A 144,179-nucleotide genomic window follows, 5' to 3' on the forward strand; every position below is an offset into this window, starting at 1 on the left:
TTGTATTTTTTCCCATGCTTCTCCACACTCTTACCACCTTGTAATGTACATTTGTTCTAGTTCATAGAAGGAAATTCTTGTATTTGTACTATTAACCACAACTGTCGTCCACCTCTGGGTTGACTATGTTATTCAGTCCCTAGATTATTCTCTCGTTTTCTTTCAATTGACATTTACATCCCTAGACTACCCTCTGCAGCCACGATCCCATTTGTAAACCAGCTGCATTAGTTCTGCTCACTAAAGTGTTAACATAAATTCAGCCCATTTCCGTACTTTTACAGTAAAATTAATTAAAACTCCTGTATACATTAAGCATCAGTACCCTTTGAAACCCTCCTCTGATCTCCTAATAACCTATATTCTAGGTTTTAACTTTAAGTGTTTATTCCAAAGATTTAGTTCATATTAGTGAGAGTGCAATATTTGTCCTTTTGCTTCTGGCTTATTTCACTTAACATAATGTCTTCAAGGTTCATCTAAGTTATCATATGTGTCCCAATTTCATTTCCTCTTACAGCAGCATAGTATTCCATCATATGTATATATCACATTTTGTTTATCCATTCATTGGTTTTCTCTGGGTTATTTCCATCATTTGGTGATTGTGAATAACACTGCTATGAACATTGGTGTGCAAATGTCTGTTTGCATCACAGTTTTCAGTTCTTCTGGATATATTCCTAGTAGAGGATTTGTTGGATCACATGGCAGTTCCATATTTAGCTTCCTGAGAAACCGCCAAACTGTATTCCACAGAGGCTGCACCATTTTACATTTCCACCAACAGTGGAGTGTTCCTATTTCTCCACATCCTCTCCAGCATTTATTTTCCATTTTGTGTTTTTTAATAATGGCCATTCTATGCGTTGTGAATGACATCTCATTGTCATTTTGATTTGCATTACCCTAATAGTTAGGGATAGTGAAATTTTGTTTCATGTGCTTTTTGGCCACTTGTATTTCCTCTTGGTAGACATGTCTCTTTAAGTCTTTTGCCCATTTTTAAATTGAATTACTTGCTCTTTTATTGTTGAGTTGTACAATTGCTTTATAGAGTGGAAATCAAACCCTTATCAGATATGTGGCTTCCACTGAGTGGGCTGCCTTTCATTTTCTTGACGAGGTCCTTTGAATTATAAAAGTATTTTAAGTTGAGGAGGTCCCATTTATCCGTGTTTTCTTTCGTTGCTTGTGCTTTCAGTGAAAGTTTAAGAATCCACCACCTAACACCAGATCTTGAAGATGTTTCCCTACATTTTCTTCTAGGAGCTTTATGGTTGTAGATCCATTTTGACTTAATTTTTGTGTGAGGTAGGGGTCCTCTTTCTCTCTTTTGGATATGGATATCCAGTTCTCCCAGCACCATTTGTTGAATAGACTGTTCTGACACAGTTGGGTGGGTTTGACAGCCTTGTGAAAAATCACTTGAACATAGATACGAGGGTCTGTTTCTGAACCATCAATTCAATTCCATTCATCTAATGTCTCTCTTTATGCCAGTCCCATGCTGTTTTTATGACTGTAGCTAGGTAATATGATTTAATATCTGGAAGTGAGAGTCCTCCAACTTTGCTCTTCCTTTTTAAGATGTTTCTGGCTATTTGGAGCCCTTATCCTTCCAAATAAATTTGATAATTGTGTTTTCCATTTCTTTAAAAAAGGCTGGTGGAATTTTTATCAGGATTGCATTGAATTTATATATCATTCAGATAGAATTGACATCTTAAGGATATTTAGTCTTCCAGTCCATGAGCATGGAATGTTCTTCCAATTATTTAGATCTTTTAAAATTTCTTTTAGCAATGCATTGTAGTTTTCTGAATACAAGTGCTTTTGTGTCCTTGTTTAAGTTTATTCCTAAACATTTGATTCTTTTAGTCACTATTGTAAATGGAATTTTTTTTTTCTGATTTCTTCCTCAGATTGCACATCAGTAGTGTATAGAAATACTATTGATTTTTGCATATTAATCTTGTATCCTACCACTTTGCTGAACTCATCTATCAGTACTACTAGCTTTCTTGTGGATTTTTCAGGAGATTCTAGGTATAAGATCATATCATCAGTGAACAGTGAAAGTTTTACTTCTTCCTTTCCAATCTGGATGCCTTTTATTTCCTTTTCTTGGCTGATTGCTCTAGCTAGAACCTCTAGCACTATATTGAACAACAGTGTTAACAGTAGGCATCCTTGTCTTTTTCCCAATTTCAGTGGGAAAGCTTTCATTCTTTCACTGTTGAGTACAATGCTAGCTGTGGGTTTTTCTATATGGCCTTTATCATGTTGAGAAAGTTTCCTTCAATTCCTATCTTATGTAGTATTTTTATCAAGAAAGGATGCCTTTTTGCATCAAGTGATAGGATCATGTGATTTTTCTTCTTTGATTTATTAATGTGGTATATCATGCTGATTTTTTTTGTGTTGAACCATCCTTGCATGCCTGGCATAAAACCCACTTGATCATGATGAATATTCCTTTAATGTGTTGTTGGATTTGGTTAGCTTGTTTTGTTGAGATTTTTGCATCCATATTTATTAGGAAAGTGAGTCTTTAATTTTCCTTTTTCATAATATCTTTATCTGGCTTTGGTATTAGGGTGATATTAGCTTCAAAGAATGAGTTTGGTAGTGTTTCTTCCTGTTAAACTTTTTGGAAGAGTGTGAGTTAAATTGGTATTAAATCCTCTTTGAATGCTTGGTAGAACTCACCTGTGAATCTGGTCCTGGGCTTTTCATTTTGGGGAGTTGTTTGGTGACTGTTTCAATCTCTTTTCTTGTGATTGGTTTGTTGAGTTCCTCTATTTTTTCTAAGTTTGGTATAGGTTGTTTGTACATTCCCAGGATTTTCTCCACTTCATCTGCATTGTCTAGTTTGTTTGCATGGAGTCATTCATAGTATCATCTTATGATTTTTTATTTATTTTTATTTTTATTTCTTTATTTCAGTAGTAATGTCCCCATTTTCATTTTTTATTTTATTTATTTGCATTTTCTCTCTTTTTTCTTTGTCAGTCTAATTAAAAGCTTGTCAATTTTCTTAATCTTCTTGAAGAGCCAACTTTTGGTTTTGTTAATTCTATTTTTTTCCCTCAATTTCATTTATTTCTCCTCTGAGCTTTTTTATTTCATTCTTTCTTCCTATTTTGGGATTACTTTACTGTTCTTTTTCTAGTTCCTCCAGCTGTGTAGTTAGGTCATTGATTTTTAGCCACCCCTCCCCCTTTTGGTAGAAATTAGAACTTGATTATAAATGCTTCCAGAGTATAAACTGATTTTGTATCAGGACTTTTTTTTTTTTTAAAGATTTATTTATTTAATTTCCCCCCCTCCCCTGGTTGTCTGTTCTTGGTGTCTATTTGCTGCGTCTTGTTTCTTTGTCCGCTTCCGTTGTTGTCAGCAGCACGGGAAGTGTGGGTGGCGCCATTCCTGGGCAGGCTGCTCTTTCTTTTCACGCTGGGCGACTTTTCCTCGCGGGGGACACCCTTGCGTGGCACGGCACTCCTTGTGCGCATCAGCACTGCGCATGGCCAGCTCCACATGGGTCAAGGAGGCCCGGGGTTTGAACCGCGGACCTCCCATGTGGTAGACGGACGCCCTAACCACTGGGCCAAAGTCCGTTCCCGTATCAGGACTTTTTGATAACTTAAAACTATATGTAATCTAAACTTATTATAATGTATCTCAAGTTCTACTTTCCAACCTACAATATGTAGTGTTAGACTTAACCAAGCGAAAAAAAAAATCCATCTAAATTGCATCATAGAGAAAGACAATAAGCCTAAAATACCTCATCCAAACTAAAACAAACCCAATCAAGAAATAGATTCTGCAGCACCTATTAACCATCCAACTTACAATAAAAGATCTTCCAAGGGAAAACAATTCCACTATCATAGCAATTTGATGAATAAAAGCAGAGTCACGCTCATTAAGGGAAATTACATTATATGTAAGAAAAATGTAATAACACTTTTAGAAAATGAGGAAAAGTAATTTCTGTGTTGGGGAGAAAGCATATTAAATACTTTCTGTTCGCTTGGCCTTTGTTAGAGGTTGAAAAATCTGTTCACATAAGAAAAGCTATGACCACAAACTTCATGAAATCAATTCCCTCAACTATTTTTTTCAATTCAAATTTGGGAGAACTAAATAAATAGCTTAAAAATCCAAGGACACACTGGTCCCAAAGCATTTCCTCCTCTGTCCTTTCTTGGCCTTGTTCCTTTTTTCTTTTCTTGCTTATATTCCTCTTTCTTAGAGGCTCTGTCTCGGCTTTTTTCTCCTTTCAATTCTTAAGCTTTTGTGTACTGACACTGTTTCCACCTCGTTTCCTTCTTTGGATGCTCTTGTGTTTGTTTAAATGCATTTCCTCACAACTATTTTTTCCTTTCATGCTTGGACTGCTCCTTCTTTAGTTTTTCTGTCTTCTTTCTGGTATCTTTTTCTCTTCTGATGTGCTTGTTTATGACTGGCTTGATAGGGACTGGTACTGTTTTCTAAGGAGAGGTGCATGTAAACTCCAGGTTCTACAGTATATGAACCACAATTATATTCTTGCTGACTATCATTCAGGAGTACTGGTTTTTCTGAGTAGTCTCTGGGGAATTGGCAATAGCTCAGAGAGTCTGGGCTCAATCTTCTGTCATGAGCTGGTAGCCACTGAGGTAAATGGCTTCCCACTGTTTGTGAAATATTGTGTGATCTTGGGTAAGTCTGGACAGAGTCAGGAATTTTTGCTCAAATGTCCTATATCTGGGTCTGGAGTCAACCTCTTTTTTGTACTCATAGGTTTCTAAATAGTTCTTTTATCTTTCTGAAACTCTGATACGATCTTCAAGTTTATAATGAAGAGTCATATATCTTCTTTGAATGCTTCACTTCATTAGGTTGACAACAAGGGATTCTTCTTATGAGGCTGAAACTTGGTAGAGAAATCATCATATTCACCCATTAAGTGCTTCAGTTTTTTAGCATGAACTTGCCCCACATCGTGAGACTGTGCCACAACTGGGGACCCAGAAATCATAATGCAGTGATTACAAGATCTATTTTTGACCAATACTCCACTCCTGTTCACCTCATAATGTGAAATCCTTTGTGATTCACCATAGCACCATTCCACATATTTTACTAAGGCATCTGTAAAAGGTTCAATCTTTATGCATTCCATGTGGTATCTTCTCTGAGGCAGGGATGGATGTCCCCCTCCTCACCAATGCTCCAGGCCAAGAAAGGAGCCCAGATGGAGGTGGCAGAGAATAAGAGATAACCACTGCCACCTGTGCTGCCTAGCACTCTTTCTTCCCTTATAATGTAAGAAGAAATTCATAGCCCCAAATAAGGGCTATAAATTTCCCTTTCAGCACCGCCTTATTGCATTCCACAGTCTGATGTTGTGTTCACATTTTCATTCATCTTAAGATATTTATTGATTGCTTTTGCAATTTCTTTTTTGACCCATTGATTAAGAGTGTGTTGTTTAATCTCCATGTATTTCTGAATTTTCCTTTTTTCTTGTTCATTTCCAGCTTTATTCCATTATGATCAGAGGAAGTGCTTTGTATAATTTTGATCTTATTGAATTTATTGAGATATGCTTTGTGATCCAATGTATGATCTATCCTGGAGAAAGATCCATGAACACTTAAGAAGAATATATAACTTGCTGTTTTGGGGTGCAATGTTTTGTATATGTCTTTTAGATTTAATGTATCATATTATTTCTTTATTTGATCCTCTGCCCAGATGTTCTATCCAATGCTGAGAGTGGTGTATTGAAGTATCTATTACTGTAGAGACATCTATTTCTTCCATCAGGTTTGCCAGTGTTTGCCTCATGTAATTTCCTGGTTAGGTGCATATACGTTTATTACTGTTATTTCTTCTTGGTGAATTGCTCCTTTTATTAATATATAATGTTCTTCCTTGTCTCTAGTAACAGTTTTGCTTTTAAAGTCTATTTCATCCAATGTAAGTATAGCTACACAAGTTTTTTTGTTTTTTTTTTGTTACTCCATGTGCAGACTATCTTTACCCAGTCTTTCACTTTCAATCTATGTATCTTTGGGTCTATGGTGAGTCCCTTATAGACAGCATATAGATAGCTCATCTTTTCTTATCCATTCCACCAGTCTGTCTTTTGATTGGGAAGTTTAACGCTTTAACAGTCAATGTTATTGCTGTAAAGGCAGTTCTTACTTCACCCATTTACCTTTGGGTTTTATCTGTCATGTTTTATCTTCACAACTTTGTTTCTTTTACTAATATAATCTTCATTTCTAGACTCTCTTCTAAGCCTCTCTCATCTTTTCTGTAGCTCTTCCTTTAGTATTTCCTGCAAAGCTGGTCTATTGTTACAAACTCTCAGTATCTGTTTATCTGTGAATATTCTAAACTTGTCTTCATTTTTGAAAGACAATCTTACTGTATAGATTCTTGGCTGGAAGTTTTTCTCTTGCAGTATCTTAAAGATATCATACCACTGCCTTCTTGCCTCCAAGGTTTCTAATGAGAAATCAGCACTTAATCTTATTGGCTGTCCCTTGTGACACATCACTTCTCTCTTGCTTCTCTCAGAATTCTCAGTCTTTGGCATATGACATTCTGATTAGTGTCTTGGAGTAGGTCTATTTGGATTTATTCAGATGGGAATACATTGTGCTTCTTGGACATGGGTATCTATGTCCTTCAATAGAGTTGGGAAATTTTCAGCTATTACTTCTTCAAATATTCCTTCTGCCCTTTTTCCCTTCTCTTCTCCTTCTGGGACACCCATGACATGTATTTTGCATGTCTCTTGCCATCATTTAGTTCCCCAAGAGTTTGGTTTTGGAGGCCATGTCTTGAAGCTCATTGATCCTTTTTTCTGCATTGTCAAATCTGCTGTTATATATGTGTGGTGTATATATATATATATATATATATATATATATATATTTTTTTTTTTTTTATTTACTTATTTTTATTTCCCCTCCCTCCTTGTGGCTTGCTTGCTGTCTGCTCTGTCCATTCACTACATGCTCTTCTGTGTTTTTGCTTGTCTCCCTTTTATGTTGCGTCACCTTGCTGAGTCAGCTCTCTGTGGCACTTGTGGGCTGGGTGGGGCTCTGTGGCGTCTGCAGGCTGGGTGGTGTTCTGTGAGTGCCAGGACCCAGGGCCTCCCATATGGTAGACGGGAGCTCAACTGGTAGAGCCACAGGCACTTCCCCATATTTTTTATTGTGCCTTTCATTCTCATAAGATCTGCTGTTTTTCTACATATGCTCTCAAATTCTTTGTGCTCATGCAGTATCTCCTTAATATCCTTAATCTCTATAGCCATCTCATTGAATTTATTAAGATTTCTTTGAACATCTATGATTAGTTATCTCAACTTCTTTATGCCATCTAGAGGCTTATCTTGTTTCTTTGACTGGGCTGTATCTTCCTGTTTCTTAGTATGGATTGTAATTTATTGTTAGTGTTTTGGCATCTGGCTTCCTAGATATATTTATTCTGGGCACAATTTCTCTCTTTAGTTTGGGGCTTTTTTGCCCTTTCTCCCTTGCTGGCTGTGTAGTAGGATGTAGTTGGTACAGTAAGCATTGGAGGCTGATGCTTCCTGCGTTGTCCTAGGAACCAAAAAAGCTTCTGCCACTTTTCTCCTCTATCAGGGTTAGGGATTGAGTTTCAGCTGTGTGTAGTAATCCAAGCCATGCTGGCCAAGACTGTAGTTGCCCAGAGAGATGATGAAGCTTCATGCCTCTTCCTCCCCTGTCTGGAGCAGGATGGAGCTGCAGGTGTGGGCACCAAACAGACATGCAGGCCAAAAATGACTGTTTCACCCTGGTAGATTGACATAGCACCAGCCCTCCTACTCCCCTGCCAGGCATGGGGGCGGACCCTCCAGCATGCCCAAAAATCTAATCCATGTGGGCTGAAAGCACCTGCAGTTGCCCTGAGAGGCTGAGGGAATACTGTCTCTTCTGCCCTTTAGGGAGTGAGGATGGAACCAGTCCTTGCTGGCCAAAAGCACCTGCAGTTGCCTGGAGAGGCTGAAGAAACACTAGCTCCCTTCTATCTTATCAGGGGTAGGGGAAAAGCTACAAGCACAAAACAGTCTAATCTGTACAGGCTGAAAGTGACTACCATTTCCTGGAGAGGCTGAGGAAACACAGCTCCCCTCCTATCTTTTGCAGGGCAGGAATGGAGCTGCAGGTGTCCAAGTATCTAGTCTGAGGGCCAAAAGCACTTGCAGTTACCCAGAGAAGCTGAAGAAACACCTGTCTCCTCCTATCACATGGGGGTAGGGTGGCGATGGAATCAAAGGTGCTCAACAAATCAGTCTATGCAGGCTGAAAGCACTTGCAGTTGTCCAAAGAGGTCAAGGAAACACGGCTCCACTCCTATCCTATGGGAGGCAGGGATGGAGTCACAGGTATCTGACTACTCAGTCTGAGCTGGCCAAAAGCACCTGCAGTTGCCTGGAGAAGCTGCTTAAGGTCCCGCTAGCTTCCTCCCTGCTGCAGGTGGGGCTGGAGCTTAGGCTAGAGCTGCAAACTGATCTGGGTGGAAAGAAGCTGGTCTCTACCACCACTGTGACTTTCAATCAGCCCTGCTTCCTCTCATGCTGGGGATGGTGTTAGAATGGCTGCTACTGGCCTCTTTCCGACTTGGACAGGTTCAAATTTTAGCTGTTCTTAGGATTATACTTTAGCCTGCTGAATTTACTAATCAGTAGCTGGAGCTGGTGTTCAACCATCTTTTCCTCCCGTTTTGGGAAATGGAGCTTCCAATTCCAGCCATGGACTAGCTCCCGAAGTGGCTCTGCGGCATGGAGTGCTCTATTCACAGTCTTCATTGTAGATGGGCAGTCTCTTCCTTCCATTCTTTCAAGGATGTTGCAGAATGCTCTTCTGGTCTCCTGGGTCCCCCAAACAGGTGCTTTAAATAGTTCTGGGTGATTACTAAGTGCCCTGTTGGACAACCTGACTCTTGGAGTGCTTTACTCTGCTGCCATCTTGCTACTCCCACCCCCATCCAGTATGTCTTGAATTCCCTCCTCCAGCAGAGAATGTTCTGGGTATCATTTTCTAATGTGCTCCTGAAACTGTGTATGTGTGTGTGTGTGGGGGGGGGGGGGGGGGGGTGGGAGGGGGGGAAGGAGAGAGAGAGAGAGAGAGAGGGAGAGAGGGAGAGATTGAGAAAACAAGTCTTCTACCCAAAAGGCCAAACTTTCATATGCATGTTTTATCCAAAAATTTTAGTGACAGATTCCATCCTCTTCACCCCCACAACCAGTGTATTCTAGGACCATTCCAGATCTATTTAGGTGCTTGCTATTTTTGCAACCATTTGAGCATACTCATAATTGTTATGAGACTCAAAGGTAAATCCTAAACAATATCTTTTGGTGAATAACATAAAGGTACAGCTGTATGAATAAGTGTGGGAGGAGGAAGGGATGCTCTTTTGAAACTGGACACTGGTAAGTGAACACAGTGTAAATTAGTAAATTTCTTCCAACATTTAATCTGTATTTATTTGCCATTTATTATAAAAACTGAATCCTTATTTTACATAAAAGGTACTTTAAAAACAGTAACGCTTACCAAAATCTACTGAATTTCAGGCAAAAAGATTTACCACTAAAGTGCATCTTTACATGGTAAACCTGAGGGCTCCAAATATGGAACTCATTGCAAAAATCTTACATTTTCTAATAGTTCATTACCAGAAGCGAAAATCAAGGGTATATAAGTTTTCCAAATATGTGGCAAACATAAAACAACAAATACAAGCCTTCATTGTAAAGCTAATTAAAGAAAATGTCTCTACTCAAAATTGGTCCATTATTTCACTGAGGATGAAATATTTGAAGAGTTTTAAAAATCCTCTCATAAACTTTAAATTTTAGGTTTATCCATAACACATATATATGCACAAACACATCCACTTTAACTCTACACCTTTGTATTTTTTTAATTGCACCATCTCTGTTAGAGATAATATACAACATGCAGAAGGCATTTAAAATTGTTTTTTCAGCAGTCATGTATTATATCAGTCAAATGCAAAACTAAAATATGTATTAAGTTTCGTTGTATGTCATATCAATTCAGTACTTTGGCTTATATATTCTATGTTAATGTTTTAGTGTTGACACAATTGCTCATATAAAAAGAAGATAAAGCGAATAGAGTCTATTACTAAAGGTACTTAGTTGAAGTTCCCAGTGGAGTAGAAATGATAAACAACCAATGGGAAGAAATCAATTAAATAGGACTGTTTTTGTTGTTTCCCTGCTTCAGCTTTTCACATAAAGCTGAGAAAAGAAGTAATTATAACCAGGGCATTTTGCAAGTTATTAGTTTATACCAGTTCATATATAAATAATGTCTTAAGACAAACTAGAATGCAAAACAATACTTCCTCTTCTCTCCCACAGCCTTCTTGTCTCAAGAAAGAAACAAAAACAGATTATGATGCAATGTACAGCTACTGAAAACAAAGTGGACCTAGTTACATTTTCATGCCTCTGGTAGGGATGAAGGACCATAGGATCAGCTCTAACTACTGTAAAGATAGGTAAAGAGAAACGACCCTACTCAATTTGGGATAACTATAGGCTATCTGGCTTCTGCCAAAATAAATGCATGCTCAAGTATCTCTGCAAGATCTTTGGCACAAATATATTCTATTACTATATGATCGCTGATCAAAGTAATTTAATGGGGTGGGTGAATGGAGAAGGAAAATAAAATACCTTAAAGATGAAAAGAAACATTTATAGAAAACACAAGGAAATAAAGCTATAAATCTGCAGAATAATTGTTTATTTTAATGGTTTCTGAAACCAGTCAAGATTATGCAATATTTTAAACATACAAAATTTTGAACCGTGAAACACGAAGAAAAAAACAACAAATATTTTCACTATTAAACAATGTTATGCAAGCATATCACTGCAGTTCACCACAGCACATATATCAGAGCTATGCCACAGTGCTGAGATCCTGATGATCTCTGTTTTTACCCTGTTTAACAGAAATGTTTGTTAAATGACAGTGAAGTATGGTGACATAAAAGGGGTGGAAATTAAGACTGAGGATGACAAACGGAGATACATGATCTACATGCCCTACAGACGTACCCTGATGTAGGTTAGGGAAACTCTACAACTTCACCAGGAATGCTCAGTAAGACTTAGCCTCTCAAACTAAGGTTGAACATTCAATTTCCTTTTAAAGGTTATCACTAAACAAGTGGAATACTCCATGATTACAAGTATTGAATGAAATAGAATTAATACCTAGCATTAATGTAAAACTTATTACAACTTTGGAAAAACTACTAAAATATAAAAAACTTAAGCATTCAGATTTTGCATACATAGAGGTGGTGTGTGTGTAAATCAAAGGAGCCAACTCCATTGCTACCAAGCCATAAACTTTTGTTCTGAATACATCTGCATTTATTTTGTGGAAAATGCACTAGGCATTCTTGGAAATCAAAAGCCAACTAAAGTTTCATAATTATAATTTAACAAACTTCATATTCTTCATTTAAAATTTTCTTGAATACAAGAGTACTTGTAAAATAAAGATATGATACAAAAGGGCAATAAAGGAGTATTAACAAAATTTTTGAAAGTCAAGTGGTAGTCTCAGAGTTCATTATGGTGCTATGTCCTTTCAAAAGTTATACCCGAACACTTTAATCTTCTTGATTAAAAAGAAGAAATTCAAAAACTAACTGTGCCATCACAACAGAATTTGCATCAGTCACTATATCCTAATGCATGGGAAGCAGTTTACAATATTCACGATTAATCTTGCTGGTAAATTGCTTCCTGAAACTTAGTGATAAAGACAGTAGAGGTGAGAATGCCTAGTCATGATATTCCAGTTTGTCAGGCAAATGACAGCAAATATGACTATATTATGGTTTGAAAATGCTTCTTTATAGGAGAGGGTGGAGTTTCTCTTACAAAGTATGGCTAATCATATGGACAAAAACATTTAAACCCCTCTCCATACATTACATTCATGTCCAAAATTTAAAACAATTCTATCCCACACTAGAATCAGGGCACATGACTATGCTGCTGCAAAACAAATGTGAACATTAAAATGACCATCAACTCACATTTAAAAATGAAAATAACAAAGAATCCTGGATACAGGCAGAATCTGTTTCTGAAGTCCTAAGAAAGTTCCATCAGTTATGCCTGGTTCCCTGAGAACTTGAGTGTTCTGACTAAAGGCAAATTTTGGTAAGAATGAAATGTTTACACTGTTTCTTACCATTCAATATAAACTGCTAGGCAGTTTTTGGTATTCCATAGTTTTTAAAATTAATTTTATTCAAATTTTATTTGACATTAACAATTTTTTTTTCTCTGAACTTCGGTCCTGGGGGATGAGGCAAGCTACATTTTGCCATCACTTAAAGACTCATTTTCATTTTTCTGGAACAGGCCAAGAAAATTCATGCCACACAATTTCATATTTACAGAACTCTTTCTCCTTAGTGTTTTCCAGTTTTGTCTAGGTGCTATTTTTGCAACTATTTTAGCATAGGTGCTGTTAACAGATTACCTCAGAGTTAGATCCAAACTGAGGTGGCATCAAATTGCATAGACCCATTAGAGAAAGACACATTAAAAATGTACCTTTCCCCAAACAGGGCTGCTCGATTTTATTCATTTTACATGATTAAAAAAATTCCAAATACAAAGCTCTTCATAAAAAGGAGCAAAATGTATTCTAGAAGATTCTAGAAGATTTAGACAAAGACATGAGATGAATTTCAGTGTTAAATGGATCTATTTCTTTGTGAGCTTTGAGAATTTCATCTTAAACACTGAATAGCTGAGTGTTTTATATTATAATCATATTTAGGGATCATGCAAAAGTATTTTTCTTCAACTCGTACTAAATTTCTACAAAGCATTAAAATCAATTTGAAAATCCAGACCTGTACCTCTCCCCTCCATCACAGTTTTTGTAAGCTACTAAGAATTGTACCCGTACGCTACACAAGCACTAGGGAAGAGAGAGGTAGGTGATGTGGCCATTTTCTCACAAGGAAACTCTCCAAATATTTTAGCACATGAAACACAAGGCTTTTGTTAGTCAGAATTACTTGCAGAATAGAAAAACATTTTGGAGCTGAATGCACATAAACATGAGAATCATAGACAGCCAAAACCAAGTACATTAAATGTGAATGCTGAAAGAAATGCATCAACTCTCTGTAACTTACAAAAATTATTCTCACAGACGTTGAATACAAGATTATACAATAGAAAAAAAAAGTTTTACATTTAATATAAAATTTTTAGCAAATAAAAAGGCTTTGATAATAGACGAGAGGAAATTACAGAGAATGCATGAGTTTTCAGGATGCTTTTGAGGGTGACATCTCCTAAGTAGCCTGGCTCCTGTTCTATGCAAAGGCCAAAAGCAGATGTTTTCTCAGGGTTCATCACTGATGTTAAAGAGAAAAGGGGATTAGTGAAGACTCAAGCAAGCTGGAAAAGGAAGTAAAAATTAAGACAGAAAGGTAGTCTGCTAAACACAATGAACCCTGCCTAAAAATTTAAGAACATTATCAAAGGCAGTGGTGACTATGTATCATAGAAATATATATTGATGAGTTTATGATCTTCATCATCAACATTAAGAGGAAGTCAATTACAAATAAGTGTGCAAGTAAGTAACGGGGGCGGGGGAAGGGAGAGAAAAAGAATACCTGTTCAGTCTTCAAGGAAAAATTGCAAGGTAGAAATAAAATAAGTCTTTGTTCCCCATTCCACCTTCGATGTGTACTTCTTACACTATCTCAATAAGTTAAAGACCAGTTATTCACAAAACTTCAGTTTAGTGTTAACACTTTTTACCCGTTTGATTTTGGGCTAGACACTGAGTTGCTTTAATAAGACATCTGGTTATGGTTAGTCAAAATCATCATCCATTTTTCATCTTTACAACTTAGGAAGTTTTACTTCTCATTTAAAGCCCTGGGGGCATATTTTAAAAAATTATTTTGAGACCTGGGGTCTCTCTAGATCAACATTTATCTAAGCATGTCTGCAAACGTTCTGTTACAGGGAGAGGAAGAGTATTGAGCAAATTCTCCTCAACAATCAAACAGCTCCGTTTCAGTGACTGACATCCTTCCAGTTCAGGAGGAAGTGTTTCCAGGCAATTACCGATGAGCTCCAGATGAGTAAGGTTCGGCAGCTCACCCACGTGGGGAGACAAACTCATCAGGCTATTTTTCCCCAAAAGTAAACACTGCAGCTTTTTGCACTGAAATAGCCCATCTGGTAGCATCTCAATCTGGAAAGACAAAAAAAGAAGCCAGTTGGTTTTTGATGCCCTAGGATAATAAATTTATTTATACCTCTATCTTGTTCCAAAAACATTTCTGGGAGTTAACTGGAATACATATACCAATGGTGTTAAATTTGAAGTAGATGAAAAGGTAGAGGAAAATATAAGGGCAGGAGTACCACATGGAGCCAGGACTGAGAAGAGCATGAAAGAAGGACCATGAACTTCCCAAACCCTTGCTATATATGGGTAGGCAATAAATTTGGCTCTAAACATTCTAAAAAGGAAAATCCAATCAGTTACATACTCATTGCCCCTAAGATGAAAAACCAAATCATAAACTCAGGAGAATCACAATAATTCCTGAATCCCAGATCAAAAATAAATGGCTCTCAGGGTTCTCATAAATAGTTCACTATGTAATGTAATGAGAAACAGCCTCAAAAACATCCTGAGAACAGTTGACCAGGCTATTTCTTATAGCGTTTCTTGGGATAGACTGAAAACTCTGTTAAAAATAAAACAAAACAAAAACATGTTTACAGACGTAGAGTCAAATATGATAATATATATGTGTACATTCTACTCTCCTATACACACACACATACACACATATCTGAGTATTTATCTTCTTCCTGTTTTCTGGCAGGGTTTTGATTAAATAATTCACATAGCACAGAGAAATAATTTTAAGTAAGATAAATAGCCTGTAATTAGGTCAAATCTTAGAGCTGCTCAACTGAACTACTCCCCTCTATGATGGGTTGGCTGTATGTGAATTTCCAAGGGAGCCACAGTGGAGATATGAAATAAGGTTTATTTGGGAAAGATTTCCAGAGAAGGAAGGAAGCATGAATAATCCCCTGACTCTCATACCCCGAATGAGAGGTGAGTTTGGGACAGGCATGACTGAACTGCACGCAACATGGCCAATGTTCTCTGAGAGAAGCACCCTGCCCTATAATAACCTACATATTTATAGAAATGGGGGTGGGGGTGCCAGGAGACATCTACGCAATTACAAGACAATGAGGCTGCCGGGTTCAGGAGTGGCCTGGTAGCAAGAGGAATGGAAGAGGGACTTGAGCTCAGCTTGTTCTCTAATGGGCTAGCTCAGCCCACTGAGCTGGCTCTCCACTGGAGATGACCTTCCAGATTGCTGCTTTTTCCTCAAAAGGATACAACATTCATTGTGTAAACTTAAAAAAAAAAAAAGGTCAAATTGCATTAAAATTGCTCATTCTATTGGAAACTCCCCTATCGTCCCCCTCCACACACACACACACTCAGTGCTGGATATCCTTGGAAATAAATCAAATGATCACTTTTGCTAATATAGATAATTATTGCATACCAAAATACAAAGCGGATGTGGCTCAACTGATAGAACATCTGCCTACCATATAGGAGGTCCAGGGTTTGGTACCCAGGGCCTCCTGGCCCATGCGGTGGACACAGTGCTGCCGCGTGCAAGGAGTGCCGTGCCATGCAGGGGTGCCCCCGGAGTAGGGGTGCCCCATGCACAAGGAGCACGCCCCTCAAGGAGAGCTATCCCATGCAAAAAATACAGCCTGCCCAGGAATGGTGCTGCACACACGGATAGTTGACGCAGCAAGATGACGTAACAAAAAGAGACAGATTCCCAGTGCTGCCTGACAAGAATGCAAGCAGACACAGAAGAACACAGTGAATGGACACAAAGAGCAGACAATGGGGGGGGGGGGGGAGAAATAAATACAATAAATCTTAAAAAAAAAAAAAGAATGCACATGTAAACCCTTACATATGTAGACAGACTTCAATAAATGAGGCAAAAAGATGAAGGAAAGAGAGAAGAAATGTAGCTCCTTCTAAAGCAACCTTTTCCAGGCAGGGACATCTGCAGCTCAGAAGTAGGGTCAGTGACATACAGTAGAGTTAAAAATCAGTCCTGTGCAATGGGCTCAGAGACGAGAGTGCCTGCTGGTGCCCAAGCAATGCTTCAGGCAAAGTGGCTGAAAGGACTCGGCTCATCTGTATTGAGTAAACCTGTGCAGAGCATCTCCTCATGTGCCAGGCTCCCAGCCAGGTGCTGGGGATAAAGTGCTGAGCAAGACACATGGGCCTGCAAGGGTTCCTCAGCCTTGTTGCTATGGCCACTTCGAGCTGGATAATTCTTGTGGGGAGCTGCCCTGTGCATTGCAGGGTGCTTCACAGCATCCCTGGCCTCTCCCCACTAGTACCAGCAGCACCCACCCCTCACATTTGTGACAACCAGAAATGTCTCCAGACATTGGCAAATGTTCTCTTGGAGGGGAAGAGAGGCAAAATCACTGCCAGTTAAGAACCACTAAGCAGAAGCATATGTTAACCTGAGCTGCGCGGAGGACTCATACCTCTTCCTTCTTTAGTCAACTTCCAGATTCACAGCAAGTATCTTGCTTAAGTGGATTCATTTCCTACTGAGTGACCACCCTGATGCCATTCCCATCACCATCCTTCATTTTGGCTTTTAGCAATACCATGTTCACACCACTCTCCTTTCACACACATGAATTTGTGATTTTAGTGACTTTCTCAGCCCCAGCACAGGAGAGGGATTTCACAAGGCACTGGAAGCAAGCTCTGGGGCCATCCACTCAGGCCAAAGGATATATAAAACCCTTCAATGCTGCTTCCATGAAATGAAAGTGAGTTAAGGGTAGAGGCTACCGGTAACACTCTCCATGGATTACAAGTGTGTCCATGGACTCAGGGGCTTTCCTTCAGTGTTAGCATGGAGCTCTTGACGTAGGATCTTAGCTCTCCTACTCCCTAACTCAATTTTCCTAAAGGAGGCCTGGGTGCTTTGCTGGGGACGCAAGACTTTCCATCAACTCAGTAAGTTTATCTTGAAAAATATACTTATAACTAAAAAAAATAATTTGGGGAGCAGATGTGGCTCAAGCAGTTGAGCGCCCACCTCCCAAATGGGAGGTTCCAGGTTCAGTTCCCCGTATGTCCTGAAAAAACAAACAAACAAAATGAACAAGCAAAACAAATGGAAACAAAAACCAACTGGGGGAAGCTGATGTGGCTCAGTGGTTGAGCACTGGCTTCCTACGTATAGGATCCTGGGTTCAATCTCCAGCCCCCAGTACCTCAAAAAATAAAAAATAAAATAAAATAAAGGTAGTTTGCCTCAAAGCTTATCATAATACCAAACATTTTGTTTAGGTCAGCAAATTTTACAAAAATGTCTAGATAGCATTTAACTATACCTAATTCATTTAACATGTACCCTTTCTTAGACTGTACAGTATATAAGACAGAGAGAAAAATAATTACTCTAAGGGACCATCAACATGATGAACCTTGAAGACATCATGTTGAGTGAAATGAGCCAAATACAAAAGGACAAATATTGTATGATTTTACTTATATGGAATACCTAGAAAAAACAAAATCATAGAGAAAGAAGTAGATGACAGGTTAACAGGGGTAGGGAGTTATTACTTACTGGGTGAGTAATTTCTGTTTGGGGTGATAAAAAGTTTGGTAATGGATGGTAATGAGACAATATTTGAACATAATTGATATTACTGAATTGTACATATGAAAGTGGTTAAATGAGAAATTTTCTATTGTGTATGTTACAACAAAAATTTAATAATAATAAAAAAAACCACCCAAAAACGAAAGGCTACATTAACACTTCATATCCTAGATTTCACTGGCAACCAGCAACATGGATTGGAGGCTCCAGAACCAGGATGATTCTCTTTCTCTATCAATGGTAGACATTAATAATTATTAATATATTAATGCTTCACTGTTTTGCAGAGGCTGGGACCTTTTTCAGAGTCATTCTCAATGTCAGATTTTTTTTTTTCTGACCAGCGACATATGCTATCTCAGGACTCATTAACCAAATCCATAAAATCCATTCATTTCAAGAAACAGAGCTGAATATTTCCATTTCTAAGAAGTGATGACAAACAACAAGTGCTGTCACATTAGTGATCTTTCAGAAGAAATTTCTTCACTTACTTTCTGGGTAGAAGTCTTGGAGTTAGAAGAAATGTATTAAATGTACCAATATGGACGTGAGAACACTAGGTATAAACTGCAGTGGTTTATAAGACCTGAGTGAAGCTAGTTAAATCCTCCCCCAGTTTGTGCTTCTTTATCACAATCAATAACACCACTACCCCATTTACCCTCTGGCACTGGGATAGCAATGGATGCTGCCTTCTGGCTCCCACCTCCCACCCATTCACGCACACCACTCCATCCCATGTAACATCACGTGGACTGATGCATCTGAGATCCAGTAGAAACTACACGAGAGGAGGGATTGGAGGACTTGGGTTCAATCCTAGCTCCACTACTAGGGAACTGCCAGTTCCCTCAGGCAAGTCATTCTAAGCCTCAGTTTCAACATAGCTAAAATGAGAATATTTTATTAGATGAGGAGTTAGCAAACTTTTTCGCTAAAAGGCAAGATAGTAGATATTTTAGGCTTTGTGGAGCAAAAGGCAAAATCAAAGCTATTATGTAGGTACTTCTATTAACAAGAGAGAAAAAAAATTTCTACACAGTTAAATGATGAAATTTAAAACTATAAATCAATTTCGTAATTTTTGTAATACAGGTATACTAATAAGAAGGGAATTTATTTAGGAATGCTGAAATTTGAATTTCATATGATTTTCATATGTCATGAAATAATCTTTTGATTTTTTCCCCAAACCACCTAAACATGTAAATACCATTCTTAGTTTAGGTGCTGCAAAAAAAACCAGGATATGGGTAGATTTAATCCATAGACTGCAGTTTGCTGACCCCTGGATTAGATGAGCCATAGAGCTCCTTTCAGATATGAGTCTTTTCATTTTATTAATATCTATATTCTTACTTCTAAATTGTAACTGAGTAAGCTTTTCATGGGGTTTTGCTTCTTGGTTGTCCTTTCCCAACACCACTATGTGCTACAGTGAGAGCATCCACTGATGACACCAGCTTAGGGGAAGTAGCAATTTCAAGGTCAAGTCTCTACCTACATATACTATCCAAGGGATCAAATTTGAATTGGACTGGTAGACCTCAAGGTCCTCCCCATTTAGGCCCTAACCTGCCTAAATGCTCTCCCATCTCTTGTATCTGGGTCTATCTATTTGCAATCCTCTGTGCATGACCTCTGTTTTTACATTTCCTAATCCAATGTTCTCTGGGTGTGTACCATGGAATATTCCCCCCCAAGAGTTACAATGGGAAAGGGTGTTTTGATCAAATACCTTTGTCAAATGCTATGTATCTTATTTCCCTCTTGGAGAAGCACAGTGCATATTATTATGTTAAAAGTTCCGAGGAGTCCTGCAGCAAAAATGTGCTAAAAAGAGAAGTGTGTTTAATGTTGTTCACAATTCTTTTTTTTTTAGAAGGTACCGGAGGTTGAACCCGGGACCTTATACATGGGAAGCAGGCGCTCAACCACTGAGCTACATTGGCTCCCCAAGGAGAGTTGTTTTTTTTTGTTATTTATTAGTGTTGTTTTTAGGAGGTACCATTGGCTCCCCAAGGAAAGTTGTTTTTTTTTTGACCTCATACTTGGGAGCAAGCGCTTAACCACTACATCTGCTCCCCTTATAACACTTTTAATGGCTTATGGAAGAAACCGGTGTCGTCTCAGTTTGTAATTTGGGGAGAATGCTCAACATCTTCTTATGTTTAGGAAATTCTTTACATATGATTCTTGGTGGGAGGTAGAGCCCATTACCCACCAGAGAAACTACATGGCTGGATTCTTGTGTTCCCAGCTGCCTTACAGCTGGAGGGGGGCATTCATAAGCAGTGTCAATCAGGTGCTCAGACTTGGACACCGAATTGGGGCTAGTGTCACAAAGAAGCAGAAATCATGGAGAATCTGTTTTGTGGGAGGACAAGGCTTCACTAGCAGCAACATCAAGTTTTCAGGGGCAGTTCCAATACCCTGTGCTGGTGCCAACTGCTTATATAGCTGGTGGTAGGGTATCCTCCCATTTTGCTTTTATGGTATAATCTTGGTCTGTGGTCCTCAATGATATCTGACTTACTTTGAGTCTGGCTGTATTCCAAGCTTGCCTCTGCAGCCTTTTCAGTGATGGTATGATATAGCCTTTAGATAAATGCCTTTTCTGCTTAACTTTAGAGTTAATATTTGTTGCCCACACAAACTTGATATACTGCACAAGTCTTTAGAACAAAAGCTTAAAACCTCTTCTTTCACTAATATTTACCATCATTCTAAAAGGGCTAATGACCTCTCAATTCTGAGTATATGCAGATCCAAATGTTTATGCTTCCAATTTGATTTTTTGTTTTCGAATTTTTATAAATGATTTGCTCAACCTCACAAAATCATGAGAATCTGGGAGTTACAAGGCACCTTGAGGGAACTGGATATGGCTCAAACGATTGAGTGCCTGCCTCCCACATGGGAGGTCCTGGGTTGGGTTCCTGGAGCCTCCTGAAAAAAAAAATGGCACCGTAAAGTGACCTAAATCTCTGCATGAAACATGGATACTTGACATTCTTTAACAAAATTCCCACCACATAGTTGGCAATCTATGTGTGGAAACTTATTATTTAAGACATCACTTCTCTCTCCTACTCAAATGCTCATGCATCTTCGGAAAGATAAGAAATCTTCTGCTTGTCCTACTCCTAACCCTGTGGCTACTTATAACAAGCATTCTTCACCATGGAAGTCTTCCAAATATTTGAAAAACAAACTTGCAGTCTGTTCTCTACCTCCAATACTTAAAATCTTTAGGCTAGACTATTCCATGAGAATGGAATTGTTTCAAGACTTGTCATCTCCCCCATCGCTGTCTTCTGGGTGAATTTCAGTTTCTGCAAATCCTCTTTAAGGCTTTCATAGTGCTTCTTTGACTCTAAGTTCTCAGCAGAGTGTTCCTCATCCCTTTGAAAGTTAAATTCATTGTTATGTCTCTGGGCATGCTCTCCAGTTGGTGGTTTATCAGACATCTGAGATGACCCAGTCAAAGATATCATTCCACTCGGACTATAAAGTACCTTCAGCGTAAGACTTTCCATGCACTACATGGTGTTCTTTCTTATTCAAGATCCCACTAATTCAACAAAGGATGTGCCTGAAATTCAATAGTTACTCTTTCAGACATGGTAACCCAGTCAATAAGCTTGGTGTCAAAAGTTCCTAAGACCTTGGTCGTAGGGTTTCATTACGACAACCTAGCCAAAACATTAACCTGCTCCCAGATTTAAAAATGCACGGCCAGATAACAATTTAACCATGTGTAGACTTTCAAAATATTCATTTCATGACTGAATAAACAATTTATTGGAACCCATGCCTTTCAAAATAATAGGAATTATTTATTACAGATTTAACAATGAAAAAATTTGACCGAAATGTTAATTGACTGGATAACTTTACAGCACCAATGATAATCCTCCAGGCCAGCAGCATCAGCTTCACCTGGCTAGGACTTGTTAAGAATGGAAACTCTGGGGCCTCATCAAGACCCTCTGACTGAGAAAGCGCAGGGGTGGGATCGAGCAGTTTGCATCCGAAGAAGCCTATCAGGTAATTCGGACTTGGCCCAGTGGTTAGGGTGTCTGTCTACCACATGGGAGGTCCACGTTCAAACCCCGGGCCTCCTTGACCCGTGTGGAGCTGGCCCATGCGCAGTGCTGATGTGCGCAGGGAGTGCCCTGCCACGCAGGGGTGTCCCCATGTAGGGGAGTCCCACGCGCAAGGAGTGCGCCCCGTAAGGAGAGCTGCCCAGTGCCGAAAGAGAGTGCAGCCTGCCCAGGAATGGCGCCGCACACACAGAGAGCTGACACAACAAGATGATGCAACAAAAAAAGAAACACAGATTCCCCTGCTGCTGACAACAAAAGAAGCAGACAAGAAGATGCAGCAAATAGACACAGAGAACAGACAACAGGGGCTGGGGGCAGTGGGGGTGAAGGGGAGAGAAATAAATAAATAAATCTTTAAAATAAAATAAAATAAAAATCATTGACATTCTAGATCGATCCTAACAGAGTTTTAAAACCTCATTCTTTTAAAACCTGAAAAATTCTCCTGTATCTTAGTATGGGTTCCATCCTTTCCCATGTGAGTAAAATCCCAGAGTTCTAAAAATGAGCGTGAGTTCTATGAGATACTCACCTCCCCCCATCCCCGCAATTTTCTGGTTTTTCTCCAACAACCCAAAGTTTCCCAAAATAATGTCTGGTGATTCTCATTAGCCAACATCATGCTCATAGCTATATCTGGCATGAAGTAGAAATTATAAAAAGACTAAGAGGGAATACATTTTGGGTGGGGTTGAAGAAAATAATAGTGCCCATTTTCAACTAGAGGAAGAACAGTTTCATCTCCTTCTTAGAAGACCTGATTTCTGACAGTTGTTTTTTCTTCTCCCTACATGGATACCACCCTCACTCTTTCTGCCCTTTAGATTAGCATAAAAATTTTTTTTCCCTCTCCCATCACATTTTAACCTAAGAAACTACTCATTTATTTTATTTTTTTTTTGTTTCTGTGAAGTTCAGCTTTTCTTAAATTGGCTTTACTGTTGAAAATTATGGTTCATTTTCAAGAATGAATGCTGGAAAAAGCTTCCAAGACCTTTCATTTTGAATTGTCCTTCTAGACATGCATGTAGATTTCAAGTTTTACTTACTGCATGATAAAAAAAGGTTGATGAATAATTCATGAGCTCGGCATTTTTAACAAAAAGTTATTCTCCTATGACAGATTCGGAAAGCTGAAAAGTTTTATCAAACTTTCTAAGTACTTAAGGCCTTTCCAAAATAAAAGGTAAGCTCTATCATAACTAATTTGTTTAAATTATGTCAATTGTGATTCTATATAGAAAATGGGAAAGAGCATAAAGAGAACCAACATTTGTTGAGCAACCACTATATGCCAAGAACTGTGCCAAATGTTTTACATATATACACACATACTTTTTCATAAAATATCCATGACCACTTGTAAGTTAGGTTAAAACTGATGCTTAGTGTTTTGATAATTTGTCCAAGATCATATCTAGTCAGTGGTCATCAGGCCAGGCTCAGAGGACATTTAATATGACAAAGTCCATTTTCTTTTCCTACATTACACACTGGAAATACAGCAGATGTTCAAAAGACGAGCTGAATCAAGGGAAAAGGGGATTTACTTACATTGTTGTTGGTCACAGCAAAATACTGCAAATTACTCAGATACTGGATTTCTTCTGGAATGAAGGTCAGGTGGTTATAGCTTAGATCCAAGTAATAAAGTTTGGTGCATAGGAAAAGCTGCAGGGGCAGATTCTCAATATTATTATGGTCCAGAGAGAGCTGCTCTAGGTTAGATAATGCCCCAATCTGGGCAGGAATATAAGCAATGTTATTATGCCACAACTTTAAGCAGGAAAGGTTCTGGAGATGCTGAAAGCTAATGATCTCTTCCACAGTTTTAAGGTTATTTTCTTTTAGGTCTAACTCATGCAAGTTGTTCAAGCTGAAAATGGAGTGCGGAATGCGTTCTAGGTCACAGCTGATCAGTTCTAGGCTCTTCAGATTGACCATCTTTTTCAAGTTGTTCAGCACAACCAGTTTGCTTCCCTCATTATCGAGGGACAACTTCTGCAGTGAAGGCAGGAGGTCTGTAACAACTTGAGGAATCCGGGAAAGGCTGCTCTTCAGGTAGAGGCTTCTCAGGTTTTTTAAGTCCTGAAAACCCTCCATCTGCATGGTGCTCAACTGCTCAGGCAGAACACAGCCTGACAGATAAAGTTCCTTCAGATTCCTCAGGTGAAATATCCAGCGTGGGATTTTTCCCATTTCAGTAAATTTCAGGCGTAGGATTTTTAAATTCTCCTCTAGGAAGGCCAGGGCAGGATGGTCTACCACCAGAGAGGAATGGTACACATGAAGCTCTTTGAGGTTGACCAGCTGGGAGACTGTGGAGGGCAACTTGACCTCAGGGATCAGCTCCAGGCTTAGCACTTCGATTTCTGTTAGCTCAAAGACATTGTCTGGAAGACCATTCAGCATGAAAAGATGTAGTTCTACCTTGTCCTGGGAATTTTTCACAAGCTTACTTTTCAGTTTCTCAACTGTCCATTCATTATTGAGGTTGATCTGTTTCAGTTTGTTCTCACTGACCTCGGACAGGAATATGGAGAAGCGTTTGGAATAAAGAGGATCATACTGGTCAGCTAAGTGGAGGATGAAGGCAAAGTCATTTTTGACATCAGGGATATCACTGTAGTTGCTCTTTTCTCTTAGTGCTTCAAAGGAATATTGCTTCAGGGAACTCTTCAGCATCCACCACAAGCTGTAGGAGGAGGTGAGACCATAAAGTATAACCAAGATGACATAAAATGAAGCCAGGACCTTAAATATTTCTGCCAAGGAGTAGACACACTGGTAGCGCTTATAGCCTGTAAAAGCCTGCACGTCAACGGAACAGTCGATTTCGAGCGTGATGTAGCTTAAAAAATACGGGACATAGGTTATGATAAGGACAAACAAAATGACTTTGACTATTATCTGCTTCAGGTAGACTCTATAAATGATGTCCTTTTGTTCCACATGCATGCGGAATCTTTTCACTTTTTCAAAGATGGCTTTAGCCTGTTCTCCCTCCTTCTTGTCCAGGACACTGGAAGTGGGGCTTTCTATGCCGGCCGACTCCAAGCCTGGCTGTGGGTAGGGCAATGACTGCTTGCTGGAATCAATGTCGGCCGAACATCCTGAGGACGAAAGCAAAACCTTGGACTTGGACTTGGAGAGCGTCAGGGTCCTCACTGATTGCTCTGCCACGGTTTCTGAGAGGGCGCGAGTGGTCCATGGAGAATCAAAGCACTTGTGAAGAATGGCCACGAAATGCTCCAGCCTGGAACTGGTACTGGGGTAGTGAAGCCAAAAGTTGCTGCAGGCTGCAAAGATGAGCGTGTGCAGGAGCACCAGGTAAGGGAAAAACTTAGCAAACCAATGGAGCTGCTTCTCGTAGCAGACAGCGTCAATGTAGGAGTACTGCTGCCGGTGGAGGTCGTTCTGGATTCTGAGGGGCAGGGCGAGTGGCGTCCCACGATCCAAGGACATGTTCACACTGGCTCTCAGGATGTCCCAAGGCACAGCACAGTGGTTGTCGAACTCCACCTTACACGGAAGACAGCACAAAACCCTGCTCTGCGTAAGCTGGAGGGCTCCGGCCAGCACGGCCACCAGCAGCATGATCAGGGTGATGTAATACCAGAAGACATCCCACCACGGCTTTAGGATGTGGTAAGATGACTGGGCATCTGCTAAACATTTCAGCTCTGTAAGTGTAATCATGATGTCCACTTGTAGGAGTACAGAAACTAGAGGAGGAAAATAAAAGAAAAAATACTGAAGCAAGTATCTAAAACAAAGAACTCTGATGCTTGTCCATATGCCTACTCAAATAGGATTTAGTTCAGAGGTTAAAACCTGGAAAAGAGGGCTGATCAAGGACACGTAAGTCTTCTGATTTCATTTGAAACCTTAGGCCATCCCAAATCTGCCCTGTGAATTCCTTTAGATGGACAACCATTAGGTGATAGTCAGCCTGGATCTTTAAGGGTGTGCAGGGCCAGGACTTGAGGAAACTGTCTAGATACCTCCTGGATCCACACTAAGCTGGGCTACTGAAAACTAGGAGCCAATTTTTCTCCAACTTATCTACTAATTTTTAAGAGCCACATTTTAAGCCCTCCAAAAGGTCTGAATAAGCTCTTTTCCATACCCACCATCATGTTTGGACCCTAAGAGAGCTTAAATTATCACAAGTAACCTCTTTTGAGCAAGCAGCAGTTTATAAAATTATTCTGTAGGCTCAGAGGGACCTAACCGATTCTACACTCAAAACAAAATGTTCTTTTTTCTCTGCTCTTTTTTTAACCTTTGGACATGGCCAATTTACAGTATTTAAAATCTGGGAAACAACAGGTAATGGCTTAAAAAGAGATGGAAGAGAAAACTCAGAATGCTCTACCATGGAGATTTTCATTTTCAATGTTTTGATGTATTATTAATTAATGCATTAATAAGATAACTGATTAAGGGCATATTCTATTACTAAATTAATTCTTTTTGCCTTTGGAATAACTAGACAGATTATGCACTTCCATGTTGGAAAACACTTAATTCTTCTGGGAATTTCTCTCCATGTTCAGTATTCTATAAATCAATCATTTAAAAAATTACTAATTAGTAAAATCCAGGCCACCTACGAGATGGCACAGAGTAGGAAACGTAAAGGAAAATATTTAAATTTTATAAAGTATCTGGACATTGGTAACTTCAGAGCTACCCCAAGTTATATAATGAGTTCCCATAAAGTAAAGGAAAGATATTTAAGTTTGTAAGATCAAATTCTAAGATTATACAAATCCCACTGGAGTACTTTGCAAAGGCCTCCCCATTTTTAAACTATAAGAGTCTTCAGGGTCTTTTTAATAAACCCTTAATATTCATGTTCCCACAATAGAAAATAATTTTAAAAAACAATAATTGTGGAACCAATTTAATATAAATATTTCTCATAGTAAAGAAAAGAAAATATTTATAAAATTAAAATCATATGGAACCACTGATTGTACACTTTGGTTAGATTGTGTGGTATGTGATTATACCTCAATAAAACTGCTTTAAAAAACCATATGGAAGGATATGTATCTCATTTGAGCTACTAGGAAATCTAATATGTAGGAAAAAGCAGGAGGGCTGAATGTTAAACAGGTTTTCACAGAAAAAGAAGTAAAATCATGGTACTCCTTGCAGTTGGTCCAGCTCTTACTTTATGCCCAAGGGCTTCCTCTGGACATTCTTGAGTCTGAGGTACTACTTCCCTGAGCCTGGATTTCTCTCTAGAAGCTCCAGTACTAGTAGCATTCTCATGGGAAGCCTTCTTTGTTCAAATCAGTTTCCTTCTAGGGACTGGTATCCTGGCTTGGACCCTGAAAACCCGTTGTGGAGCCACAGCTGCCTGTTAATCGGTATCTTCTGTTTTGCTGGTCAGCTTCAACAAATCCCTGGACCATCTGATCCTGGACCCACAAGTCCTGATTTTAAAGGCTGGACTGAAGCACAACTTTCTGCCTGGCTTTCTCTCTGTGAGTCATATCACATAAGGATTCAACTTCCTCCTGAAGTTGCAGCGTGATTATATAACTCTCCTAGGCTTCCCTCCCTTACCCTAGTTTAATGGGTCTATGCCTAAGTCTCAACCCCTTTCATTCCACGTCACCACCCCTACAGTCAACCAGAAGTGTGTGGGCTGTGTGCCAGGGCAAGACAAAGACCAACAACAAAAGAATTGTATGAGACAAATGGAAAGTCTTAGATTTAGCCATGGTGACAAGGAGGATGAGAGAAAACAGCTGAATGGAAGAAAATGTGAAAAATACCTAGGGATTTCAGATGACACGTATACTTTGGGGTAAACATGTGGTAGTTATTATGCTAACACAGTGATTGCAACCTATGGCTATAATATTAATAGAGGGACCTAGATAAAGGGGCAATGATTCCTCTGTGTCTACCTGGTGAGATACCACTTGGAACCCAGTTGGCCCAGTTACTGGTTAAAGACTAAATGTACAATAAAATAATCAGGGGTTACATGTCTACAAACCATTTCCTATAGAGGAACACAGGTATATGTTGGTGTTCAGCCAAGATAAAAGAGAAAACATAGTTTATCTTCACATGTTTGGACAACTATTGCATGGATTTAGTAGTGCATCCATTCTGGAGGCAGAATTAGGTGGTTGGAAGCTTTGGAAGATCATATTTTGGCTCACTCTATGGTGGAATGTCCATGGAACTGGCAACTTTGTGAAATGGTTACGCCCCATGTCCCTAGCAGGGTCTAGGTGAATAAGATGACCACAACCATGTGTCAGGGATGCTGCAAAGACATTTCTTGCAATGGAAGAGAGTGGACTGGATAATCTAAAAAGACTTTTCCAGCTCTAAGTTTACGGCTTTATTTGTCCTCTTAATGGTCCCAAAAGTTGAATTCATTTAAAACATGCAACTGAAATTGGGGAAGAAACACATAACCAGCTCTAACAATGATAAAAATATTTGACAGAGAAAATATTTATCAACAAAGAATACAAGTCAGCATTGACTGAAATAATGTCATTGAATGTATATACTTACTATAATGAAAAATAAATAATCAAAGAAGTTGACTATGCTTCAATCAGGAGGTCTACACCTTTTGAAATTTCTTAGACACACCATCTCTGTGTTCGTCTTCATTCTGTGAGGAAGGATAGATATCTTGAAATAGCTACTGTCATTAAAACAAACAAACAAAAAGATGGAGATTCTGTCTTCAGACACCCCGTCCATCTTAAGGCATGATTTGGCAAACAGATCTCGATAGTCAAGTTCACTTTTGACACTGGGGCACATTCTAATGTAGCTGTATCTAGAGGACACTGTCCACATATCAGACCACACACACTTTCTTTCAATTACAGAGAAGTTTCTAGATAAGTTTAGACATAACGTATTTAAAAACCCTGTATCAACACTTAAAACACTTAGGTTTTTTCAAGCAATCTAACACGTTTCTCTTGTTCAGTCCTTATTCACAGTTGGCCTTATTTGCATATATCAGATGGCCTGTCAAACCATGCTATTTCTGTATCCTTATTTAAAACTACACATCAATCGAAATGAGATGTCTCAGTGCTCCCAAAATTTAGTCTACCAATATATTAAAAAAGGTCACAATATACTTTTTCAGACACAGCTCAGAAATAAGGCTAAAATTCCCTAAATTATATCATTAAATATTGCCAGCCTTTATATTAGGTTTTTTTTTTCCTTTGTAGGCTAATAAAAGCTATTCTAAGCTCCTACTGCAATTATTTGTGAGAGTTAAATTGCATATATATTGATCAGTTTGAATGGTGAAAAACTTCTGAAACCAGACATTTATTCATTGGGAGGAGACTGGAGATGTACAGTCTCAAATCAGCTTCCCCATTAAGGGTTCTTCTCACAGCTTTTACAATGGCTGAAATACTAGATTTTTTAAATCAGGTGTGAAAACTGTATTTTTTAGTGTCTACGCAACCTCTGAAAATGTTGATGAGAAGGTTTTCATATTTGCCTTGAAGACAATCCTTTTTTGCTTTATTAGATACTCAAAATTCAGCCAAGAATCCTGATCCCAAATTGTATTTAAGATATTTTTAGCAATAAACTTGGGACTTTGTCATTTCAAAGATCAAAAAGTTGGGCATGACTTTTGGAAATACTTTTAAATTATCCAATAAACTATGTTTGGATTACATTCCTTTATCTTTTTATTTCATTTTTGAATTATATTCTTTTAAGAGTTAACTGAAACAATGCATGCAAAATGTTTTTTCCTTAACAAATTAAGAAAAGTTGTGATGTAAACCATTTACCTTCATATTAATCTAGTAGGATAACTGAATGGTAGGTATAATTTCATGGGAAATTAAGTGGATGAATTAAAACGGGCAAGTTTATACAACTATGAGTTCTAAGGCTAAAATCCAGTTTCCTAATATCTAATCTCCAGATCTTTCCTGGGCCTTAACATGAAAATCTGGAAGAAGAAAAAAAAAAAAACATTTCACATTTAATGCCTAAAATAGAGATTAATGGCTGATGATTCAAAACAATGTTTGGTGAAAAGGAATCAAGTAATTTCATCCCAGAGGTTTGACTCCCATGGATAACCAGAATAAAAATCATCATTATTCCCAGACTTTACCAGACAGAAGTAATTAATCTGGTTCTTCCAATTTATAATTGTATGATCTTGGACAAATCGTTTGCCTCCTTGTGCCTCATTTTTTCCATCTGATAAATGCAATCATAGGCTTGTTCTGAGGATTAGATTGAGATTATATATCTAAAGTGCTTAGAATAATTAAGTGCTTTATACATATTGCATATGATAATTATATATTCTCAGAACAAACCATCACATACAAACTCCAACATGCCTCTATGGAACTCAAGAAGGAGAAATTAGTTTTAGATTTATCTGAAAAACATTGCCCTACGTTGGAAAAGAATAATGTTCCAATTTCCTCTATTTCTTAAAAGTGACAGTTTTCTTCAAGGCCAAGGATAATGAACAGAACAGGAAGATATCAAAGATGATGATAGCTGCAATAATAACACTAATGAAGACTAGTATTTATTAAGTACTCTATGTCCTGAGTGATTTACATATCTTGTTTAACCATCAACATTATTATCACCCACATTTTACAAATGAAGAAAATGGAGGTGAAGAGGGGTTAAATAAACTGTCCATGGTCACCCAGCCTTTAAGAGATAGTCTGGATTCAAATCAAGGCTGTATTTAAAGACAGTGCCCACTCCTTGTTTCTCTCTCTAAAGAGAATAGTTGGTTAAATTGTATGGAGATTTGGATGGTTTGACCTAGCTTAGTTCCTTCCTTTAGAACCTAAAACTCAAAAAGGAAAAACTATATATATGAGGGAAAAAAAACAACAGTAGAACAATCTTATAGTAAAAGAGAATATGAACACATTTGAAAGACTAAAAGAATAATTAATGGATTTCATTTCATGCCTTATCAAAATAACCACATACACACACAACTGCACAGCAAAGAAATAGTCTTAAAACAGAGCTTCCAATTCCAGAGCATATAAATATCTGAACTTTACTTTGGACTCACCAATCCATGTGCAAAGGCTGCTTTATACTTAATCACTATCCAGAAGTGAATTGTTTTGCAGGCCAGAAGCAGTTAGTATGTATGACAACTTAGCTATGTACTAAATCATAATTACATGGCATTACTGGCATGTAAATTTCTTATTCACAATTCATTTTTCAAAGGTTTAGAACATACAATACACAACTGAATTTATGTGCAGCTTCATGTTAAAATTATTTGGAAGTGGAAAACATTTTACATATTCTTCTATCGCATTGCATCTGTAGCGTGCCAGAAAAAAATGTATTGCATAATTCCACAATGCTACTCAGCCATTATACTTATCTCAGTTTCCCTGATATATTACAAATACATTTTCTACTTTAAAAAAGTGTCTCTATGAAAGGAGACATGACCCTCAAACAATGGTAATATTTTAAAATAATTAAAATGAGAAAACTACTACGAACTAACCTGTCAGAGGACCACAACTGAAACAGATTATATTCATTCAACTCAAGTTTATTTGTAAAGAACTTTTTCTGTTCACCTTTTTAAAAACTATAAACTTTACCTGATTGCCTCTGATTTCCTTTGATGAGTGCCTTGTCAATAAGAAAGCAAATAAAACCCATTATAATAGATAATCTAATACCTGCTTACCAAATTCCAGAGCATGTTTTGCTAATTTGTTTCATACTTTCATTGTTTCATACTTTCATTTGTTTTTAACAATGCACTGAGATAAATTTGTTACTCTTCACATTTTATAAATGTGGAAACTAAGGTTCAGAGAAGTTACCTTGCTCAAGGTGAGGTAACCAGGTAGTGGATTTGGCTCAACTGATAGAGCATCCACCTACCATATAGGAAGTCCAGGGTTCAAACCCACGGCTTCCTGACCGATGTGGTGAGTTGGCCCACGTGCAGTGCTGATGCGTACAAGGAGTGCCATGCCACGCAGGGGTGTCCCCCACATAGAGGAGCCCCACACACAAGGAGTGCGCCCTGCAAGGAGAGCTGCCCTGCACAACAAAAATGAAATCTGCCAGGAGTGGCGCTGCACACACGGAGAGCTGAAGAAGGATGATGCAACAAACCAAGACAGATTTTGGGTGCCGCTGACAAGAATGCAAGCGGACACAGAAGAACACATAGCAAATGGACAGAGAGAGCAGACAATGGGGCGGGGGCGGCAGGGGAGAGTAGGCGAAGGGGAGAGAAATAAATAAAAAATAAATCTTAAAAAAAAAAAAGTGAGAAAACCAACAAGAAATGATGTTATGACTAGAACCGAGACTCAAATCTGAAGCCTTGTCCACACTAGACCATGTTGCCTCAATCTAACTAAGTATGCCACAGTCTTAGTTCTCTCAAAAACTAAAGAAAAACTGACTATGTAGCTCTCTTCACCAACTCACCTCTAACATGTTACATAACTGGGTTCTATTACAATTTCTTGGTAAACAAGAACATACAGTTTAATGCAATGCCTCCAGTTAAATACTATAAAATCTACCTTCTCAGCTAAACAATTTCTGCTAAACTAAAACTTACTATTTTAGTATATACCACCGGAATTTAATGATACATGAAAAGTATCAAGCATTTCTATATATTAAATGATGCTAATTTTTCTAATTGAAGTACTGAACTTCAATTAACTTTGTCATTCCTCTCTTTAATACTACTGTTTGTGTGCTTAGAAAAATTTTTCCCAGACAATATTTTAGCAAACAATGATGATTCAATCCAAATCAGATCTCTATTTTTAATGTTGGAATGCACTAAATCAGATCAAAGAAACAATGTTGAGAATAGAGGATATTATAGTCCTAATCCCTTTTCTTTAGCTTTTCAAAGCACATGAATTTATTTGGCATTCTCTTCCCAAAGTCTCTAAAGCTAGAAAAGCAACACGCAGGTCAGGCATCTTTACTTCCCAGTAGCCTTTATTTTACTTTTGAAGCACTTTCAAAACAACCAATGAAAAAATAAACAAATAATGATCAGCTGGTATTTAAAGTCATTACAGTCCAAGAACTAGAAGCCACTTCAAAGATCTCTGTCTCTGACTACAGGCAAGGCTATACCAAAACAATCCAAAAGGGAGTTTCTCTACCTTACCCCCAATGAAGGATTTAAAAATCACCTTATAGCCCTTTAAAGTGTTTAGTACTACTTCCCATCAATATGTTTCTTAGGTCTAACACCTATCTAAACTAAATTTATTTTTTTAAGATTTATTTATTTCCCCCCTTGAGGCTTGTTCCTTTTCTTTTGCTGTCCCTTCTCTGTGTCCATTCGCTGCGCATTTTTTCTGTATCTGCTTGTCTCCCTTTTGTTGCGTCATCTTGTTGTGTCATCTTGTTGCGCCAGCTCTCTGCAGTGCACCGGCCCGCAGCTCTCCACGGTGCATGGGCCAGCCTTGCCTTCACAAGGAGGCCCGGGACAAGAACCCACGGCCTCCCATATGGTATATGGAAGCCCAACTGATTTGAGCCACAGCTGCTATCTAAACTGAATTTAAAATCATTTTGAGTTCTTTCTGTGAGAAACAATGCATCAGGATCCCTAATTAATTTGGTTGTTTTTAAATACTAGATAACATTTAGCATTTTTTTTTCAAGTATTTAAATCATTAGCAAAACACTTGGCATATCAGTTTCCTTAGGTCTCTTACCAATCCTTTCATTTCAAATAACACCCTTTCCAAGCTTAGTAGTATTCTTCCTTTCTTGCAATTTTTTTTTTATCTCAGCAGTTGTAGGTTTACAGAAAAATCATGCAGAAAGCAGAGAGTTTCCATACATGCTCTCTCACAGTTTTTCTATTAACACTTTGCATTCCTGTGGTATCTTTGTTACAACAGATGAAACAATATTATTAACTATAGCCCATAGTTTACAATATGGCCAACTGTGTTATATGGATCTGTGGTTTTTAAAAATTTTATTCTGGTAACATATGTATAACCTAAAGTTTTCAATTTTTACCACTTTGAAATACACATTTCAGTGGTGTGAATTATATTTACAATGCTGTGCTTCATTCACCATCATCCATTGCCAAAACTTTTCCTTCACCCCAAAGAGAAATTCCATACCAATTAAGCAATAACTTCCCATTCCCTACCCTCACTCTGGCCCCTGGTAACTTGTATTCTAGTTTCTATGAATTTGCTTTTTAAAATTATTTCATTTCCCTAAGACCATATAATATTTGCCCTTTTGTGTCTGGTTTATTTCATTCAACATGATGTCTTCAAGATTCACCCATGTAATTGCAGGTACTGGAATGCCATTGCTTTTTCTGGTTGAGTAGTATTCCAGTGCATGTATATGCCACATTTTGTTTATCCACTCATCTGTTGATAGACACCTGGGTTGCTTCCATTCTTTGTCAGTTGTGAATAGTGTCACTATGAACATCTGTTCACATCCCTACTTTCAATTCTCTTGGGTATATACCTAAAAGTGGTGCTGCTGGGTCATATGGTAATTCTATTCCTAACTTTCTGAGGCATTTCCATGCTATTTCCCTCAGTTGTTGAAACATTTTGTATTCCCACCAACAATGAATGAGTTTCCTATTTCTCTATATCCTCTCCAACATTTGTTTCTGTCTTTTTAATAGTCATTCTAGTGGGTGTAAAGTGGTAGCTCATTAATGGTTTTGGTTTGCATTCCCCTGATGGTTAGTGATGTTGAACATTTTCCATGTGCTCACTGGCCATCTGCATACCTTCTCTGGAGAAATGCCTATTCAAGTCTTTTGCCCATTTTATAATTAGGTTGTTTGTTTTTGTTGTTCTTGGTTGTATTCTTGAGAGTTAGAAGGGGGCTAAGCAACTTATCTACTAGAAAGTTTCTTTAACATTCATGTTCATAAAAATCATCCAGAAAGCCTGCTGAAACAAAGTGATTCATCAGGTTACGGATAGGACCTGAGACTGTGTATTTCTAACATATTAATATTAATGCTGCTTGTCAAGGATCCCTGTTGGAGAACCACAAATCTTGATAGTGATGCATTACTCAGGGTTCTCTAGAGAAACAGGACAGGGGATATCTGTAAGTAGTAAGAGAGTTTATTCAATTGTTTCATATTACTGTGGGGACAAACAAGTCCAAATTCTGTAGGGCAGGCTGCAAACCAGGGGCTCCGATGGAGGTCCTTGATGAGTTCCCAGGAGACAATGGCTCTCTGAAGCAAAAATGGGAATTTTCTCCCTGAATGCTGAAATCACTTCCCCTTTTAGGGCCTTCAACTGACTGGATGAGACATTACTCATTGCTCAGGTGATTGTATTACAATTAGCCCAGGCACCATGACCTGGCTAATTGACGCATTAGCCTAACGCTCACAAGTGGTCTCCATTTTGGCTTCACATTAGAACCACCTGGGGCTGCTTCACTCACATAGAGTGATTCATCTGGTCTAAGTGAGGCCAGCTTTTTTGTTTTTTTGTTTTTAAATCTCTCCAGGAAAAGGAACCTTACTACGTAGATTGACAATGAAATACTGTTGCCAGATTTTCTCCAGGTTCTTGGCTGTGAGACATAAAATGAATTTTAAGTGCAAGCCAGTTCAGTTAAGCCAATAATTTATTAAGGAACTGAGAGAGGAGAAATGGGAGAAAATAACAGATTATGGATCCCAGGTAGAGAGAGGAAAAGGGGAAAAGATATTTACAGACTGCAATTCCGCATTACAGATTACAAATCCCCAGATTTACTTGCGTGCTGATCCAGGCAAGAAGAGAAAAGGCAAAAACAGTGCCCATTTGGCTTCTGTGCTTGCTTTTTAAACCATTATTCTGCCCCTCTGCTAATGTTGGGGAAGGAATCCCAGTTGCTTGGTAGTTTGATTGGTTACTACACCCATCAATCCCCTGGGAGGGACCAATGATAAGGTCCCCTGAGAGTATCCAGAGCTTTTTGCTGATCCTGGATGAAATTCCGTTCTGAATGGGGGACTCGCAAGGTTCTTCCAACAGCTATCTTGTGAGTCTTTCCCTCAGACAGAATTCCCATGGCCACATGTTTCACAGGCATGTTTTTCTGCCAGTTTCCAGATTTGTCTCTTTATTCCCTAATCTAGCTTGCCTCAATATCTTGGAAAAGTACATACCTTTTAAATCCTAGAAGTTATGCTAGATGTCTAGGATGCTCACCCCTTCACAGATTACAAAGTAACAATGATTATCTCTACATGAACTTTTCAGAGACTCAAATATGTAAGGAAGTAGAACAGCTAGGCGCTGAGCTAAAGAGATTTGAAAGACGGATTTAAGGAGCAGAGGTTAGAAACAAGGGGGCCAGCCAAAAGGTTATTTCAATCATGTGGGTGAGAAATAATGAGTGAATTCTGCAGTAAGCTTGAAAAGAAAGCAAAGAATCAAACAGTCACATGTAAATGAAAATTCAGCACAACTTAGTAACATAAGCTAAAAGGATACAGAGAGAAGCAGGAATTAAATGGATTCAGGTTTTTATACTATGTTCTTATAGTATCTTCTACATTTTCCAGCACTTGGTACGAAACTTCCATTTGTACAATAAATAATTGAATGTATAAAAATACAAAAGGCAGGAAAAATCTATTGAGACATTTAGGTAGGCTGTAGCCAAGGTGATAGAGTCTTTCTCAGGTGGAGACTAGAACACAGTAGGAGGTAGATGGGAAGTAATTTGGCTGTTAGGGCATATTCCAAAACTTAATGGCTTAAAATCAATAATAAGGTTATATTTTTTGTGATTCTGTGGGTGGTTCTTTCATTTCATATTGTGTTGGCTGGCACGAAGATGGCTGAAAGGTCCAAAGCGTCCTCCTTTTTCACTGGTAGTTGTTGCTAAGTGCTGGCAGGTAACTCCTTCATGTGCCTCCAAGTGGTTGAGCGTCCTCACCTGCCATGGTGCCTGGACTCTAAGAAGGGACACTCTAAGCACAAAAGGGAAAGCTGCAGATCTTTAAAGGCACAGCCTTGGTAGCCACAGGGCATATGTCCACCACATTTTATTGGTCAAAGGAGTCACACAGCCAGTCCAGATACAGGAGGAATGGAAACATTACACCTTAATGAAAGGAGTATCAAAGAATTTGCAGACATCTTTAATCTACCACAGTTCATTCTCTGGTCACAAACGATTCACATCCTCTTACCTGCACAACGCACGCACCCACTCCCAAGTTACCCAAAAGTTTGATCCCATTTTGGCATCAAGCTGAAGCTTGAAATATAGAATCTTGTCACTAAATCAGATCCAGTTGCAGATAAGGATCAAGTGTAGCCCCTTGGGTATTGCTCCTCGCTACAGAGACCTATGAACTGTTAAAACAATTTATCTTCTTACACTTAACATACAATGAAGAGGCAGGAGGGGATAACTGCATTAGACACTCATGTTCAAAAAATGGGGAAAGAGGAGGTTCATAGCAGTCACTGGTCCATAGCAATCTGAAATCCAGCTTGGTGCATGTTGCCAATTCTCACTCTGTAGTCAGGGAATTTTTGTTGATTAGGTGCAGTCTGTTCCTTGGAAATAATTCCTACTGGATCCCGAGTCCATCCTCTAAGTTCTTGGTGTAGCCGCCTGAGTCATTCTTCCTTTTTCATAAGAAATGGACATGTTTCCAGCTGAGTACCTTTCTCAGCCTGCCTACTGCACAATTAGAAGTCTCTTTTCATTTTGAACTATTTCAGTCTCTTTTAGTCTAAGAAGGTGCTGCTGCTAATATAATTCTCCTAAAAATGTTGTGGGTTTCCTAGGACGCTTACGAGATACATTCCATTAAAATGTATTCTGGTTAGAATGTAGAATTAGAATGTACAAGCTATACCCACATGTTTTTTTTTTTTCATTTTATAAAAAATTTACTACTCTTTAAATACAAATGCAAATATAAACGAACAAAAAACTAAAAAAAACATACAGATACAAACAAATTCAAACATCAACAAAATGTTTTTCCAGTGGAAAAGTACTAGTCATTAACCATTGAATTCTTTTTTTTTTACTTAATAAATAGAACTTTGGCACTCAAAATCCTAGCTGGGGAGACAAGATGTGGCTCAAGTGATTGGGCTCCTGCCTACCACATGAGAGGTCCTGGATTCAGTTCTCAGTGCCTCCTGAGGAAGATGAGCAAGGCAGCAAGGGGATGCAATGGGCTGGTGTAGTGAGCTGAGATGACACAGTAAGAGACACAAGGAGGAAAACATAATGAGGAACAACAAACCAGGTAACAGAGGTGGTTCAGGTGATTGGGCACCTCCCTCCCATGTGGGAGGCCCCGGTTTGAATCCTGGTACCTCCTAAAAGAAAAAAAAAGAAGAGAAGCACACAATGAACAGATACAGTAAGCACAAATGGTGAGGAGATGGGGAGACCTAAGTAAATAAAATTTTAAAAACTTTAGTTGTAAACCTTATTAAAAAAAAAAAATCCAACCCCTTTCCAAAAAAGAGACAAGAACAATAGGTCAGAAGGCATAAGCCAACCAGTGGCTTCATATTCTTATTTATAATAACTATATTTCAATGAACGCATGAACACTTTATTTACAGACAAGGTATTCTGGGTGGTTCAAAACTGAACCTAGTTTTCCAAAACCATCAGTCATGACTAACTATACTTAGCTGCACTTTTTTGTTTTCAAAGATTTATTTATTTCTCCTCACCTCCTCATTGTTAGCATCTGCTGTGTCTGTTCATCTTCCTTGTTTCTTTAGGAGGCACTGGAAACTGAACCCAGGACCCCAATGTGGGAGGGAGGCACTTAACTGCTTGAGCCATCTCTGTTCCCTGCTTTGTTGTTCTCTCATTATATTTTTCTTCTTGTGTCTCTTTTTGTGTCACCTTGTTTTGTCAGCTTGCTGTGCCTGCCCATCACCTCAGCTCACGGTCTTGCTTATCTTTTTTAGGAGGCACCGGGAACCTCCATGTCCTGCTTTGTTGTATCTCTCATAATGTTTTTGTGTCTCTTGTTGCATCAGCTTGTTGCACCTGCCTGTCATGCCAGCTTGCTGCCTTCTTTAGGAGGCACTGGGAACCGAACCAGGGACCTCCCATGTGGTAGGCAGGAACTCAATCGCCCGAGCCACATCCGTTTCCCTCAGTTGTGCTTTTTTTTCCTCTCCCCTCCCCTCCTCCAGTTGTCTGCTCTCTGTGTCCATTCACTGTGTGCTCTTCTGTGTCTGCTTGCATTCTTGTCAGTGGCACCAGGAATCTGTGTCTCTTTTTGTTGTGTCACCTTGTTGCATCATCTTGTTGTGTCAGCTCTCCATGAATGTGGCACCACTCCTGGGCAGGCTGGACTTCCTTTCACACCGGGGGGCTCTCCTTACAGTACACACTCCTTGAGCATAGGGCTCCCCTACGCAGGGGACACCCCTGCGTGGCACGCCACTCCTTGCGCTCATCAGCACTGCGCGTGGGTCTACTGCTTATCACATGGGTCAGGAGGCTCTGGATTTGAACCCTGGACCTCCCATGTGGTATGCTCTATCCATTGAGCCAAGTCCGCTTCCCTCAGTTGTGCTTTTAACGTAACCACCTAGCATCTTACTCCTTCTTGTCATCACACCAATGTGATGCTGAATTTTATGTTTATGTATTTAAATAAGTACTTATACATATACCACAAATTTTGTTGACAAAAACATACCCACAAAGTAATCTTCTTTACTCAGGATTCCAAGTTAGGTGATGAGGGACAACTCTCTTAAGATTCTTAGGTGTCCTTCTGTCTAGTTGAGATGATCTAGAAGGCACTGACATAAATCTTTTTGACATCCTAAAGACCAACCAAGTGGCTTGGTTGGGCATTGTGGGTCATACAGCGGTTGCCCTGCAGACTGAGCTCGACCGCGTGGGCAATCAATCAGTCATGCCTATGCAATGAAGCCCCACTAAAAACTCTACAGAACTAAAGCCCAGGCAAGCCTCGGCTGGCATTACTCCACTTGTATTGGTACTCATTGATACCAGGAGGCTAATGGGTCTGGAGGGGACAATGGAAGCTTAACATTTAGACACTTCCAGACTCTGCCTTAGGCATCTCTTCCTTTGGCTGATTTTAATTTGTAAACTCTCCCTGAATTAAAGCATAACTATGAGTACTTATTGAATCTAAGGTAATTTCCCCAAACTTACAGATGGTGTCAAAAGTGAGGACAGTCTTGTGGAGGACTGTGTACCCTCTAAACTTAATAAGTGGCTCAGACTTATATTTAGCTAAGCCTGAGACCAAGTTTTACTAGATTACCCTGGATATGATGTTGGATCTCAGGTCATTTCTTATTTTAAGTACCTCTTCCTGGATAGAGAAACTGGGAACAAGAAACAGTTTTATATTCCAATGTAGAAAGTTTTGGATCAGAAACATTTCCTCTAAAGTCAGCTTGAAATCAGAATAGTTCCTTCTTTAATCAATCTCTCTTGCAATACTTTGGTCAGAGGTGGCTAAAAAAAGACAGCTGGCAATTCCAATATTCTGCTGGAAAATCGGCTAAGCTAGATACACAGGTTCACTGGGTTCATTTTCTAGCTACTATGTTACTGTAGATGACACCGATGATTTTTTTTTTGGCATTATAACACAAAGGTAGTGTTTTGCATCCTCCAACAGTAATTTCCTCACTGCTCTTCCAGTCACTATTAGTCTTACCACCCTGCAGGCCTCCATCAACACCTGATCCCAAACCCAATGCCAGATGTTTTAGGTTTTTGTTATGGAAGCACCTCATTCCTGGGTACCAAGGTACCAATTTTGGTTTGGTTCTTAACTGCTGCGTAAGAAACCACCCCAAAACTTAGTGGCCAAACTCTGTGGAAGGATGAAGTAGTTCTTCTGTTGCCCATGGTGTTGGCTGGAGTGGCCGCAGGGCCACAGTGCTTTAGCCACATGGTGGGCAACTAGGGCTGGCGAGAACCAGCTGAGGCTACTGACTAGAGGCCTTGTCTCTTCTCTGTACTGCTGTTTAGGCTTCCTCACAGCAAGGTGGGGAAAGTAAGAGCATTTCAAGGATGGAAAGGTAGAAGCTTCAAATCTCTTAAGGTCCAGTCTCAAAAATTATTCCACACTCTTTCTGCCATATTCTATTGGCCAGAAAAGTAGCAGAGCCAGCCCAAATTCAAAAGAAGGAAAAACAGACTCCATCTCTTGACGGAAGGCGTGGCAAAGTATTTGCAGCCATCTTTAATCCACCATAGAAAGACAAGCGTTTAAGTAGTAGATAGTGCCATAGAAATGAATTATTTCTTTGAATGAAAGAATTTAATGAGTGAAGAACAGATTTTCTCTCCTGTAAATAACATATTTTGTGAGGAAGGATTATCAGACAAGGAAGAATAAAGGGGGTAGGTGAAGCAGGGTCACTGGGGTAAAGAAGTATAATATTTCTGGAACATGCAAATCAAAGATTTTCAAGAAAAGAGGCTGACATCATAGTCAAATAATAAAGAATAATTAAAAAAGAGAACTGAGACTTTTAACTACCATTCTGCAGCTGCTTACCCAAAGCTGTAGAGTAGTAATGCGTCTGTAAAAAAAATATCATAAATAGTGCTCGAAATATTAGGAGAGTTACTACAATCATCAGAGCCTTAGGAGGAAAAAAGTGACTGAGTACAATAATTAAAACCAAGGGGAGCAACTTTAGAAATCCTAATTGAGTCTGAGTTGTTTCAAGCTTTGCTTCTTATTTCCTTGTCTCTGGTAGTTTTGAAATATATATTTAACAGGGATGGTAATTTCCTGTCAAGGCTCAAAGGCCTCCCATTTCTTTGATGCTTTTAGCAAGCTACCATATTATCTTGACTACATTAAAAAGAGAAAAATAATGCAATAACATTAGTGTCCTATTGACACTGGAATAGAAGCATCAGTTGATGATACTTAAAGAGAAGGTGCTTTCAGAGTGTCACCTCAAACTCTTCACCACTACCTTTCATTGTTTATAAAAATATTTTCCTGACCCCCCACAGGAAGCAAATCATAAATAAATTAGAGCCAAATCCAGCTCCCATGCAGTCTCCCATGAGTCATACATGCGTTCTCAAATGATAGCCCTCCTGCAGAGATCATCATTCCACCTACTTCTCCTAATTCTTCTGCAGGTGGCTTACCTCTCACAAGAGCAGAATCATGAACTATTTAAGCAGGAAGAAGCCTTAGAGATCAGAGACCAACTCTTCTTTTTACAAATAAGAAACTAATGTTCTGGGGAGTTTAAGTGACTTCTATAGTTACAGGTTAACAGAACATGAGCCAATGGCCAAGTTTCTTAATTTGAAAAGAATTGGAAGGTAGGCGGAATTGGTTCTGGCTACCTGGCCCAATAAATAGTAAAATAAAATAGGGTTTTGAAATATGAAACTGCAAATAAAGTCCAGAATATTTTTTTTTAATTAATAGAAATGGGATATTCAGTTTTGGGATAGACAAGCCACTGTCCTCTAGAAATGCTTTAAAATATGATTAAGTAACTAGTCTTAAACCTTTCTCTAGTTACTATTTCTATGCACTTTATGGAATATCCCCTCCTCAAGAGATTAGGTACCCAGGAAATGTAAGGCCCTGTTTCTGCTTTTAAAGGATTTTAATCCTCTTGTGGGGAAGAGATATGGATACTTGAAAACTAGCATCATCACCGTATACTGTCATTTCAGTGCCAAAATGAGTAGGATGATGGGCTAAACCCAATAAGTTCTATATTTGAGTCTAAATAAAATGCCCAAAGGGAATGAGTGAAAACATTGCTGAACAGCAGTGTTTGTCAAAGAGACATCAAGATTTTAGTCTATTTATGCAACAAATATTTAAGATACCTGTTATGTGCAAGACAGTCCTAAGTGCTAAGGAAATACGAGAATGCAAGATAGGCAAGATCCCTGCCTTCATGGAACTTTCTCTGCAGTGTGGGAAGAGCAACGATAATAAAACGCACAAACACAATAAATTGGAAATGCTATAAAGAACGTAAAGTTGTTTTAGATTGGGTGGTTGTAGCAGTTTGATATTATTGATGAATTCCAAAAAGAATTAGGCATATTTGATTATATTGGATTCATAGGTCTAGCTGATTAAGTAATTATGTAAACTTCTTGTGCCAGTAGAGTGTTGAGTCCCCACCGACTAAAGGCATGGCAAAGGACAGAGTTGCAGGCTTTAATGTTGGAGTTTTGATGTTGGAATTTGATGCTGAAGCTGGAGCCCCAGGGAAAGACAGAGCAGTTTGCCTGATAGTCTACAGCTGGCCTTGTGGACAGAGGCAAAGCCTAGAGAACCTCATAGTCTACAGCTGACCTTGTGGAGAAAACAGAGAAAGTGAGCCCAGAGGAACCCAGGAAGCCTGAACCTTCACAGACGTTGGCAGCCATCTTGCTCCAACATGTGAAAATAGACTTTGGTGAAGGAAGTAACTTATGCTTTATGGTCTGGTATCTGTAAGCTCCTGTCGGAATGTTGGCTCAAAGGGTATCAGGAATGAAAGACAAAGAGGAGGCTGGGATCAGGCGGTCTAAGAGGACAGACTCATTAGACTCCCTGATCCCAGTTTTCTCTTTGTCTTTCATTCCTGATACCCTTAGGGCCAACATTCCGACAAGTGGTATCCCACGTTGGGCGCCACTTGTAGGAATGTTGGCCCGAAGGGTATCGGGAATGAAAGAAAGAGAAAGAGAGAAGGAAACAAAGAGAAAGAAAGAGAGCGAGCTGGGATGAGGGGGTCGGTGAGTAGAGACTCATCAGACTTTATTGTTTACAAGGGGCTCTCTCTATACCCCAGTCTACGTGAGAACAAACAGCAACATGCAGTTAACTAGTAGCATTACTCATGATCTAAGGAATTTAAAAAATCTGGAAATATGGCTGGAGGTTAAAATTCTTCACTGAGACTTGTGGCAATTGCTGCCATGCATCATGTTAACTTTACAAATTCTGGAACTGTGAACTTGCAGCTTGTGTCTGCCTATGGACTTTGGTCCTGTGTTCCCTCTCCTTATGCTACTGTGGCAGGAACTATTAACATTACAAAGGAAAATGGGTCCTGGCCCCTTGGGCTAATGACACTCATAGTCATAACCTGCAAAAGAATTTGGGGGAGATATTTCTTGGAATTGCCTCTACATATGAATAGCTGGGAGATATAAATAAGACAGGACAGTATTTGACCCTTAATCAAACATATCATTTTAAAGCGTGTGTTAGAGGTCCATTTGTTTTCATAACTGGTAAGATATCTATTAAGAATGACTCATTGTTTTATGAAAATGGTGCCTTGTATACATGTCTATCAGAAAGTGTGTTGCAGGATGGAGAAACAATAGTGATGGCCAGAAGAAGAAAAGTCATCTGGATACCTGTGAGAATGACACGGATTTGGCAGTCATCTCCTGAAAGTCAGTTATTGCTACATATAGCACAAGAATTGGTAAAGAGTTTGGATAACAGCTCATGAGTGATAGAGGACCACTGTGGGGTCCTAAGTAGAGGAACGGCAAGATCTGATATGATCTTTTTAAAAGTTTATGGTCAGGGAAGTGGATGTGGCTCACCTGACAGAGCGTCTGCCTACCACATGGGAGGTCCAGGGTTCAAACCCAGGGCCTCCTGGCCTGATGGTGAGCTGGCCCACATGCGGTGCTGCTGCATGCAAGGAGTGCCTTGCCATGCAGGGGTGTCCCCCGCATAGGAGAGCCCCATGCTCAAGGACTGTGTCCTGCAAGGAGAGCCACCCCGCAAGAAAAAAGTGCAGCCCGCCCAGGAGTCGTACCTCACACAACGGAGAGCTGACACAGCAAGATGATGCAACAAAAAGAGACAAAGATTCTTGGTGCCGCTGACAAGAATACAAGTGGACACAGAACACACAGTGAATGAACACAAGAGAGCAGACAATGGGGCCATGGGGGGAGGAAGGGGAAAGAAATAAAATAAATCTTTAAAAAAAAAGTTTATGGTCAACTTGGCGAATCATGAGGGGAATGTGTGTTTACCCAAGAAGTCAGAGAATCTTGACTTTTATCTATAAAAAGGTGGGTGTCCAAATGTAGTTGGTGACAGACCTACTGTCTTGATCACTGCCCCACCTAACTACATATTCAGAGTTGAACACTTTCAAGACACATGCTGTATTCATAACACTAGAGCATTAAGCTATTTAATACAGTGTGCAAATTCATTCATTAGGTCAAAGTTAGAAGCTCTGTCGCAGAGCTCATTTAAGATTAATTTTCCATGATTGTAAAAGAAAAATTCTGTTTACAGGAAAAAACAGAGCATAGGAACTGTTTATTTCTCTGACTTTTCTACTTAAGAAAAGTGTAGCTGTCTTTGACTACAGAAACTGGCAAACCATTCTATGCATACAAATGCTATCATAAGAATGAGGGAAAATATTAACATGGGCTCTAAGTCACTCATGGATATTTATTATGTTGCTTAGACCTTTACGATGAAAAAATGAAAAATATCAAACACACATACATATATATTTTTCCACTTGCAAAACCTATAAATGACAGGAAGATGAGGAGGATGACATTTCACCAAAATGCATATAGACAATTTTTTTCTTTATGCCCAGCTAAAAGCATCCAAAGGACTTTACTCAAAACGTCTGTAAGAATAGTAATCTCTTTTTCATACCAAGAATTCAGTATTTGCTTGCCCTAAGCTATCCACAAAATAGTAATTATCTTTACCATGTGTTTGCAATTCAGAATGTTAATCTTACCCTATGAATGCTGGTCAACTGGAAACTCGGCAATTAGTTTCTATTTGAAAAATTCCTAAAGAGAAATCATAAACATATTGTTACATTTTATACATCACAGGACTGCAAGATAATTTATCCACTTATATGGTTTTAAAATTTCCAACATGTATAATAACTTTATGAAATGCACAAAAGACAAACTTTTAAAAAGTGAGGTTTGTTAAAGGGATCCCCTTCTAACCTCCTAAAGAAACCTGTTAGGGGAGTAGATGTAGCTCAAGGGGTTGAGCACCTGCTTCCCATGTACAAGGTCCCAAGTTTGATCCCTGGTACCCCCTAAAATCAAACAAACAAACAAACAAACTCTCACTGGGGACAGATATAGCTTAGTGGTTGAGTGCTTGTTTCCTATGTACGATGAGGTCCCGGTTCAATCCCTGGTACCTCCTAAACAAACAAACAAACAAACCTGTTAACTAATATCCACGGAGTGGGAAAAATCACTGTCACGAATTTTAAATTTACTCTTATCACCACTGTAATTTACAAGGCACAAAATATGAACATTAAACCGTCAATGAACAATAAGAAGTAGCATTATATCTGAGGCAGTATCCATTTTATATATAATAGAAAACCCCACTGAAAATAAAATATGCTTCTTATAGAAAATAGGAAAAAAAAACATGGAGGGGAAAAGACTTTATTTGGCTTATTTTTCCTCTTCCAGTTTTTTCTTTTTTTGCCAGCCTGCTAGTTTTGCACAATTATGCCACTGCCATTGTGACAGCACAATACTGAGGTTCCTTTTGCTTTTTATTATATCATTGGCTTTTCTTAATACTATTATAAAGTTTCTGTAAACATCACTTGAAATGGAAGCATAATATTTGTGAAAACATTCCCCTACTGATTTTTTGGTTTTACCTTTTTGTTATAAACAATGTGACAAACATCTCTGTACTCTGTTTACAATTTCCTTTGCACATACTTCTAAAAATGATATTACTGGGTCTAAAAGTGAAATTACTGATATGAAGCATGAAGAGCGTTTTAAGGCCCCTGTTATATTAAAGCATTTCCCAAAAAGATTATACTGATTTTGCCTCCTATAAATACTGAGTAGCACCTTCACCAGTTTTGAAAATCATTAAAAAACAAACAAAAAACATTGTTACTTCTATACATGAAAATGATCTTATTGTGGCTTTATTTTGCATTTCTTTGAGCTAAAATGACTGTTTTTCAATATGTTATATTAGCAAGTTCCTTTCCTGTTTTCTTTTTAATATTTACCTAAGCCTGAGAATATTTTGCTGAGAAGATATAAAAGTAGTAATGAAAGTTCTCTGATAATGACCACTTCTCATCTCAGGATGAAGCCACTAAGGTAAAGTAAAAGAAACAACAAAAGTGTAGCTTGGTTTCTTCATCCAGGCTAAAACAAAACCACTCAAACCACTTTTAGAAACTGTAGCAAAGTTATTGCTTTTCTTCCTCCACAGCAGCACAAAAAAGTACCAAGTTGGAAGAATGAAAAGCACAAATGCTAAATGGCACTGCTGCTTAGAATAGAATAAGGAGTGCAAACTAACCAGAGCAAAAACGGTACAGACTTGTCACAGCAATTCTAACAGATCCAGCTGTTGAGAGAGGCATCCAGACCAGTGGATTCTCTGGCTAATGAATGCCACAAAACTGGCTTTACCTCCCCTATGAAAAACACTTTCTCTCCTCAGAGGCAGGACACAAGACGTGTGTATTTTAACTTTAAAGAAGTCAGTTTCGCCTTTTCCCCCCCATGTTTTTGTCCTTTCTCACTCTGTCTGGACCAGCATGCAAACACTGTGTAGTGTAATTTTGCAGCAAATTGAGGAGGATTTTGTCAAGATCATTATGGATAAACCAACCAGCTTTTGAGATGTAGAGCTCATCTGACCTCTTTTCCTCTGCTGGAAGCTTTAAACTCTTGAGACAAAAGTGATGCTGTGTGGCCAAAGGTGGAGGTGAAGACCCATACATAATGTAAAAGCCGTCATAACTCATGGAAACTTTTGGCTAGGTTTTCTTAGAAGTTCTGGGCAGAAGCAAATCATTTGTCCCATATCCTGTCTCTCAGATTCATAATCCATCATTACCAATCCAGGAGGTAACAATGTAACTATTATTGTAGAATGAAGGATGTCATACTGCTATATTCATGGATGTATTCATATCATAAATGCAAAATGCTCATGGAGATAGGTTTAATAACTAATAAATTTAGTAGTTAAACTAAATTATGTCATATTCTTTTTTTATTTTTTTTATATTTATTTTTTATTTATTTTTCTCTCCTTCCTTTGCCCCCCCAGTTGTCTGCTCTCTGTGTCCATTCGCTGTGTGTTCTTCTGTGACCGCTCCTATCCTTATCAGCGGCACCAGGAATCTGTGTTTCTTTTTGTTGCGTCATCTTGTTGTGTCAGCTCTCCGTGTGTGGGGGGCCATTCCTGGGCAGGCTGCACTTTCTTTCGTGCTGGGCGGCTCTCCTTACAGGGCACACTCCTTGCACATGGGACTCCCCTACACGGGGGGCACCCCTGCATGGCAGGGTACTCCTTGCGCACATCAGTACTGCACATGGGCCAGCTCCACACGGGTCAAGGAGGCCCGTTTGAACCGTGGACCTCCCATGTGGTAGACTGACACCCCATCCATTGGGCCAAGGCTGCTTCCCTCATATTCTTAAACTATGCTATTATTAGAATTGAGAAGCTGTGATATTGGGGGTCTTTGCTTTCAATAATCTTTTATTAGAGGAGTTGCAGGTTTACAGAAAGATCATGCATAAAATACAGAGCTCCCATTTAACCCTCTATTATTAACACCCTGTATTATTGTAGTACATTTGTTAATAGTGATGAAAGAACATTTTAAAATTGTAATTATAATTGTGGATTTCCTTAGGAAAAAAAAAGAAGTCAGTTTCCAGATAACCTAAAAAGATTTATTCTGGAGGATTTAGAAGGTGGCAGGCTTAACCTTGAGAATTCCCTTCCTTCTCAAATAAGAGTTCCTTTAAGTGGGTTCCTTATGATGGCCATATAAGGAAATACTCCCAAGTGACTGAGAATTAAGGAAAAATGGGGACAACCAGCTTTCTGATAGAAAAACAAAAGGCTCAAAGGCTTTTACTTTGAAAACCAAGAAGTCTAGATGCTTTTATTTCCACTGGTCAGTAGAGATAGTGGGGACTGATAAAACAAACTCCTTTGCAGTAAAGCAAAGAGTTACAATAAAATTTGGAATCTGAGAATGCCTTTCCATTTAGGTGAATCTGTTTTTCAGGGACAGTTAAAATCAGAGAGGAAGATTTAGTAAGAAGTCAAGGAGTGCTTGTCAAAAGAACTGTAGTGAGTAACAGCATAGTAACTTGGCTTCATCGTGCAGGCCAGGAAGGGTAAGAATCACTGTAATAAAATACTCATTTACCCCACCTTGTGCAATTCTATAAGCTTGAGGCTTATAGAATTAAATTTAAAGTCTATTTCATCCACTGAAAAGTTCAAAACGATTATTACCAGATGTACTTAAAAGGGAAATTCCACTTCCTCATCTGTTCCACTCCCAGGTCCTGGGAAATCACCTGTGAGTCTCCCCTGACCTCCACAGACAGAACGCTCGGCTCCCTCCTCTGAGTTCCTACAATACTTTGAATATTTCTCACACTGCTGTACAGTGCAGGTGAAACTACTGCCTTGAGTTCCTTGAGGGCTGGAATAGCATTTTATTTATCTTTATCTCCAGGATCGATCCCAGAGTCTCTTTCCAGAGCTAGATTACGGGCCTGGATATTACAGCAGTTGCTGTGTACAGATCATCAGTGGGGTATTAATACATCTCTGGGAATTGAAGTAGATTAAAGAAAAAGAGTATTTACCAGAACTTTTCTCAGGGACAGTACTGAATGTAGTTGGAAGGAAAGATAAAGAGTCTGCTTGCTCTTTTTCCTCTAGACAGTAGAGATCTTGCAACCTGGCAAAAAAGGGGAATAAGAGGGGCTCCTTTGCTACCCCTTTCTCATACAGTGCTTGGCTTCCCACTTAAAAATGTTGTGAACACATATTTAAAGAGCAGCATCAAATCTCTAGCCTGCCCAGAGTAACGCGTTATGAGCCTACCTGGAGGGCCTCCGTGTCTCAGGCTGCCCCTGTCTGTGTCACATGTATTTAGGGAATAACTGTTGAATGAGTTATGTTGAATGAGTGAATGATACCGAGTCAAGTTAGTTAGGTTATTGGTTAACAACCAAGAATACTACACAGTCGGCCTAGCCCTCAGGAGATCTGTGAACATAATCTGGGCATACACACAATGGTCTGGACCGGTTGGTTGCAAAGCAAGTGGTGAGAACAGATCCTCTGACAACCAGCATTGCCATCACCCCTGAGGCAGAGGCTGAGTGTTCTCCCTTCAGTATGAAAGTGAAGCAGGCTAGTAAGATAGGGAATCAATAAACACATCTGGAAACTGGCAAGAAGCCCACGTGGACATCAATAACCCCAAGACGACTGCTGGAAGACCCTCCTCAAGGTCCTGCCACTCAGAAGACTTTCTCCAGAAGCCAGGAGAAGCCCTGGATATTCCCCTAGGATTTTATCACTGGGCCCTCCTGGGAGACTGATGGAAGAAACAAGCAATCAAAACTGTGAACAACTGAAACTCCTCCCCTGCCATTAGCAAAGGGGTGGGATAATTAACAGTTCAAAAAGGGTGCCAGGACTGAGTTCTCTCTCTTGCCTCTGGACCCCGACTCTAGCTGCCTTCTCCCCTGCTTGGATCCCTATGCTAATAAACCTGGGGATTTATAACCTATAATGAGGAACTGTAGCCTGTAAATCAGCCTGCTTTATCATTTTTCAACCCCTTTCTCTCTACCTGGGACCCCTGATCTGTTATTTTCTCCCATTTCTCATCCTTCCCTGCCTGAATAAATTACTGGCCTAATTCATCTACCATGCTCTTAAAATTCATTTCTGCAGCACAGCCAAGAACCTAAATAAAACCGGGTAACAAAAGGAGAGAAATTCATACTTGCCAATTTACTCACCAAACATGACATCTCACAAATCTGAGTGGAGAACTGCTGTCATATTCAGCAAGACTGGCTGCATTATAATGACTGTTGTGTCATTTTGAATCAGTGATGGACCCCTGGATAAATGCCACAGCATTTCTAAATGACCTTATCATACCAAATTAGGATTTCACAATCATTCATTGTACAAGTTAACCTTAGTATAATGCAACAAAAATTATACTGGAAATGGTAGAAGTATCAAGTTATCATCCAAACAACGATGTGGTATATCATCTTGTTCTATGTTTACTTGTCCTGCCGACCTTACCCCAAGCCCATGAGCAATGGGAGAGCAAAAATGATAAATATTGCAATTCCATAGTCCTGTGATCTATGATCAAGCTGGTAATATGGCACATGCTTGGATAGTTTTAGTCTCGTATAACCAAAACTTCTGATAGTGACCCTATAAAGACTGCTGTATCTGCTATAACATAATTTTAATCCACTATCAAAAAAAATTGTGAGAGGTTGTACTCTGATCAACATAGTGGAGTGAGAAGCTTCAGGTCTCTGTCCCCCCACAGGAACTCTGAACAACCAGTAAGAGCTAGTAGAAACACTTTTCTCAAAGCTCCAGGAAATAGTTAAAGGACAACAGTAACAGGGCCTCACCAAATCATGAAAAAGGCTACTTGAAAACCTGGGGCTCTCCTGCTCCAGCTACCCCACCCTCTATCCCCCATGGGCTCCATGCACAGGTAGCCTGTGCTCCCAGTGCAGATCCACGGTCCTGGTGGAGGAGGGAGCAGAGCAACCCTCCTGCAAATACTGGGAGTGTGCATGTCTGGCCCAGTCTGTCTGGATGTGGCCTGAGGGATTCTGTTTCAGAACTTGCCGGGAGAGTAAAAGGCACTCATGGAACTCTCCACAGAAGGCCGTTGGAAAGCAGGTAAGATGTGCTGCCTGGGGCAAGTGACTGCTGGCTCTTGGACAAACAGTGCAGAGCTCTGGACCTCGAGGACATTCCTATCTTCTTGAAAGAGGGAATTCTTGGGAGCGAATATGGCTCCAGAGGTTGAGTGCCTGCTTCCCACAAGGGTGGTCCTGGGTTTGGTTCCCAGTGCCTCCTAAAAACAAAGAACAAACAAGCAAACAAATGAGAAAACCAACTCAGGGGAGCTGATGTGGCTCAGTGGTTGAGTACCAGCTTCTCACATACAAGGGCTTGGTTCAATCCCCAGCTCCAGCACCTAAAAAAAAAGGGGGTGGGGTAGGAAAAAAAGAGGGAATTCCTAAGGTCAAATGCACAGACCCAAGATAAGACATATGTCCAGAAACATTCAGGAAAGCCCTTACGCTCTGGCCTGCAGCTATTCTCCAAACTCTGTAGGGATAATCTCCTTCAGAGCTTCAAATAATGGTCAATCTGCAAAGGCTGGGAAAGGCATTTTATTCTTTCCCCACCTCTTTTTTTGTTGTTGTGGTTAACTCCTGGCACTCAAGGAAAGCTCTGTTATAACGTAAGCCAGATACAAGCTTAAGGAACAAACACCTTAGAGTATAAATTCTAGTGATGACACATTAAAAATAAAAATGTATGGGTTCCAACAAAAGATTGCAAAAATACAAAGAAACAAAGTTATGGCCCAGGCAAAGAAGATTAAAGCATTGCAAACCATCAGTGAAGAAGATTGGACCTGGGATATTCCAGATAAGACTTAAAAAAAATGGATTGAAATATGTACAAAGAGCTAAAGGGAAATGCAAAGAATTAAAGGAGACCAGGAAAACAATAGATGAACACAAAGAGAATATCACAAAGAGAGAAGAAAAGCCTGGAAAAGAATCAAAGAGAGCAGAAGACAACAGTAACAGCAATTAAAAATTCCTCGAGGAGATAAACAACAAGATTAGAGCTGGCAGAACAAAGTCAGTGAACTTGAAAATAAGACAATTGAAATCATCCAGTCTGAGAATCAGAAGAAAGAAACGAAGAAAAGTGAACAGTGCCTGAGAAGCCTGTGGGACATCACCAGGCACACCAGTCCATACATTGTGGGAGTCCCAGAAGGAGAAAAAAGAGAGAAAAAAGCAGTGAGAATTTTCAAAGATATAATGGCTGAAAACTTTCCCAATTTAATGAAAGACATGAATACACATATCCAAGATGCTCAACGAATTCCAAACAGGATAAAGCCAAATAGACCCACACCATGTTTTAAATCAAACTGTTGAGGGAGCAGTTGGGTGCCGCCCATCTCCCACATGAGAGGTCCTGGGTTCAGTTCCTGGTGCCTCCTAAGGATGATGGGCAGATGCTGCAACCACTGCAAGCAGCAGATGCTGTGACCAACAGAAGCCACAAAGAACAGATGCCACAGCCAGCAGATGCCGCAACCACAGCCAGCAGATGTTACAGCCAGCAGATGCCACAGCCAACAGGGAGTGGATGTGGCTCAGGCAGTTGGGCACTCGCCTCACACACAGATGGTCCTAGGTTCGGTTCCCAGTGCTTCTGAGAGATCAGCAGACACAGCGAGCGGACAATGAGCAGACGGATGAGGGAGCCATCTCAGGGCAGGGGGGTGGGTATTAAAAATAAATCTTTAACAGGCCGAATGATACAGCAGTGCTGTGGGGCCTTGGTTGACCTCAGATAGCCAGTTCCCCGCTGTCCCTGCCGGAGGGCTGTCGTGCATCGGGACTGGGGTCGGGTGCGGAGTGCCCCTCGTCCCGGGAAACGGGGCGCAGCTGGAAAGGGGGCCGCCCCCTCGCCCGTCACACACCACACGTTCGTGGGGAACCTGGTGCTAAACCACTCATAGATGACCTGCTTCTGGGTTGGGGTTTCATTTGTAGCAAAGCAGCTCCCTCGCTGCAATCTATTGAAAGTCAGCCCTCGACAGAAGAGAAAAAGAGAAAATAAAAAAAGAGTAAAAAACAAAACAAAAAAACAAAAAAAAATAAATCTTTTAAAAAAATTAAACTGTCAAATGTCAGAGGAGACAATTCTGAAAGCCACGGGAGGGAAGCAACGCATCACATACAAAGGAGCCACAATAAGATTAAGAACCAATTTCTCACCAGATACCATGGAGGCAAGAAGGCAAAGGGATGAAATATTTAAAGTGCAGAGAGCATAAAATTGCCACCTAAGAATTCTATATCTGGCAAAACTATCTTACAAGCATGAGGGAGGGATTAAGGCATTCCTAGACAGACAAAAGCTAAGAGAGTTCATTACCACTAGAATGGCCTTACAAGAAATGCTGAAGGGTGCTATGCAGTTTAAAAGGAAAGGACACTAGACAATTGAATGAAACCACATGAAGAAATAAACATGTCTGGTAAAGATAATGACATGGGTGAATATAAATAGCAGTACTATTATATTTTTGGTTTATAACTCTACTCTTTACTTCCTACAGGGTCTAAAATACAAACGCATAAAGTGTAATTATAATTCAATGGGCACAATGTATAAATATGTAATAAACACAATTTTTTCATAAGACCTCTATAAAAGTGGTGGGCTGGATGGGTATAGGAACACAGTGTACGTATACTATTGAAGGTAAGTTAGTATCAGAGAAAATGAGATTGTTATACACTTAGGACGTTAAATTTAAGTCCTATGGTAATCACAGTGATAATATCAGGAACATGCAAACTTACAGAGGCAAAAAGTAGAGTATAGGTTTACCAGCGGTGGGGGAACAGTGGCAATGGGGAGTTAAGGCAAAACCTGGAAGATGGAGGAGTAGCTAGGCACAAAACACAAAGACAATGGTGGAGGAAGGGCAACGAGCTATTTGGGGAAGCTGCCTTGGGGATCTGCAGACCAGGAGAATGCTGCGCATCATCCAGAAGGGAGAGGGTCAGAGAGCCAGAGAGGTCAAACAAAAACCGTGAGTTACCCTGCAGCTGGGAACAGCAAATATCTTCCATCTCAAGGAGAAGAGCTATGGTAAAATCCCTGGCTCACTACAGTCAACTGAGAGGGGAAAAAAGGTCCTCTTTCCTGGGAGGAAGAGGGGTGTGGAGAGGGTGGAGAGTGGTTTCTCTTCAGTGAGCTTGGCCAGCTGAGCCCGCTCTGAATTTCGGCTGTAGCCAGCCCAGCAAGTGGAGATTGAAAGTGACCCATCTGTGGCAGAGCTGAAAAGCAAATAGGTGTGGGACAGATAGGGCGGGCAGAACAGAGGGGGGTAAATAAAAAATAAAAAGTACAGACCCCAGCCAGGGCTAAAATGGCCGGGATCTGACCAGGCAGGCTGCCACACCCACCTGTCCTGGGAGAGAGGAAGTACCTCTGTGAGGGGGCAGGCTAACAGGCTCCTTGGAGCCCTGGAGAGGAGGATGCCAGGAGAGATAGCTAAGGAACTGTTAGTAGCCCAAAGGACCTGAGGGGATAGAGCGGGGGAGAGCCAATAAGCTCTCATCAGCCTATCCAAGCTGTGGAGTGTGTAGCTCAGTACATGAATGCCTGCCTCACATATAACAGGTTCAATCCCTACCTGGTACTGCTTAAGAGAAGGCATCCAGCGGGTGATCCAGCTGGTTGCCAGCCAGCACCTGGGGACAGGGAATTTACCACTGAGATTTTTGTTTTAGGATTTTTTATCTTTATTTAAAATTTTTATTATTTAAAAAAATTTCAATGTACTTTATTTTTTATTCTTTACTTTATTCTCTAAAACTGGGTACCTAACCTGTGGAGGGCGGGCCGAGGAGTGTTGGACTGATAAGCACTCACACCCTGAGATGGTTCTTGGTGGCCTAAGAGGGAAGCCTGTTTTTCCTGGGTTGCTTATTATAATCTTAATTTTTTCGAAATTTTCTGTCTCCCTTTTTATTTTCCTCTATTTTTATCCTTTATTTCTATATTCCTTTTCCTTCTTTCATTTTTCCCTCTTCCATTGCTTTTCTTTCATTCTACCTTCTACTGTTTAGTCTTCATTTTCTTTTTTCCTCATCTCATCTTTCTAGTATTTTATTTTATTCTATATTTTTTTGTTTCATTTTTTATTCCACCTTTTTTTATTCTTATACCTTTGTATTGGTTATGATTTTTTATACTTATTACTTATTTTTTTCTGGATCTTTTATGGTTCCTTTCCTATCTTCTTTTTAAAATTATTACTATAATTCTTTTTCTCTTCTATTTTTCCTTTTCTATGGTCTTAACATTTTTTTCAGGGAAACATGGACAACTACAAGGATATAGAATAAGTGGGAGCAAGTATCAAAGAGGAAACTTAACACAAAACAAAACAAAACAGATCCCTAGAGTAAAAAGAACGGCTAACTATATAAATAAGCATCAAGATAAACAGATGCCTAGACACCAGCAAAAAATTACAAGTCACACTAAGAAACAGTAAAACGTGTTTGTTCAGCCTAGTGAACAAACCAAAAAACAGGAGGAGATGCAGAACATGGAAAAACTAATCAACGATGTTCAAACAAATAACATGAGTCACCTTAATGAAGTGAAGGAAGAGATAAAGGATATTAAGAAGACACTGGGGGGAAATACAGAAGAAATTATAAACATATATAAAAAGATAATACATCTGATGGTGATGAATGGAACAACGCAAGAAATAAAAAATACCTGGAAGGACATAACAGCAGATCTGAACAGGCAGAGGAAAGAATTAGTTATTTAATGACAAAATAAAATGCATAAACATGCACATTATAGGCTACTCAGAGGGAGAAGAAAAAGGAAAGGGGGCAGAAGGAGTGTTGAAGGAAATAATGGCTGAAAATTTCCCACCTCTCTGAGGGACATGGATGTGTATGTCCAGGAAGTATAGCACACTCCAAACAGTATAAGTCCTAACAAGCCTACCCCCAGATATATACTTATCAAATTGTCAAACTCTCAAGACAAAGCATTCAGTATTCAGGGAAAAGAGATCCATCACATACAAGGGAAGCTCAATAAGATTAAGTGCTGAGGGAAGTGGATGTGGCTCAAGTGATTGAGCTCCTATCTACTATATGGAAAGTTCTGGGTTTGGTTCATACTGCCTCCTAAAGAAGACAAGCAAGACTACAAGCTGATGTGATGGACTGGCATGGTGAGCTGATTCAACAAGATGATGCAACAAAGAGACAAAAGGAAGAAAACACAATGAGAGACACAACAAAGCAGGAAGTGGAGGTGAGTCAAGCCAATTAGGCACCTCCCTCCCATATGGGAGGCCCTGGGTTCAGTTCCAGTGTCTCCAAAAAGAAGACAAGCACATAATAACCAGATACAGCAAGTGCAAATAACAAGGAGAGGGGGAGAAATAAATAGATAAAATAAATCTTAAATAAAGATTAAGTGCTGATTTCTCATCTGAAACTATGGAGGTGAGAAGGCAGTGGCATGACATAGTTAAGGTGCTAAAAGAAAAGTATTGTCAGCCAATAATTCTGTATCCAGCAAAGGTGGAATTCAAAAATGAAGGAGAGTTCGAAATATTCACAGATAAACAAAAATTAAGAGAGTTTGTCAATAAGAAATCTGCCCTTCAAGAAATACTAATTGGAATTCTGCAGGTTGAAGGGAAAAAACAGGTGAGTTGGAGGAAAGTACAGAAAGGACAATTATTAGTAAGAATATCTAAAAAGATAAAAAGAAAAATTAAAACAAAATATGGCATATATAAACCTAGTGAAAAAGTGGCTAATGTAAGTACTGTCTTATCAGTAGTAACACTGAATGTTAATGGATTAAATGCTGCAATCAAAAGAAACAGACTGGCGGAATGATTGAGGAAATATGACCGATCTATACTCTGTCTACAAGACATTCTCCTTAAACCCAGAGACGCAAGGAGGTTGCAAGTGAATGGATGGAAAATGATTTCACATGCAATCAATAAACAAAAAGGGGCAGGAGTAGCTATACTAAGATCAGACAAAACAGACATTAAATGCAAAAATATTGAGAGAGAAAGAAGAACACTATAGATCAATGAAAGTGGTATACTACCAAGAAGAAAAAATGCTCATCAACATTTATGCACCTAACCAAGGTGCCCCAAAACATGAGTCAAACATTGAAAAAACTAAGGGGAGAAATAGACACCTCTATAATTATAGATAATACACCATTATCACCATTAGACAGAACATCTCAACGGAGGATCAGTAAAGAAACTGAGACCTTGAATAATACATTAGAGCAGGGGCTCTTCACTTTTTTGTTCCATGGACCCCTTTGCGAGTCAGATGAAAACCACAGACCCCTTCTCAGAGTGGAGCAGCAGATAGTTTTATGACACATCCGTACCAACAAGTCCTCACAAAAATAATGTTTTTTGAATTTTCAATTCAAGCTCATGGACTCCTTGAAATCTTTCCATGGAACCCCAATTTAAGAACCCCTGAGTTAGAGGATCTGGCCCTAATAGACATATACGAAACAAGAGGATATATATTTTTCTCAAGCACACATGGATCATTTTCCAGGATTGACCAAAAGCTAGGCCACAAAATAAGTATCAACAAATTCAGACAGATGGAAATTTTAAAAAGTAATTTCTCTGATCACAACAGAATGAAGCAGGAAATTAATAAGGGGCAGAGAACAGAACTGGCACAAAGATATGGAAGTTAAACCACCACATTCTTGGACAGTTAGTGGATCAAGGAGGAAAATGAAAAAGAAATCAGTCACTACATTGAAACGACTGAAAATGAGAACACAACATATCAAAATCTATGGGTTGAAGCAAAAGCAGTGCTGAGAGGGAAATTTAAAGCCATAAATACTTATATTAAAAAAGTAGAAAGAGCAAAAATCGAAGACCTAACGGCACATCTGGAGAACCTAGGAAAAGAACAACAAACTAATCCCAAAGAAAGCAGAAAGAAGGAAAAAAGATATAGAACAAAACTAAATGAAATAGAAAATTTTAAAAAACAGAAAAAATTAACAAAACCAAATGCTGATTCTTTTGAGATTAATATAATTGACAAACTCTTAGCTAGACTAATAAAAAAAAAAGAGAAGATACAAATACATAAAATAAAAAATGAGAGAGGGGATATCACCACTGATCCCGCAGAAATAGAGTATCATAAGAGGATACTTTCAAAAATTGTATGCCAACGAGATAGATAACTTAGATGAAATAGACAAATTTCTAGAAAAACACAAGCGGCCTACAATGATGTAAGAAGAAACTGATAAACTCAACAGACGAATGACAAGTAACAAGATTGAATTAGTCATCAAAAACCTCCCAACTAAGAAAAATCCAGGACCAGATGGCTTCACAGGTGAATTTTATAAGTCACTCTGGAAAGAACTAACACCAATCCTGCTTAAACTCTTCCAAAATATAGAAGGGGAGCACTGCCTAACTCATTCTATGATGCCAACATCATGCTAATACCAAAGCCATATAAAGACACCACCAAAAAAGAAAACTACAGACCAATCTCTCCTATGAATCTGGGTGCTAAAATTTTAAAGAAAATTCTAGCTAATTGTATTCAACAGCACATCAAATGAATTATACACCATGATCAAGTGGGTTTCATCCCTCATCTGCAAGGATGGTTCAACATAAGAAAATCAATGTAATGTACCACATTAACAGATCAAAAGGGAAAAGTCACATCATCATCTCTATTGATGCAGAAAAATAATTTGCCAAAATACAGCAGCTTTTCTTGATAAAAACACTTCAAAATATAGGAATAGAAGGAAACTTCCTCAAAATGACAAAGTATATATGAAAATCCACAGCTAACATATATTCAATGGTAAAATGCTAAAGGCTTTCCCTTTAAGGTCTGGAACAAGACAAGGATGCTCACTGTCACCACTCTTACTTAACGTTGTACTAGAAGTATACATTTGAACAATTAGGTAAGAAAAAGAAGTAAAAAGCATCCAAACTGGAAAGGAAGAAGTAAAAATTTCCCTATTTGCAGATGAATGATCCTATATATAAAAAGCCCTGAAAAATCTATAACAAAGTTTCTAGAGCTGATAAACAAGTTCAGTAAAATAGCAGGATATAAGATCAAATTGCAAAAATCAGTAGCATTTTCATACACCAATGAGCAATCTGAGGAGAAAATCAAGAAAAAAAATTCCATTAACAATAGCAACTAAAAGAATCAAATATCTAGGAATAAACTTAAACATGTAAAGGATTTGTTCACAGACAATTACACAACATTGTTAAAGAAAATCAAAGATGACCTAAATAAATGGAAGAATATTTTATGTTCATGGATTGGAAGACTAAGATTTAACACAATCCCAGTAAAAATTACAACAACATTTTTTACTGAATTGGAAAAAGTATAAAATTTATTTGGAAGACCAAGTGGTCCTGAATAGCTAAAAACATTGAAAAAGAAAAACAAAATTGGAGGAATCATGATACCTGACTTTAAAGCATACTACAAAGGTACAGTGGTCAAAACTGCATGGTACTGGCATAAGGACAGACCTACTGACCAAAGGAATCAAATTAGAATTCTGATATAGATCTTCACATTTATGGTTAAATGATATTCAACAAGGCCACCAAGCCACTCAACTGGGACAGAATGAACTCTTCAACAAATGGTGCTTAGAGAACTAGATATCCATCTCCAAAAGAATGAGAGTATCACCATCTCATGCCCTCTACAAAAATTAACTCAAGATAGATTAAAGATCTATAATATGAGCCAAGACCAGAAAGCTCCTAGAAGATAATGTAGGGATTTATCTACAAGGTCTTGTAAGAAACAGTTTCATAAACTTTATACCCAAAGCACAAACAACAACAACAAAAAAAAATAGATAATGGAAGCTTCTCAAAATTAAAAACTTTTGCACTTCAAAGAAGTTGGTCAAGAAAGTAAAAAGGCAGACTACTCGATGGGAGAAAATATTTGGTAAACTTTTATCCAATAAGGGCCTAATACTCAGCATATATAAAGAAATACTACATATTGAAAATAAAAGAAAACATCCCAATTAAAAAATGGGCAAGAGATTTGAATAGACACTTTTCCAAAGAAGAAAAACAAATGACTACAAAGCACATAAAAAGATGCTTAACATCACTAGCTACCAGGGAAATGAAACTCAAAACTACAATGAGATATCATCTTACACTAGTTAAACTGGCAACTATTTTTTAAAAAACACATAAAGAACAACAAGTGTTAGAGAGGATGTGGAAGCAAAGGAATACCATCCACTCTTGGTGAGAATGTAGAATGGTAGAGCCATTGTGGAGGATAGTTTACTCAGGATGCTATTTATAGAACTGCCATATGATCCAGCAATCCCACTACCTGGGTATGTATCCAGAAGAATTGAAAGCGGGGACATGAACAGATATATGCACACCAATGTTCATAGTGGCATTATTCACTATTGACAAAATTTGGAAGCAACCCAAGTGTTCATCAACAGATGGATGAATAAGCAAATTGTGGTATATAAATACAATGAAATATTACTCAACTGTAAAAAGGAATGCAGTATTAACACAAGGGACAAGATGGATGAATCCTGAAGACCTTATATTGAGTGAAGTAAGCCAGTCACTGAAGGACAAATATTACATGACCTCACTGATATGAACTAAGCAAACTGAACAGATTCACAGAGCTAGAATATGAAAGATAGGTTACCAGGATGCAGAAAGGGAGTAGAGTGTGGTGAGCCGATGCTCTATACAGGCAAAACCTATGACGAGGTGGAAGAGGGTGATAGGGCAGTGGATGGCGGTCATAGTGGTGTAGGGAAGTGACTGGGTTCAACAGTGCTGGAATGTGAGGGGGAGTAAGGTGGTGGGGTTGCGATGGAACTGGGGGGAGGGCTGGAGGAAGGAACAGGTGAACTCTGAGGCTTGTGGTTAAAACTGTAATGGTGGGAATGTTCTTTTGGCAAATATGGCAGGGGAGGGTTACTGGTGCCTCAGTAAGGGAAAGGGTGCACCTAGGGAATGCTTCTATGGAATATGAAAGTGTTCATTTTGCCATAGTGTGTTATCTCAGTAGGTGGAGACCTACACAATAAACAAGAAAATATTAAACCCCCATCCTGGGAAGTTCTGCAATGTTTTCAATTGGAGGGGTAAGAATCTCTTGTGAACATAGGCAGTGCCTAATAAAAGAAAACAAACCAATATGTCAAGTCCTCAATATTAATGCACATAACTATGAACCTTATTCTTCAAAAATTGAAATTTAGTCATTACCATAGGTTATGAGGGGAGGGAGAGGGAAGAATAGATTAGATGGAACACAGGACATTTTTAGGGCATTGCAATTATTCTGCATGATCTTGTAATGATAGATACAGGCTATTATACATTTTGTCAAAACCTATAAAAGTGTATGGTGTAAAATGTAAGCCATAATGTAAACCACTGACCATGCTAAGTAGCAATGCTTCAATATTTATCAATTGTAACAAACGTACCATATTCATGTAAGATGTTATTCATAGAGAGTGTGAGAGGGGAAGGAGATGAGGTAGATGGGAATCCTCCCCTATATTTTCTGTGTAACTTACAGCTTCTTTGAAAATAAAGGAAAAAAAAAAAAAGACACTGGGGAAACAAATTGTCACTATACATAAAAGATAACAGTTCTTACAGTGATGACACAACGCAAAAAGTTTTAATTTTAATTTTTTATTTTTTGGGCTTTATTGGGGTTGAGGTTTTGGATTGCAGAAATGTTACAATGGTGACGGGAGAGGATCATTGGTGTGGGGTGGCAGTGATGGGGAGATGTATGGGGAGGGGTACACCTGGGGCATGGCTTTATGGAATATGAATATGTTCAAGTGTTCATGGTGGGTTGGAGACCCACACAATAACCAAAAGAATATTGAATTCCCATTCTGGGAAGTCCTGCTACATTCTCTAATAGAGTGGCAAGAATCCCTAGAGTAAATGGGCAGTACCTAGAAAAGGACAGACCAATATACCAGGCCCTTGATATGATGAACCTTGTTCTAGTGAAATTGAAACTCAGCCTAGTATTTTATAGTGCCTAAGAGTTACCACCTGAAAGCCTCCCTGTTGCTCAAATGTGTCCTTTCTCTAATTTAAACTCAGCATATAAACATACTACCTTTCCCCTGGTATAGAACATGACTCCCAGGTATGAGCCTCCTTGGCACTGAGGGATTATTACCAAGTGCCAACTAGTGATGCAGTTGAAAAAGACCTTGACCAAAAGGGGAAAATAGTAAATACAAATGAAATTTTATGGAAAAGAGATTTCAAAGTGAGTAGGGAGGTCATTCTAGAGGTTATGCTTATGCATATGTCTCAGGAAAAACTGACTGCCACAATAAACAGTTCCTCAAGCAGGGGAGTTCCTAAGGCCTCCAAAGACATCTAGACACTATAGGCAGGAAGACGATCTCAGGAATTGGGACCCTGTTGGTGGGCCTTGACTTGCAATATATGCTCGTCAATGTAACAGAATTAGACTCATTTTTAATTTCCCTATACATGGTTCTTTTGCCCCTTTTATTTAACCTGTAATGAGCACTATACTCATTAAATGTATGTCCCAGAAACTTAAATCTTCAATCTGTTCATATGCCGGTTGAGACCTGAATCTCAGCAGAGTTGCAACACCTACCCTCCAGTTCACTGGACTCACCCAGGACATCTGTCAAAAGGATGATGATGGACAATGCCCATCCCCCAAAATAGAGGGTATGTACAACTTCAAGCAAGGCAGTTCCATCCATCTGCTCTATGGAATCTAAGACCCTCTCAATAGAAACAGAGTGGGCATCACATCTCAAAATCCTTAAGATTAAGGAATGAACAAACATAAGGGTGGAATGCAACTATGGACTAAAGTAGACATCATTATTCTAACAATGGAAGAACTGGTAACATTGATATAAAGACAGTGGTCACCAAAGGTTGAGGGGAGTGAGAGGGAAGAATAGGTGCAACATGGAGCATTTCTGTGATATTGGAATTATTTTGAATGACATTGCAGTGACGAATCCAGGCCATTATATAATACATTTTGTCAAAACTTATAAAATTATGTGGTGCAAAATATAAACTATAATGTAAAGTATAGGCCATAGTTAGTAGCAATGCTTCAATATGCATTCATCAACTTTAGCAAATGTACTACACTAATGAAAGATGTTAATGTGGGAAAGTGTGGGAGGGGTAAGGGGTGGGTTATGGGAATCTTCCTATATTTTCACTGTAACATTTATGCACTCTAAAGCTTCTTTCAAAATAAAATTAAAATTAAAAATAAAATAAAAGCATATGGTTTCTGTTAGGGTAAAGGGAAAGTTCTAGTAAAGGATGGTGGTGAAGATACTGAAACATTGTGAATGTGATTAATCCAATAAATTGTATGTTTGGGAGGGGTTGGAATGGAGAGATTTATGTTGTATTTGTATTTCTGCAATTAAAAAAATGAAGAGAAACTAAAGAAATAATGCAATTTAATGCTATGTTTGATAATAGATGGGATCAAAGAATGGAAGAGAAATGGTTCAAGAGGACATATTGGGACAAAAGATAAAAATGGAATATAGAATGTAAGCTTTATACCAATATTAAAAAATGGAATATAGAATGTAAGTTTTATACCAATATTAAATTTCTTGACCTTTATAACTACACTAGGTGATTACATAAACAGACATCCTTGTTCATAGGAAATGTACATGGAAGAATTATGTATTCAAGGAATATAACGTATGCAACCTGCTCTCAAATGTTCAGAAGATCGATAGGTGAATGGATGGTTGGATGAAAGAAGGAAGGGTAGGAGGGAGGGTGGAAGGAAAGAAGGAAGGGAAGGAGGGAAAAGATAGCAAAATGTTAAATCTGGTAGATCTGGGTGTCTGGGGGTGGGGGTAGGAGGAGTTTGGAGTTCTCTTTATAGAGCTTGCATTATTTTTTTTAACTGTCCTGTAAGTTTGAAACTATTTACAAATAAAAAATCAAATCTCTATTTATTACCAAATCAGTCTAGCTTTGTATCGAGTTAATTTCTGTCCATAAAATACAAAGGTTTAATGCTCATCAAGCATTAAAAGACATTTAAACATAAATGATGTTTCAAATGAGTACTGATATCTCACTACGCCTCCCAAATATCTTATGCCTCTTCACCACTTAGGAAGTGCTGAGGGCTCCATTCCACTCACTGTACCGCAAACATCCAGCTCAGTACCTTTCTGCCTCATGTACCTTTGAGCTCTTAGCAAAGTTCAGTGTGTACCTGCACATAACAATTTCTCAATAATTATTTGTTGAATAGAAAGAGGTGGGAGGAGATGAAAGGGAAATGCTAACTTTTCTGGTTACTTAGTGAGGTAGACATTATTACCTCAATTTTAAAGGCAATAAACAGAAAACTGAGGATCAGAGAAACTAACAAACTTGCCCACGCTCACAAAGCAAACCCAGAATTCACATAAGGTCTAAGAGCCATCTGCTACAGTGCTTCTCGAATGAGCTATATAAAAAGAAGTTTTATATAGAATGTGACATCCTATTTTTTTAAAGCATAATCTAGAGAAATGAAATGTGACAATTTAAAATTCAGACATATGTAGTTTTTCTAACTTAATTACTCAGTATTCCACCCAGTGAAACAGAATCAACAAGTTCTTCCTCCATCCTTCCTGCCTATTAAGTAATTAAGATTGACATGATAGATAGGCAGAGCAAGGAAGGTTCCTGCTTGCTCAGCCTCTTACAGAGAAATATTTACCCTCCAATTTAATGACAAGATGAATAATCCAAGTTTAATCTGTATTTAAATGATGGTTTACATGGCTTTTCTTTTTGGCATACCTAATATGTGGCTAAAATAAATTAATTCCTTACTAGCTAAATATGACAAATACTTTACAAGAATCATTTAATAGAGATCACATGCTTCCTATATGTTAATTACTATTACACTGAGTTCTTATTCTAAACCCTAATAAACATTTGAGAGGCATGGGAAAGGATGTAGCACAATGGTTAAGATCAGGTTCTGTGACACTGTCACCATATGCTTGATTTTAGGTAAGCTAAGTATCATTCTTCTCATCTAAAGAATAGGGATAATAATGTATCTACCTACTGGAGTTGTTTTGAGAATTAAAGGAAATAACTATAAATTAAATACACAGCAGTGGATATAAAACTAGCAGTCAAAAATGGTAATTTATTCACAGAGAAGTGTCTTTATCTAAAATTATTTAAAGATTGGCTTTAAAATATTATCCTGTAAACAGAAAACCGGTTAGATATTAGGGGTTTGATTTTCCACCTAAACTAGTTATTTCCATGCCAGATTTTGCAACATATCATGAGATTCCATTTTCTAGAAGGTGTTGTGAAACATAAATGTAACTCACCTCAATCATTTACTATATGGCTTATAGGGGAGACAAAGTGTAGTGGCACCAAAACAATACAGGTGATGCAATACTTTAAAAAATTAATGTTTGTAGGTAATCCCTACGCTTTGGTACAATGTCTGTTTTCCCAGGCAAGATTTAAGCTGCAGACAAGTCAGATATGACCTATATTTCTCAAGTAAAGGGCCACAGTTTTAAAATACATAACCACATAAAACAGGAACTATTCTGACTACTTTAAAATAAGCATAAATGGATTATGCAAATTAAATATACAGTGGATCCCAAAGTACTAAAAAATTTACCGACAAAAATATCATTTTACTGTGTCAAATTTTCTTTGCCCATAATTCATATGTTACTATAATAAATACTAAATATTTATCAATTTGTCACCTTGAATCAGAAAGGTTTGGGAGAGATGATATGATCCTCCAAATATGTCCAGAAAACAGTTGGGTCTTCTCTTAAACCAGATAAATTGCTATACAGGAAGCTGAGGCATTCAAAAATCTTCTTTTTCTAAAATAACATTCAAGTATCTACATGTTTACAAAATTCACTAATGACTTTAGATGGATCTGGAAAGTATCTGATCCTCTCATCAATCTGAATTTTTTTTTCTATTAAGAGTTTAGTCCACCAGAATGCATCGAGGACAGCCTAATAGGATATGTGAAGTGGAGGTGGAGAAGGGAGATGTGGGTGGGGTGGTGGCACAGAGAGACTTGTGCGTGTGGGAGTGGTAAAGCAATCATAGTCCTTTGCCTTAGTGATAACATTTACTTGTTGGCTCCTTTCAAAAAAAGGGAGGGAGGGAAGGAGGAAAAGAATTCCCTGAGACTTTTATAATAAACTCAATTTTTATCTGTGGGGTCAAAACGTCTACCCAAGGCAACAGTGGATGAAGGTAGTGAGCCATATCAAATGAGGGTTAATTTAATGAGAGAAATAGCTGTTCCACCTCTCCACAGGGCTATATTACTGTATGAAGTGAATGCAGTAATGTGATTGGATGTTTACATGATAAAGTAACCATCCCTGTGGCAGGTGGAAGGGCCAAGAGTATGAGGCAGTATGGGCTTACAGAAAGAACACCTGGCTAGGTATTAGGAGACCTGCTTTCTACTCCTGTCTTTCCATCTAACTGGCAGCAACATTGGGCAAATCATTTCATCTCACTTGGCTTGAGCGTCTTCATCGACAATGTTAGAGAGAGAACCAAATGATCAACAGACCCTTCCAGTTCAGGTATCCCACTATCTCACGATTTATTCATTGTGGCTAGAGGTAGGAGTCCGGAAAGACTCCTCTGGAGTTGTGAGAACTGAGCAGGACTTTAAAGGAAAGAAGTCACAAGGCCCAAGAAAGGCATTAACTTGAAGGGGGATGGTGTACGTTTTCTTAGAGAATACAATGAATGGTCTACAACTGGCAACTAATAAAACTATTTTACTGAAAAGGGAATAAGAGCTAGTAGTAGCAAGAAAAGAAGGTCATTAGGTCAAACATATAAGGAAAGCATTGCTTTTAATTGAAGGTGAAAAGGTAATTGGAAATCACGGAAGGATATTAAAACTAACGTACCCCTTAGGGAGTGGGGTCCACCTTGACCTGTAGCTTCTCTGTTCCCACATATGACATCCTCTTAAGGTTTCATCTACCTTCCGTGTATAGGACTCCAAAGTGACCTGGTGAGCCCAGCTTCCTAATCCTAAGCCTCAGACTCATGTCTCCAACTTCTTCCCGGCTATGTATGGAGATGTACAGAAACATCTCAAACTCAGTATATCCCAAACTGAACACAACATTTTCACCATCCCCCCTCCAAACCTGCTCTTCCTAAGTCCCTGAATTTCAGGTTGATAGCAACATCAAGTTGCTCAGATACCTAACCCCAAAACCTCTTTTTCCTTTATTCCTCCAAATCAAATGGCTCTCTCTTTTGATTTCTTCTACATCCCCACTGTCCCTGCCTTGGGTCCAGCCCACCTCACCTTTTGGGAGAACCACTGAAATAGCCTCTTTTACTGACCTCCTTAAGTCCCATTTCCATTTTGTATCCAGAGAGCTCTTTTTAAAACATATTGGATCCTGCTTCGGCTTTTGGTTATAATAAAGTCAGAATGGTGTCTCAGGGAGGCATGGGGGAAGATCTGGTAATGGAAAGTGACGGAAGCCAGTGCTATCCATCTTTTCTTTGTTTCTGTTTCTATTGGCCGTTGCTATTTCCTTCCCAGGAAAGTAAAGGTTTTGGTCACGAAAGCCTGGGCAGCCCAGATCAGATGTTCTATGACGACTTTGATCACTGATCACTTGAGAATAGAAGAGGAAGAAAGGATGCGTCAACATGCAGCTCACCATGGGACTCACTGAACCTCCCGTGTGAGGCCATGGGCACCTCTAACTTCAGCCCATGTTGCCGTGTCATGGATTCTGATGCAAATGGATAACTCCTATTAGAGGAAGAGAATTTTTCAAAGCTTCTAGTTCAATTTCTACCTACATGTCATTGGTATCCATGTTCCCAGACACTTGGTACTTTTAGTCAGGAATTTTATTCTACTTCCTGGTCAGCAGCAGTGGCTGCTACCACAGTCACCTCAGGTTGTATGGGGAGATTAATACACGTGCTAATGTTCTGCCCTGTAAATGTTCTGGAGCTGCTTTAGGGAAGTGCAGATCACCCAATTTACTTATTTATTTATTATATCTTTTGTTCCAAGGCCAGCATAAGGAACACACTGCCTTGCTTTTCCACTCCCACCACTAGTGAGAGAGAGAGAGGCAGGAGCTGGTTTTCCACAGCCAACAGTGTGGGAAAGTGTGCCCTGATGGAGTCCAGGCCCACCCCCATCGCCATCTACATGGGCTTACGCATTTCACTCATCAGTCCAGGCCTCCAACGTTTCAGCTATAAAATAGTGATAATTATACTGAATCTAAGAAAGAGTTAATATTAGTGGCAAAAGAAACATGGTAGAAGCACTCTGAAATCACTAAAGTGGCACACAAACGTAAGGAGGATCTGATAAAGAAAGCCAGTTCTTTTGATGGTAAACTGATTTGAAGAGAGGATGCCTTTGACCTTGGAACATTATCTTAGATAGAAACTAAACAACCAATGATATGAGATTTATTTACACTACTTAGATTCCAAGGAAACAAAACAGCAAGTGTTACAAGGTCATTGGCACCCCCTAACATTTAAGTCCTACTACAACTTAAACCAGGGTTTCAGGTAGAAATATGTGGCCCAAACAGAATTGCAGTAGATTCTTCCTTTGTAAGAAGACAAGCACTTGAGCAGAAAATTCCTCTCCTAATCTACCTCATAATAACTGACCAATAATGTACCATTTGCCTTCTGTCAGTTGGAGGTTTCAAAAAAAGGAAAAGAAAAAACAAAAAACAAAACAACCACACCAACAATCTCTGGCTTACAGTACCAAGGAAATGCAGCCATGCCTACCTGCCCAACCCAGAGAAGACCTTTTAAAAGATTCCAGTCAGCCAACTCTGCTTATCTCTGCTCCCATTTTCCCTGGAAGAAGGTGTGGGAGGTGAAGCATTGAGCAAGAGAGAAACAGATCAACTGTGCTTTATGTTATCTTCATTTCAGGCAAAATATCTGTCTTCACCTTGCTGTTAAATCAGTGCTTCATATTTACAACTTGGTTAATGGGTGCTGGTGGTCAAAATCACTTGTCATTTTTATTACCTCAGCTGGTAATAAAAAATGTCTGGTTTACATTTAGGATAAATATAGCGTGGCACTGCATAAGAACAGTCTCATATAAAGGCTAACTCTAATTCAAAATGGTTGCAATTTGAAACAGTGCCAGGTAGTTCACGTAGAAGGTCAAGCTCACCTTCAAAGCCAAAGCAGGACAGCCTTTAAGTCACTGATGTCCTGAGTCAATGACTGAAGCTACTTGCTCAGGGATCTTCCTTCCCTGGCCATCTGTGCCAGGTCCCTTCACAATCTTTTAGCTCTCTATCCCATCCTTTCATGGCATTTTATTATTTACACTGCTTCATGTAATTGATTAAAAGTTTATTTCACTCCAACTATAAGCTTCATGAGGCTTTTCTACATGCATTTTACTCATCATTGTATTCTCAGGGTTTAGAATGGAGAAACTGCTATTAAATATTAATGAAATAAATAGAAGAGTTAAAATTAGACCCCATTGCTTAGCACAAAGACCACAACTCCTTACAATCACCACATCATTGTATCTTCAATTCACAGAATTCCACTTGACTTGCCAAGTCTCCTGAACCCTTTGGCAGAGACCAAAGACCCCATTCAAGGTTTCTCAGCAGGAAAAATGGATTTAGCTTAGCCAGGGCATTAAGAATAATTTGGGACAGCTCTGAGAGTAAGATATGGCTTCTTCTAAAAGAACCCACAAATAATAATAGGAATGCCCACATTCCAGAAGGGTTTCTGCATAAAATGGGTTTTTGGCTTTGGGCTTCAGAGTTCAACAGGATTCTGCAGATTCACTTGGTACTAGCGAAGGGGAGAAACCATGTTCTTTCTCTCTGGGAATATTAGAGTTTTGATGACCTCACAAGGGACAGAAGGCACAGTCCTCATCTAAAGGCTTAAAACATGACTTCTGAATCAGGGTGGGGCTTTGCCATGGCTCAGTGACAAATTCAAATGCACACATGCAAAATCTCCTGATCAGTGACTCAAGTCTTCTCAAGTTTCTCCTTTGTGTACAGTAAATGAATTTGAAATAATTATTTAGCAACCAAATTGGAAAGGCAGAAAGGCTAGCCAAAAAAACTAATGGTGTAGTTTTGCTTTTGTTTTTTTGCCTAACCCACATACAAGCAATAATATTATAATATTTTCTATTTATATTTGACATCACCATCTGTTTTTCTTGTGGAGAGTCTTATTTATTCAAGGAAGACAACAACATAGCTACTGTTAGTTGAACAAAGGCAGAAATGAAGAGGGACTGGGGGACCACCCAACCCTGTCATGGACAGAGATGGGCTACTAAGTAAAGAAGGGGCAAAAGGAATGTCTCATCTTGGATCCACTCTGATACCATGCATCCTCAACAGTCTTGACCTAACTTCTGCTGGGTGCAAAGCATTGTCCCAGATGCTGCAGAAGATAAACAGGTGTCAGATTCAGACTTGACCCTCAAAGGCACTTATGATTTGGCAAAATAAGGCAGGAATACAAGAAAACTGAAATAAATGGATTATATATTTGGTGCATCTTAAGGCAATATACTGCACCAGAGTTATGAGTCAAGCCAAGAAAAATGAATAGAATTTGTACAGGTGGGAGATGAAGGATAGGGGGGTGTGGACTGATATCAGGGCACATAATTTAAGAAGAAGAATAGAAGAGCAATAAAAAAATATTCTTCTCTCATAAACATTTCCCAGCAACAGGCATGTGGGGACAAACCAGGAAGTGAAACCAAATATGATCACATTGTGAAAGCCAAGTAAAATGAAAGAATACAACTGGAATTAGCTGAGGCACTACTAAAATTTCATTTAAAAATCCATTCCCTTGGAAACATCAATTTAATTAAAGCAGTAATAAGAGAAATTTCTGAAGCATACATCTTCATTTTGTTGTTTGGCAATTTCCCCAATCTTCTATGCAAATGTCTTTTCCTGTAGGCAGGCTGGTCCATCTGAAATGTGAGAAACCACCCAGCCTGCTTGGTGAATGGAGAACAGGGCTAGGCTATCATTTTCAAGCTAGTAAACCTACTCTGAAACAAAACAACTGCAATCTCTAATGATTTGCTTTTGAGAAAATTTACCTTTTGCTTCTAAGGTAACAAGCAAATCTCATCTCTCCTAATTGTTTTGCTGGGGTTACTGTCTTTCTTTTCTTCTACTGTAAATTCTAAACTCCCTAAAAACAGGAACCATGTTTCACTGTTTGATTACTTTGTTTTTCACTGAGTTCTAAGTCTCAGTGACCTAGGCATAGGAAGGGTTATAATAAATACTAAACGCTTATTCTTATTGTCCAAGGATAGTGTTATCAAACAAAACTTGCTACAGTTTATATTTTCCTTCTAAGATAGATACTAAGCAGAACCATAATTTCTTGTACTCCACTACCATAACCCTTATTCCTAAGAGGTTTGGGGTGGTCAAGGGGGTGCGAGAAGGTGCCCCATGCACCAAATAAAATGAATTCTCATTTATTCATTATTTTTTATTCTTATTTTACATTTTAAGCAGGATTTCAGTAAAATTAATGTTATATCCAATGCAATATTTTTATAAACATTTTCTGGCAAACTAAATAAACATAATGTGGTTTCTAAACTACCCACAATTTCAGCAAGTAATCAGGTACCTCATACCAGACACTGCACGAATACAATGCAAATGTAAATATCAGTGCCACTTTGTAGACAAAGCCAACATATTGCTGCTATGCATAAAAATGAAATTTAAAAGGAAAATTACCTATGAATATATATAAGCAAACAGTGACAAATCAATAGGTATATATACATGTGTGTATGTATGTATGTGTGTGTATATATATGTAAATCATGTGGGTAGTGAATTCAAAAAACATTTGAGAGCCTACTCCAGGTAAAGAACTGTGCCTTTCCTAAAAAAGGAAGCCACTTCTGCTGTGTGTCACGAGGTTGAAGAGGGGAGTGGGTGTAGCTCACTGGTTTGAACACTTGCATCCCATGTATGACATCCTGGGTTCAATCCCTGGTTCCTCAAAAAAAAAAGAGGTTGAAGAGAATGGACAGAGTCTGCAGACCCCACAAAAAGTCAGGATTGAAGCAGGCCAGTCCCCTAGTCGGTACCTTTCTCTCCGGTCACTCCATTTTCTTCCTGTTACTCCCTCTCTTCCTTTCCTATTCTTTACTATCTCCCTTTACTATACTGTCACCTGAAACTTTACAGTTATATCCATTAAGTTCTTTTGACAGGGAGAATTTACTAAACATTTACTGTGGTGTGTGTTGAATAGGACAAGAAAGTGTACTGCAACGTATATCTGCCCCTGAAAAAGTCAGAAAAGTCAAGAAGAAGGGAAATATATACAAAGTGAGTAGGGAACAGGAAAATATATATCAAGAATTAAGAGTTGAAAACAACCCTTAACACCTGTATAATGCTTTAAGGTATAAAGCATTTTTCCCCCATAAACAGTCATTTAAATCATGCATTTTATGATAAGGACATTGGCTCAGTAAGAAAAAATAAGCTGCCTAAGTCACACAGCCAGTGAGCAAGAGCCTGAATCCATATCCCTGATACCAAACAATACGTTCTTTCCACCATCCAAAACAGCCCCTACTTCTCCCTAGGTCTAACAGCTATAGTTGAGGGAATGGAGAAATCAGCCTGGAGGATGCGCACCTGAGCCTGTACGGATGGGAAGGAGCTGGATCAGAAAGACACAACCCAGTTGGGGAAGGGCAAGAGAAGAGAGGTCTTCAATGAGGAAGAGTAAGGAAATAGCAGGTCCCACTGAGGAAAGAATCTTCACAGCAGCAGAGTGGAAGATGGGTGCCCCAAGCAATGACATAGCTAGGTCTTTAAATTCCAGAATAAAGAGTCTGGGTTGACTTGTCTCACCAAGGAGAACCCTTAGTGATTCTAAAACTGACAGAAAGCAATGTTTTATGAAAATTAACCTGGTGGGGCATGGAAGATACACTAGGGCGGGATCATGGAGGGGAGACTGAATCAAGGCAAGGGGACCAGGGAGCGTTTCACTGTAGTAATTCAATAACAAAGCAATGGCACCCTGAAGGGGGAAGTGACAGTGAAAATGAAAAAGAGTGAAAGAATTTAAGTGGTACTACGAGGGAAAATCTGACAAGTATTGGCTGATGGGTGATAGCGTGGGGGAAGAGGAGTAAAGTTGGGCTGGTAAAGGCCTATCATGAAATGCTGGGTGATGCTCAAAACGAGTAAGTTCAATGAGCAATCTAGTGAATTTTGCTCTTCACTTTGAATCGAGGCTAACTATTAACCTAATAAAGGCTTTATACCTTTATTCACAGTGTTACGAGAGCCAAGTTTTGTCTGAGTACTGCTCTCAAGGGTGAACATAGTGAGAAAGCTGAAGAAGCTGAGATGAAAAAAGCCATTTGGGTCCAGATCATAAAGAGACATGGGCACCAGGCTATGGAACCATGAAGGTTTTATGCAAGGGAGTGGCACGATGCTTGGTAGTATAGAGGATGGATTAGAAAGGGGGAAATGTATGTAGGGAGGACAGCAGGTAGAGCAGTAGTTCAAGGAATAAACAAGGGGGCTTGGACTAAAATGTGACTGGGTATGAAAGAGGACATAAAAACCAACACACTAGCACCACCTTTAAGCACTTTCAAGCAGGTGTTCTAAATATTTTAGAGTTCTCTAGATATGATCAGAACAACCTGGTGACAGCCTAGATCCAGGGGTCTTAAGCAGGGATCCATGGACCCCTTGGGAGCCTATGGAAAGAATTCAGGGGGTCCGTGATCTTGAATTGAAAATTTAAAAAAAAACATTATTCTTGTGGGGATGTGTTGGTGCGGGCGTGATATACTTATTAAATAATATACAGTATAGTATGGATTTAGTATGATTTTTATTTTGATATAGCGTATTCTGAGTGGAGTGGATAACTGCCTGCAAAAAAGATTGGTAGGGATGGTGGAGATGGTTTTATAACACTGTGGGAAAACTTGAATTTCTAAATGTTTGCCAAAAATGACCATTTACACAGATGTTGAAACATGTTAGGTTACCAGGTATTGAAATTACGGGAAAATTGTAAAACGTAATTTTGAGTAATCCTAAAATTTAAAGATATGCTGATGATGAGTGTCATAACTGTGGATTTCACCCGACTGGGAAAGAAGTGCATAGAACAAAAAAAATCAAGAATCCCTCGACTGGACATTAAGGAGAGCCAGGACTCAAGGACAAGTGACCACCCTACTTTTAGCCATTGGGTCAATAGTGGAGGAACATGATGAATATGATTTTTAAAATGCTGCATTTATGGAAGCAGGTGCATCTCAGTGACTGAGCGCAAGCTTTCCATGCATGAGGTCTCAGGTTCAATCCTAGGTACTTCCTTAAAATAAATAAACAAATAATAAATAAATAAATAAAAGAAAAAATGCTGTGTTTGCAGTACCTGTGGGCCATCCAGATGGCAAGGTCTAGGAGGCAGATGGAGACAAAAACTGGAGCCCTGAAGAGAAGAGAAAGTATAAAAGAGTTTGCTGGATTGCTCATTTCTGCTACAGTCCCTGGCCAATGTTTGGTTTAGAGACCTGTACATGGTAATTTGGGATAAAATAAAGAACTAAATGTAACTTTAGTTCATCTCCCATATAAAGGCATGCATTTGTTAAATACCTTTCCTTTCTGAATATTTACAGATGGGACAATTTCATTTCTTATGAAAACAACTAAGTCGAGTCTAAGATATACTGTGTGTATAAATTATCACACACACACACCAACACACCCACAAAATGTTTCTTTGAATGTCTTCTAGTTGTCTGTCAAACTGGAGGTAAACAGGATTGGAACCAATCAAAGACATTTTGTTTTTAAATAACTTCCAGCCTCGCTATTGTAGGTGCTCCTTGCCTTCACTGCCTTCCTCATCATGAACCGCCAACTCTCTAACAAAGCTTGTAAGACATATTTTTCATTTTCCTTCAGTGTGAAAAAGGTGATATCTTTCCCAAACTACTTGGATTTGAATTTTGTGCTCTAAATTTATGGATTGTAGAAATAATGAGAATACTTAGCTTATCAGTAGGGTTTAAAGACATGTAAGGGAATTTCAGATGTGGTTAAGTTTTATATTTTTATAAATACCAAGTCTCTTTGCTAGCTTTGGCAGAGTTGAAAATGTACCTTTGGAGAATTTGGTTCTAAAGAATTGTTCCTGTTTTATTTTTTTCCCAATGAATTTACCTTCTTTTAAAGTACTATATATTTATTTTATCTACTGTCTGTCTCCATCCACAAGGCAGTAAGCTTCAGGAGCAAAGAGCTTTTATCTGTAGCATTCACTCATGTATTCCCAGCACTTAGATAGTAGGATTCAATAAAAATTCGAGTGAATAAATCACAATCTTGTGATTACACTTTAAGAACTTAGGTGTTTTCCTTTAGCACTCATGTGTACTCTCCATAGTCTAACCTAATATCTAATCATGACTTCCACTTATATATCCTAAAGAAATTCTACAAAGACATATTGTGTTGGGACCCTGCAGGACATTGGAGGTTTACTCTAGGAAGGAATTGACATGAGCAAGACTGCAGCCAAGTGTCAAAAGTTCCCAGGTTCTCCAAGTGATTTTTCTCTCTAGCTGCCTTGTGAGGAGGAAGTATGATGATTCTTCTCCTATCTGTTCTAGTCTAATTCTGTTGTCTCTGATCTCAATTCCTCTTTAAAGCATCTGCTTCCCCCGACCCCGAGCCAACTTTTGGTGTTTCTGAGCCCAGGTGACATGCACTTGGCATCTGTTGTTTTCGTGTTTTTGTTCTTTGACATTTTGACTTTTTTGTGAGCGTGGGTAAACCTAGAAGGTGGTCTGAGCCTTTATCTTGACACAGACAAGAGACTCACGGAACTTAAAATGACAAGACAAATATTATGAACTGCTTTCCCTTGAAAGCCCTATTGTCCTTCTCTGTCCCTATTACAAAACCTAATAATTTTTTCACCTCCCGGTTTTATGGGATAATCACAGCAAACACCTGCCTTTATTACTCAATATAAATATTTTCCTGGTCAAATGGACTCAGTCCATATGAATTATTATACAACCAAATCCAAGAAGAAATTTTTCCCATACTCCAAATTCATACTAAGAATGAGAACAAAAGGACTTCAAACTTAGGGAATAAAGGTAAGTTTATGTTACTTTGCAATCAACGCACATTTCTATTTGATATATCAGGCAAAACTTAGACTCATCATCTGGCACAGAAGACAATTCATTTGACAGTGTTTCTTTCTTGGGCAATGACTCAAATCAGACTGAAAATAAATCTAAAGGGTACACAGCTGTCATGGAGCCCCAAGTAGCCCTCTGAGCAGTAACTTGACTCATTTTTCCTTCTTTGTACATCTGGTTCTGCAAACAAGATTGCAATCCAACAAATGCATTTCCCACTTCCCTGAACTGTGACTAGAAGCCTTTCAATGACTTAGGGAGGGCTCTTTTGCCCTCATGGGTAGGGTAAATGGCACACAGTGCTTTTACAGTTTTGTTTATTGAGGAAAAGACATCTAAATTCAAGGATCTACATGAACTAGTTACAAAAATAAAGACTCTAAAATTAAGAGAAAAAGATTTTATCACCAAAATGCAGGCAGCAAAGTTTGAGGGACAGGGCTAGATTGGATTTCCATCTATGTCTACTGGGTGTTGGCAACTTATTTCTTGTCACTGTAATATTCCTTAATTTTTTCTTTAAATTTTTTTAGGGAAATTATCAAACGCAAAGTAGAGAGAATGGCGCAATGAAACCAATGGACCTATCATCACTCTGATACAACCATTCATGATATTCACACCCACTGGATTATTTGAAGCAAATCCCAGATATCATATTTCATTTGTATGCATTTCAGTATGTATGTCTAAAACATAACCGCAGCATCACAATCATACCCAGTGGGTGTGTTGGTAGATGTTTAACCACCAGCTCTCTGAAAAATCAAAAAGTTCTGATTTGTAGTCTATCAATTTCCGTGGTATAAATTATTCCTACCACGGGTGACTTCAAGCTATCACTAGGATGTTGCTGAAAGTGGAGTTGAGAAGAGCTGTGTGGCTTACCAGTACACAGATACATTAGTCAAAAACAACCTTAAGCACAGGTAATAGCAAATTCTAGTAAAATAATTAGGAAGTGATGAGTTTTGAGCATGATATTTGCTATTAATACTTTAAGTATTACTTTATAGAATTTAATTTTTTAGTGGCCATGCTTAACAACCAGCTTGCAAAACTACTGAAAATTTAACAATTGACTCTTACAAGCTTGTGTCAGCCCCAGCATACTGCTAAATCACATCTAATGATGAAGAATCCCTTAATATTACCGAATATCTGAGTTCCTCTGACATGTCACTCTTTCCTCTTTTTCCTTTGCAGTTAGAGAAACATTTTAGGCAAGAAGGAAGAGGGAACTTTGCTTCATAAAGCTACACCAAAGTGTTGAGCTTTCTAAATGGTTCACTTTTCTTTCTGTGTTTCTCTCAGGCTGATATTAAAAGTCTATTTCTGGGAGGTTAAATTAGTTGCCATCATGAATATGTACCTCATTCACTGGGAATCACAGTAATGATTTATTTTCTTTTACTGTCCATTCTCAGGTACCTACGAGAAAAGGTTTAAAAAGGAGCCAAAGGGCCTTGGAAGAAAGGGAAATAAGTCCTTTCCAGGTAAACAACCATAAGATGGAGTGTGACAAGAGGAGGAGGCTTCCTAAGAAGACGTGAAATGATTCTCCTCTGTGCCTGATGTGTCCCACCACTGCAACTTTCTTTGTAAATAACCCTCCGAAAATGTGCCTTCCAGAGATGAATATGGCATATCAGCTGTGAAAGAGCCTAAGAAGTTGGTGAACCTGCCATCCTTGAGGAGGATGCTATGCTGAGGTGCAAGCTCGCTTTGAGAGAACACTCTTAGGCAAAACTCAGGTCCAGTCAAAGAACCAGTGTGTCCCCCTACTCACCCCGATGCCACAGTGAGGATTCATGAACCCCCAACCACCACCAAATCTGCCTTTCCACATCACTTCCTGCTACGACTTTGAACAAACCCTTCATTACAGAAAGGCCAGTCTTCCAACTGTCCCCAGAACACATATCATTTTTTAGAAACTTTTATCATGAAAAAAATTCTAACACATAATAAGTAACATACCCAATACCCAGCCTCAACATTTATCAATTTATATTCCACCATGTTCAGGGCTATTTTGAAGCAAATTTTGGACACATCATTTCACTTATAACTATTTCAGTCGGTCATACACTCTCTCCTACACATCTCTGCTTAAACATTTTTCTTCCATCTCCTTCTTCTTTCTATAACCTATTTCATTCTGCAAGCCTCTGCAGAGCCCACCTTCTGCACTGTTTTTCCAAGGAACTTGTCACTGCACATATGCCCCCTTGGGACACCTCTCTTATTGCTGTCCTGTTGTTCTTTACCTCTTAAGCTGCACAAACACAATGTCATAGGCCTGGAAAGGAAGAAACTTCTCTGACTATACAAATAGTGCAATAATAACTGCTTAGTAGGCAAAGAACTAAAGGACAGCTGCTTGGTTTTATAAAATTTATTAAAATTTGGAATCGCAATTTTATGGAGCATATTGATTGACCAAATTCCTTATGTGGGAAATTACTTACGGCATAGGAAAGGTAGGCAGGTATAGCATGAAGAGGTGGAAAGAACACTGGGGATGGAAGTAAAAGACCCATGCTCTTGTCCCAGTCCTTCTGTTTGTGTGTTATTTTGGGTATATTGTGTGACTTCTCTGAGCCACCCATCCAGTGAAATCAGAATTAACTGCAGCCCTCCTTTTCCCACTCACTGGGCTGTCAGAATCAAATATGATTATACATGTAAAGATGGTTGGTAATTGATAAAGCACATTGCTGTTGAGTATCATTATCTGTCAGTGCAGAAACTCTTGGTCATATGACTAGGAAAAAAAAAGAATTACAACGGATGCAAGATATATTGTCATATATAAAATAATGTATATATTATCAAATAAAATTGTAACGTTCTCCAATAAAATGGTTATAAATCTGAGTTTATGTTCTCCTAAAGCATTCCCAAAGCTTTTGACTTCAACTTCGCACTCTGCTTTGCCAAAAAATAATCATTAATATCAAACCACAAACATTTATCATCTTACAACAAATGCTCCTTAAATCACAATGGAATTAAATTATTTTCTTCTTCCAGCAAAACAGAGAATAGATGGCTTTATCAAGAAAACACAGTTCTACATACCACACCACAAAGGTGCTTTCATGCCCTGTGAGAGATCTGCAAATAGGTTTGGCATGTCTAAACCTCCCATTGGAATATTATTATTATAAATTTTCTTACAAGTAAATATAAATTACAGGGGCTGGGAAAAAGGTTTAGATTTTATAAAACTGTAAACAATTTAGGACAACATAAGAAAAAGGATTTTTTCAACTTTGGACATTAATAAAAATCAGCAACAGTCAATAAAGCAACAGCTGCTAAGCCTGGTAAATCCAAATGAGATTACTAGGTCAAAATCTCAGAAATACACAGAGAACATTTCAAATTTCCCAGCACACTGACAACAAAGTATCAACACAATCTCATTAGAAAAAGAAACATTTTAAGAAAGAACTTTCTATAAGACCTTGCCATGTGTCATATTGCTGAGGATTTCATCGGAGAGGAAAAACACAGTAAGAGGCAGAAGGACAAAGTACAGAACAATACTTTCCTTTTCTTTATTTCGCTTTTCATCTCATCAAACTACCATGCACAAACAGGTAATTTCATGACTCCTTACATCTGACTCTCCATACACACACACTTACAGAGATTTTTAAAAATCATTGTTTTTAAAAAACGAGAACATATTAATTAGAATAATCTTTCTCATGTACATTGCTTCACAATAAGGTACAGAGTCACTGACTTTGTTCCCTTCAGGTACAAGAGAAAAACACAGGAGTTCCAAGACTTCAAACAAATAAAAAGAGGATTTATACCATCTAGACTTAGCATTAATTTGAATACTATTAGTATGAATACTAATAGTAGAATACTATTAGCATCAAAGAATTTTAGAGGTTAAAGTCTACATTCTTCAAAATATGCATTGCAAATATGAAGGACCATAGTTCTTTTACTTGCCCATTTGCTGGATAATGTTGAATTTTAGGAACCACGAAAATTGACCAGGTTTCGGGCTATAAAAAAAATACTTCGATACTTTTCTGCTCGGGGCAGCTGTAATTTCTTCTAATTTGTCCGTAGTGTTCCTATTAAATCAACAACTATACAAGCTTAATTTTTCAGTATTCAGTAATTTATCTCTACCTCAAAAATAACCAGGAAAATGTCAACTTAAGCCTAGCTAACTGAAGTGACAAATTATAAATCATCAAAACACAAATCAGATGGAGTTTGCTCTAACAGTTCTAGGAAGGGCTATCTCCTGAGCAAATAAAGAAACAAACTCAATATAAGGTACACAGTCTCTAAAAAGTAGCTGATATGAGGTTGAAGTGGTTGAATATGGTTAGTGTATTATGATACTCATGGAAGCCTGTGCTGTCCCAAGATAACTGTGTATTAAATATTCTTCTGAATGCCTTACATCAATTAATTTACTTAATATTCCCAACAACCCTAGGTGGGTTTATCTCCAACTTAAAGGTAAGGCAACTGAGGCAGAAAGACTGATGTGACTTACCTAAGCCCATGCAGTTGGTTAAATTATAATAGTGACCTAGCGGGAAGCGGATGCCCAATGGATAGGGCATCCGCCTACCACATGGGAGGTCCAAGGTTCAAACCCCAGGCCTCCTTGACCTGTGTGGAGCTGGCCCATGTGCAGTGCTGATGTGCACAAGGAGTGCCGTGCCACGCAGGGGTGTACCCCATGTAGGGGAGCCCCACGCACAAGGAGTGCGCCCTGTAAGGAGAGCCGCCCAGCGCAAAAGAAAGTGCAGCCTGCCCAGGAATGGCGCCGCACACATGGAGAGCTGACACAGCAACATGACACAACAAAAAGAAACACAGATTCCCAGTGACACTGATAAGGATAGAAGCGGTCACAGAAGAACACACAAGGAATAGACACAGAATGTAGACAAGTGGAGGGGGAGAAATAAATAAAAAATAAATCTTAAAAAAAATAGTGAAGTAGCATCACTATGAATAATCTTCAAAGAGATCTTTGTGGGGAATAAACAGTAGCTTAGCTCAATGTAACGAACAACAGAACAATCATTCATCAAATATTTAGTGGCTACGACATGGCAGGCAGTAAGTCAGGCACTGGAGACTCAACAACGGTAAAACTGATGAGATCCCCAAACAGATGCCATCCCTGCCTCACAGAATTTACAGTTTGCTGAGAGAGACAAAGATTAAACAAATAGTTACACATTTTATCATAATCACGGTAAGGACTGTTGCTAGACTGCTGTGAAGAAGCAACGAAGCTGGAACTAAAAGCAAGCGTAGGAGTCATCCAAATGGAGCAGGAGGTAGAGGGACCCCCCTGAAAACCCTGAGGCCGACCAGAGCTATACCATGGAGGCAGGGGGCTAGGTCCCTGCCAGGTCCCTGCCAGAGAGTTCAAACATTTGCCCTAGCAGACGGGTATTCCTCTCAAGTCCCTCTCCTCCAAAGTGGGTATACCATCAAGAAATAAAAAATAATCACAAAGTCACGAAAGCAAAGCACATGCAGGCCAGGAGATCTCTGTCTAGTTCCACCTTAGTGGTACATGAGAGTAGCCTATGTTTACATTCAAATTTCAAAAGCTCCCAGAATTTTAACCCATCTTAGTAAAAATCTATATTTCACATTTAGTTTTAAATTAAACATTTAACTATATATTTGTCAGTATCAAAGGAGTAGTTGCTAAAATTATCATGAAAAATTGATTCTTGGCGTTAGTCAACACTTTGGATCCAAAAAATGTATGAGGGCTGGCTGCCTGAGACACATGGTGTAGTAGTAAAAATCAGTGAAAAGACGGAGGCCTTGCCTACCATCCGCCTTAGCTTTAGCTGAGTTATGCAGTCTCTAAGAATGCCAGCTTCCTAATTGGTAAAAAAAAAAAAAGGAAGACTTCTACCTGGCTGACTTTCTACCTTCAGACTGACGGTAATGTCAAACACAGCGATGAAATATCTCTGTCCAGAAGGCATTGGAGAACAGTTATCCCTGAAGGAGTAAACTACTCACAAATAAAAGCTCTGTTCTCCCCAGGCCATGAAACCTACCCATTGTGCCCACAGCTTTCAAGCCCTAGAGAAGACAGGGAGCCGTCCTGCATGGGGCAAATACACAGAACCAGCAGGCTTCTTTACTGCAAAGGAGTCATGATTCTTTCTGTAGAATGATCACTACTTTTCCCATACACTTTCTCATTTTCATTCAGAAGGCATTCATGTTTAGAAGCTATGATTTTTAAAAATTGGGCTAACATAATGAATATTCACTAGTAACCTGAAATTTGAAGATCTGGGAGAGCCGATATATATTTGAGAGAGAACTTAATCTATTTCTTTTCTGAAAGATTACATCAAAAAGTTACCTTAAAATTTCAGAAAGCACAGCTTTACATAAAGTAATTACCATAGGATCCTTATGAAAGTAAACAGGAATAGTTAGTACTATGACTTTTTAAAAAAATCGATTTCATTGATACATATTAACAAAGCATACAATCCGTTCTATGACTTCTTTGTGTCCTCTCCTCCATCCCCACTGTTCTACTTGGTTTCCTAATATGATCTCTCCTTGCCAACACATTTATCAGAGATATATCTAATGTCACTTTCTGCTTCAAAACCTTCCTTGTGGTTTCTGGACTGCTGCTGGTGAAACTGTGTGCTGTTTGCAGGGTTAACAATGCATCTCCAAGCTGGCCCCAGACTGAGGCGAGCTGGAGTTAGCACTGGGTGTTTCTACTCCCACTCCAGTTTCCTTGTTCTTGCATTCATGTCACAAAGGGGGAAAGGAGACTTTGGCGGGGAGGGGTACACTGTGTAGGTATTTCCAAAGTTCATAATGTGTGGAGTTAATTCCAAGCACATTTTCTCACACCAGTGTTAGAGCCGTTACAGCAGATAACTCAATAAGCAAAACACAATTCAGCAGGCAAAAGGAAAGGAACCACATGGGTAAAGAAACAAGATTTTAGAGCTGGAAGAACTTCAGGCTCTTGTGCCACAATGCAACAGGCACAGGGAATATTCAGCATATTTAGCTCCAAAAATCTGCTACATGTACCACAACTTGATATTTTAAAATATTGTGCTAAATTACTTTAAACCGAATATCCCCCAAACACAAAAATATAAAATTTTTAAAAAATTTATCTTAAAATAATTATCCAGAAAATGGAACAAACTGGAATAGTTACTCTTTGGATAATTCATTAGGGGAGTCCAAGATAAGATACAAAAAGATGTAATATCTGAAAGAATGAACATGCATGTGGCCATCTTCTGGATCTTACGAAAAATTTTAGCTAATTTTCTAATTTTAGTTAAATTTCTAATTTTAGCTAATTTTCCTAAGATCTGGAGATTATTTCATTGTGATTCTAAAATGATCAGAAAATAAGCACCTGTTAATAGTTTAACCAACTTATTAAAAAATTCAATGGCTAGGAGCAAACATTACAAGCTATTAGTAATCAAAATTAACTTTCACATAATTTCTTTAAAATCTTGTTCAATCAAAGTATCTTAAAGGGAGGAAAAACCCAAGCTGGTAAATCTACTGTATTGAAAAGGTTAACAAGGTAAAATCAAGCCATTGATTAAAAAAATAAAACTGGCCCAAATTTCCCTTCAGCATATGCATCTGTCCATTGCAGTGGGCTGACTGTGTCTGTGGTACTAACTGCTGTACAACATGCCCTCCACAGGCTCCACTGGGTCTTTATCTTCATGAGTCCCAGGCAGAGAAAGAGCTGGTGAAGTGCAGGACCAAGGGGACTGTGCAGCCCCCAAATCAGTCTGTGCCAGTGCACCTGTCCAAGTGGGCTGGCCCAGTTCTACCACCCATAATGAAGAAGCCATGCCTGAAAAGCCCAGATCCCTTTTTAGCATTTGTTAACCATGTAGGAGATGCTTATTACATCTGCTTTGTTCTTTATTACTATGGTGCCCATCACCATAGTAACATGGCACACAGATGAAAAAGTAGGCTGGAAATACCCAAAAACATAGGGTGGGGTGAGGGTAGGGAACGATGAGGGAAAGGACCTTTATTGATTGAGAGAAAAAGGGTAAAATTATTTCTTCTATAGAATTGTCAGTGCACTAAGGGGAAATTCTAACTGAAAACAAAAATTGGTTTTCTTTGCCTTTAAGTGAGCAACAATAGAAAGCAGCCTAAAAATTCAGTAACTATCAATATCTATGCGGGAAGAATTGCTAGGCCTCTGAGGTAAGACAGATGTATTTCATTAGAAAATCTTGATGATGCAAATTGAAACAGATCCAAATTTGGAAGTCATGTACTCTTTCCACAGTGTGGATGATTACTACTTAAATTTTTTGGTTATATTGTAGAACTACAAGTTGAGACATCTGTTAAGGAAGTGTGGCTGGGAAGATAAGTCGCTATAGTGAATATTTCCCTGGAAGTGACAAGTTTATCTTCCAAGTACTGTTTCTGTATAAAATGTACCCAAAGGAAATCCTGGGTGGGGTGAGGGAGTCTGTGGTTTCACCTTAGGGAGGTGCTGCCCTGATTGAAACCAGGGCAAGGCCTTTCCCATCTCCAGCCTCTGCTGCCGGTACATTCAGGAGCCTTCAAAGGCATTATCAGTGTCTATTCATTCTTTAAAACAATGACTTGCCACAGTTTCATTTGCAAGAAAAATCTTCCTGCTCCAAGATTTCCATTTCCCTTTTTTGCTTTTTCCTCTCCCACTGTCAACCTAAATTCTCCTTGGTTGTATTTTTCTAGGACATTTGGAATACTTGGGATGTTACGTACAATAAGCTACTGGTCAGGAAATAGGAAAATAAGACATGCCACATAAACTATTTGGGAAGGTTTCACTCTATGCAAATAAAAGTGGTACATATACAAAGAAAGCAGGAGATGCTTTCTAGACTACAACTGCTTTTATTTCTCACTTTCTGAGGTCAAAGTTGCTGATCATAGTCTTTCAGGTCTTATTGACAGGAAGAAAGAACTGAAGAAGAATATGGATATGAACTTGGGGGTCTAAGGATGACTTCACGGCTTGTTAAAATTTTATGAATATGAATAGGTTTGCATTATTAAGAGAAAGACTCTAAAGGACATCTATCATATAAGAACGTTAGAAATCAATAGATAACTCTCTAAGGTCTCTTTCACGCAATTCTAAAAGACCATGATTTGAATCAATTTACCCAAATAAAGTCAAGGCCTTGAACTCCAACTCAAGTTTGTTAATAATCAGGTCTTCTCAAAAGTTCCCACCCAAGGGAAGTCATCCCTGGCCATCTTACGTAACCCCCACCACCAACCATTAGCCCTTTACCCTGCTGTATTTTTCTTCACAGCACTTATTACATAACACACTTTCTTGTATTTGCTTATTGTCTATCTTCCCTCCTCTAGTATGTATACTTCATGAGGGTCTTTTTCTGTTTTGGTCATTGCTGGATATATTTCTACTCCTGGCATGATGCCCGTCACATATTAAATGCTCAAAGACTAAGATGTGGTATGAATTAATTTTTTAAATTCATAAAATGAAGCAAGATAAAGAAAAACTCAAATAAGTTATTTTTATTTTTTTAAAATCTGAAGGCCTGCTATGAGCTGTGCATTTTAGTAAACAATTGTGAACATATATAGTTCACTTAATCTTCATACTAACACTTTCAGGCAAATTTTGCAATCCTTAGAGTCTTTAATAAAATAATAAGGAAGCAGATTTGGCTCAATGGATAGAGTATCCGCCTACCACTTGGGAGATCCAGGGTTCAAACCCAGGGCCTCCTGACCCGTGTGGTGAGCTGGCCCATGCGCAGTGCTGGTGCGCACAAGGAGTGCCGTGCCACACAGGAGTGTCCCCCGTGTAGGGGAGCCCAACGCATAAGGAGTGCACCCTGTAAGGAGAGCCACCTTGTGCAAAGAAAGCACAGCCTGCCCAGGTGTGGCGCTACATACACAGAGAGCTGACGCAGTGAGATAATGCAACAAAAAAAAGACAGATTCCCAGTGTTGCTGACAAGAATCCAAGCAGACACAGAAGAACATATAGCAAATGGACACAGCGAGCAGACAACAGGGTGGGGGCAGAGAAAGAAATTTTTAAAATAAATAAATAAAAATTAAAAATCTTAAAAAAAATCTCAGAAAAGAAGCTAGGCACTATAATGTAGAAAAAGTCACTTTGTCAGGCTTCAAGTGTCAGATCTACCTTTAACTTGTGAGTTTACTCAGACAAGCCACTTAACCCCTTACGAACTCGGTTTCTACATTTGTATAATGGAGATAATACTAACCCCATCTACTGCAGGTCATCAGGGGAATAAATGTGAATAATAAAGAATTTTAGTGTGTTAGAAGTGACATACAGACATATCACAATAAATGATGTGGTGGGGGTTCCTTATAAAGTGCTTCAGGAGAGATTAGTTGTAAGCTTTTGGGAGAAGGCAAGAGAGCAGGGGCAGCTGTTTGGTATCCTCTCATGCAGGAGAAGAGAACCCCAATAAAGGCTCAATAAACGTTCCCTGCTCAACAGGTCAGCAGCCGGGTCCAACGCCAAACTGCCCTCAACCACCGCATTACTCTGTGAAGAAAAATGACCCAAATTTAGCCTTGGACCATACCTTTTTGTAGGTTGCAATTATGCATTCTTGATAAAATGCTTAAGCAATTTTTTTCAGTGGGATTAATATTTGTTCTTAGAAATCAGTCACCCACTGACCCAGGTGACTGTCGGTCAAGAGTTTGGTGTCATTCTTTTTGTATCTAGCCTAATACTGGGTATAAAAAAACATATATTTACAATTTTTAACAGTTCTAGACAAGTTCATTCATGTATTTTAAAAATGGATCTTACTTGGGATTAAGTCACTTTGGTATTAAATTAGTTTTCATGGGGTATATTTAAAAGGGTGCTATTCACTAACCATGCTCTTTTCCTATTAAATGACTGCCTACCATAAGGAAATCTCTCAGTTGGCCTACTGGAGGTCAGGGTCTTTTCCCTTACGACTGATAGCCAATGTGAATGGCAAGTTTTCTTTAGCATCAAACCAGTGTTTTTCCGACTGGGGTATGCAGTTTGGATGTCTTTTCTTTTTCTTTTTTTTTTCTTAAGGAAGGTGATGTCCAGTGGAATATATTTCCAAATTATAAACTAACTCTTTCCTAAAAGTATCTGCTACAAAGCACCCAACTTCTTTCTGGTTCTCTCTAGCCCATCATCCTCTTTCTCTTCCCTTTTCAAATGCACCCGTCTCCCACATCACAAAAATACAAATATCTCACTGCTCAGGAGGTCTGCTTATAGTACATTGCCTTGGGACATAAAACTCTCCAGGGCCCTAAGCAGAGGGCCATTTTGAAATACCTATTGTAGTAGATGTTGAGAAAGTGATGGTTGTCATGACTTGGGAAACAAATTCCTTTAGAAGTCAGGGGAAAGTTTCCATTTCTTTGTTTTATACGACGTTGGAGCTTGTAGCAGTTTGATATGGTTATGAATTCCAAAAATAGATATTGGATTATGTGTGTAATCTGGTCTGTACCTGGGCATGATTAAGTTATGATTAGGGCTTTGATTGGGTCATGTCATTGGGGCATTGAATCTTCACACTTTGGGGGTGGGGACTCATAGATAAAAGGCATGGCAAAGGACAGAGTTGAGGGTTTCTGATGTTGGAGTTTTGATGTTGGAATTTGATGCTAAAGCCTTAAGCTGGAGCTCTGAGAAGTAAACTCACAGAGGAAAGAGAAGCCAGCCCCAGGAAGGAAAGAATCTTGACCCAGGAGAGAAGCAAAAGCCTTGAAAGAAAAAACCCAGGAAGCTTGAACCCTCGCAGCCATCGGCAGCCATTTTGCCCCAACACATGAAAACAGACTTTGGTGAGGGAAGTAACTTATGCTTTATGGCCTGGTATCTGTAAACTCTTACCCTAAATAAATACTCTTTATAAAAACCAACCAATTTCTGGTATTTTGCATCAGCACCTCTTAAGTTGACTAATACAGAGCTGGACCTAATCAAGTTGCCAGGCAATAGAACACTGAAAATCATTTGTGCCCAATCACTACTAAATTATCGGCATATAATTTGGAAGTTTAAAAAATAGAATTATGCTCACTGCCCCTTCATTGCAGATCTACTTCTTCATATAGTAAGATCTCTTAAGCACTTATATTTTAAAAGGAACAGTTGGTTGGATTATGAAGCCTATCTTATTCTAGCAATCATATTTACTTATGAATAAACTAGTTTTTAAGACCTATGCATCTCACTAAGAGACATTTACTTCTGTTTAATAGTTATCCATCAAAAATGTAGTATATTTGCTTGTTTTGATAAACTGTGAATTAGTAAAAATCATAATTCAATTCAAATGAAATTTTACTTATATATAGGGTCTTATTGTCACGAGAACTTTTTTTTAAAGAAATAAATATAGATAGTGTGTGGGTCACAAAAGTATGATAAGGTTACCAATGAAACATGTGTTTCATGTATTTTAAAAATGGATAACAATGAATATTAAGTTATTTTGGAGCAAGCATTACAGGTTTAGAAAGGTGGCAAAAGGTGAAGCTGGAGAGTTGTGGGAGCCCAACAAAGGAAGACTTGACAGCATGGCACACCAAGGTGTTTGGACTTGGTCCTGTGGCAAAGGGAGCCATTAAAAAATTATTAAACCAGGCAATGATGGCATGAGGTTTGCCTTTTAGAGATTACTTTCCTGGCAGGGTGGAGAACAGATTAGAAGGTCAGAAGAGTTTTAGCAGTAGTGCTGGAAAAGACTCAAGGTAGTATAGGGTCTGGAGGGGAAGTGGTTGAGGAGAAGAAATTTAAGGATACAGCATCTAAAGAAATCGGTTACCAACTGCATAAGGAGTTGTCTAGTGGGACTGAAGCAAAGAGAACACTAGAATGAGTTCTAGTTTCTCTGGCTATATAACTGGGTAAATAGTACTGTTGTTTGTTAAAATATGGAATATAAAGATGAACAAGTGATTTTTGGGAAAGAGAAAATATCTCAGCTCACTAACTTTAGCCCCCCTGTATTGTTCTGTGAAATGGGGGGCACAGATATTATATTAAGCTCAAAGAGGTAAAATTATTTGCCTAATATCACATGCAGCAGTTTGAGGAAAGCTACATTAAATGGCTGGCCCAAGAGCAAGTAAACAGGAGAGACAAGGTCTCTGGTTTCATACAACTTTTATTCTGGTGGGGAGGGAGAAAGAGAACATAAGCAAGCAAATGATAAACCAAGGTAATGTGAAAGAGTATCCTGGAGACAGGATTGGGGGGGTTGGGATACTTTAGCTAAGGTGGTCTGAGGAGGTCACACGGAGTTGATTTTTTGATGATAAGCAAGAGGCCATGAAAATTCAAAAGAGAAGAGCATTTCAGGCAGACAGAAGAGCACTTTGAAGCTCCAGGGGTGGGAATGAGCTTACTGGGTCACTGAGGAAGGAATTCCAAATACAAATGGAAAGCAAGAAGTTCAAGTTACAAAGGTACTCCTTGCAGGGTTAAGTTAAAGGTTTCAGGCCCCTTAAGGCAGGCCTGATAGAGCATGGACTCTCTTGCCATAGCCTGCAAAGCTGACTACCGTGCTTGACCCTGTGTCTGCAAGAAACTGCTGCATGACTCACATATGCTTTGGAAGACTGGTTATTGCTAGGCTGAAGACTGCCTATTTCAAACATGGAAATAAGAGCCAGGAACAAACTCATTTAGTTTTGCCTAGAGAGATGAGCTTTAAAAATCTTTAGATGAACAGACTTCATCTTAAATATATCCACTTGGAACCAAAACATAAAAAAAAAAAAAAGACAAACAAAACCAAACAAGCCTGCCGTCCAATGGCTGGGGGCTCTGATCCTAAGAGGCTCAGTCGTGCCATACCATGCTACGTAGAGGTCCAGCCTCCCCAGCACATCTCCAAGGCTGTTTCAGGGATCAAAGAGGTAGCATTCCTTCTCAGCTGCCCTCAGTAGGTCAGCTGGTCAGGGAAATGAGAAGTGGAACTCCACTGCCAAAGTGCCAAGCAGGGTCCCTGTTTTCCATACCCAAAAGCCATGGAGGGGCTGGATATTGGGGCTGCCTGCCAGCGGGCCTCACAGGACTGCGAGAAAGGCCATCCCAGGCAAAGCAGTCCAGCCATCCCTTTGGAACACAATGTCCTGGTCACCCATCCTGTGGTCATCTTCCATTGCTACTCTACTGGCTACCCATTCTTCCAAGGATCATTCACATGACCCCAAACCGGCCAAACAGCTTCAAATTCCATCTTGCTGAGGTTGATGCTGATCAAATCTCTCTTTCTGAAAAAAAAATCCCACTTTACAGTCAACTTTCTCAGACTACATCACTTGATCTATCAAAAAAAAAAAAAGTATCTGTATTTAGACTGCCAATATAGCAAAAAATCAATAGTAAAATAGTTAAATTATTCCTGAATTATATAGTCCCTTTCAAAGTATCTCATTGAAGAATTATACATGTATTTCAAACTGCTCCAAAACATCATGAATCACCTCCTTTGGAGTGGTTTTGGACACCTGTGGCACATTCTTATTCCTGCTTACATGTCTGAGCTCATCTCAAGCCACACTCCTCTTTATTTGAGCCACATGGTCAACTTTTTTCCCCCAAAGTTTGCCGTGCAACCTGCCATCACAGGGCATTTATACATGCTTTCACAGCAGGTGTACATCTCTTTCCTAATAATTGTTTTATCCCCAAGACCAAGCACAGGGCCTGTTACACAGTAGGTGCTTAATAAATATATGCTATAAAAACAAACACTATAATATATACTTATTGGTGGAAATGTTTCCACTTCTGAGAGTGGAACAGTTAAAAATCCTTTAAATCAGGACTGAGGAAGGTAAATCATCAGAGACAGGAAAGATTTCACCGCTATTTGGGTTATAAACATACAATCTGTAATGGTTAGGCTATTGTGCCAACTTGGTCAGGTAATGGTGCCCAGTTGTTTGGTTAAGCAAGCACCGGGCTAACTGCAATATGAGGGCATTTCATGGACTTTAATCATCAGTGAATTGATTACATAGATGGCTGATTATATCCACAATCAACTGAGAGTGCCATCAGCAATGACTGATGTCTCATCCAATCAGCTGAAGGCCTTATTAAAAGGGAAAGTGAAAGAATTCAGCATTCAGGGAAAGAATTCCCAGCTTTACTTTGGACAGCCAGCATCTCCTGGGAACTCATCAAGGACCTTCATTGGAGCCCCTGGTTTGCAGCCTGCCCTGTGAAATTTGAATTTGTGCATCCCCATGATTGTGAGGGAGAATTTTATTAAATCTCATACTATTTACAGATATCTCCTGTCAGTTCTGTTTCCCTAAAGAACCCTGAGTAATACACAACCCAAACTGATTTTGGAGATAATTTTCAAAAAGTTTGACTAAAGATTAACAACAAATTTAAAACACAGTTTTTAATGGAATAAGAGTTCATTTCCAAAATCACCCAGAATTAGACAAATTTTTAAGAGAAAGGCTATTGCTTAATTTATCAGGTACAGTGTTAAGCACTTTACACAAACACACATAGCATACACATTATTTCACTTAATCCTCATACCTTATTATTATCCCCAGTTTACAGAAAATTGAGGCTAAGGGTACATACTAAGTGGCAGATCCAAGATTCATATCCTGGTCTATTTGATTCCAAGAGCCATGCTTGTGTTTTTTTCTTATTGTTTTTTAATCTAAGCTATGTGTTAAGATAAAAAATAAATGCTGATCTTGAGCAATAATGTATTGCTCCCTGTCACTCAAATACTCCATTTCTCCCCCATGAAAAGGTACAAGAAAACAGGCTGGTGTCACCATCTGGGGCAAATCCCAAAGTATTTAAAATAAGATTTGGAAGCCAATCATATAACAGAAGGGAAACTAGACAACTCATGAAACAGGAACAGGGAAGAATGAGAATTAGCATTTACTGTAGACTTGTTTTATGCCAGATAATGTTGAGGGCTTTAATATATAACATTTCTTCTAACCCTAAGAACCCTGTGAGATAGGTGATATCAGTTAAGAAAAAAAGAGGTTTAGAATAACTATGGTTTTGGCTACCCCAATGTTCATTTTCCCTACTTTTCCCTCAGGATGGGAACTCCCCACCCATTTTTTTTTTCTTTTTTCCTTTTTTAGCTAGGCACAAGGCTGCCCAGAAGGAGGAAATAAGGACCAAGTTCCCAGTCTGTGCTGCAGCTAGGTGAGGCTCTTCCCCAACGTCGGCCAATGACATATGACAAATGACAGCTTCCAAGAAATGCCCTTAAGAGGCCATGGGCCCTTACCTACTTCTCCCTCTTCCCTTCCTTCTTTCCTTCTTCCTGCTACTTACACATACAGAACACATGCCTGTGTTGGCTGAAGCTCTACCTTGCCCTATGAGGCCGAAGGCTTCACCTATGTATGGCTGCTCCAAAGCGGGGAACCAGTCCAGATCTCAGACTGGGGAACTTTCATACCAGCCTGGGATTAGCTCTCTATAAACTTTTTATTTTATTTATTTATGTGACAGAGAAACAATACCATTTGGTTTGAGCTACTGTTCTTTGGGGTCACTGTAACTAGTGGGTAATCTTAACTAATCCAGTAACTCATCTGAAGTCATGGCACAGGTTCAAACCCAGGCCCAACAGTCTGCAAAGTCCATGCTTTTAGGTAAAAGTCTAAAGAATCTTGAAATTTGCAATAGGTTTGGGTGAGGGTGAGGGTTTCAAAATGCTGAAAAGGAATTTGACAGTGGAAAAGATTTGAATAAGCTTTCAAATCTGCATACCTAAGAATCAAAAGGGATATGCTAGTCAACAGTATCTGTGTGGAGCTGGAATTTAAAGAGAAATGGAAACTGTACAGCTGACAGCTTCAGTGAAAGATGCTGTTGGCCAGAGGAGGCATTACAGAATGGAGCCCTGGAAAATGGCCACAGGTTGAGATAGAGAAGGAGAAAGAATTATAGGGCACTAAGAAATCCAAGAAGCAGGAGATGAAGTTCAAAGATGCACAGCCTGGAAAGGGGTAAGCAAAACAACGTGACCCATATCAAAGACAGCATGAAGGTCAAAAAGGCAAAAAGGAAAGGTCAAGGTTAAAGTTCTGACAACTCATTTTTATTCATTTCCTTCACATGGGTTCACAATAGCATTGATGGAGTGAATTTAAATTGTGTTTGGAATTCAGCAGAATCCTAAATGAAAGGAAGCCATAGAACAGGGGGTTTATTATTACCCTTTGTTCAATTTCTAAATGAACAGTAGTGGTAAGAATTTAGCAGAGAGGTTCAGTGATTGGAATTAGAGCTAATTTTATTTAAAATCAATCTTAATGATCAAGAAGAAGAAAAATAAGTTATTATGCTTACCAAAGTCATTACTTCAAACACCAGAGAAAACTAAGTTATAACAAAGGCGCATAGGGAGTTTAGAAACTACAGATGGGAAATAAAATGAAAGTAGGCAATAGCAATAAAAGAAAAAGCTGCGATGTGAAAGCAGACATAACACAAATCAGAACATATTTTACAATTGGTTAAATAAAGTCTACATTATAACTGGGCCTCCCAAATTCCATTTTTTTGGTGGTCACAGGGCTAAACTGTTTGCTTGCATGCAGTACTCCCTAAGTCCAGACAGCCCTGAGGGGCATGCTGTTTAGAAGGCAATGCAAACCATTCCACCAAGTCTGGAGTAATATGGAGTCAAAAGGTACTGACATCAGTGTATGCTGGAAGGACAATGAAAAACAGAAAAATTTAAATTTGGCCATTCAACTTAAAAGCCACTAAATGAAAATCAGGGATTGAATTAAACAGGTGATGTTTGGATGACTAGCAGAAAAGCTAATGTAAAAAACCCAAATACTATTAAAAAGGATGTGAAAATTTTAAAAACAAACAAAACTTGGGTGCAAATAAAAATAAAACTTTGACTAAAGCAAGAATCGTCTAAATATTTCCCCCCATTTCCCTCAGAGAACAAAACAAAATGACAAATTTTAGGTCACTGCAGGGTAAGTGTTTTATGAAAACACCCACATAGATTAGTATAGGAAAAACTTGGTATCTGGTATGTTTTTCAAGCTTTATTGACTGGGGTGTTTTTTATTATAATCAATGTTGGTGTTTGCATTCTGAAAATCTTTAAGATTGAAACAGCAATAGGGAACCGTGGGGAGTGGTAGGGAAGAGTCTTTTTAAAAAAAAAAACAAATCTTAACTATCTGAAAAAGAAATCTCAAAATGTACAAATATGCTATTTGGGTTGACATATTGGAACATCTTTCCAAACTGCAGAAAAACTGAACTGGTTTTTTTTTTTTTTTTTTGAGGTACTAGGGGCCGGGAATTGAACCAGGGACCTGGTATTTGGGAAGCTGGTATTCAACCACTGACCCACATCTGCTCCCGAGTTGGTTTTTTCATTTATTTTGCTTGTTATTTTGTTTTTTAGGAGGCACGGGAACCAAACCCAGGACCTCCCATGTGGGTAGCAGGCGCTCAACTGCTTGAGCCACATCCACTCCCTGAACTGGCTTTAAAGAATAGTTAACTTAATTTACATATAGGGTTTTTTTTTTTCAATATATAATGAAAAAAAATTTTTTTTATTGTAGGTTTAAGAAAAGTGCTGAGACTAAATTATGCACTCAATGACAACTCTGACCCCTTCACTACCTGGACTAGCCGTTGTCTTTTTAGCTGAGAAAAGTCATGTTAGGGCTTATATTCTTAAATCACACAAGCCCAATTACCTAAGAGATTACCTGTCATTTTTTATTCTCTTCAAGAGTGGATCTGCTGATTAGAAAGTCAAGGGCAAAGAAAATCACCTTGGCATCTACAAAGAACATTTTGGGTTCTCTGGAGGTGTAACGTGAACATGTCCAGGATATTGGAATTGTTCGATAATTATACTTGTTTGACTTCTTTGTGTGCTTCTATCCTACAGTTAGGTTTAGGAGAGGTAACAATCTGATAAAGACATAACATCCAATTTCCTCCTAGAAAGTACTGAAGAAAATGCTATTTTAAATTGGTTACATATTTAAAATTTAAATTTTTCCTATATTTTACATATATTTTATAGAGTATTTTTAAAAAAATTTTTAGACAAGGTAAATTTATTCGAGGAAGTTAATGCATAGTTATGTGTATTTTTTTTTAAATTTAGGATTGTCCTTTTTGAGGGGTGAGGGGTGGAGGGGAATCTTTTTCTCTGTGACCACAAAGAAAACTCTTTCACAAATGTCATCTGACTAAAGGCAACCTATGGACTTTGAGAAGTCACTTGAGGACACAGAGTAACGAGGCAACACCGAGTCTCCTCCCTTCTGATCTCTCAGAACCTGCTTAACTCAGCCCCGGGAGAGTAAACTCTTGTTGAGCTTCTCTCTTTAAATGGATGTCAATTGCCCCCTTCTTTCTCAAAACAACAACAACAACAAAACAAAACAAAAACCCACTACCCAACACCACCATCGGACTGGAGGCGAACCAGTCTCCAAGGAGCATGAAAAAGCTGTCAACAGAGCCAGGGTAGGGAGCAAAGGAGAACGACCTAACGTGGACGCCCTCGGGGGAGTTCTTACCTGGAGAGGGTGACATTCCAGCCAGGAAATCCAGGACCCTCTTCCCACACCAGCCCCAGGGACTCACATTCAGCTGCAGCCTCCCAGCCTTCTGGGGTAAAGAGGGGACCGCTTCGTCGGGGCCACCTACTTCTCTTTCCCCCAGAGACCCCAACAACCAGGAGAGGCGCTCTCGGGGGTATACTCTCTCTTTCCCGGAGGCAGGGGGCAGCAAAGCCGGGGCTCATCAGTCCCCTCCAGCGCTTGACCGCAGGCCCGGCACGCAGGTGAGGCGCGGACAGGTAACCGCACCTGCTCGGCCACCCCACCTGCTGCGTGCTCTTACCCCGTCTTCCCCCTCCACCGCCTCGGTCGCCTCGGCTCCTCCTCCGTGAAGCGGAGGTGTCAGGCTTGGACCTACACGCGCGACGCGGCCCCGGCGCCGGCGCTCTCCGCGCGGTGTGCCCCGCGCCGCTCGGGGCGCGCGGGCGGCGGCCGGGCGCCCGCACCGTCCCGGCTGCCGGCGGCCGCGGGCTCAGCGGGAAGCCCCCGCGCCGCCCGGCCCGCCGCCTCCGACCGGCTCCATTGTGACGCGGCGGCTCCGCCGGCCAATGGGGGCGCGGCGGCGCGAACCGCTGACTAAGTTCGCGGGCGGAGGAGGAGGGGACTGGGCGGAGGCGGGAGGCGGCGGCGGCAAGTAGGAGGAGCGGGGGGCGGCGGGGAGCAGGCCACGCCGCTTCGGTAGCTGCTCCTGCTGTTAAATTTTGCTGCAGCCCTGGCCCGAGTTCGCGGAGCTTTGGGACTGCGGGGGCCGGTGACTCACTCCTTGCTGCTGGAAACAAAGCGCAGCTGCCACCCCCCAGCCCTCCGCGGAGCGCGCCATGTGCCGTCCCAGCCCCTCTCGCAGCCTGCGGTGGGCGGGCGGCGGTGCAAAGCCCCGCATCTCCCCCGCGGCTGTTGTCGAGACGGGAGGAAGGGAGAGGGGCTTAGGGCAGCCCACCAGGAGCGCCGCGCGGGTGACTTTGAAAGTCCAGCCTGTGTCTTCCGGTTGAGCCCCCGCCTCCTCAGGTGTGCATCCAGGTGTGCTGGTATTTGCATAACGCGTGTTGGGCCCTCAGGAAAGGCTCGGGTGGGGCACGCGGGAACCTACTTCTTTACCTTTACCTTTCTTTACACTGAGTGCTTGGATTGAAAGGCCCAGTCCCAGTGAGAAAGGATTTACAGTTTCATCAAAGTAAGCGGCTTAAATTAGAGTTCTGGGCCTTCAGTACCATCCACCTCTCTCAAATGTCATTCTCTGGGTGAGGAGGGAACAAGGAAGAGGGGCCAACCTTGAACTACCCAGCGTTTTTACTGCTGAGAAACTGCAGGTTCATCCCATCTCCTGCCGGACACTCTTACCTCTGGAGTCAAGTAGCATGGCATTTGAGGTGCAAACAATATACTTTACAAAAGAAAACAAATTGCTCCAAGCCCAGGAATTCAGGGGAATTAATGTTATCATCCTCATCTGCTCTTCACTCTCACCCCCACCCCCATCTTAATTTAGTCTCTTTGCCCAGGCTAAGGACAAGGATTCCATTACTCAAGATTGCTCTTGAGTTGCTATGGCATCACAGCCCCATTAAAAAAGAAAAAAGTTTGTACATGGACTTCCGAAAGGAATAAAATGTTATCTATGAAAGACTAAGCATTTGGGCCATCTGATCCGTTTGTGTAAATGGGAACAAAGCAAATGGCATTGCTGATTTACATGAGACGCGTCTGTGTCCCACAGAGAGCCAGTTCAGATTAGAGCTATAGCATGAATCACCCTGAAAGGGAAAAAAGCCGTCTCTGTGACACTGCTGTATTCTTTCCTTGTCCATTCCACTGTGGGTTGGCAGGGTAGAAGGAACATTCCTACGTTTGGTCATTCAGCATTCAATGAAGGGGTGCATATGAGACACTGTGTAGGGGATATGCTAATTTAGATTTTGTTTTGTTCCTCCAACTTCTTATTATCTGGAGAGGGAGATAAATATACAGGATTAATAATGAAACAAGTGCTATGAGATGCAGATTATAAAGTCATACCAGGGAGTGAATGTGGCCCAAGGAATTGAGCACCTTCCTCCCACATGGGAAGTCCCGGATTTGGTCCTGGCACCTCCTGAAAAAAATAGCAACAGGCAAAGCAGATGAGGAGGGCAACTCAGGGAAGCTGATGTAGCTCAATGGTTAAACACTGGCTTCCTTCACATGAGGTCCCAGGTAAAATCTCTGGCCCCTGTACCTCAAAAAAAAAAGTCATGCCATTAAAAGATTGAAAATGTCCAATTTGCATTTGTTTCTTGAATGTTTGGAAAGGGGTATTCTTCCCTTTCCACTCTCCCCAATCAGATGATCATTGTCTTATCACAGTCATATCACCATGGAGTGAGTTACTTAATCTTCTTGGGAGTCATTCTCTTCATAGATAGAGAGGTGAAAAATAATCTATAAAATTCCATTTCAAGTGATATGAATAAAAAAGTGACTTCCATTAATAGGATGTTGAAGTAATCAAGTTGATTAAAACTGTATCAGCTCTTGGTTAGCATCACATATGTAGCTTAAAATTTTGTTTATCCTTATTTTATTCCTAATCCTTATTAACAAAATTGCCCTCCATTGTGACATTTATTACTAACATTGGAGAAAGAGAACTTCTGAATTTGTGATTTTTGCTTCCAGGACTCTAATTCTGAAACTGGAGCATCAAACAAACGTTTCTCTTGTTTCTTCTTCCTTCTATAAGGCATCCAAAAAGCTCCTGCTTATATTACAGTGAAGAGAAAGATGAATAATCTCATAAACTGTTTTCAGAATATTATGCCCATGATATGCGCCCATAAAGAAGAATGGGTATTTAGTAACTAGAAATTATTTGCCTCCCAGAGTAGGCCTTGTAATTAGCAATACAAATACTATTTGTTTTTTTTTTTATGCATCTGCCTTGTTTTTCCTCTACCTTGTAATCTCTTTGAGGACAGGGCCTGTGGAGTCTTAGAATATATTCAGTCCTTACAGGGTATCTGTAAGACTCTAAGATACTCTGATCAGTTTATTTTGGGAAAATATTTTTCTGAAAGACTCACCACTATAGCTAAATTTGTCCATGTCTGTAATAGTGATGAAAAATTCAGTTGATTGTAAACACCTATTATGTGCTCAGCAGTGTACTAGATATCATGGGCAAAACCAAAAAAGCATAAAACTGGTCCCTGACTTCAAGAGCTCACCACTTAGTAGGATGAACACACAGGAGACAGCTGGGCAACCCTACTTGGACTACCATTAAAAGAATAGAGCAAGTGCTCATTGGGAGCAGACAGTAGTCAGAAAGAACCTGGTGAAGAAAGGGGAACTTTTAAATATTCAAAGAGAAGAATTTAGCCCTAGTAAATCCTATACCTTTGCCTTATCTACCCAGATATCATTTTAAAATCATCAATCTACCCTCAGAGCCCAGTTAATCTAGAGAAGCAGAAGGAATCTATTCTGCTTTCTATAATGTCCCATTGTAGAATGGCTAGCAATAGAGACCTTCTGCTCTTATGACATAGGGGATGAGTATAAACTACAAGGGCAGTCAGTTACTCTACCCAATGACACCGTCACAAATAATAGAAATGAAAGGATCATGACATTTTGGACATATGATGGCTGAACCCCATGGCCCACATGAAATAATCACCTACATCCTGGGTTTGGTAGTTTCCTTCTGGGCTGATTCCCTGAATGAAAAAGAGAAATCTCTGAGGGACATCAGCATTAAGCTATGCTCCATGTGGTGCTGTCCTGATAAGAGTTTAGAGAGACTTGAGAAATTGTCATTAATGGAAGAGAGGATATTATCCAGCATTAACACACTTCTCCAACTCAGTATTCTGGAGCTTCTTTATGATAAAGAAAAAACCTATTTAAATTAATTAAACATTGAGCCTACAGTGTATAAAAGAAAGCATAGGGGATCTGGCAAAAGGGAGGAAGAGTACCAAGATACATGTAATTCCTTCTCTTAAGGGTGTTGTACTCTAGCAAAGAAAGTATGTCCAGGTAGTGTGTGGATATGCTACCACATTAAAAGGGAGAGGAGGTGGGCAACAGTGTAGGGTTGAAGGAGACTCATAATGAACACGGATCTGAGGATGGAAGCTCAGCTAGCTTCAGTGTCATCAATTGAAATGTTGCTGTAATGGTGCACATTACTTTTAAATCTGGTCTCCGCATTGTAGTTCGAGTTTGTTCTACTGAGGTGCGAGGTCAGAAGAAAAGAACAAAAGTTAGAAACTACGCACATTTTTGCGTTCTCAGAAAGTTTTCCCCAATCCCCCAGATTCATCGTTGTCTGACTGAGCACATCTTCATCAATAGAGAATTTGTATTTCTTTATTTTTGGCCAAACAGCTCCCCATATTTCTCTGACATTTTCAAACTCCATGTAGCCAAGGTTTAAAATCAGCTTTCCTTGGGTCTGGGGCAAATTCTGAGAAAGAGCACAGTGGGGAGAATTCCAAGGACAGGATGAGTAAGGTCAGTGCATTTGAGTGTTTGGAACAAAGTAGCTTGACCTAGAAATTCAAACTGCAATTGAGGAAGGCCAAATGTGTATTTCTGTGTACTTCTATGTGAGTAGATCCCTTATTATGGACCCAATCTGAAATATTCAGGAGTTACTCCATGTTGTCACCATACTCGGTGCTGATTGCCCCACTGCCTTAACTATTCTCTGCCCCTAATCCATTAGCCAAGTGCTGTGAAGGTCACCTTCGAGGTCCTTCTCCTAAGGAAAAGTACCGATTCCTGCAGCAGGATGCTTGACATCCCCAGCTGATCTGTCTTCTGGGAAGTTGTCCAAATATATTTCTTTGAAAGTTTCCCATGCATCCTATTTAAAGAATACATACTGTCATCTGGGCCACTGGAATCCACCAACGGCAGCCAGCTAATTATTGACTCTTGTCCTCTTCCTAGCCATAAAAAAGGAGGTAACTTCTAAGGAAATATTTGCATGTGAAGCCAGGCTGAAAGCCCAGAATTAAAGCAGGCCTGGTACTCCTCAGTTCCTAGGAAGTAATCTATAAAAAGCCCTGATAGTTAGTTCTGTTAGTGGCCGAGACAGTGCTTGCTGGGATCCCTGTGAGAATTCAATCTGTGTTCCCTGAACCATGTTGAAATCTGGGCCAGAGATGTTCTGGTGTTGTAAAAGTGTCTGGCTTCTGAGGTTCTTCATAGCAAACCTCTCCCTTTCTTTGGTTTGGAGTAACCCAGATCTAAGACCAGCCAGACCTTGATTTCCTCTCTTTCCTCAGCAGGATTTTTTTTTTCTTGGCCTGATATAAGCACATCTGTCAATTATAATACACAGCAAATACTGGCCTTCACTACCCACTAAAGTGAGTCTATAGGAATAGGAGCAGATATATCTCTGCAGTTTATTAACAATTTGAAAAGCAGTCAAGTAAGTTGTAACAGAAAAAGAAAGAGATTTATGCCAGAAAGAACCCTGAACTTGGAGTCTTACCCTGGATTCTAGTGGCAGCTCTTCTAGCCATGAAAATTGGGTCAAGCCACTAACAGTCTAGGTAGGAGTTTCTGTTTTGCAATGTGTTTATCATCTCTGTTGGAATATACAAGAAAGAGAAAGTGGGTATAGTCCACGTTCCAGAAGTTTCAGACCTCATTCATCCATTCATCACTCAAAAAATATATTACACCTACTATGTACAAAATATAGTACCAGTTGCTGGGGATATACCAGCCCATGTCATGGGTGTCTTTCCTTCCTGAAGCCCACAGTTTCTCAGCATTTCTCCAGAGGATATTAGTGATGAACATGATAAGTCCATGAAGACTAACTAACCAAACTTCTAGTCTGAGGTGGTTCTTTCCCCATACAGCAACCATTCTCTTTGGCCTTGTCTCCTCTATCCTACATATCTAAATGCAGACATCCTTTGCAATCACCTGCTTATTCTTCTTCTTACTTGTCTCTACATCTTTCTCCACCAAATTTTTGTTTTTGGAGCACATAAGGACATTGAGGTTGTCTTAGTTTGCTAAAGAGCTATCAGTATGAAGTACCAGAAATGGGTTGGCTTTTATAATGGGAAATTTATTAGGGTAAAAGCTTGCAGGTCTGAAGCTGTGAAGATGTCCAAATCAAGGCACCATCAGAGATGATTTCTCACCAAAGTCAGCTACTGGTGATCCTGGTATCCTGTCAGTGTGAGGCAAGATAGTGGCTGATCTCTACTGAGGTCTCAGCCTTCCCCACCAGAATCCACCATCATCCAGAGCTCTGCTGTGGGCAACGAGGCATTGGGCTTGTCTCTTTCTGGACCTCCTCTCCCAGCCTCGGCTGCTCTGCTTTCTCCCCGAGTTCAGCTTTGGGTGATCAGGCATATGGCTTGTCTCTTCAGCTTTGAGCTGCTCCATGCACCCAGCCTCTTGGGAGCGTCAAGCTTCAGCTTCTGAAGTCCTCACTCACATGTCAGGGTCAAAATGGAGGTTTCCTTTCTCTGTGTCTTTCTGTGTGTTCTCAGTTTATATAAGACCCAGAAAGAGGGTGGAGACCCAACCTGTGTCACAGCTGACTGACAACCAATCAATAGAAAACTAATCAAGTGATCTAATCAAGGTCCCTTAACTGAATCTAATTAAAAGACTCCATCTACACTGCATTTACAGGCACTGGAATGGGTTAGCTAAAGAACATAATTTTCTGAGGTCCACAAAAGACAAAGCAGGGCAGAGATTCTTGCTATCATAAAGCTTAAAACATAAAAACTTGAGGCAATTATGTGGATAAATACAGGACCCAGCAGAATGTCCTACTACAGGATATTTACAGAGTTTGACTATGCCTTCGAGTAGAATTTGTGAAATAAAATTCCTGAGTTTACTGAATTTACTTATCAATTCAATAAGCAGATATAATATTTTACTTTTCAGGGTCCCCAAGAACAAGAGGATGTCTGCATCTCACCAAAATATAATCATAAAGCAAAGAGTATCTATTTACAAAGTACTTTATAGTTCACACAAATTGCTCTAAATGTAGGACAGTCATTTCTAAACTATATGCTCTTACATCTATAGTCTGTGTACCTAACAGTGATATAATCTACTAAAAATCCTTGGCCTTGCTGAGTCACTCTATTAAACCTTCTGCAGCTCAGCAGTCTTTTAGAGGCCCAGTAAGCTAAAAGATGGAGATTGTTTAACTGCAGGTCCCTAACCTCTGGAGAACTGCTAAGAGACTGTGGGCTTCTGTAGGGCAAAGCTACCACCACTGCATGGACTAGTATATCCCCAGTAACTGCTACAATGTTTTGCAGAGTAGGCACGAAATAGAACCCTTGAATGATGAATGCATGAAAGAAATTAAGTGAGGGCTGAGACTTTCGAAGCACACATCTTACTTTCTTTTATTTTTATTTATTTATTTATTTTTAAAGATTTATTTATTTATTTAATTTCCCCCCCTCCCCTGGTTGTCTGTTCTTGGTGTCTATTTGTTGCGTCTTGTTTCTTTGTCTGCTTTTGTTTCTTTGTCCGCTTCTGTTGTCCTCAGCGGCACAGGAAGTGTGGGCGGCGCCATTCCTGGGCAGGCTGCACTTTCTTTTCACGCTGGGCGGCTTTCCTCACGGGCGCACTCCTTGCGCGTGGGGCTCCCCCACGCGGGGGACACCCTTGCGTGGCACGGCACTCCTTGCGCGCATCAGCGCTGCGCATGGCCAGCTCCACATGGGTCAAGGAGGCCGGGGGTTTGAACCGCGGACCTCCCATATGGTAGACGGACGCCCTAACCACTGGGCCAAAGTCCGTTTCCCCTTACTTTCTTTTATATTCCAGGGTCTTCTCAGGATCCATCTCATTTTGGGCCTCACAGATTAGCATATTTTTGCTTAAGTCAATGAGCAACGCACTTCAGAGACTGGAGTTTGGAGGTAGGAGGGAGTAGATAGGATAATTAGAGGTGACAGGAATGGTACATAAATGTGGCAACATTTGCCAAAGTTAGCCCCCAGAATTACTTAATATAGATTACTTATTATTTTTTCATGAGTTTGAATAGCTTTACCTTCTTCTGGCAATATGTACATGTATCTTGGGTTTGACCACTCTTTCCAACTTGGGTGCTTTATGATTTTGATATGTAGTACCTTGAGTTTTCTTTGATTATTTTTGACCAGAGAATTGAGGTTGAAGATGCTGGAAACCATGATGATTAGCATAAAATTACAAGGCAGTGTAAGGACATGAATCAGAATATCATGACTAACTTTAGGAATAGCTAACTATATTTAGCATAGTGGCTACAAACATGGGTTCTAGAGCAATATTGCCTGGATTAAAATCTTGGCTTTCTCTTACGAGCTTTTTTATTTTCGTCAAATTACTTAATTTCTCAGTGCCTTAGTTTTCCATTTTAAAAATGAGTAGTGGTTAAGATTAAATGAGTAACACGGTTAAAGCCGTTCCAGATGTAGCGTAAGTCTCATATTCATGTTAGCTGTCATCATGACCTCAGGTAAGTCACTTACCCACACTGGGTTTAGTTTCCATTTAAGGGAGCAGAGGTGGCTCAAGCGATTGGGTGCCTCCCTCCCACATCAGAGGTCCTGGGTTTGGTCCCTGGTGCCTCCTAAAAAGAAACAAGGAGAATGAACAGACACAACAAGTACAAGCAGCGAGGGGGTGGGGAGAAATAAATGAATAAAACTTTTATAGAGTTTCCAGTTATAAAATGAGGCTTTGATTAGATTATCTCTGGCCCTCCTCAACCTGCTGTTCTCAAATGAGAGACAGTTCATGTATGTATTTTTCTATGTATAAGTGTATGGTTAGTGCTAGGAAAGTGGAAGGTTAGGTAGTAAATGCTTTCCTTGATTGATGGAGACTGTGGGGAGATTGGAGCAAGCATCCTCACTAGACTTTAAATTGAGGGTAAGGAGTATGTCTTTTTCCCTTTTGTATCCCAAGGCCTAACATGGTACCTGGGGATAGTAGATGCTCAATAAGCTGTTAATGAATGTTGAATAAATGCCTTCCTGTCTTATCTTCTCAGATGTGTGATGAGAAAGTGTGGTAACTGCTTCCTATGGCTTTTCTTTAAAAAAAATTTTTTTTAAAGGAAGATTTGGATTACCTAACTGTAACATAAAAAATATAGGGTATTTCTATATGCCCCATCTAAGACTTTTCTAAGAAAGCTTTACTTAGACAGAACATTAGTGCTCTCTGCTGGAGAGGTTTATAGAGCAGGAATTCATAGATTACTTTCTTTTTGATGGCAGATAGAAGTTATGACGTATAGACACACATGTTGTACTGGATGTGCAGATTTAGAGTATGGCATTGAGGGTGACATGGTTTGCACTTAAATGCAGTTTTGTTTATTTGCCTTGTACTTCTGCCTTTCAGAGTATTTATGTTTGTACAAATGTTTTCTCTTACATCCTTTGTAAATTAAAAAAGGGGACAGGATTAATTAAAATATCAATGTCAAAAAGTGAAAAGACAACCTATGGAATAGGAGAAAATACTTTCAAATAGCTGATAAAAGACTTGAATCCAGAATATATATTTTAAAAATTCAATGATAAAATGATACATAACCCAATTTAACAATGGGCAAAGGATTTGAGTGGATATTTCTCCAAAGAAGATATCCAAATGTCCAACAAACTCATGAAAAAATGCTCAACATCATTCATCAATAGGGAAATGCAAAAGTACAATGAGATACCACTTCGCATTCACTAGGATGGCTTAAAAAAAGTAAAGACAATGACAAGTGTTGATGAGGATCTGGAGAAATTGGAATGGAACCTTCATACATTGCTGGTGGGATTATAAAATGATGCAGGGAAGTGGACTTGGCCCAGTGGTTAGGGCATCCATCTACCACATGGGAGGTCCACGGTTCAAACCCCGGGCCTCCTTGACCCGTGTGGAGCTGGCCCGTGTGCAGTGCTGATGTGCGCAAGGAGTGCCCTGCCACCCAGGGGTGTCTCCCACGCAGGGGTGTCTCCCACGTAGGGGAGCCCCACGCACAAGGAGTGCGCCCCGTAAGGAGAGCCGCCCAGCGCAAAAGAAAGCCTGCCCAGGAATGGTGCCACCCACACGGAGAGCTGACACAACAAGATGACACAACAAAAAGAAACAGATTCCTGTGCCGCAGACAACAGATGCGGACAAAGAAGAACACACAGGAGGGGAAGGGGAGAGAAATAAATAAATCTTTAAAAAAATAATAATAATGAAATGATGCCGTCACTTTGAAAAATAGTTTGACAGTTTTTCAAATGGTTATCAGCTATCTTATGGTCAAGAAATTCTACCCCTAGCTGTATACCTAAGAGAAATGAAAATATGTGTCCACAGAAAAACTTGTACATGAATGTTCATAGCAGTGTTGTTCATAATAATCCAAAGGTAGAAACAACCCAAATATCCCTCAACTAATGATTGGATAAACAAATTGTATGCCCATAAAATAGAATACTGTTTGGTCATAAAAAAGTAATGAAGTATTGATACATGAAGTATTGATACATGCTAAAGTACAGAGGTTCCTTGAAAACATTGGCTAAGTGAAAGAAGTCAGTCACCTAAGGCCACATATTGTAGGATTCCATTGATATGAAATGTCTAGAATGAGCAAATCCACAGCAACAAAAAGTAGGTTAGTCGTTGTTAGGGGCTGGGGAGGGGTGGAGAAGGAGCAGCTGCTGATGGGCAGGGGCTTTCTTTTTGGAGAAATGAAAACATTCTGAAATTAATGGTGAATGTTACACAACCTGTGACTATACTAGGAACCACTGGATTGTTCATGTTTATGAATACATTTTAATAAAATTGTTTATAATAAAAAAGGGTGAACTTTGTGGTATGTGAATTATAACTCAATAAAGCTGCTATTTAAAAAATCAATGTCATTCAATATCCAATTCTAATAAAAATTGGCACAAAATTTCAAGCCTTGGTGAACCTTTTGAACCTGGACTTTGCCACATACCAGGTCTTCCAAAGAGTTAAGGGAGCAGAGGTAGGTCAAGCGATTGGGCCCTTCCCTCCCACATTGGCGTTTCCAGGTTCAGTTCCCAGTATCTCCTGAAAATGAGACTAGCAGACACAGCACACAGGGAGCAGACACAGAGCAGACAGTGAGCACAAATAATGGGGAGGTGGGGGGAGGGAAAAATAAATAAAATAAATCTTTAAAAAGAAAGTTAAGCATGTCAAGTGATTTTCCCCCAGTAATGAAATAATCTTAGATAGTGTCTATGCCAAAAGAATTGTGAATCATGCACATTACTTATAGTTGAAAACTGAAATTCATGTTTCACCCACTGTTAGACACTTATCTGCACTTATAAAACACTGTTTAAATGAAACTTTCTTCTAGAAAATTTAAGAAGTGGACAAAGTGATTATTTTGGTTTTATTGAATTTAACTTGCTTGCCTTTTAATTTATTTCAGGCAAACTCTTAGGTATATTAAACTTTCTTTCAATTAAGCTGTAAAAGAATGTATCCTGTTCCAGATATTCCCCAAACTGTGAATTTGGAACTTAATAAATGCTGATCAGAGCTTAGGCATGATAGAGGAATGGGAAACTATTGGTGCTATATGTATCAGCTTTATCTTCAGCTGATTGCTTGAATTATCTTTGGATGCTAGTAGAAGGGTAAGGTATATTTGTAATAATAAAAATAATAAGTTATGGTTCCTAGAAGTGAAACCTAAAATGGGGATTTTTGAGTAGGTGTTCTGTTGAGGGAATGCTCTCAGGAGAAACTTGTAGAATAGTGGGGGCATTGAGGGCCATTAGCCTCAGGAAGTACATTTGCATGGAGCCACCAACCCAGGGGAGTTGAGGGTAGATGCTCTGGCTGGGTAGACGGACTCAGGGTAGAGCTCAATAGCAGCTGCTACAAGAATCTTCATCTCATAATAATAATGATATTACTAGTAATCAAAATATATGACAGGTGTTTTTCACTACTTCCCACCAGTTTAGGAGCTTTACACATATTATCCCTAATTCTCATAACAACACTAAAAGTCAGATGTGACTATTTTTACAGATGGGGATGGGGAAATTAAGGCAACTAACCTGGTCAAGATGACTCAGCTTGGCGCCAGCATTTGGTCTCAGTTGCAGATTGACTCCAGGTCCTGTCCTCTGTCCATCACTCACACAAAGGCTTCCAAGAAGAGATAAGGATGAAGGAAATGAAAGAATAGAGGAGAGAATGAAATAATACGCAAAAATGCAGGAACCACACATGAAATGCTGGGGCATGGTCATTTAATTGTCTCAGCGGCCATTCAGTGGCATGAATACTTTTGACTTTGGCCTAAACCTCCTGAGAGTAGCCTTGTCACAAACTCAACAATCCTGAGATCTCTTGGCCAATATCATCGAAGGAGTGAGGATTTGGGGAGTATTGCAAATGAGCCCAATGTGCACTCAAACGGGTTAAATTATTTTGTTTAAAGAAGTGTGGGTGGTGTTTCCCTAAAGCATGAACGTTGTGTGGTAAATATTGTTCAGCTAAATATCAGTGGAGAGACTTCAAATGGTGCTACATCTCCCTAATCTCCATCGTAGTTCAAGTGCTAAATATTTAGGCACTACATGAAAATCAACTTAAACAGCATCCTGCAGTGATTTCTTCAAAAGGAGCTATATTTTGTGAATAGAGTATGCGCCTGGTTTCTCTTTATTAAGTGACAATGTGATATTTCTTGAGAGTGAAGGTGGACTGAGCTGTACTCATGGTTAGTTGTGATAAATGCTCTCTTCTTTCACTGAAGATGCTTTGTGAAGTAGATCCTAGACACCATGTCACAAAAGCCTTTGCTTTTATAGATTAAAGAGAAATTGCCATTCAGTAAGAGGACTCCATTGAAATTATAAGTTAGGAGGTTACTAACTAAATCAATCGATAAATGTCAGTGAAAGTGGAGTTCCAAGTGAGAAACCACTGTCTCACTTTATATTGCTCATTCAAAATACATTACCAAATAAGTAACTCTCTCAAAGTAGTCACTAGGAAATGGGGTGTCATTAGAACACACAGAAATATTGGATAGTGGTGATTTTAATCACAAGACTCTCCTATTCTCTTGAAACAGAGAAGTTATGATTTCAGACCCAGAAAAACCAGGCAATCTGACAAATGAATAATTCCAGCAGAAAAATCACAAAGACCCTGTTGGCAGATGAATGCTGTGGGAGGATATAACAGACATTTGGGAAAAATTTGTATCTATTATATTCAAATGGAATACTTTCTAAAGTTCCCCTCAGCATCTGCTTTTTTCAGTGCCAGCTAAAGAATGGTACTATAATTGAACCATATTTTTAATCTCTTGGGCTTCACATTGTTTAAATTTGTCATGCCAGAATATTTTTTTCAGCAGATGGCGTTTAAATCTTTGTTTAAGGTTTCTTAGCACAGTTTCTAGGAGAGCTTAAAACTAAATTCTCCTTAGGAAGTGGTTTTCTGTCTGTACCAGTGAAAATAGATTCAGAAATCATAGCTGGCTTAGGCAGAACGTTTGAAGCAAAGATGCTAATGATTAGCATCTGCTGCTAGATGATCACTTATGTTGTGTAATTCCTTACAAAATTAGACTGGTCTTTAGCTTACTGTTATTTTTACTATTATTTTGATTCTGTGATGCACCTGGGAAAATCTAACTGTATCAGAGTTCTCCAGAGAAACAGAACCAAAAGGAGATGGATAAAGAGATTTGTTTTTTTAAGCAATTGGCTCATGCTATTATGGAGGCTGGTAAGTACACAATTTGTAGGGCAGGCAGCAGGTTGGAAACTGAGGCAGGAGTTTATGCCATGGGCTTGATGCAGAATTTCTTCTTTTTCCCTGGAAAACCCCAGTTTTTGCTCTTAAGGGCTTTAGTTGATTGGATGTGGCCCACCCACATTACCAAGGGAATCTCCTTTATTTAAAGTCAGCTGATTATAGCTGTTACACACATCAACAAATACCTTCATGGCAATACCTGGATTAGTGTTTGATTAAACACCTGGGTACTAAAGCCTAACCAAGTTGAAATATAAAACTAACCATGGGAAGTGGCTGTGGCTCAATCAACTGGGCTCCTGTCTACCATATGGGAGGCCCTGGTTTTGCGTCCCAGACCCTCCTTGTGAAGTCAAGCTGGCCCGTGCCTACACAGAGCTGACACCCCACACCCGCAGAGAGCTGGAGCAGCAAGATGATGCAACAAAGGGAGACAAGCAGACACAGAAGAACATACAGCAAATGGACACAGAGAGCAGACAATAAGCAAGTGGCAAAGGGGGGGGGGCGCGGTAAATAAATAAATCCTAAAAAAAAAAACTAACCAGCACACTAACCTGTATTTGCATACACCAATTTTTAATATTTCAATGTATTTTCCCTCAGATATATTCCATTTGCAGTGAATTTTTATCTTCAATGGCCTCCTTCTTCCCCCTTCAATGCCCCGCAACTCCAGAAAAAGTCAACTCTCCATGGAGGGGGTCAGGCCCTCTCAATGCTTTCAATCTCATTTCTCCTCTTCCTTGGGCTCTGCTCATGTTAAAATCATTCAAAATGAAGTGTCAGTAGGAGATAATAGTTTAATATTTGCTAAAATCAACAAAGAACCACAAAAAGTCATTAAGCATCTACTATATACTCTGTGGAATATATACTTATATCCCATGTTATAATAGCTGAACAGATTAATTAGGGGTGGTCATTTATTCTACAAAAGAATAATTCACAAGATTTTGTAAAGTTGTGAGCTCTCATTTTAATATCATTATTAATAATTTGATTTTAAAAATTCAATTTGTGCACCGGCTTTAGGGATATACCCTGTTATCATTACAGCTGCATAGTTTCATCTATCTGGGCTCCTGCCTGAAAAATACATCCATTTGGACAGAAGGCTGTATTCAGGTTAAATTATTTTTTTAAAGTTTGTGTTTGATTCTCTTAGAACATTAGTGTAGAGAAAAGGGAAACAACCGATATTCATTTAATGTTTAATTGTGCCAGGCTCTGTGCTAAGTTCTCTTAGTGTTCCATTTAATTTAGTCACAAAACTCTCCTATTCTCCTGATAGGGAACTTATAATTTCAGACTCATAAGGTCCTCCTTCTTAGAATTCCATTGAGCATCAGAAGAATTTGTGAGGTGAGTATTCATATCCCTACTTTAGAGATGAGGAACAGAGGCCCACAACTAACCATGTATATATATATATATATTTTTTTTTTGGAAGTATGGGGAATTGAACCTGGGCCCTTGGTACATTCAAAGCAGGCACTCAACCACTGATCTACACTGGCTTCCCTAACCATGTTTATGTAGTTAGTAAGTATATCAGTCAGTCAAAAGGGGTGCTGATGCAAAGTACCAGAAATTTGTTGGCTTTTATAAAGGGGTATTTGGGGTAGAAGCTTACAGTCACAAGGCTTAAAGAGTCCAACTCAAGATACCATAAGAGGTACTTTCTCACTCAAAGTCAATTGCCACATGTTGAAGCAAGATGGCGGGCAATGTCTGTGAGGGTTCAGCCTTCCTCTTCCTCTTAAGGCTCTGTGGTCCCAGCTTCTTCTGATTTCAGCTGTAGGCTGGCATAGGGCTTGTTTCTCTTTCTCTGGGCTCATTTTTTTCCAGGTTCAGCTTCTCTGGTTTCTTCACAAGGTCAGCAGTAAACTGTCAGGCAAATTACTCATCTTTCTTCTCAGGGCTGCAGGATCCTCTTCAGTATCTATGAAGCTCTCTCTCTCTTCTCACATATCTGCTTCCATGTGTCTACTTCTGTGTTCTTGATTGAGTATCCTTTTATATAGCCCACCAAGGGGGCAGGGACTCAACTCTGAGTCACCCTAATGACTATGCCAAATCAAAATCCTAATCTTTTTAAAAATATGTATTTTTTATTTACTTTTAAAAGATACATAGATCACACAAAATGTTACATTAAAAAATATAGGAGATTCGGAGATTCCCATATGTCCCACTCCCCATACCCCCCACTTTTCCCACATCGACAACTTCTTTCATTAGTGTGGTACATTCATTGCTTTAATGAATACATTTTGGAGCACTGCTACACAGCATGGATTATAGTTTATATTGTAGTTTACACTCTCTCCCAGTCCTTTAGTGGGTTATGGCAGGATATATAATGTCCTGCATCTGTCCTTGCAATATCATTCAGGACAACTCCAAGTCCAGAAAATGCCCTCATATCACACCTTCTTTTCCATCTCCCTGCCCTCAGCAACTCCCATGGTTACTGTCTCCATATCAATGATATAATTTCTTCCATTGCTAGAGTCACAATAATTCTATAGTAGAATACCAATAAGTCTACTCTAGTCCATATTTTATTCCTCTATCCTGAGGACCCTGGGGTGGCAATGCCCATTCCACCTCTCAATTGAGAGGGTAAAGCCCTAATCTTAACATAATTTAATCAAAAACATCTCAGCTGAATCTAATACAATCAGTGTATCACACCCAGAGGAACAAACCAGTTGACAAACATAATCAATAACACTTTTTGGAATTCATAACTAATAGCAAACTTCCACAGTAAACATAGGAAAGAAATTTAGAATCCAGTTCTATATGACTCCAAAATGTATGATTTTTCAAACAACCATTTTATCAAACAAAAATCAACTAAAAAAACTCCCTTGATTTTAGATTGTAACACTCCAGCTACATGTAAAATAGTGTTTCTTTTCTAGTTAGCTAGCTTATTAGCTAAGGTAAAACAATTTAGGCCCTTGCAAATTGTAGGTTTAGCCTCTTGAAAACACTGAAAATTTACCATTCATTAAGAAAACGATTCATTATACCAATTATAGCATATTGGCATATTAAATGCTCAGTTTTTATGTGTAAAGCATGCCAAATATAGGGTCATTTTAGCCATTGAAATAAATCTGTGGTAGTGAGTAGATGTCTGTTCTTGTCTTTGCTATGCCTAGCAATACAGACTGGCTTTTTTGGAAAGATCTTAGAGTACCACAGATTGGTCTGTTGTTTGAGTTGATTTTCAACCATCTGTTATATCATGGCTCTAGTCATCAATTTTGATAGTTAGTCCTCTTCATTAGTATTCATTCTTGCTCTGGAGATTCAGCTTTCACGCGAAGGGCAGGTCCTGAAAGCAACTTATTTCACTCTTCTCTACCACTGACCTCAGAAATTTTATTAATCTCAGTGAGAGTTGGCACTATTTATTAGTTTCAAAATACTTTCAAATGCCATCTGATAAAGAATTCTTTGTTCGTTCTTTATGAAAGTATGACGAGGGTTCAAAATCTCTGGACTGTTGTGATGCCATATTTTATTTCACTCATGGAGAAAGCATTGCCAGTCTCTCAGAATATGATGGAATATTTTTTTGCCATTGACTACAACATTTTTCTTATATGGCTTCATTCTATATTGACTTTCCTTTAACCCACCCTGTCTACTTTCACTACTCCATCTGTTACCTCTCTCCAACTTTCTATTCTTTTTTCAAAGTAATAGATGTGACATCTACACCACATCAGTACTTTCACATGTCTAATGACAGTTTTTCTAGGTTTCACTCTTACCGTGGAGGTAAGCTGGATCAAAAAAAAAAACAAAAACCCACATTGGTAATCTGCTCATTCCATAGCCAGATTATCCCTCAGTTGATTTACTAATTCCTTGGCCCTCCTTGGTAAAAGGATGGCATGGCAAAGGGATGATTTCCGAGGAGTTATGCAAAGTTCATTTTCTGCCTTATTGGGCTCCCTAGTTTTGCAGGATCTGAGGCTAGGTCCAATGCTGCTGCTACACTGAGATGTTGTAGGGTTGTTCTAATGCTTTTCCTTAGCATATAAGCTGCCCTTTCTTATGCAAGCAACTATATGCTTGGCCTTGAAATGGAGTCACTAGTAGTCATTCATTCCTTGTTTGATTCCTTCATTCATCTAACAAATATTTATTGATTGCCTGCTACGTACCAGGAACCTACTTACTAGAAGCTAGGAAATAGAGCATAAAGAAGTAGACTCCCCTCAGAGAGGGCACACTGCTTTTCTTTCACTGCATGATCGTGCTCTGTACCTTCCCCCCATGTGCCACAAAGCACCATTATAAGGCATTGGGCAAACAGGTGCCCCGTGCTAGGGACTACATACATAGCTCATCCTCACCATGAGCCTTTGTGGTAGGCACTGATATTCCCATTTTATAACTGAGGAAACTGAGACCAGAAGAGCTAATCGATGCTCTCAAAGTAAGTGGTGGACTGTGGACCTCAGTTCAGCTGGACCCAAAACTCGGCCATACTTCACTTTCCTTTCTCATGATGTCGTGCAAAACCCTCCTGCAGTGTTCAGTGTGCAGACCCAGCAGCTTCCCGAAGCACTTTGGAGCAGTGCTCCAGCACCTGTCCAAGCAGGACTGAGTGCAGGCCTCCTTCCTTTTCCAGTGATTTGGCAACCGAAGGTTCTTTCCAGAAACCAATATTTTCTCTTATGTCTCCAGCCAAATGTTTCCCCTGGTTATCCAGTCATCAGATTCAAACTAAGCTTTTTTCTCTAAAACTCTTTTAAAACTCTTCTCATCTATGAACAAATTTAAAATCATTTGTTCTCACCTGCCTTTCCTTTTTCTAAAATGCACCTGGATTTCAGCCATATGTGGTTTCATTGTTTTAGTGTCATTTCCTGGATCGATTTAAAGCTATTTTTCCTAGTGAATGCATTAAATTAACAGTTGCACTAGAAATCCCTAAATGGTCAAGTTGATCAAGTCTGGGCTCTGCTATTTACCAGCAGTTAATGTTGGAGAAGTTATATAACAGTATTTGCTTTGATTTCCCCATGGGCAAATCACGTACGTTATAGCTTCTCTTCCATGTCCAATATCCTTTATTTATAAGGACCTCAGCTATAATGGATGAAGGCCCATCCTGATTTAATTTGGCCTCCTCTAAATAGGATCCTCAAGGATTCTATTCTCAAATTAGTCTATACCTTAACTAACTATATCTTCATATATATTCTATTTACAAATGGGTTTATACCCATAGTACCAGGGGTTAGGACTTAAACATGTAATGGGGACATGATTCAATCCTCAATAGGGGGTCACTTATATTTAAAAAACAAGTGGGATGGGGGAAAAATACATGCCCGTTAAGGCATAGACTATCTTTAGAAGAATATGTAAGATACTCTGGACAGGGGAACTGAGTGGCAGAGAGTCAAAGATAGGAATATGACTTTTTACATTATGCTCTTTGCATCATTTTAATTTTGAACAACATGAATGTATAAACTATTAAAAATAAAACTAATTAGAATGTTAAAAAGATGTACTGCGGTGTTATCTCATTTTGTATCAGAGAACTTGATTCAGCAAAAATACTTGGTGTGCAGCTGCCGATGGTAATGATCAAGACAGAGAGTCTGATCTAAATGATTGCCTTTATAGGTAGTATGGTAGATTGAGTTACAGACCTCAGTTTAGACAGGCTCTTACTCCACATACTTGTGGGTGTGAAACCATTGTAAACAGGACCTTTTCAAGAAGTCATTTTTACTTAACAGTTGAATGAGTCTGAGCTGAGTGAGAGCAAGCGGACATCCAGCTTACTGGAGGCCTTAGAAAGAGAAAGCCACAGGGAGAAGCCAGAAGCAGCAAGTCAGCGGAAGCCTGGAAGAGAAAGAAGAGCGACATGAGCCCAGGGCCCCAAGGACTGCAGCTAACCAGCACAGCTCCAGTCTTAGTGGAGAATGTGAACCTTGCCAGTATCTCGATTTTGGAATTCTTTTAGCCTCAAAACCATGAACCAATAAATTCCTGTTGTTTAAGCCACACCAGTTTGTGGTACTTGTGACAGTAGCTTTGGCAAACTAAGACAATAAAGTTTTAAATACCATATTCTGTGAACTAACTACTTTACTTTTCTTTACTTATTAACAATTTCTTAGTTTTAACATTTGCCTTCTATCTCAGAGCCTTGAGCATATATTATTTCTTAAGTTTATGACATAGTTCAGGTTTCTTAAATGATTACATGAACTAGATTGGAGGGATAAAAAAACTAGAGATTTCTGGAATGTACCATTCCTTGTTAATTAACATAATTTAGAAAGGTTTCCTGAATGCCCTGCTACAATAAATCTTTTTTAGGGCATCCAGCACGGAAGTGCAGCTATTGATGTATTCTTGGTATGGTGGTTTGAGCTATGTACCCTAGAAAAATATGTTCTAAAATTTAACCCATTCCTATGAGTGTGAACCCATTGTCAGTAGGGCCTTTTGATGAGGTTACATGAGGAGTGGCCCAACTCACTCAGGATGGGTCTTTTTTTTTTTTTAAGATTTGTTTTATTTATTTCTCTCCCCTTCCCCCCCCATTGTCTGCTCCCTGTGTCCATTCTCTGTGTTTTCTTGTGTCTGCTTGCATTCTTGTCATGTGCCACCAGGAAACTGTATCACTTTTTTGTTCTGTCATCTTGCTTTATCAACTCTCCGTGTGTGCAGTGTCACTCCAGGGTGGGCTGCACTTTTTCACACAGGACAGCTCTCCTTGCGGGTGCACTCCTTGCATGTGGGGCACCCCTGTGCAGGGGATACCCCTGCATGGCATGGCACTCCTTGCACATGGCAGCACTGCGTGTGGGCCAGCTCACCACACAGGTCAGGAGGCCCTGGGTTTGAACCCTGGACCTCCTATATGGTAGGCAGATGCTCTATCAGTTGAGCTACAACTGCATCCCTCAGGGTGGGTCTTAATCCTATTACTGGAGTCCTTTATAAGCAAGACACAGAGAAAGCACAGGAAGCAAGAAGCTAAAGGTCAATGGAACCACGAAGAAAAGGGAGACACCAGGAGATGTCATCATTTGCATTGCCATGTGACACAAGAGCCCAGGACCAAGGATCACCAGCAGTCAGTCCCAGGAAGCCACAGTCTTCTGGAGGAAAGCATCCTCTTGATGCCTAGCTTTAAAAACCATGAGCCAATAAATTCCCATTGTTTGAGCCCACCCATTGCATGGTGTTTGCTTGAGCAGCCAAGAAAGCTAAGACACTTGGGGAGGAATTTGTCCTCCTGGGCTGAGCTTGTAGTATTGGTAAGGATACATGTGACGTAATGAGGGGGGATAGGCCCTCACCTGCCTTAATCAATGTTCAATGCTGGTGATACATGGAATAACACATGTGGCAGACAATTTTCTGAGTCAACTTCCAGTCATTTAAAGTATTTCTTAATGTCTAGGAATGTTTCCTGGCCTTTGTTTTTTTCTATATTCTGGGCATTTCCAATTCCAGGGAAAGGATTTTGGGATCTGAAATTTAATCCAGAGAAATACTGATCTTTTTAAGTAGTTCTTGTTGAACTTTAGTGGAGGTGGAGATTGAAACTAATGCTACTCTGAGGATGGAGATTGGCTCTGGAGCCCATTTATCCTTCTCTTTCCCCAGTTGGCAGGAATAAAAAATAATAATTTCACTTTGCAGCTTTGGTCAAGTGTATTCTGATTTTCTTTTTACCCTTCTTATTTTCCTTTTCAAACTCTCCAACTTCACTAAATTTGATCTATGATGTTTTAAACTAAATAAACTGAAAATACTTTGGGAGGAAGAATTTCCCATTTACAATTTGTTTAGGTATCCCAGTTTTTAAAGTCATGTCTTTCAAAAGACAGATTTTTTTATCTTAACCGTTCAAATCTTATACATTACCTTTGAGGAGTAAATGGGATGTTTGCCCAGAGCCTTGCAATTTCCAAATTTGAACAGCAAAAATAAATCACTACTGGCATTATATTAACAAAAGATTTATAGTCACCACTAAACTGCATGTAATAAGAAGTTGCTATTTAGCTTCAACTTGATTTAAAAAACTGAGCAAGTCATTATAATTCATGACTTTTGGTTCTGTTGCTGAAATTAACAGAACTCTTCTAGGTAACTACCTAGAAGCAATGTTTACCTATTGCTTATGATTTGGGGTGGTTTCTTATGTAGTAATAACTTAATAACCTGTAACAAATGTAACTTGTTATACAGGTAACTGGAAAAAACAGGCAGCAACACTATTCATTTGCTCATGGTTATGCAGTTTGGCCAGGGCTTGGCAGGAATGGCTAGTCTTTGCTCCATGTGGTGTTGGCTAGACGGACGGAAGGATGCAGGAACTTCACTTACATATCTGGCCCTCACCTAGGGTAGCAGGATCAGCTAAGAGTTGGCTGAGCCACTCACTTTTCCTTCATAATCCTTATTACCTTGAGCATCTCTTCATCTATCTATCTATCTATCTATCTATCTATCTATCTATCTATCTATCTATCTATCTATCTATTCATCTATCTACCTACCTACCTATCCATCCATCCACTCATCCATCTGTCCATCCACATGATTGCCATCTCTAGCATGGTAGTTGAACTTCATTATATGGCTGTTGGCTTCCAATGGAGCAAAATTAGGAGCTGCCACATTTCCTCTTTCCCTCCCTCTCTTATTGTTGAGTTTACCAAACAATCCTGCATACCACCCAGGATTCCACATATCACCCCACCTTACATTGTTGTGACACATTTGTTACAAATAATGAAAGAACATCATCACAATGTTACTACTATCTATCATCCATAGCTTATATTTGGCCTATTTGCCCTACAAATCATCCTATTTTAAATACCATGTATTAGTATTGTATATTTATTATAGTTCATGAGAGAACAATCTCATATTTGTACTGTTAATCATAGTCCATCATTCACCATGGGGTTCACTGTGTTATATGGTACCCTGCCTTGTACAGTCCATCCAAAGTGTACCCTCAGTGGCTCTCAATTTCATCAGTGTGGAGCTGTCATTAGCTCAGTCCATTTCAGAATGTTTTCATTACTCCAAAAGGAAAAATCCCATACCCCTTGACATAGTAACTTCTGTGCAATTGCTATAAAAATATTACAATATTACTGTCAACCATAGTCTATATATTACATTAGTTGTATTTTTCCATGTGTCTACATCTTATCACCTTGTAATAGGGGAATATTCTTGTATTTGTACTATTAACTACAATCATCATCTACCACTGAAATCACTATGTTACATAGTTCTTAGATTATCCTCTAGCTTTCTTTCAATTGATATTAATCTCCCTAGGCCACCCCATTATATTCACTACAATGTGTTACCATAAACTCTATCCATTTCCCCACATTTACAATCTACCTTATTAAACATTCTACATACATTCAGCATCAGCTACCCCTTCTCAGCCCACATTTTATCTCCAGTAACCTGTATTCTGAAATTTAATTCCATGAGTTCACTCATGGTATTTAATTAATATTAGTGAGACCATGCAATGTTTGTTCTTTTGTGCCATGTTTCTTAAGGCTTATGCCAGAAACTGGCACAAAGTCACTTCTGCCACATTCTCTTTGTCAATACAAGTCACAATGTCAGCCCAAATTCATGGAGAGTAAATAAAATATTTACTCATATCAAGGCAGCAAGAAAAAAAAAAGGCCAGCAAGAGCAGTGCATTAAAATATCTTTTTGATGAATCCCTTTACATCTAAAAAGGGATGACTTCATTCCCCTAAAATGTACCCTTTTATGGAATCAGACCTTTTCCTCTTTATCTGATTATCAACATACACAGAAGAATTGCTGCATGTTTCACATCACAGATTAAAGGCTTAAGCTTGCCTTCCTTATCATACTTTTGTAACAACTACACATGCTTTCATGAACACCAAACACACAGAGATATACATACATATAAATGGGTTGTACAATAAGGCAGACTTATGTTTTAATCCAGGCTTTATCATATACTAGCTGTGTGGCCTTAGGCAAGTTTACTGAAACTCTATGGGTCTTAGTCTGCAAATTGGATTAGTAAAAGTATCTCATTTATAACAATTGTTCTGAGGTTTAAATGAGATGGGGCGTGTCTGGCATATGTCTTCAATCATTACTTGCTATTTTATATTTCTCTTATAATTTCAAGATCATTTACAAAGTAATGTTTATTTTCACTCTTATTTTCCTAAGCTCCCTGTAATTTGAGCAACTAAGAGGACTGTGGTGCCATTTACCGAGATAGGAAATACTGGGGCAAGAATATGTTTTGATGTAAGAAATTTTGTAGGTGAGAATTACTTCAGAGTCTAAGATGTTATATAAGTAGATAATCAATTGTGCATTTATATTCATATGTACACACACACACACACACACATATATATATATATTTAAGTGTATACAAACACAAAGGAAGAAATGCAGAATAAAGAGAGACAGACAGCCAGAGTGAGAGCAAGAGTGGGGGGTGGGAGTAATGGGGAGCCAGTTATCCCAACTGTTGATGGATAACTAAGCCCATTTGCCCCAGGTATTTCTCACTTTTTAATGTCTATTGACTAATCATTACTCTTTGCTCTTGAAGGCAGAGATTTTACCTTAGTCACTTTTCTAGTCTTTATAATACACAATACTATCACCTCCATGTGGTAGGGTATTTGTAATTTTTTACTGAATTGTATTAACACATCCCCTCTAGAGTTAGCTTAACAAATAATCTGGAGACAATTTTTAAAGCTTGTCAGTATTTCAAATTTCATTTATGAACAGGTCAGTTCATGCTTTTCATTTTCTGATAGTTTTATTATCTTTCTCTACCTTCTCAATAGGTATTAAAATGGACAAGAAAGGAAGTGGATGTGGCTCAGGAGACTGGGCTCCCATCTACCAGATGGGAGGTCCTGGGTTCAGTTCCTAGGGCTTCTCGGTGAAGGCGAGCTGGCCTGCGCAGTGTGTTGGCCTGTGTGGTGAGCTGGCCCATGCAGAGAAGCTGACCCATATGGAGAGTTGGCCCACGCAGTAAGATGGACCGTGCGGAGAGCTGGCACAACAAAATGATGCAACAACAACATAAAAGAGTCAGAGGAAACATAATGAGAGACACAACAAACCAGGGAGCTGAGGTGGCTCGAGTGATTGAGTGCCTCTCTTCCAAGTTGGAAGGTCCCAAGATCAGCTCCCACTGCCTCCAAAAAAGAAGACTTGAAGAGAAGACAAGCAGACACAGAAGAACGCACAATGAATTGACACACAGAGCAGACAGTGCAAGCATCAAGTCAGGGGAGGGGGAGCAGGAATAAATAAATTAAATAAATCTTTAAAAAATAGGATAAGCAGGAGAGGGGATGTGGTTCAACGGTTGAACAACTGCTTTCCACACGGGAGGTCCCAGGTTTGGTTCCCAGTGCCTCCAAAAGACAACAACAACAATAAGGAAAACAAACAAAAAACCCCGACAACTCAGGGGAGCCGATGTGGCTCAGTGATTGAGTGCCAGGCTCCTGGGTTCAATCCCTTGTCCTTGGAACCTCTTTAAAAAAAAGGATAAACTTATAATTTGGGTATTCTCTTTGTCTTCTAAGGCCAATAACTTCTATTAGAACTTGAAACTCAAACAAGTCTATTTTGTTATTTATTAATATCCAAGATTAAGTACCATATCTAATTCACAAACATTTTCATAATTATTTCAGCATTAGATAAAAATGAATTTTTGAGTTAGGAATCATAATTATTACCTATATCACAGAGAAGGAAACATGCTCAGAAAAGTTAAGATCATGCAGCTAGCATGTGGCGAGTGAGGACTTAAACATATGTCTTTTAGCTCCAAAATCTGTGAAATGATAAAATGTTTGATAGACAAAGCAGCTTTTGAGATGTATATGGTTTTAAATTATTCCTGATTCCCATTACCATGAGGAATTTAAAATGAGTCTGCATATTTCTAAATTTCTAATTAAAATATTTTGGAAACATCTTTTTAAATGTACAATCTATGATTCTTCAGTAACTTTTCATGGGGGATTACGAATTCATAATCAACATGAACGACAATGCCAGTCAAAGAAATTTACCACCAGAGAAATCTATCATTAAAAATGGTATTTTAGAAAATTATTCTTTTGGCTAGTTATTAGCAGGAGTTAAAAATAAAATTCCAATTAAAGCAAACTGACACTTCAAAATGTATCAGGTTAGAAACTCTATTGACTAAAATATTGTCTTTCCCCATAAACTCTGGAGTATAATTAAGCCTACAGAAAACTATGTTAAAGAGACCCTTTTCTCCTTCAGCAATTGCACAGCATAGTACAAAGCTGTAATAAAGTGATCAAATCTATTTTTTCTTTAATTGTTATTTAAAAATACGAACCTCATTTCTCAGCCAACAAGAACTAAATTGAGACAGTGTGGGAGGCTACTAATGTTAAGCAAATAGATTCAATACTGATTATCAAAATGTGTTTCTACAAAGCAAAGAATTTCATTCTGTGTGAGAGTACCATGCTGAATTTTTCCGACTGAACAGAAATATGGCTTGCATTTTAGAGAGCGAAAAATAAACCCAGAGACTCTCACTAAAATTAAAGAAGCATTTTCCCATTTATCATTTCAAAGAGGAATGAAAAAAATTCTCTAATTCACATTACAGTTTCTTTTTTGACCCATGGGTTACTTCAAATACATGGATATTTTCTAGCCACTTTTCACTTTTTATTTCTAGCTTAATTTATTTTGGCCAAAGACATAGTCTATATGATTTCAATCCTTTGGGATTTGTTGAGAATAGATTTTAACACTTTGTTATTATATGCATAATATTTAGAACTATTATATCTTTCTCATGAATCAAAACCATTATCACTGTGAAATACTCTATCTCTTTTCCCTTCTCTTGCCCTTTCTTCTCCCTCCATGCTTCTCCTTTCCTCCCTTTTCTCCCTCTTCTTCATACTATACATACATTGTTTGAGACATTGTTTGCCTTTTTCCTAATGAAAAATTAATCCAATTTATCTAAAATATGTTGTAATGATTTACAAAAACCAGGTAAACCTCATGAAAAATATATTGGCTTATATCGCATATATGACTCCACAAAATGGATAACATTCAGGCAGCAGGAACTTGCTGATAGGACTGTAACACAGTTCTTTCTTTGTCTTTTATGATATGTCTGCTAATCACATAATGTTTCCATTTACCAATATGGCTGGAGAAAAAAAATGTGTATGAGCTGTCCTAACACAAGAATATTTTTGCTAATTTGGTCTGAGTTTTTCTATCTTAGAGTAGGATCAGAGTCATACTGAGCTTCATTCTTGGCAAATGGATTCTGCCTTAGCACTGAAATGCAGTGACATGTCACTGTGGCTTCAATTTAGCTGATGGACTGGCCACTTGCTGTGGATACTGTTATTGATAACCTGAGGATTTGCTAGGATCATCTTTCTGAACACTACTGACACAAGATTCTTCTCTTATCAACAATGACAAACACAGTCTAATGACCCTGATCCTTTGCCAGCCATTATAGAAGTATATTTTGTGGAGTATTCATTCCTGATTTGTTTTGACAGTCTTGTCTACACTTTTGAGGAAGGAGTTAAATTAGATGACCCAAATGTGACTGCTCAAGGGAAGCTAAAACACTCCTATAATTTGTGAATTCTTAAAATCTTGCAAAACATTTTCTAAGACTTATCTTCAGGATAACTTAGGGAGCAGGTATTATAATTGAGATCTTACAGTGACTTATTCAAGGTTCCTTGAGTGGTGGCAGAGTAGGGTTCTGAGACACAATGGAATAGACCCGAATTCAAGTTCCCTTCATCCCTGCTATTTACTAGCTCTGTAACTTTGTACAGTTTCCTTAAATATATCTGAGCCTGTTTCTCCATTTGCCTTGAGTTTGTCACAGGATTGCTGATAATATTAAATGAACTGAGGATGGAGGATTTGGAGAGGCAGAGGGGTCACTTCTCTCCCAGAAAAAATAACCAGAGAATGGAGGAGACTGTTTGGAGGGCTGTTATGGGACTCAGGACACCAGGGGAAGGTGAGACACCACTTAGAAGAGAGAAGGGCAAAGGAAAGGAGTCTCTGCTGACTGAAAATTCCATGAGTAGAGGTGAAACTCTACTCATGGCCCCCCCAACTACAAGGCAAATAGTCTGTGGACTGTACTGGCTGTGGACTTAGGGGGCTGCAAGGGTCCTCCTCCCCATGGAAAAGGGAGAGGGAGGAACACAGCCTACAGCAAATTCAGATTTCGGCCTGCAAACTTGGTCTGCTGCATTGGAGGTGTTGCATAGGCCAGGTGGGGCTGTGATTTGCCCTGAAAGCCAGAAGGAAGCTAAAGATGATTTATCTTTTCAAATACCCTCCTTACTGCCCTGGACTGGTTGATGAAGAGGCAGAGGGAGGGAGGGTGTGGCTGGCCAAGTGTGGAGAACAGCCTCTGAGCAAGTTTGTTTGTGAGGCTTGGCCTGCCCTGAGGACATTGCTCCTGCACTGCCCACTCACCTGAGGAGTTACACTGAATACATCCTTCCCCCCAAGCACCTGGGGACTGAGCTGAATGTTTTGACAAAGAGCGCCATCTGCTGGCCAGACCAAGAAAAGGGCATGAAAAAGAAAAGTAGTATTAAATAAATAAGAGGCAAGCAGGTGCCTTAACTGCCACTGGCACCAAGCCCTTGAAAACTGGCCTGTATGCTATTCCTAGGTCCTTAGCCCTGGTTTGAGCAGTTAAACAAGGACAATCCTAAATATCTAGAACAAGTTGAACCAAGAGTCAAAGAACAGTGGTAGTGCACAGCTATTTAACTGTAAATCCCCAGGCAAGAGAGAGAAATTGAACATCAGAGTAAACTCAGCATCAGAATCAAATGCCTAGACATCAGCAAAAAATTACAAGTCATACCAAAAAAATGAAGATATTACTCCGGCAAAGGAACAAATCAAAGGTCCAGATGAGACAACAGATTGAAAAATCTAATCAATGAGGTTCATACAAATCTCCTAAATCAAATCATGGAGTTGAAGGATAACATGACTGAAGAAATAAAAGACATTAAGAAGACATTGAGGTGGTGGACTTGGCCCAATGGATAGGGTGTCTGCCTACCACATAGGAGGTCCATGGTTCAAACCCTGGGCCTCCTTGACCCATGTGGAGCTGGCCCATGCGCAGTGCTGATGCGCACAAGGAGTGCCGTGCCACACAAGGGTGTCCCCCGCATAGGGGAGCCCCATGTACAAGGAGTGCACCCTGTAAGGAGATCCGCCCAGTGTGAAAGAAAGTGCAGCCTGCCCAGGAATGGTGCCGCACACATGGAGAACTGACACAACAAGATGATGCAACAAAAAGAAACACAGATTCCTGTGCCGCTGACAACAACAGAAGTGGACAAAGAAGATGCAGCAAATAGACACAGAGAACAGACAACTGGGGTGGGGGGGCCATGAAGGAAGAGAAATTAATTAATTAATTAAAAAAAAAGAAGACACTAAGTGAGCAAAAGAAAAATTTGAAATCTTGGACAGAAAATGAACAGAACCTATGGGAATGAAATACATGATAAGTGAGATTAAAAGTACAATAGATATCAAAACAGCAGATTTGAAATCATAGAAGAAAGAATCAGTGATGTAGAGGAAAGAACAACTGAAATTGAAGAGAAGGAAGAACACAGAGAGAAAAGCATGGAAAAAAATTAAGCAGAGGCTCAGGGAGTTGAATAATAACATGAAGCTCATCAATGTACATGTTATGGGACTTCCAGAAGTAGTAGCAAAGGGAAAATGGGAAGAAAGAGTAATTGAGGAAATAATGCCTGAAAATTTCCCAACTTTCATGAAAGACATGAATATTCATGTCCAGGAAGCACAGGGCACTCCAATTAGAAAAATCCAAATAGACCTACCCCAAGGCACATAATATTCTGAATGCCAAATGCCAAAAATAAAGAGAAAATTCTGAAAGCAGCAAGAGAAAAGTGAAATATGACCTACAAGGGACATCCAATAAGATTTAGTGTGGATTCTCTTCAGAAACCATGGAGGCAAAAAGACAGTATCTGATATAATTATGGGACTGAAAAAGAAAACTACCATCCAAGAATTCTTTATCCAAAAAAACTGTCCTTCAAATATGATGGTGAGCTTAATACATTCACAGATAAACAGAAACTAAGAGTGTTTGTAAACAGGAATCCAGCACTACAGGAAACACTAAAGGAAGTTCTGCAGCCAGAAAAGAAAAGAAGGGAGAGAGACTTGGAGGAGAATGTAGAACTGAAGATTATAGAAAGGGTAAAAAAAAAGGTAAAAAGATAGACAAAAATAAGATTTAACATGAAACCCAAAGGATAAAATGGCTGAAGTAAGTAATGCCTTTATAGTAATAACACTGAATGTTAATGGATTAAACTCTCCAATCAAAAGACGTAGGCTGACAGAATGGATAAGAAAACATAAGCTATCCATATGCTGTCTGCAGGAGACTCACCTTAGATCCAAGGATGCAAATAAACTGAATGTGAATGGTTGGAAAAAGATATTTCATGCAAATAGTAACCAAAAGAAAGCAGGAGAAGCTCTATTGGTGTCAGACAAAACAGACTTTAAATTCAAAAAATGATAAGAGATGTAGAAACCCATTATACTTTAAGAAAAGGACAATCCACCAGGAAGGAGTAATAGTCACAAATATCTATACACCTAATCAAGGTGCCCCAAAATACGAGGCACACGATAGCAAAACTGAAAAGAGAAATAGACATTCCTACAATAATAGCTGGAGATTTCAATACATCACTCCCATCAATAGATAGAACTACTAGACAGAAGATCAACTAGGAAACAGAGATCTTGAACACTATGAAAAATGAGCTGGACCTGACAGATATATATATAGAACATTACACCCCAAAACAGCAGGTTATGCATTTTTCTCAGGTGCTAATGGATCTTTCTCCAGGATAGACCACATTTTGGGCCACAACATATTTCTCAATAAATTCAAGAAGACTGAAATTATACAAAGTACCTTTTCTGATCACAATGGAATGAAGCTGTAAAGAAATAATAGATGGGAAAGGGGGAGGTTTAATATATGGAGGCTAAACAACACACTCTTAAATGTGCAGTGATTCAAAGATGAAATTGCAGAGAAATTAGATATCTCAAGACAAATGAAAATAAGAACACAATATATCAGAACTTATGGGGGGAAGTGGACATGGCTCAACTGATAGAGCATCTGCCTACCATATGGAGGGTCCAGGGTTCGATACACAGGGCATCCTGACCCATGTGATAAACTGGCCCATGTGCAGTGCTGCTGCATGCAAGTAGTGCTATGCCATGCAGGGGTGTCCCCACATAGGGGAGCCCCACTTGCAAGGAGTGCACCCCGCAAGGAGAGCCACTCCATGTGAAAAAAGTGCAGCCCACCCAAGAGTGGCACTGCACACACAGAGAGTTGACCCAGCAAGATGCCGCAACAAAAAAAGAGATGCAGTTTCCTGGTGCCACCTGATAATGCAAGCAGACGCAGAAGACACACAGCAAATTGACACAGAGAGCAGACAATGGGGGGAAAGGGAGAGAAATAAATAAAATAAATCTTAAGGAAAAAAAAAACGTATGGGGTACAGTGAAGGCTGTGCTGAGAGGGAAATTTATAGTCCTAAATGCTTATATTAAAAAACAATAAAAACTAAAATTGAAGATCTAACTTCACACTTGGAGAACTAGAGAAAGAATAGCAAATCAACCCCAAAGCAAGCAGAAATAAATATCAAAGATTGGAGCAGAAAAAAGGGAAATTGAGAACAACAAAAACAATTTGAGAAAATAAAAAAATAAAAGCTGGTTCTTTTTGGAGCCTTAACTCTGTACTTGTACAGGGTGATCCCGACATGACTGCAGGAGCACACACATGTGTAATGATCCAGCACTTCAAAAACATGCAAGCAGGAATTTCTAAAAGAAAAACAATAAAATCAACAAACTCTTAGCAAGACTAACAACAAAAAAAAGAGAAAGAAGATGCAAGTAAGTAAAATCAGAAATGAAAGGGGGAACATTATGACTGACCCCACAGAAATAAAAAGGATCATATTAAGAAAAAATGTGTGCCAACAGATTAGACAACCTAGATGAAATGTACAAATTCCTAGAAATTCACAACCTACATTGACTCTACAAGAAATACAGAAACTCAACAAACCAGTCACACTTAAAAAGAATAAATCATCATAAAAAATCTATCAACAAAGGTAAGTCCAGGACCAGATGACTTCACAGATTAATTCTACCAAGGATTTTAAGAATTCATATCAACCCTGTTTGAACAATTCCAAAAAATTGAAAAAGAAGGAAAATCACTCAATGCATTTTATGATGCCAACATCACCCTAATACCAAACCCAGTGAAGATAATACAAGAAAAGAAAATTACCAACCAATCTCTCTAATGAACATAGATGTAAAAATTCTCAACAAAATACTTTCAAATCAAATCCAACAACATATAAAAACTACTATACATCAATATCAATTGGTATGGTATTTCAACATAAGAAAATCAATTAATGTAATGCACCACATTAACAAATCAAAGGGAAAAAAACCACATGATCATCTTTTTTGATGCAGAAAAGGCATTTGACAAAATCCAGTGTCCTTTCTTGATAAAAATGTTTTAAAATATAGGTATAGAAGGAAAGTTCCTCAACATAATAAAGGCCATATATGCAAACCCCACAGCCAACATTGTACTCAATGGGGAGAGCTTGAAAGTTTTCCTGATAAGATCAGGAACAAGACAAGGCCCACTAAGGGAGTAAGGACTCAACCTTAGTCATGCCTTACTGATGTGGTTGAATCAAATTCCTAAATTGATTTTATCAGGTAAACTTAATCAGAGGTCTCTCACTGAATTTAATACAATCAAAGGGTATCGCACCAGAGGAACAGATTAGTTTACAAACCTAACCTTTGCTTTTTGGGATAAACAAAAATAATCTCAAACTGTCATAACTAGAAATGAGCAACCTGAGGAGGAAATCAAGAAAAAAATTTCCATTTACAATAGCAAAAGAAAAAACAAAAAACAAAACAAAACCTTCAAATATCTAGGAACAATTTAACCAGCAATGTAAAGAATCTGTATTCAGAAAACTACAAAACACTGCTAAAAGAAACCAAGAAGACTTAATGAATGGAAGGAAATTCTGCATTCATGGTTCAGAAGACTAAACAGCATGATGTCAGTTCTATCCAAATTGATTCATAGTTTCAATGCAATGCCAATCAAAATTCTAACAGCCTACTTTACAGAAATAGAAAAGCCAATTACCAAATTTATTTGGAGGGAAAGGAGTCCAGAACAGTCAAAAACATCCTAAAACAGAAGAGCAAATTGGAAGACTCACACTGTCTGACCTTGAAGTGTATTTTAATTAAAGCTACAGTGGTCAAAACAGCTTGATATTTGCATAAAGGTAGACTCACTGATCAATAGAATTGAATTGAGAGTTCAGAACTAGACCCTCATATCTATGGTCAACTGATTTTTGATAAGCCTACCAATTCCACTTTTCTGGGACAGAACAATCTCTTCAATGACTTGTTCTGGGAGAACTGGATATCCATAATCAAAGAATGAAAGAGGACTACTATCTCACTCCCTGTACAAGAATAACTCAAAATGGATCAAAGACTTAAACATAAAATCCAGGACCATAAAACTCCTAGAGGATAATATAAGGAAACATCTACAAGAACTTGTAGTAGGTGACGGTCTCTTAAAACTTAAACCCAAAGCATAGGAACAAAAGAAAAAATAGATAAATGGGACCACCTCAAAATTAAACTTTTCTGCACCTCAAAGGACTTTGTTAACAGGGTAAAAAGGCAGCCTACTGAATGGGAGAAAATATTTGGAAATCACATATCCAACAGGGGTCTAATATCCATGATATATAAAGGGATCCTACAACTCAACAATAAAAAGACAAATGACCCAATTAAAAGTAGGCAATCCCTGTTGCTCAAGTGTGGCCCTCTCTCTAGGCCAAACTCAGTATGTAAGTACATTACCTTCCCCCTGGCATGGGACATGACTTCTGGGGATGAGTTTCCCTGGCACTGAGGGATTACTGCCTAGAACCAACTAGCAATGCAACTGGAGGGACACCTCAACCAAAAGGGTGAAAGGGTAAAGATAAATGAGTTTAAATGGCTAAGAGACTTCAAGGTGAGTTGGGAGGTCATCCCAGAGGTTTATGCTTATGCAAGTTTCAGCAGGATCTCATTAACTGTCAAAGTAAATATTGCTTTGGATAGCAGCCTTCTGAGGGCTCTGGAGATATCCAGAAACTATAGACAGGGCAGACAGCTCAGAAGTTTGGTGCCCTACTGGTGGGCACTACATGGGAATTTATGCTCTCCAGTGTGACAGAGTTGGACTTAGTTGTGGTTTTCCTAAACATGGCTCTTCTGCACCTTTTATTTAACCTAAGGTCAGTAATAGAGTTGACAGGTATATGTCCAAGAGACTTAAATCTTTGGGCTGTCCATATACCAGTTGGGTCCTGAATCTCAACAGGTTTGCAACACCTACTCTCCAGTTCACTGGAGTCACCCAGGACAACTAATGGGGAGATGATGGTGGACAATGACCATCCGAGGGGAAAGAGAGAGTCTGTGACTGCAGGCAGGTTGGTCCTATCTATCTGCCTCCATGGGGATCTAAACCCACTCTCAATTAGAGGTGGAATGGGCATTGCCGTCCCAGAATCCCCAGGACTGGGGAATGAACAATGGATTAGAGTGGACTTGCTGGTATTCTATTCAAGACTTATTTTGATTCTAGCAATGGAATAACTTTCATCATTGGCATGGAAGCTATAACCACTGGAGGTTCTGAGGGAAAGGAAAAAACAGGTGTAGTATGGGGGCATTTTCAGGAGTTGAGTATTGTCCTGAATGACATTGCAATGACAGATGCAGGCCATTTTATACCTTGTCATAACTTTAAAAAAACTGTGCAGGGGAGAGTGTGGACTACAGAGTAAACTATAACCCAAACTTAATGGCAATTCTCCAAAATGTGTTCATCAAATGGCAATTCTCCAAAATATGTTCATCAGTTGTAACAAATGTACCACACTAATTAATAAAGGATGTTGTTGATGTGGGAAAATGTGGGAGGAGTAGAGAGTGAGACATATGGGAATCTCCTGTTTTTTTATGTAACATTTATGTAATCTAAGAATCTTATAAAAAATAAAATAATTTATTTATGGGGTGAGGGAATGGGGTATATGGGAACCTCTTATGTTTTTTATAATGTAACCTTTTTTGTGTTGTATGTGTCTTCGAAGAAATACAATTTACAAAAATGATGGGGGTGGGTTATATGGAAATCTCTTTTTAAAAATGTAATGTTCTATGTGATCTATTAAATTTTAATTTAAAATGTTTTAATAAAAAAGATTAAAAAATAAAATTTTTAATAAGCATAAGGGATTGATAAACTACAACACGGGATGTTCCTTTAATCACAATCTGAAACAATTCAAACTGACAGATAGGTCAAGGTGTATCATGAATTGTATTTCAATAAAGCAGTTACAAAAAAAATTTATTAAAAAAAATGGGCAAAAGACCTGATAGACATTTTTCTAAAGAAGAAATGCAAATGATGAAAAAATATATGAAAAATGCTCAGCATCACTGGCTATTAGGGAAAACCTACAATGAGATATCACTTCACACCTACTAGAATGGCCACTATTAAAAAGTCAGAAAACTACAAGTTTTGGAGGGGATGTGGAACTCTTATTCACTGCTGGTGGGAATGTAGAATGGTACAGCCACTGTGGGAGACTGTTTGGTGGTTCCTAAGGGAGTTAGACATAAATCTACCATGCGACCTGGCAATACCACTACTAGGCATATACCCAGAAGAAATGAAAGCAGTGCACAAACATACATCTGCACACCAATGATCATAGTGACATTATTTACAATTGTCCAAGATAGAAATAACCTGGATATCCATCAACTGATGAATGGATAAACAAACTGTGGTATATACATATGACGGAATATTATTCAGCTGTAAGAAGAAATGAAGTCATGAAGCATATGACAGTACAGATGAACCTGAAGGACTTTATGTTGAGTGAAACAATTGAGGCACAAAAGGACAAATACGTATGATTTTACTATTATGAACTAAATATAATGAGCAAACTCACGGAATTAATAGCTAGAATATAAGTCACCAGAGAAAAGAGTGTGGTTAGAGAATGGAAAGCTGAGGTTTAATCATTGCAGAATTGGTGAAAAGTTGTATGTGAATGTTTGGAAATGCATAGAAATAGTGAAAGCACATCGTAGGATTTGTAATTAGTGGTGATAACATATGGGTATGAAAGTGGTTTGCTTTTTTGGTGTGTATAATGAAAATATTTTAATATTGATTGAAGTGATAAAAACACAACTTGTTGATTATACCATATTTCATTGATTGTACACTTTAGATGAATTGTATAATTTATGAACCAAAAAAAAATAATAGGGTAGGTTGGAGGAAAAATGCGCTAAATGTAAGATACAGACTACAGTCAGTGGTAATACTTCAACAATTCTCTTTCATAATTTGTTACAAATGTTTGTCAAAATAATGTAGGGTATTTGTGGTGGGGTGATGTATGGGAGCCCTGAATGATGTTATACATGCTTGTTTTATAAGTTCATAACTTTTACGATATGCTTACTGTTTATGTATGTTCAGGTATGAATGATATACTTCAAAAAATTGTTTATAAAATGAAAAAAATTTAGATGAAGTAATAGGTGTGAAACTGTCTGTAACCTGAAAAGTGTCTCATGTGTGTTAGTCACTATTATTTAACTTTTGAGGAGGAGATGGCACAAAGTACTAGACCACTGGGTTTTGAATTAGATAGAATTAGTTCTTACCAATGTCTGCTACATGGACTTGCACATGTTAAAGGTCCTTGGATCTCTATCTCCCCAGTTGTAAAATATGTGTCATAATACGACCTCATGGAGCTGTGGGTATTGACCAACATAACAAAAGTGAAACTCAGCGCACAGTGCCAGGCTCACAGGAGACATTCAGTGAACGTCAAGGATCCTCTCTGGCTGTCAACTCAGTGCCTGTGCTACAGTAGTGTTGTTTGCTTAGGACAGCACTGAATGATTTAGTCTAGCATGGGAGAGCTGTAATGGACTATGCAGGTCATTCCATGGATGAAGAATCTGAGACGCAGAGAGGTGAACCTACTTTCCCAGGTCACGAAGCTAATGGCAGACTTGGAAGTTAATACAGCTGTTCTGATTTCAAATCCAGTAAAATTCTTTTTTCACAATTATTACAGTAACCTCCACAGTAGCATTATTTGTATTTGTCTCCACTTTATGAAAGTAGATTTTATTAAGAACCCATTGGTATACATAGTTAGCATTGATAGAGTAGTTAAATCAAAATGAGTTGTTCTATGTCACAAATTGTGGAGTATAGGGCTTTAAGCATAGAAGGATTTCTTTGTGTATCTTGGTCTATTTTCTTTTTTTTTTTTTTAAGATTTATTTTTTATTTATTTCTCTCCCTTTTCCTGCCTGCTCCTCAAGTTGTCTGCTCTCTGTATCCATTAGCTGTGTGTTCTTCTGTGTCTGCTTGTGTCAGCGGCACCCAGAATCTGTGTCTCGTTTTGTTGTGTCATCTTGCTTCGTCAGCTCTCTGTGTGTGTGGCACCATTCCTGGGCAGGCTGCACTTTTTTTTGCATGGGGGAGCTCTCCTTACCGGGCGCACTCCTTGTGCGTGGGGCTCCCCTACGCGGGGGACACCCCTGCATGGCACGGCCCTCATTGCACGCATCAGCACTGCATGTGGGCCCATTCATCATATGGGACAGGAAGCCCTGGGTTTGAATCTTGGACCTCCCATGTGGTAGGTGGACACCCCATCTATTGGGCCAAATCCACTTCCCTTGGGCTATTTTCTATAACAGAACCACAAAAATTATTTTGTCTGTATGACTGGTGTTCAGTAAAGCTCCCTTGTAAATAAGGCACCCACTTTTCATGTTTACATTTTACCTGATTTCAAATTCCCTACTGCTATTACTCCAGGGACTTAGGGCATTAATTTTAAAGTATAGTGGAAAGAGACTTGCATTAAAACATTTAAAACATTTACTACAAATTATGGAGGAATGAATAGTGAATTCATGCATAGGGACTGGGAGCTGTAAGATTTCACCTATTTGAAATATAAATTGAGGTTTTTGTTTAACCTGCAATTACAAAAAAAGGTGCAGTGTTGTGAGAATGCGTCTGTGGTATTAAAATAACAGTAGCACGTTATAGCTTACAAAGTTCTTGCATGTACAGACACAATTGCCTTAACCCTGAAGTGAGAGATTAAATATACACTTTCTTGGGTTGTCTACTTAAGTTATTTAAACATTTATATCACTATGGAGCCACAGTTGATTAAATATTACCATGGTATGCAAGCTGTTTACTTATCTCGATCTTTAGTAATAAACATTTGGCAAAATGCAATTTTGGAGGTGATTTCAGTGAAAATGGCAGAGTAAGTGGCTCCAAGGTCATGTCCTTCCAAAGAAACATACAAAATAAAACAAAGAGAGTTTTTTTACAACTATGTCAGTACTCTAGAAAGCAGTCCAAGGTCTACAGCAATCAAAATAATTCAGAATCAAGAAAGAGGCAACAAGAAATTGAAGGAAAGGTTTATGATGATTTCATTTGTCCTTGCCTTGCCCTTCTCCCTGTCTTGAAGAGGCAGCCTGCTTTCCCAGAGTGGGACGCTGGTCCCTGGCTCCAGAGGGAGCAGAGAAGAACATATTCGCAAAGAATTATGGATTTTTTTCTCTTTTAACCTGTCTGGAGACTACCTGGTGCAAGGTCCTTGTCTTTGTTTCACCTAAGTAGGAACTCATTCAGGATAAAGCACTTGGCACCCCTTGAAAACTTTGTAAGGCAAATGAACAGCCTGCTGGCACCAGGGACAAAAGATTATGGTGAGGCATACAATAAAGCATTGAAACCCTGGGAGGAAAAGCTGAGGAGAGAGTCTATTTGGGAAATTAGGGTATTCAAAAGCACTCATGTATACTGGTGACTTTAGAAAATTTTGTATGTGTGCATAGCAGGACTCATGAACAGAGAAGACCTGCAAAGTCTAAGCCTTTATCTTTGGCTGATTGACACACTCAGTGCAAGCAGGACATTAAAGCTAGGGTAGAATTGTAAATGGCCTGGCTGAGCATTGGAATACCCCAGCACAGAGCTGTTCTGTAAAAACTGGAAGAGGTTTGTCCCCTTAATTCTTTCTTTCTTTTTCTTTTCACTCCGGCATTCAAGGATACCTGTAAAATGCTTGCTGAAACCAAGGTAAAGAACAGGGACTTCAGAGATCACAAATTGTAGAGAATACAGACTTTAAAAATAGTTGAAAAACAGTCAGTAAAAAAGAGTTACAACCTACAGCAAGAAACAGTGACAACAAAAACAAAAATCCAGAGGAGGGGGAAGAATTTGACCTTCAGAGCTCCTACATTATAATATCAAAAATATCCAGCTTTCAACAAAAAATTATAAAGTATGCAAAGAAGAAGACAGTATCTCTTATTCACAGAAGTGAACAGAAACTTCCCCAAGGAAGTACAGGCATTGCAACTTACTAAATAAAGACTGTAAATCAAATGCCCAAAGAGCTAAAGAAAACCAAGAGAGGGATGTATGAACAGAAAATATCAGTAATAATATAGAAATTATAAAAAGGAAATAAATTCTTGAGCTGAAAAGTCATAACTGGAATGAAAAGTCATTAGAGGGAAACGGATTTGATTCAACTGATAGAGCATCCTCCTACCACATAGAAGATCCAGGGTTCAAACCCAGGGCCTTCTAACCCATGTGGTGAGCTGGCCCACGTGCAGTGCTGATGCATGTAAGGAGCGCCATGCCACGCAGCAGTGTCCTCCACGTAGAGGAGCCCACACACAAGGAGTGTACCCCTCAAGGAGAGCCACCCTGCATGAAAAAAGTGCAGCCTGCCCAGAAGTGGCGCCACACACATGGAGAGCTGATGTAACAAGATGATGGAACAAAAAGCAACACAGATTCCCAGTGCCGCTGACAAGAATGCTAGTGTTCAAAGAAGAACACACAGTGAATGGACACAGAGAGCAAACAACGGGGTGGGTGGGTGGGGGGGGGGCGGGAGGAGAGAAATAAATTTTTAAAATCTTAAAAAAAAATGTCATTAGAGGGCTTTAATAGCAGATTAGAGCAGGCAGAGAAAAGAATCAGCAAACTTGAATATAGGTCAATTGAAATGATCCAGTCTGAGTTGCAGAAGAGAAAAATAATTAAGAAAAATGAATATAGCCCAAGAGAGCTATGGGACACCATCAAGTATACAAACATATGCACAATAGGAATCCCAGGAGAGGAGAAAGAGAAAGGGGCAGAAAGAATATTTGAAGAAACAATGGCTAAAGCTTCATTGGATCTCTACCTCACATCATACATCAAAATTAACTCAAAAAGGATCAAAGATCTAAATTTAAGAGCTAAAACTATTAAGACCATTAGAAGAAAACATAGGAACAAATTTTCATGGCCTTATATTTGGCAACAGATTCTTAGATATGACACCAAAATCATGAACAATTAGAAAAAAATTAAACTTTTATATATCAAAGAAAATGGGAAGGCAACCTACAGCTCTGGAAGAAATATTTGTAAATCATTTATTTGACAAGGATCAATTGTTTGGATATATAGAGAATTCTTTCAACTCAACAATAAAAAGATAAGCAACAAAACTGCAAAACAGGTGGAGGACTTCCACAGATATTTCTCTAAAGATGATTTACAGATGGCCAAAAGCAATGAAAGATGCTCAGCATCATTAGCTGCTACTTAAATGCAAATCAAAACCACACTGAGATACTACTCATCACCCACTAGTATGAGGATCATAATAAGAAGAAAGAAAAATAATAGAGTTGGCAAGGATGTGGAGATGTTGGAATCCTTGTACACTGCTGATGGGAATGTAAAATGGTTCAGCTACTATGGAAAATAGTTTAATGCTTCCACAAAAAGTTAAACATAGAATGACCATGTTTTAGTTTCCTCATTGCTAAAGCAAATACTGTGCAATGGGTTAGCTTGAACAATGGGAATTTTTTGTCTTACAGTTTTGAGGCTAAGTGTGAAAGTTTGAAACTTTTTCGTGAGTCCCAGAAAAGATCATATTCTTGGAGTTAATCCATTGCTATAGGTGGGGGGCCCTTTGATTGGACTGGATTCAGTTGGGGGATTTTTAATTGGACTACTTCAGTGAGGCACAACCCAATCTCTTGCTGGAGTCTTATATAAACTGAGGACTGAAATCAGAGGCATCCAGAGAAAGAGAGCTGCCATTTTTACCCTGCCATGTGAGAGGACTCCAGGATTGCCTGCAGCTGCAGAAAGACAGAGAAACCAGGAGAGGCTGAGAGAGAGGGTGGGGCTGAAATCAGCAGAGCAGTCCAAAGCTGAAGAGATGAGACCCAAGGAGAGATGAGCCATATGCCTGATTGCCCACTCAGGAAGCAAGTGAGCCTGGAGGAGAAGGCAGAGACCAGCTGCCATTTTGCCTTGTCATGTGGCAGGAGTACAGGATTGCCAGAAACCAATCTTTGGTAAGACAGCATGTCTTGATAATGCTTTGATTTAGATATTTTCACTGCCTCAGAATTGTAAGATTTTACCCTAGTAAATTCCCATTATAAAACCCAATCCATTTCTAGTATTTTGCATTGGCAGCCCTTAGCAAACTAAAATACTAAGAGAAGTCCAAATTAAGCCATCATTGAAGCAATGATTTCTTCCTGAAGACTGGCATTCTGGGGCTGGCTGCCAGTAAATCTTGGTCCTTGACTCGTTTGTCACATGGCAATACACATGGCAGCCTCCCTTGGCCTCTACCTTTTCTCCCAGATTCTGATGACTTTCAAATTCTTGCTTCCTATAGCTTCTCCTCTATCTCTCTGAATTTCATTCTGCTTATAAAGGACTGCAGTAATAGGATTAAGACCCACCCTGAAGGAGGCAGGTCACACCTTAATGGAAGTAGCCTCATCAAAATGAGTTCATATCCAGGAATGGATTAAGTTTCAGAACATGTTTTTCTGGGGCTCCATAGCTTCGGATCACCATAGTTTGCCCTCTGGACCCCCAAAGGACACGTTCTTTCCATATATCAAATACGTTCATGACAGCATCCCCAAAGCATAAAGTCATTTCAGAAACAATGCTAAGTACAGGTCTAATTATAATCAGTTATGGGTGTGGTCTATTCTAGGGCACAATTCCCCTCTGTTTGTGGACCTGTGAAACCTAGAAAACAAGTTATCAGCTTCTAATATGCAGCAGAGGGACAGGCATCAGATAAACATTCCCATTACAGAAGGCAGAAATTGGAAGGAAAACAAGGGTCATGGGTCCCAAACAATTCTGAACCTCAGCAGGACACACTCCATAGATTTTAAGGTCTGAGAGTCAGCTGTGGATTGATGTTTTGCACTCCAGACCTCATGGAGCTATAGCCTCACCTCTTTCAAGTGCTTGTGCAGTTGCCATGCTCTCCCCAACACGAGGGGAAGGCTCTACCCTTGAGCATTGGGGTGGTGAGCAGGCTCTCCACAAAGGCCAGGACACACAGCCTACCATCTCTGAGCACTTTCCCTGAACAATGAGGTAGAAGACCTACCCCCTTAAAGCGCCAGGCTCATGGCTTGCTCCCTTCAAACACTGGGGTGAACCTGCACTTTTTTTTCCCTCCCCTTCCCCTCTCCTCTCCTCCCCTTCCTTCTTCCCATCCCTCCTGCCCTGCTGTTTTTTGCTGTCTGTGCCCATTCACTGTGTGATCTTCTGTATCTATTTCTTTTTATCTTCTCTTCTCATTTTTCTCCTCTAGGATTCACCGTGAGTCGATCCTGGGGACCTCTGATGTGGGGAGAGGTTCCCTGTCAATTGCACCACTTCAGTTCCTGGTCTCTGCTGTGCTTCACCTTGACTCTCCCTTTTGCCTCTCTTTTGTTGTATCATCATCTTGCTGCGTGACTCACTTGCATTGGCACTGGCTCACTGTGCGGGCACTTATGAGGGCACTTGGCTCACCACACAGGCACTTGGCTTGCTGTGCAGGCACTGGCTTGCCACATGGGTATGCTTTTTACCAGGAGGACCCAGGGATTGAACCCGGGTCCTCCCATTTGGTAGGCGGAAGCCCAGTCACTTGAGCCACATCCACTTCCCTGCACTTTCTATACACATGGGTGGGCCCACTTTCTTGGCCCAAAGAGATACCTTCAGTCCAGACCTCAGCTTCCATGGTTCTGCCTTTGAGTACATTCTTCCTTCAATCTGTCCTTTCTCTTTCCTTTTCAGTTCAGGGTGGCAGTGATTCTGCTCATATTAGTTTTGCAACAACTTTGTTGGCTTTGTGTGCAGTTCATAGGAATCCAAGTCATCAGATAAAAGGACTTTCCACAGATCCTTCCTTTACAACTGCATTTCTAATCCTTACTTCCACTGAAATAGCTCAGTGGATTCATGCTCAGTTAAACCCTCACATGGAGCCCTCATCTCTGGGGGGACTTATTTCTGGAAAGCCCAGGGAGGTCTCTGATAGAGCTGCTTCTGGCCCTAGTCCAAGAGCAGACTATCTGGATAGGCTCTGAATTTCCAAACTATAAATTTCTGGTTTCTTTGTGCCCAGTTCAGTTGTCAGTTTATATTTTTCTTCTTTCATTTCACTATAAGCTGCAAGGAGAAACCAGTCTGCATTTTCTACACTTAGCTGGAAATCTCCTCACCTAAATATCCAAGTTCATCGCTTTAAATTTCTGCCTTCCACCCAATATCAGAACTCAATTTTGACAAGTTCTCTGCCAGTTTAAAACAAGGATCACTTTTCTTCTAGTTTCCAATAACACATTCATCATTTCCTTCTAAGGCCTCATCAAAAGTACCTTTAGCATCCATATTTCTGTCAACAATCTTTTCAAAGCAATCTAGACTTTTTCTATCAAGCACCTCACAATTATTCCAGCCAAAACTCTTTTCACATTTTTTTTTTTGGTATTTGCAATGGCAACACCCTATCTTGGTGTCATAATTTCTGTTAGTTTCCTCGTTGCTAAAGCAAATACGATTTAATGGGCTGGCTTTAAAAATGGGACTTTTTTGGCTTATGGTTTTGAGGCTAAGAGAAGTCCAAATCAAGGCATCGTCAAAGCAAAACCTTTTCCGCTGAAGTCGGGCATTCTGGGGCTGGCTTCCAGTGAGCCTTGGTCCTTGGCTCCCCTGTCACATAGCAATGCACATGGCAGCCTCTCTGGCCTCTCTCTTCTCTTCTGGGTTCTGTGTACTTTCAGCTTCTTGCTTCCTGTGGCTTTGTCCAAATTTCATTCTGCTTATAAAGGACTCCAGTAATAGGATTAAGACCCATTCTGAGAGTTGGGCCACTCCTTAAATAAATAAAGAATTGAAAACAGGTACTCAAATACATGTAAATGCATATTCACAAATTCATAGTAGCATTATTCACATTAGCCAAAAGGTGGAAACAACCTTAATGGATAAAAAAATTCTTGTGTGTACATACTATGTAATATTATTCAGGAATGAAGTACTGATGCATGCTGCAATGTAGATGAAACTTGAAAACATTATGCTAAACAGAGATAGAAAGCGGACTGATGGCTGCCAGGGGCCAGGGTGAGGGGAGAATCGGGAGTAAGTGCTTAATGAGCATGGGGTTTCTTTTGGGGTGATGAAAATGTTTTGTAACTAAATGTAGAAATGGTAGCTGTATAACGTTGTGAATGCACTAAATGCCCCTGAATTGTTTACTTGAAAATGGTTATGAGAATTTCACAACAACAAAAAATAAATTAAAAAATGCAACTGTGAAGATAGGCCAGTTTAAGGATATGCAGCCCTGTTCCAAATAGGCTTGGCCTGATATAAAATTTTGCAGTTGTCCTGTTTAGCTTCAGTGTCCATTCTTTCCTATAGATCTGTCTATTTCCCACTGAGCGCCTGCTCTCCCACTCTTCCTGTTTACTCAGTATTCCCTACCCTTATCAATTTGCTTTCAGGAGATAATCTGAGACTCATCCAGACCCAGTTGTAAATGATCCACAAGGCTTAGTGGATTTCTCTCCCAGCGATATTTGCATTATAACAGAAATCTGTTTCAAACTAAGGCATGAACTTTAACTGAGCAGCGATACCTGCTGGAATGCCCCAATTTTAATTTACATTCCATTTATGTTTGCGAATTCCCTTTTTCTTTTTTTCTCCACCACAAAACTTCTAAATTCTCCAATGGGTTTGGAGAAATAAAACCTAGAAATTGTTATAAGCTCCTTTTGCTTTTGACGTCTTTGAAAGAAATGAAACACAATCAGCTACTTGAAAAAACAAGGGGAAGGAAGTAAGAAAGTACAGGGAGGAAAAAAAAAAAAAAGAAAAACCTCCTAAATTTAAATCTCAAAATATAATTTTAAAGTATATTTTTATTTATTGGTGCTCTAACCACAAATAATCATAGTACTGAAAAAGAATCTGGGATACTTTAAAGGGTTCTTAAATATTTCCTGATATTTTCCAAAAGGCTGATTTCTTTTCATTCGTAATAGCCCACATCCCTCTTCTGCTTTGGTGATAGCAGGTTCTGAAGAATCAGCCTCTTCTGCCATCTTTTGCTTGTCTGCTCTGCATATCTTCCTAAAAACTTGCTTCTTTACAATATCTTTTTCTCCATTCCAAGACCTTTCACTTTAGGAGGCACATTGTATTGCTTCTTGGAAATCTGGTTTTGTCCCACAGAAGAGCAATATTTAAAAATAGCTGTTTTTGTACTTTGTTTTTAGTTTTGTCGAGCGTCGCCGATTTTTAAAAAGCCCTCTGCTGCCCTCACGTGGATATATGCTAAAAAGAAGTCACGCTCCTTAACACTAATGGAATAATAATAATAATAATAATTCCGAAATGCAATATGATAGTCACCCTTATACAAATTTCCCTAATTCCTTCTAATTATACATTTATAGCTATTTTATTTTTTTTGAGCCAGGATCAAACCAAGATTCATGTCTTGCATTTGAATGTTGCCTGTTAGATTCAATCTTAGAGCAGTCATCCTATTCGCTTTATTTTTGAAAAAATTAAGCAAAATATATGTGCATGCACATATACAATATATTTTGATTTTTTCTCTTGAGCTAAAGGTAGCAAACTATATATACTGGTCTGCAATTTTCTTTCTCCATTTTACAGTATATTCTGGAAACGATTCCATATCAGGTCACAGAGCGCGTCCTCATTATCTCTTCGCTTCATAGCACTCCTTAATGTAAACCTCTGGTTTACGGAAAGTTTTGTTCTTTCCTATGTTCTGTATTAGAAATGATGTGGAAATTTAAAAAATTTATTTTTAACAATCCTCCAAAATTGGGGTTCCAAGTCAAAGGGTAAATGCTTATGTGATTTTTAAGATCTTTCTAAATTCCCCTCCATTGTCAAAGATTATTTGTACTCTTTCCAGCAATGAAAGGAAGAACCTATTTTTGCACATTCTTGACAACTCTGCCTATTTCCCATAGCTCTACCAAGAGTTGTTAAGTTTTTGAAATTTTGCAAAATTGAGGTGGCAATTGTAGTTTTAATTTTCATTTTGAACATCGTTTTGTGTGAGGGGACATTTGTTTATATGTTCCCTATGAAAAATGTTTTGCTCACTTTTTTCTATGAAGTTTTGGAATTTTCTTTTTCATTGCCATGAGTACTTTACATATTAATGTCATTCATTACTCTCCAGTAGGATATAAGTTGCCAACATTTGCACCTGGTGTGATTTGGTTTTGATTTTTCTTTCTTTCTTCATGCTATCGTTTTTATCTATCTATCTATCTATCTATCTATCTATCTATCTATCTATCTATCTATCTATCTATCTATCTATCTATCTATCTATCTATTCTCCTGTATTTTGAATCATAGTAAGAAAGGCTTCCCCAACTATCAGGCTATAAAGAAATTTATCCATGTTTCATTAAAGTAATTGTTTGTTTGTTTGTTTTTAGGAGATACTTGGGATTGAACCCAGAACCTCTTACATTGGAGGTGGGTACTCAAATACTGAGCTACATCTGCTTCCCAAAGGTAATTGTTTTTGTTTTTTGTTTTTTTAGGAGATACTGGGTATTGACCTGGGACCTCCTACATGGGAACCACTTGAGCTACATCTTCTCCCCTTGTTTGATTTTTTACACTTAGAATTCTGTTCCATTGGGGCTTTAATCTGG

At 39.1% G+C, this 144,179-nt stretch overlaps 1 protein-coding gene and 1 pseudogene across 5 annotated transcripts; both read right to left on the reverse strand.

The window, feature by feature from the left end:
* Positions 1–484: 484 nt before the first annotated feature.
* Positions 485–7,774, reverse strand: LOC101429495 (lysine-rich coiled-coil protein 1-like; annotated as a pseudogene).
* A 3,026-nt stretch (positions 7,775–10,800) lies between these two features.
* Positions 10,801–97,335, reverse strand: LRRC8B (leucine rich repeat containing 8 VRAC subunit B). Of its 5 annotated transcripts, none has more exons than XM_058303203.1 (6): positions 96,804–97,307; positions 75,353–75,409; positions 45,764–45,818; positions 28,500–28,602; positions 23,502–25,672; positions 10,801–14,327 (listed from the first exon to the last, which is right to left on the reverse strand). In XM_058303203.1, exons 5-6 carry the CDS (start codon positions 25,644–25,646, stop codon positions 14,055–14,057), a joined length of 2,418 nt encoding a protein of 805 aa, XP_058159186.1. In that variant the 5' UTR covers positions 25,647–25,672; positions 28,500–28,602; positions 45,764–45,818; positions 75,353–75,409; positions 96,804–97,307; the 3' UTR covers positions 10,801–14,054. The 5 variants fall into 5 exon arrangements, with proteins under 5 accessions (XP_058159186.1, XP_012374935.1, XP_004478097.1 ...); XM_012519481.4 differs by having other exon boundaries at positions 97,129–97,301; XM_004478040.5 differs by lacking the exon at positions 75,353–75,409 and having other exon boundaries at positions 97,129–97,335.
* Between the last annotated feature and the right edge of the window lie 46,844 nt (positions 97,336–144,179).

The sequence above is a fragment of the Dasypus novemcinctus genome, chromosome 9 (genome assembly GCF_030445035.2).
Source record: "Dasypus novemcinctus isolate mDasNov1 chromosome 9, mDasNov1.1.hap2, whole genome shotgun sequence".
In the NCBI taxonomy this organism is placed as follows: Eukaryota; Metazoa; Chordata; class Mammalia; order Cingulata; family Dasypodidae; genus Dasypus; species Dasypus novemcinctus.

Bases quoted from the DNA above. Each gene is read 5' to 3' on its own strand.
- LRRC8B (XM_004478040.5), bottom strand. From the start codon at position 25,646: ATGATTACACTTACAGAGCTGAAATGTTTAGCAGATGCCCAGTCATCT. The intron at 14,328-23,501 runs GTAAGTAAATCC...TTGTCTTTCCAG, and splicing joins TTGCTGTGACCAACAACAAT to ATTGAGATGCTACCAGATGG.